Raw genomic sequence first — 144,179 nt, 5'->3', positions numbered from 1 at the left:
AATAAATGGTAAATAAATTAATTAATTAATAACGAGTCGGCTGTTGCCGAATGTAGCGAGATACAAGTTCTTCACATTAAGTAAAAAGTATGGTGCAACTACTCTTTTTTTGTTTTTTAAATCAAAGACAAACACAAGTAACTCGTCACTACCTACCTGCAATGACATAAATGTACATGCAAATGACACACGGTAATTTACTCACGTTTGGCGTTTAGGTCCTCCGTCCTTCTATTTATGGAGGCGGAAAGGTCGATAAATCCATACTGTGGAGCTCTTGCAGTTTCTGCAGCCATGGTAGTTTAGTGGAGGAGTTAACAGGACTCATGTCCACAGCTGCTGGCTAGCTAACATTTATTACGTAAGAAATTGTTAATGAGCGAACTCTAACGGGACGTCGTGAAACTCACGTGAGAACTTCTTTAATTTACTTTCAGTGACGTTAAAAACGTATTTCACCATTGGCGTTACGCACTATAATGACTATAATGCATTATTTCTTCTTCTTCTGTTTGGTTGTTGTCGGCAAACACACGGTTTAGCGCCTAAATATCCCGCACTAGTCGTTACAACCGAGCGGCGGCGCTGTTTCACTCATTTTAAGAACTCGGTATTTTTTTTTTTGTTTGTGTGTTTGTTTTGTTTTTGTTTTTTAAATAAATTGTTGAAACCCACAAAATAATACTTTATTTGTTCCACAGTGGGGGAATTTCAGTTGTGCGCCAGAAGACACTTTAAACACAGTGCACACATAATATGAAAAGTAAAAAACAACAAAAATAGAAAAATAAATACTGGACGAGAGGCAACAAATGTAGCTCAATGTGGGGCATAAAACGGGCTTCAAAGAAAGAAAATAATAAAGAAATCAACAACATTTAGTCAGAAAGGCACATTATTTTTTTTAAATAATAGGCTCACTGTGTTTGCTGAGAGAAAACTGCACTTAACACAGGAGTCCAAACAACCACTCAAACACTGTATGGGATGACTTGTGGTTTAATAATGGGAATTACTAAAACCAAATAGTAAATAGTGGCCAGGTTCTGTGTTATTATTTTTAATAAACGGGTGGCTGTGGGCTTTTTTGTCTGAGAATGGGTCAAAGTCACAGAGAATAAAACCTCTTAATGTCATAAGTGAAAAGCTTCTGTGGATAGATGCAAATGCTAACTAGCAATTGCCAGTGATGATTTTTGTCATTTTTACAACAAGTATGTGTTGTAAGTGTCATTGTCTTATTCTTATGGCAAGATGTTTTTCTGGTATTTTTCTGATTTTTAAAAAGATGGGTGCATGGAAGCCTCACATTGAGTGTGACAAAGCTGTTGCGAAGCATCTTTAGACAAGAAAGATGCATGTGCATTGCCACGAGATCAGGACACATACACATTTTGTCTGTTGGGTAATGAGAACTGAACACGTAGAACATGTAGGTACATGTTTGATTCCTTTAAGTGTTTGATCTTACGAACTACATGTTTGACTATTTATCCTTTGATGAGCAAATACGGGGGTACATCAAAGGGAAACGAATACTACTAATGAAGATTATCCTGATCCTAATATCCTGATAAGACATATTAAACACAAATGTTCTTTAATATGATTGAAAACGGGCAGTAGCTCTTCAAGTTCCATTTGAAGGCAGTATTGAACCTAAGCATAATGAAGCCTACTAATGACAGTAGACATGACGATGGAGTTGACACTGCTTTAAGCATACGGACACACCTTGAGGTTATTTTCCTTTTCATGCAGCTAAAGTTGAACACTTGAACTTCAAATTGCCAACCTAGCGGGTAGTGATGGTTAATACCACTGGTTTCCTTTCTGATCTGATACTTAGTAAAATTCAGGCTAGTATTGCCAATACCAATACTTTGTGTAAATACACTCTAATGTGTCAAATAAACCTAAAAAAAAATAATAAAATGTGTATTTCAAATCATAGCTTCATAAAGAATACAAGACATCAGAGTAGACATCAAAGTATCGTGAGTTAGCTGCCTCATTTACTATATAGCCTATCTAATGCAACAACGGAAAAAACAGAGGACACAATCATACCAAATATGTGAAAATGCTGTTTCAAACACTAAAAAGCTATAAGTAAAACAATAAAGCCATTAAAATAAAACTATTAAGAACTACTAGAAAATTAAAACTGACATCTTAATTCTGACACTCTGCTCTCCTCTTCTGCCCCCCTCATCATAAATGCCTCATATTCTGTGTTGAGCTTTAACCTGAGGTGTTTCACAAGGTTTGTTGTGTTGCCACAACTCAGTAGTTTAGTTACTTTCTACTGTGTTCCTACATTACCTCGAATTACTGAAATATCGAAAGTATCAACATTTTGATTTGAGAGTCGATTTTAGAGCATGAAGACCTGGTATCGGAAGTATCGATATTTCAGTATCAATCCACACAACACTACCTGACTACCTGACTACCTGACTTCCAACCAGTTAGCACTGTCAGCACAGTAGCTACCTCGCTAGTCAGCTTTCTAATAAAGTCTGGCTAACAAAAGTACATTTTCATATGCCATATTTTTCCAAATTATTTTTCTTCAGTTATCTATATAATAATTTGTAAAACAAAAAATTAACATAGCTCTTCACTAACTGTCAACATACTACTATGTGCGTTCAGTGTTAAATTCAATAAAATATAGCCTACGTGACAAAATAACGTAGACAGAAAAAAAAGACAGGTTCTCGCTGGTTTGGACGGCTGTGTTGACTCACTGCTGGAAGACCTTTACTGTTAAAGTGAACTGGGAACTATTCAGATTAACAATGCAATGAGACGTAAACACAGGAGTGCAACTGAGCTCCAAAACAACAGCAGCTCTGATGTAACAGATGACCCGCAACACTGCTATGCAACAAAGGGAGTCTTTTAAATGTCACCGACGCTTTCTTCCCGTCTTCTGTACGGCCAGGCCGGCGCCCCGGCACTTGACCGTGGTGTCATTACAGCTCATTCGAGGGCAGAGCACCGTCACACCTCACAAGTGAAACATAAGCAGCACTGTTTGTGTGGGTGGCCTCAGAGAGCACCTGCTGAGAACGGGGACATGAATACATGTTTGTCACATATCAATCAGCGTAAGTGTTCTGTTAAAGGTCTGAAATGCAACTGTGACGCATGTTATCAAGTATGGCATGTTCAAAATGTTAATACCCTCGACAGGGAGCCGTTCCATATTCACCTCACTTATAGATGCAAATTGCATGAGCAGTGACAAGGATTCACAAACAGGTAAAGAGGACGTGACAAAGTGCACATGTAAACTGAGCGCTAATTACCGTAACATGACCTGTATATAAATATGCATGAAGGGGGATTTCTGAACAGTTCGAGCAATGCTGTGTTTCTGACCTCGTAACAGGACGATCTTATGCAGGACTTGATGAAGATGATGAAAGTGGCGGGTTAAATTTCAAACTGCAAATTGTGAGTGGGAGTGAGCCAAATGTGTACTTTTTATTTTACTTTGCAGATGATGTGACATTCGACGGAAGCCCAGCGTTGTCTGTCAAGATTGTGACATTTTTACGATCCCTGACGGTTTCTGTCTGTGAATGTAAGGCCCGTCGGCAGTGGTGATTTTCCCCCGCTGTAATGCTAATGTGCCCAAATGCACCTCCGACGGTGTTATGATTTTGTGACTTTTATGAAATGTTCAACTTCTGCGGGAGAACATTTTGTGTCCCTCTTTCTTTTGAGAACAACATTTCATCATCCGCTTTAATGTTTCTGCTGTAGCACGGGTGTCCGCATGTGGTGCGTTTAATCTGGTGAGCGTGACAAATCAGCGGGGGAAGGTGAGACAAAAATAATGGAAGACAAAACAGATGAACCAAAGGACTGGATTCACACTACTTTGGAAACAAACTCCCCACGCAGCATGCAAAGGGATGTCAATCAAAATGTCACGCCCCCGTGTGCAGGATGTGTATGTAAGCTTTCACTGACTGTTTAAAGAACATCTTGAGCTCAAACTCTCTACTGGCATGTGTTGTTTTTGTTTGTTGTTTTTTTTTAAGCCCCGTTACAGCTTCACTGTAAGGTGCACCGATGGAAGAAAACAAGTAATGCGTTTCATTTCACAGGGTATCTACGGTGCACGTGTATTGTACAGTGACAAAACGGAGTGTCCTGCATGTAGGAGGCACGAGGCAGAGGTCGACTGAACACAACAAACAACCTCAGCCACGTCCTTGGAGCAGAATCACTGATTTGTACGGCAACACACTCGCATGAATGCGTCCTTAAACAAACACGTGCGAGAAATAGTGTGCGGGTATATATGATATAGCACATAATGAATTCAGCCTGAGTGGTCAGAAGGTCCTGTGCTGAGCATACCTTGGCTGCATTGTCAGTGTTTACATGCGTTCCCTGTCCTCATTTAGATGCAGAGCGAGTGGACAAACATCAGAATCAATTGTAGGCGCTGCTCTTGTTCCAAATCCTCAGGCGATTTTGCAGGCCTTTGCGCGTCGACTTCTGAAAACAAAGACATTGCCTCAAGTACGAGGCGTGCACTCGCGTGTAGCGCAAGCACGGATCCGCCTGTGCTTCATGTGTAGCTTACGTACCTGTGCGAGCATTAACTGTTTCTCTCTGTTTTGTGTTTTTTTTTTATTTTGTTGTTGGTTTTTTTTTTTTTGCTTTCCTGTCCGTGTGAACACCACTTTGTTGTAAGCTGTAGCCCAGAATTACTAATCTAGTTATCATGCAGCATTCATATCTGGATGAAAATGACAGTTTCCCTTTGAGGTTTCCGCACATCAGATGCTCAAAAGAAAAACTGTTCATTCTGTTCTTGCAGAAAGGCTGAATACTGAGGCCGAGCAGGACACTATCTGTCAAGCGAGAAGAACAGACTATACTTTTTTTTTTCTTATTCTTTTTCAAAAATGATCCTTTTACAGGTCCAACTCAGAAACATTCCACCCATCAGTCACATCTAAAATATTCCTTAGTATTTGTCAGTAGCCGTGTCTTCATAGGAGACATTCCTGCACTACTTCCACAGAAAGAAGTCTAATTAGACTCCTAACCTGAAAGATACCATGAATCTAGTAAGAAATATGTGCCTTTAATGAGATACTTTCATGTCTGCAGGTTCCAAGAAGACTTTCAAAAAAAAAGAAAAAAAGACAGCCTTTAGGAACGACAGAGCAGGTATATACTGACCCATTTTAAAGCCCTCGGGGTCAAGTTACACACCAATTTGAACTCCTCATACGGTATGAAATGTATGAAACGTAGCTCTTCAAAAGCACTTCTGCTGATAAAGGTGCTGCAGTGTTGTCTGCATGTTTCGCCGCCTGCTGAGGGCCAATCCATAAAGAACTTTTCTTGTGTGCACTTAGCAATGGGAAAGATGCATCGTTCTCTGCACTTCTGCACTTAATGGTACAGGAGTCAAGAATAGATGCCCATTAGCTGACCTCTAGCAATCACTTTCCTTGACCTATGCTATGGCTCATTTAAAAAATTTTTTGAATCTTGCTGAATGTAACGTACTGTTAATGGACTTTTTTTTTTTTTTAATCTACGAGAGCCTGTTACATACATTGAGCCGGTTTAATCAAACTTATAATTAGTTGATATTAGAAATGAGTGTTTAGACTAGAGAGAAATACGTTTTTGCCGAACCTCCTGCTCCCGATGCTTTCATCCTGAAAAAGTTCAAGAGATGTAATGCTCATCACAGACTTAGTGGCGCGCCATTAGCATTAAACTACTTCACTTTTCTGTGTGGTGCAGTGGGAGGACACTCACACAAGTGGTAACAGTTAAATCTAAGTTTAATTGAATCTACTGGATAGCCGCATGGACAATCGCTACAAAAGGGCCGGATTTCCTTTGGTGTATTCTCAGTTGTGAGGGTCCTCATCGTCTGAGTTTGAAACAAGACAACCCGTGGCGCTGCCTCCATTATACTTTGTTAGATGCTCAAAAGGAAGAGTCTCTGTGGAGTTTTAACTTTCAAACAGTGCATGCTGGGAAAGTTAAATGAACTCAAGTTAAAGATGAGTTGTTTCTGCTAAATTCATTTGTAATGTTTTACAGTGTGTCTCTTCACTTTCATTTTAAAGGCTCGAGGAACACTTGGTGTTTTATAGTTTCATTACATCCTAACTTTTTTCCACAGAGAACCAGAAATGATCAGAGTTGTGTGATATCTGATATGCAGACATTTGGGATTTAAATAAATAAATAAAATTCATTCACTCTGGTGAATATTTACTCTCTTCCCTTTATGTTTCTGTCTCCACCCAGCCGGCCTTGCGTGGGTCATCCAATATGAGCTGGAGCTTTCTTCTTCTGCTTCCACTGGGGTTTTTTTCTTTTTTCTTTTTTTGGTTCTGGGTTACATTTTACAAAATTTGAGCAGCAGTTTTTTCCAGTGGCATGTGTTGCACCATGTTTGGGCACCAATCAAATCATTGTCGTGTACGCCGATGTTATTAGTGAGCTCAGCAGGGGCAGTGCCCAATAAAAAGAGGCGTCAAACCTGGAATGCAAAATGGAGAAAATGCTGATATTGTGTTTTAGGGAATTATCCAATTATAAGACACAAGCTCTGTCTAAAACCATGGAAGAAGTAGGCAAGTCACGTTTTAACGGTCGTGTAGCTAGTTGAATGTTGGCAACTTCTATCCCAACTATATGTTCCAAGTTTCTTGACAGAAGTCATGAGGATAAGACCTATACTTTTTATGTAGAATATTATGTCATCACAGATTATACGGTACTTGTTCAGAGGATGATTGGCAGTGACATAAACCCCAACTCTATCGGGACTTAACCCAGTGTGCCAGAAACAGCCATAAGGAAACTATGTGGCTCTTTAGCTGCTAAATGCTCCAACATATTCACCGGCCTGTTGCAAACTTTATTTCCCTGCTGTTTGGTGCTAAGCAGGTCATTTATTTTAGAACTTCCACCCCTGGAAATAGCTGTCTCCTGCCAAATTGACACTGAGGTTGTGGACCATAAAACCACAACAATTAACTGACAGACGCTAAAAAACTCCACAGAGATCCGGGAGCCTGCAGAGTTGGTGTAGGTGATTAATTATATATGTGTTCATCAGTATGAAAAACACTCTTTCGTGTTTACAAAGATGTTTGAGCCAGTGTTGACATAAAATAAAATAAAAAAATAAAAATAAAAAAAACACGTTACCATAGCAGCTTTAACTACCTTGTGTAACATGATAGTTGGTAACTTTTTATCCTGCCTCAGTCAAAGGATGTCTGCAACCAACGACTTAAACAACTGTGAGCTTCAGCTCCAGAATGTAAATAGATTTATACAACAGAAAAAAACAAAATATTTGTTTTCTACGACTGCGAGAAGCATTGCTTCTGGACCAAGGACATAACTGTATAGCTCAAATGTTGCTCTTGCTCATTGCTAAAAATCTCCTCGGAGTATGCTCAATAATGAATCAATGACACACTCAATTGGTCACAATAGCCATGGGGCTCTTTACTTCAGAAATGAGTATCTGCGCTCTTCATCTGCTCTGCTCTCCGTCTATTGATTAGTTGTCCATCCACCGTGCATCTGTCTCTCTTTCAAACACAGACGCAAACACATTAGCCTCAGTGCTCAGACTGTTTACTACCTGCGATTAACACACTCTGCTCCCCTTCCTTTTTATTGAAAATCCACTCTGTCAACGCCCCGATTGTCATAAAAATACCCACATCGTTACTACCATATGAAACACAGTTTTGTTAACAAACTTAACAATTTCAGTGCCTAATCAGTGTTAAGTAAAACTTCTATCTTTCACATGCTAGTCATTGGATTTGCACATTCTCAGTGCTGCACTAAATGTTTTAATGTAGTTTTATGGCAGTTGAATGGAGAGCGGATTGAATAACCTCCAATTCTGCATTTTCCATTGTAATAAAAAATAATACTAATCAGGGAAACAGCAAATTTCCATAGATGGGCGATCCATATAATTTTATACAAACACTGCCTTTGTAAAACATAATATGCACTTATTTCTTATGTGCAATGTTTATTTTGCATTCCCCAGAGCGAGAAGAAGTTATCAATATGCATAATAAGTCAATCCCTTGGCCCCTATTAGAACAGAGCTTCAGCCTGATCAATTGTGCTGCTGAAATGTATCCTGCTTTAAATCCAGCCTCTGCCACTTCTCTCCATGTCTCCACAGTGCCATCCTCAGGGCTCTGCTACACCATCGTTAATGGTACATCCTGCCACACCAGCTCTCAGCGTGGAGTCCTGTTGTCCACCGGTTGAAGGTTTTTACGGTGCTGGACAGACTCATTGTCACTATTCAAAGCAGTGCAGGCGGCCTCTTTAACTTTTCTCGTTTGTTTGGCGTCGCCTCTCAATGTCACCAACTTGTTTCGGTGCTGCTCAGCGTTCAGTTATGCATCCACAGGGAGTTAAGTACTGCTTAGCATATTTGTGTAGGCCGACTGCGCTTTGCCACTACAACAAGGAAACACAGAGTAAACAGAAAAAACTTTCAAGTATGTACAGCCATGTCATGCAGACGGACTTTCGTACTTGGAGTAAACATGGCACATGTTGCATGGAAGAAAAAAAAAGGATGTTGCAACTGGCAATAAGTTAAGAGGCTTATTAATTTAGAGCACGACTTGGACCTGCGATGCTGGTCCTTGTGTGAATACAGATATCAGATGATCTTTTGATAAATCGGTATATAATGGGACTCAGTTGTGTTTGGGTTCGGGTCATGAGGTACCAAATGCTTTCACAAACCATCCTCAAAAGGAGTAACTACATTTCAGTTCACCCCACCTCTTCAGGCATTCAGTCTAAACCTTTCTTTAAAGGCCAGGACAAGCTGAACTTACATCAAAGAATTCCTGATGAAAAAAAAAAAAAAAAAAAAAAACAGTGCTGTTGCCTCACGTCAGCTGTGTCTGGTCGAAAAAGTTGCACTTGAACCCACAACAAAGGCAGGACTACAGTTCGCACAAAGAGTCTGTGCCTGCGTGAGAGGAAATTACTTCCACCGGCGAGCGGCAACAGTCTGCATTTCTCATTCAAAAGGGCAACAATACTTCTGTCATGGTATGGACTTGTGAATATTTCCTTTGTTGAACTTGTGTTTCTGATAATCCTGTTGTACTCCTGTTTGGAGTCTTTGTGGTTCCTGTTTTCCCTGGTGTTTCTCATCTTGCTTTGCTCCCTGTGTTTTGCCCCCTTTGATTACTGGATTAGTTTGTGCTCATCAAGGAGTGTCATTGCAATGGGGTGGGGGTGCTTGGTCTGGCCTAGGTGAGTGGTACCTGTCTAAGTAACATAAACACGAATGAATGCCAGGTCCAAAAGTTTCCCAGAAGAGCACTGTATAGGTACAAGATGCTCAATGATTCTTAGCCTACTTCACTTGTCAGTGGTCTATAGTTTTGTCTGTGTCCAAGTTCTGTGTCAAGTCATCTCTTATATCCTCTCTGAAATAACCTCTGTGGAATTTCCTTGTGGAGTTACCACTGTTTTTGTTTCCTAGTGTTTCAGTTCAGTGAGTTTTTGTCTAGCTTTGTTTAGCTTTGTCTAGCTAGACCAGTTTCTTTTGGTATCCGTATTTCTGGATTACCCTTCCATCCCTGCAGCGCCTATAGTTCCTGTTTTTTTAAGGTGTCATTAAATTTGGGTTGGCGACAGCAGCAGCTCAGACCAGCCAGGGGACCGACGCTACGTTTACACTAGCATTCAGACAGCTACAACACGTTTCCAACGGAAGCTGACAATATGAAGCGATAAGCTGATCCCCCCACATGAAGACTGAGCTAACACCGTTATGCGTCACTCAGCCACATGTGTTTGCTTCAGTTGTTGTCGTGCTGTAGTTGATGTCAAATCCCATTCCCGATCCAAGTCAAGGACGCTATTGAGTGCCTGAGTGACACTCCAGCAGAAATGCAGAATGTCAATGGCAATGCTGAGTGAGTTGTAGTTTTTTTCTCTCATAGTGTAGACAGGCACAAATCATTGAACAGAGCTGGTCTCTTCTGAATCATCCTGATCAGTTGGTCTGTTTTTGGATTTGTTCATGTTCAGATGAGAAGCCGTATGGCGAAACAGAGCAATCGGTGTCCCTTTTCCTTTTGCAACTCGCTGACTTTCTCTTCGCTGGCACTGGTTTCGCTGAGCTGAAGAGCCAGTCGGAGTGATCTCTCTTTCACCTCGACACAGCTGTTCCCAGAATTCCCAGAAAAGTCACCGTCAGAGGTCAGGCTAGTGGCGGCGGTGTAGGACGCACCGCCAAATCTAGGGTCGCCGACGCTTATTGACCTCCCACACCAGCTGACTGTCGGCTTTGTTCGTCTCTGCCCTAACCTCAACCGCAATCATTGACCTCTCCCCGCATGGCCACACAGCTGACCTCGTCACGGCATTTCAAGTGTTTCTGTAGAAATCCACTGCCATGCAGTCCCCTAGCTAGCTATTAAATAAAACATTTAAAAGGTAGGAGACATATTTGATATGAGTTTGGAAAAATGTGAATGTAACAGTTAAGTCAATAGTTGATTTCTTGGCAGAGTCAAAAACAAAGATAAAGGTTACAAGTCTTAAAAATAACATATGGGTCTAAATTAACCAAATGCCTTTATGAAAATTCATGCCCATATTGAGTCTTTTGGGACCATCCATTTACACACGGTGTAGGCTATTACAGAGGCCTGTAAACCACAATGAGTACAATTAACCATGCGCTTTTTCCATTACATGCTGTCACTGTGATCAGTCTGAAGGAACAACGTTCGGTAATGGCAGTGACCTAAATTTTCAAGGACACAATAATTATGTGAACAAAGAGACAAATGCCATTGTGTCATCTCAACCAAAACATGGACTTTTGTGGTCGCAATGTGGGTTTAGACTTTAGGGGTTAAAAGAAAACCATACTTCTTAAAGAAAAATCTTTTATTGTGGCTTTTGCCTTCAAATTAACCTCAGAGGCTAACTGCAAAATCAATGCAAAGTCAGTCCCGGGATCTGGAGATATTTCATCGATACAGACCGCTAGTCTCCTCACAGCTTCTCCCACTATCGTAACAGAATAATTGAATGAAATTATATGCTGTTGGGTGGTTGATATTGCATGTCAGGGGTTGGCGAACATATTCCTACTGTCATTAATGATATATTGCATTTAATCTACACGTGGTTGCATTACTGGCAGTCTCCAGTACCCTGGACGGTCAGGGGAGGCTGATAACGGCGGATTCAGTCTTCCGCCAAAGAGTTTCCAATGCCTGAACTCGCGGTTAACATTTGCATGTTAATAATAACACTGATCACAAAATTAGACTTTTAGCTGATTGGTAGTCATTGTGAGTGTGTCAACACTCGCTCCAGTTTTGGTCTGATGATTCCTCTTTTCATGGAAATTTTGGGTTCATCAGCTGCCAGTGTTGTCTGTGTCCCAGTGAAACTAAACATAATCGACCCTAGCTTCATCATTAACAAATGTAACATTTCAAGCTGCTGTTCTCTGGCTTTGTCAAGAATGTTTGATGGATGCTGTTGTGCAGAATATCCCAAGTATCATTTATTTGAAAGAAAAATAGTTACACGTAAACAATTAAGCTCGTTCACATTTCTGTTCTGTGTGCATTATTTGAATAGCTTAATATTGAATGCAAAATGATAATAATCATGTATATTTATAAATAGCACTAGACTGAGTTTAATATAGAACACATATAGTAGTTAGGGGCTAAAGGAATGTGCTGCTGCTTTCCCAAACACACCAAACAAGGTCAGTCAGAGAACCACAACTACACGAAAGCCCAATTCTCAGATAGGTTTTTCAGTATTTCGGTTTCTGCCCTGGAGCAATCATTTTAAGGTACTTCTTTTTTACTAGCAGCCTCTTACATGTTTGAACCTTATTATTTGCGTGGCCAACACTCTCCTGGGTTCCTCACAGGGGCTCAACATGGCTGCTATAATATTTGGCAAACCTGCCAGCCGCCTATATTATATGTGCTGCCTGCTGTTTCTCTTGTATCTTTCTTTTTTTTTTCCCCTCACCGTCCTCCTGTCTTTTTTTTCTGTCTGTCTGTCTGTCTCTCTTACCGATTGCAGCTCTCTCCCCCAGCTCCCCACTGACAGCTGGATTACCATGTATCAATGCAGTGCCAGAAACTGGCTGCCAGACAAAATCATGTTTTGTCTCATCCTTGGCTACTGCAGTGTGATGAGGGCCAACAGAGTATGACATTGGGAACAAGAGGAGGAAGGGCCAGGTGCGAACAGAGACGAAGGTGAAAAAAAGGCTTCTGTATGCATGTATATGTGCTCATGAGCAGAAGGTGGACAGACATTTAAAAATAATCCACGCGTCAATGCTGATCCAGTGTGAGCAGTGTGTGTGTGTGTGTGTGTGTGTGTGTGTGTGTGTGTGTGTGTGTGTGTGTGTACGGGGGTGTCTATGTGTACCTGGCTGCTCGTGATATCTGTTTGAAGGTTATAAATGCTTATTGTCCCGGAGACCATTGCGAAATTGCAGCGCGATGAGAAAGATTCTCACTGCCTTGCGGGCTGAATATTGGATTTTCCAAAAAGTCAATAAAGGGCTTGATCATTAAAGTGAATAAATATTCTCTCCCCTCAAAGCTATTTCAAGAGTTTCCTCCTCACTACTGTGGCTCTTTTATTATTTACAGTATTGTGCTGACACGCGCACACACACACACACACTCCCCACTGCATGTAGTGTCGTATATGAAACTGAAAAGAGGTGCGCGGTGAAAAAGTTGCCAATAATCTGGAGACAGCTCTATTAAAATGGATTACCTTTTTCTCCCGTTCTCACTCTTCCTCTGCACTCTCCAAAAATAATGTATACGATTTCTGTCAGGGCTTTTGCAATAGATTGGCTTTTTGTATAATATCTGTCTGCTGAAGGGGTGAGAGAGGCTGTTTTGGAGCCTCTGGTAGATTTAGAAGAAGCAGTTTGCTGAGGCAGTAAAAACAGTATCATAAGGGAATATAAAGTACTGCAGTCATTATCTGCTAGCCATGTAGCAGGCTCAATCTGTGTGACTCTTTACCGCTGCAGCGTTTCGACACGAGTTATTTACGCTAATTATCAGGTGGACTGTGTAGTCGTTCACCGTAATGCTGACAAGCAAATGGAGTTTTTCGAAAAACATAAGGAATGTTCGCAACTGGCGCAACTTTTTAAAATAAAATCCTACTATAAGCGATTTATACCTCGTAAAACAAACGATGTATTCATTATTGAATGCAGTTTTATAAAATGTCAAATGAAAGAAATAAACTTTAGTTCAGGTTGCTTCCTTCATAGCGACACTTGATTTGTCTCTTTCTTGCTTCAGCAGTGATCGTTTATCACTGACAGTGTGGAAATAAATATATATTTTACAAGTTGTGTGGTTTCACACATTTCGCAGCTCCTTCCCAGGGAGAGAGAAGTCAACGGATTTATTCTTGCTGACACATTAAAGAGCTTAAGTTATTCTGCACCTATCTATAAAGCAGTAAACAATAGCCAGTATCGAGGCCACGGCCCTGTGGTCCTTTAAGATTTTATACAGACACAGTGGTGATTTGAGCCAGAAGCTAACATGAGCATTCCTAATGTTCGGATCACATTGACAGTCCTGGCATGCTAATGTCAACGAGATATTGTGTTACACATTCAAAGGCTTAGCTTAGCATGTTAGCAGCGAACTTAGCTCGGGTTCATTGGTCATAAAGAAGAGTAATGGACATTAGAGTGATCTTTACGATAACATAAGATAGACACATGCTAGGACAATAAGTAATGTCTTTTCTACAGTTTACACATGCTAATCTTTGTTTTTTTCCTTTAATGTATCAAACTAGTATTATTATTGTTGTTACTATTAACTGGTACTTGACAGCAGTGACCAGAGAAGTAACATGTCAACAGGCAACTGCTCGGGGCCCTCTAGGGTCGGGATGTCAAACTCAGTGTAGTTCAGGGGCCATATGCAGGACAATTTGATCTGAAGCCGGTCGAACCACTAAGCACTAATAGCATAGTAACGACAACTCCAGACTTTTTCCATTTATTTTAATGCAAAGAAGAACAAGTAAATTAGGAGAATGTTTACATTTAATTAGTGAGCACATTGTTGCCTGCTGAGTCCCAGTGTTGTGTCCACTTCTCTGACTAAAACGGCGGACAAATTAGAGATAGCGATTATTTTCATTGAAAACCTGCGGTCTTCTATGTCATTTTCGCTGTTGCTAATTCATGCTGCCGGCCAGATTAGAACCTCTGCTGAGCCGCTTTTGGCCCGCGAGAAACAAGAGTAAAGCAGATAGGGAAAATGAATATTAATCCTAAATAGTTAACTGAAGGCTTTTAGCTCAACTGTGGAGGAGAGGTATTTGAGTACAATAATTCCCACTAGCTTCATATTATCGTCCTTTCTTTGACGGCTAACATTAGTTAACCCGACATTGGAAATCTTTGCCGAGGGCCACAGTACACTCTGGAATCGCCTCTGGCTTCGTCTCAGGTGGTAGTGGGTTGTCCATTGATCGCTGGGATGGCAGTTTACTCCCTGGCCTCTCCACTTGCCGAAGCGTCCTTAGGCAAGACACTGAACCCCAAGTTACTCCTAATTGCTGCCTCCGTCCTTTGGTGTGTGAATGGGTGAATGAGGAGAATTGTGAAGGTACGCTATATACTTAAAGTGTGTAGACGATATGAATACAAAGTATTTCTGTGGATCATCCCACAGATGCCTGATCAGTTTGGGATCTAGTAAATTTGGAGGCCAGGTCAACACCTTGTGCTGTTTTTCATGATTTTTATTTAGTTGTTCCTGAACTGTTTTTGTGTGTTTGTCTCTGTCAGGCTGCATCCTGCTGTCATCGAAGAGTGTCATTCTTATGAGGTGGAGGTGCCTGCTCTTGTCTAGGTGGGTGCTACATGTCTAAGTAACATCCACATGAATGCCAGGTCCAAAGGTTTCCCAGCAGAACACTGTGTTGTCACAAGATGGTTAATGTTGGTTACTTCTCCTGACAGAGGTTTTAATGTTGTGGCTGATCAGTGTAGAAACAAATGTTCAGATACGTCTCTGAATTAGTATTAACTTTGATAAGCTAGTGCTAGAAAAAGAGGATCATCCAAGTCTTTTTTTTCTTCACCTCTCATGCCCAGTTTATGACTGTTCATCTAACTGTTAATGGGATGAAGTATCGACAGACTGACATTCACTAGAGAGACGCCACAAAAGCCAGCTGCTGCTAGAAGCTGCAAGTTGTATTTACCTTTTCCATGTAATATTTTTTTCTTAATTACAGAATGACTGTGGGCTGTCTGAGTCCTGGTGGATTGACAGTTTATGGATTCATTTGAGGGCACAGTAATAACCACAAATGTTAAATAACCCTGAGGTTGGAGTTGAATTTCTAGCACATCATCTACCCACTCTGATGACTAATAATGCCATGAGAGAGCTGCCCAACAGTTCACGCCTGTATCTGCTGGTCCTCTGTGATATCTCTTCCTCTATTTGGTCACACATTGTTTCTGGTTATTTACCGAGCTCCAATCCCTTAAACCCAGACAGACAGAAGAGGGCTGATTTGTATTCATCTGGACCTCCAGACATTGTGGAGGGAAAGGAAAGCGTGAGTGGGCAGGAATACGTGAGCGTACGTAGGTTTGGGATATTTATCTCTGGGTGTATGTGCATGTCTTGTTGTTGTGAACATTCGTATACGGAAGGTCATTTTTCCGACACGCATATCTAGCACTGCCCTGACCGAGTTAATTAGTTTATTTATGAGGCAGACGAGCTGCAAGGAGAAGTAAATGAAGACTTCATATGGTTATATTATCCTAACAGAGCACGGCCGAGGAGAGATTAACTGTGTAGCTCTTGTGGATTGATGACTCCTGATAACCTGGGAGACAGACTCAACAACAAAGTCTGAAGAAAGCCTCGCGCCTCCAACAAGTGACATCCTCAGAAAATCTAGGCAGCAAGTATTAACCACGAGTAAATAGACTTACGCATATTCTATAGTAAACTGCTGCCAAGTTTCAACACTGAAACCCTTTTAAACACATAGTGCCCAAAATGGATACTAAAATAATTTTGTAGGCTTGGCTGCTGAGATTCCAATTTAACCGTTTATACTGATACTAGATAAACTGGTTCAATTTATGCAGAGAGATAAATTTCTCAGAAATATGGAGGAGGAAGAAGAAGAACTTCTTTGTCCGAACTTTACTGATAACTTGACAACAGGATCAATAGTTTAAAACATTACTGCTCACATTGACCAGAGTCATATATTAGAGAGAGTCTGGCCAACTCATGGGCACCATGTTACATTGAGGTAAGATTTTACAGTGTAACCCTATGGGGCAGAAGCGCTATGTTGGAACAAATGTCTCATATTCACCATTAATGGGCCTATAAATGTTTGTTAAACTTTATTTTTCCTATATAAATTCTTAACAAACGCCAAAGAGAGACGTTGACATTTACCTCCCATAACAGGGAGAAATCAGTCGACATCCAGTTCTTCCTTTTAACCTCCTGCTCCCATGACCTTCTCCGTTTTTGTTCACTGGAGAAATGGTGATCCTGTGCTGGAGCTGCAGGCTGAGCACTGTTTTAATCCAATTTTATTCTCTGTTCTTTATGGGTGAATGTTGGTTAGATGTATCTAACATGGCGCCCATGAAACACGTGACCAACCCAGATCCAATCAGCATAGCGGGATAGCTCAGACGGTCCATTCCCTAGTTGACCAGAATTTCTTTAATATACGGCTCTGACACCGATCAAGTGTTTACATGAGTATTTGTATTTGAAGTAACATCTTCCAAATTGACATACTGTCAAGGGTCGTCAGTCTGGTTAAAAATGCCTTCCAATCTGGTCAGTCTGTTCCAACTGAAGTATATACATAGGGTATTTTTGTTCGAATTGGGCATTTATTTAATTTATTAGTGAAATGCTAGTGTCCAACTGAGCAATCACTCCAATACTGTACATCTTTGTTCTTTGTTAAACAATTATCTTGACTTTTAAATAATTCTTGTTGCCTCCACGATCTGTGCATCAAATCCACTGCTGCTGCTCCAAGACTCATTGAAACAGACACATATTTAAGACTCTATAACAATAAATTGATATGAATGAGCTAATATAGGACCCTTACTATTGTATTGACTGATTGTGCTTGGTGCATATGTCAAAATATCATGACATTTCCCAAAGAATTATTGAAAAAATTCCTCTGTGAAATCTGCTTTACACTCAAAGTTTGTACTAATTTCAACGGGAAAAATACGTTTGTAGAAGATGCACACGTACAAACATGCAATCCCTCTCAGCCTATTAAAGCAATTATTGTATACCCTAGCTATCCATGATAGTGACAAATGTACACATTCAGGGGTCAAGTTGTGCAAACTGGCACCATTAAAGTTATTCTGAATTACCGGCCATTAGTGGTTCTTGTCCCTGTTTCCTGTCAAGCTGTCAATGGAGTTAGTTCATAAACAGATTAGCTTACACAAGGCTCAGAGTTCATGAAGAGTTGAGAGCTTCTGCCAAGGACGAAGAAAAAAAAAAGCTTCCATTGGAGGAGATGATAATACAGTAATACACCAAAGATTGGTTTGCAAAAACCAACAGCCGGGTAATAACAAGGAAGCACTAGAGAACTAGAAATTGCAAGAAAATCTGTTTTGTAGATTTTTCTGTTTCGTAGGATGCAGCCTTAAAATTATTCACATACATTGTTAACATAAACATAGACGTGGGACAGCTTGCGACTGAAAACACTCCACGTCATCTGTCAAACACGGTGGTGATCCTTGTATGGGCTAGGTAGCCAGTGAAAATGACACGTCGGCGTCGCTTCTAGTCCTGATGATCTTCCTGCAGCTCAGGAGTATTGCAATTACTGGACCCCTCCTTTCACTACAGGACAGTGAGGAAAAAATCATCCACACCTTTTTCCTGGTGAGGTATCCAGTCTGTCCACTTGTTTGAAAGAGTCACACACTTAAGCGTCAATACAGTGCCTCCCCGTTGGTTTTAGAATTGATTCTATAATTCTTTAAATTACCAATAAAGCATTAGAGGGTAAATCCCCAGAATGCACTGTCCCGCTGTTAGTATCCTTTGCAATGCCTGAAGTTATCAGGACACCTAGTGAAGCAGGTCCGTAATGGGAGCCTAGTTCTTCCTACTGTGGATTTTTCCTGGAACAGGTTACCATATTTTGTCATAGCTCATTCAGTTAAAGTAATTAAATCACATTGGAACACTTATTTTTGTAGCTTATTGTAGTCATTTATTTTATTGTAATTAGTGCACCAAATCTCTACCAAACTTACATCCTGTGTGGATGTAGCTTAATTTACTATTGAAATCCCATATTTCTGTGTATATTTTAGCATTTAAACCATCATCTTTATTATTCTTAGTACTGTTGTTTCTTGATTTATTTTAACTCTTCTCTGCGAAGAGCACATACGGGTTATTTATTAGATATTTTGGCCAACAGACACTTGTTTTGACATCCCTTCTGTCTCTGTTTCGAGCCAGATTGGGTTTTTGGGTCGCTTCGCTTGACACATGCTGTGTTGAACATGCTGAAACGGGACATTTTTCTCTATCATTCAGCCTCCTCATCCTTCATCTGCCCCTGTCATGTCCTCCAGTTGCGGGATGACGCTAGCTTTGCTGAATCAAGGAAAAAATCTGCAAGGGGCAAAGCATTTTCTTCCCCCACTTGCTCATCTCCCCCACCAAATCCTGTTGCAATTATATCCAAGTGGAAACCCTTCCAAATCCAGCATCAAATGCATCCATTTTCACTCTACTAACGCAGCTCTCGTACTGCTTTGAGATTTAATTCAGACAGAATTGATGCAGAAACCTGCCTTTGGGTTATGGTTGCCTTGATTTGTGCGTGCTTCCCTTTTGTTTTATGTTGCTGCATACTGAACGCTTCCCCCTGGTCTGCGGTCAAGGCTTCTTCTGTAACGTCCTTTGCTTTGCAGTCAAGGATCACTTTTATAAGGTGCAAAAATACATTTGTTGAAGGCAGTCACAAAGGGAAATTCTGCCTCCGTGCACGTTTCTCATATTTCTTATATTATGTATAAATAATACATAATTATTGCAGCTCCACATACCATGATTTATCTCCAGTTATCCACCTTAGTTCCTGTTTCCTGTCTTTTGACCGACAACCATTGCTGAAATGCATCTCAGGATCTGAACGCACCTCAAGTTCAGATCCTGACTTATACTGGACAATTTTCTCTCTATGAAGAGACAACCACCAGGAGGCGATGATGAATTGTGATGAGCGCGTCACACCGAATCTAAAAATATGCATATCACGTCTGTCGGTTCAGATTCGACTGAGGTGTGACTTCCAAACATTTGTTCTTGTTGTTGTTGTTGTTTTTTTAATAATTATCTTGAGTTTTAAGCGATCTTAATTGCCTCCACAGTCTGTGAGTCACCGCCAGTGCTGCTGCTCCAAAACTCATATACACACATTTAAAGCCTCAATAAGAATAGATTGAAATGAATGAGCTATTGTGGGACCCTTGGCATTTAAATTACTGATTGTGCTTGGTGCATATTTCCAAATGTAATGATATTTGCCAAAGTATTATTGGAAAATTCCTCTATGAAGTTTCCTACAATGATACCCATCCATAGCCTTACTGGTTAAATTAAAAAAAAAAAAAAAAAAAAAGCACATGGCTAAAGGTTAAGTTGCACAAAAAAAAAAAAAAAAAAAAGTGATAGACAAGTTCTAATTCACATGGAACATTTTTATTTTCATGATTGCTAAGTGGCCTTACAGACGTTTTGATCACTGGAGCCATGACTTCAAGTATAGGTTTTCAATATGGGGTCCGCGACCCCTATGGGCTCTGCGGAGGTATTGCAGGGGGTGTAAAATATTTGGTTGATTACACATTTTTATATATATATATTTTTTAATTTCTCCCCACACTTTTAAATTTCTTTAAATCCACGTTAACATGCTTGCTAGCTTGCATGCTAGCTTAATATTGAATGCAAAATTATAATAACAATGTATATTTATAAATAGCACTAGACTGAGTTTAATATAGAACACATGTAGTAGGTAGGGGGTCCCTATTTAATCTCTCCATCAGTTTGGGGGTCCTTGGCCTGACAAACGTTGAAGACCCCTGTAAGTGTTAACTTACTATTGTACAATACTATTGTATTGGTGCACATGTCAGAATATGATGACATTTCTCAAAGAATTACTGAAAAAATTCCACTGTGAAATCAGCTTTACACTCAAAGTTGGTACTAATTTCAACGGGAAAAATACGTTTATAGAAGATACACACATACAAACATGCAATCCCTCTCAGCCTATTAAAGCAATTATTGTATACCCTAGCTATCCATGATAGTGACAAATGTACACATTCAGGGGTCAAGTTGTGCAAACTGGCACCATTAAAGTTATTCTGAATTACCGGCCATTAGTGGTTCTTGTCCCTGTTTCCTGTCAAGCTGTCAATGGAGTTAGTTCATAAACAGATTAGCTTACACAAGGCTCAGAGTTCATGAAGAGTTGAGAGCTTCTGCTAAAAAAGAAAAAAAAAGCTTCCATCGGAGGAGATAATAATACAGTAATACATCAAAGATTGGTTTGCAAAAACCAACAGCCGGGTAATAACAAGGAGGCACTAGAGAACTAGAAATTACAAGAAAATCTGTTTTGTAGATTTTTCCATCACCAGAGGATGCAGCCTTAAAATTATTCAAACACATACATTGTTAACATAAACATAGACGTGGGACAGCTTGAGACTGAAAACACTCCACGTCATCTGTCAAACAAGGTGGCGATCCTTGTATGGGCTAGGTAGCCAGTGAAAATGACACGGCCGTGTCGATACTAGTCATAATGATCATCCTGCAGCTCAGGAGTATTGCAATTACTGGACCCCTCCTTTCACTACAGGACAGTGAGGAAAAAATCATCCACACCTTTTTCCTGGTGAGGTATCCAGTCGGTCCACTTGTTCGAAAGAGTCACACACTTAAGCGTCAATACAGTGCCTCCCCGTTGGTTTTAGCATTGATTCTAAAATTCTTTAAATTACCAATAAAGCATTAGAGGGTAAATCCCCAGAACGCACTGTCCCGCTGTTAGTATCCTTGGCAGTGCCTGAGGTTACATTTCCAAATGTAATGATATTTGCCAAAGTATTATTGGAAAATTCCTCTATGAAGTTTCCTACAATGATACCCATCCTTAGCCTTACTGGTTAAATTAAAAAAAAAAAAATGCACATGGCTAGAGGTCAAGTTGTACAAAAAAAAGCGATAGACAAGTTCTAATTATCATGAAACATTTTTCTTTTCATGATTGCTAAGTGGCCTTACAGACGTTTTGATCACTGGAGCCACGACTTGTCAAGTATAGGTCTTCAACAGGGGGTCCGCGACCCCTATGGGCTCTGCGGGGGTACTTCAGGGGCGTAAAATATTTGGTTGATTACACATTTTTATATATATATTTTTTTAAATTTCTCCACCCAAATTTAAATTTCTTTAAATCCACATTAACGTGAATCCAACATACAAACAGCAAACAACATACAAAAAGTCTGTCTAAAGGGATAAGGGACAGCTTAATATTGAATGCAAAAATGATAATAACAATGTATATTTATAAATAGCACTAGACTGAGTTTAATATAGAACACATATAGTAGGTAGGGGGTCCCTTTTTAATCTCTCCATTTTATCTCCATTTTTTCCACGTATGTTTTGTATAAAACGGTATAAAATTAAATTTAAATGCACAAATTACAAATCTCATGGTACAGTCCAAAAATGAATGTTGAGAATTAGTACTGCAAACTGCTGCATTATATATCCAAAAGTTCTTCCTCACTGGAATACAGTGTTTGATAAATGATTTAATCTGCCGTTGTTGCCGCTGAAACTTTAATGGTGACACCAATAACATGATACTCCTGGGCGGTGTAAGTATGTCTTCATTATTTAAATCAGCCCATAATATCTGCTCATATTGTTTTGTCACAAATGTAATAAAAGATACGGCTAGACAGATTGATTTTCACCACTGAATTAAAATTTTGGGGCCGTTTTATGAGCTCAGTGGCATTTAATGGATTTTCTAGGACGTTTTCCGCTGCGGTATTCACGAATCTCTAACCCTGGCATCAACTGAAACATCCGTTTGTATTCAGTAAATCAGACGGTTTGTTTACTGTCCCCCTAAACTGCACTTTGTACCGCGAGGACTGGCCGACAAATCAGACTCTGCACTAACAGGGGCCGCTGCGGCATGATCGAAGGCTTCCCCTTCTCGGGAAGACAACGGCGGTGTCTTTCAGTTTATGCTGCTAAATAATTACGCACTCCGGTGAACAGGCTCAATAGCAACTGCCACAGTTTGTATTCAAACCGCTTGCCGTCCAATTAGTCATCGTGCAAGGACTTTAAGCAGAGGGGCTTGGGGTGAAATGATCAATCAGTTTTGTCCTTGCTCCCTAAAAAATAAATAATAAATGCTTGGAAAAGGCCTTTTGTTCTCCTCCAGATCTCTTGGTTCAGTCCGTGTTGCGGTAAATGCTCCTCAGCTAGATGCAGAACTAGTGCCGTCATTCAACGCTTTATATATCCATAATAGACCATCTGTATTCAGGTGGTACAAGTACACACACACATACACAATACACAATATTTGGCACTTAGTGTTGACACAGACTCTTCAATATTCCAGACCACAGTCAGAGGCATGGCTGAACTACCTTCACCACAAATCACTTTATAGAAAAGATAGAGTTTGAGAGTATAGTTATCCTCCCACGCCCTGATGCAGCGGCTTCTGGTGCTTGATGCATAGGAGCGAGGTAATGACATGCAAAGTGCAGCGGCAAGGTAATGGGTAAAATCTATTTTCTGGTTTCATACATGCCAATTTGGAGTCGCCGGAGTGAGCTTGTCGGGCTGGGACCATCTACAGTTGGTGGAAGTGACAGTAATGAGGGCATCAATAAGGAACCTAGGACCCGGCCCCTCAGCCCTCGGGTCCTACTCTTCTTGATGAATCGAAGTTTACAGAGACACTCAAATGTGGACCTATTGATGGTTATTACATGGCGTCCTCTGGCCATTTGTATGCTTTGAATGCATATGAGTGAAATGTGCTGTTTCCAAATAGGCTTTGAAAGCACAGAGCGAATTGACAGCGTCGGTGCAATTTGGGACTGGGTCGACTGACAGCGACTCCCGACGAGGCCGATTGTTCGTAGAATTGACATGAAAAAGCATTCACATATTTATGGAAAGGCTAAACGGTATAAAGAGCTGTTTTTGCTCTTGGATGATGGTGTCAGACAAAAATAAAACTTTTAGTGTTTTTTTTTTGTCTGTTTTGCTGGGATTAGGTGGTTTGCCTTGGTATTTGGCACAATGTTTAGGTTGAGAAACCAAAGCTAGGGTTAGAAAGAGATCATGTTTCTGGTTCAAAGAAACACTAAATTGACCACAGCCACGATGCAAGCCTCCATGTGCAAAAAGCTTCTCTGAATGTATCGTAGCAATTGTGTCGACGTGCCTGGTGGCACCATTTTACACAGGCTTGTTGTATTGTCTCTTGTCATTTTTCTGGAGAGAACAGGCTGTAATTGCAACAAGTATTCAGAACATACTCCGTTCCATTCTGAATGCATAATTATCCAACCTGCCTATGATACCTGAGCACTCGGTATGCTCATTAAGCGTCTTCTACAATTTGTACAATGAGGCAATCTTTCATGTCGCCTGCATCGTCTATACCTTGTACTCTTGTATCATGATTACATTCTATAGGTATAATGTAGTCGGATGTACAGTATATATGCATGTATGCCATTGGCATATGTAAGCTCTTCCCTCCTGCTGCTCTCTCATCTCATCTTCTTGCTTCTCTCACTTTTTCAGCCTCTACCTAGCCTGCTTCAAGCACATGGGTCTACCAACATGAGCTCGAGGTTTTGCTCCTTTAAAAGGGAGTCCTTCCATACCATCACCGTCTCAGTGCTTGATTTGGGTGTTTCTGGCCCCTATGTTCTTTAAACCGCATTGGTGGTGCATAAATAATTAAACTGAATTTTGGGTAATATTCTTTCTTGTGGAGAACTGTATTAGTCATAGTCCAGGATGAGCCTCCTCCTTGTCCCTTTTGTTTCGCTCTGTTGTCCCCTCCCTAGCGCTTCTTCTGCACCTTATCTGTTTTTTTTATTGTCTCTGTGGGTGTGGCTCAGTTGGCTCGCCTCCACGCACACCTGTGTCTCATCCTCCAGTCCACCCCTGCAATAAGTATTCCCCAGCTCTGGAGGCCGTGCTTTGCCACATTGTTCTGTCATCAACGTGAACCGTGGCCCCCGCTACACATATGTCGGACGTGTTCAGCTTAACCGGGCCAGCCACACACCGTTCTACCAGCAATCTGCAACCTGCCAGACCTGCTTTCAGCGGCAGCCGCCGCTGCCGCCGCCGCCTTTAATATCCAACTTGGCATACAGACGGGAATGTAGCTGAGAAAAAAATAAATAAAAAATCGAGCCTGATTCAAACAAAATCTATCTACAGAGACAGCCAGAGTTCACTAATTAAATCAATACGGGTTAATTAGTGACCTTTAAAGGTCACCTTAGCTTTTATGCCAAGATACTCTAAACGGATCTGTCTTCACAGATAAGAAAGTGTTGCCTAAGTCCCAAAATGTCAGAATAAAAACTCCTGTTTTTTCTCACTTTTGTCAACAATACAATAGGGAGCATCTTCCCTGAGTGACCCATTAGTGTTGGATTGTTTGCTAAACTCGGAGGGACTTTACACAACGCTGGCACCAGGTTGGCTCATGGATCACATTAACAGTCATACCAAGAAAAAAAAAATCTTCATAGAAACACTCTAATCACAGAGCAGGAAGTAACATTTTTCTGCCTGTCACATTTCACTCTGTCACGTTTGCAACTACTGCCTGACTTTACCCATGAGGTCCCCTAGAAAGACCAGCCAGGGCCGAGCATGCAAATTGTGCGCGTGCTTGAGGACAAGGTTGTGCATGTAATGTACAGACGTACAGCCGCGCATAGACCTGTTGTAAGCACCGTGTGAATAACAAGGAGAAAGTGACATTTCATTCCCAAATTGGCTGCCAACAGAGCGGTAATGGCAATAAAGTCATGGCGATAATGAAATCTGGAGCAAGGGCTCGAACTGAGGTTTTGCCGCCGCATGTGTGACTGTGTGCATTCATCCAGTCATACACTCGGGCCCACAGTGGGCACATCTGAGTGAAATTAATATCTGCACCCGGAGAAGCCTCGGGTGAGTTCCAGCTGGGTCTGTGTCATTCAGAAAGGCATATGCAATCAGGCACACTGTAAAAAAAGTGACATTTCACTTAAGCTTGCCGCCGCGCGGCAGGCTAATGCGTGCGCGCACATCAGATGGCACCTGTCACGGCGCTCAACAGAAAGCAATATCACAGATTCATCTGTGTTCTGATAAATGGATCAGCTCAGATTAGCTGGTGTCCACCGCGGCGGCTTCGCAGAGGGTTTACCTGGTTTATACGTCCACAGAGAAGTCTTCCAGATGGTCCTGTGCTGCTGGATTGTGCGCGGTTAGCAACAACAGTTACCGGTCCAACTATGATACGCTGGAAATGTGATTATATTCAGTATGGGTTATGTGTATGCATATGTTGTCCTGCTTTTTAAAGAAAACTCATCTGATTAAATGCCTTCTGTTCACCGTCAAGGGGCAAGGCAGTGATATACACCGATCAGGCATAACATTATGACCACCTGTCTCATATTGTGTAGGTTTCCCTTGCGCCTTCTGTAAGCACGGTGTTCTGAGACCAGGAGGGGGATATTGTTTAGCTCACTAAACCTGTTATTGTTTTTTCGGAAAGTGATCTTTTGGTTGATTTTACACAGATCAGGCATAACATTATGACCACCATATTGTGCAGGTCTCCCTTGCGCCTCCGATAAACAGTTGTGACTCATCAGAGAATGGACGTGGGCCTTCTGAGGGCGTCCTGGGGTGTCTGGGAACAGGATGTTTGAGGGGGAGGGGCCTCTGTGGATGATCCAACGGATACTTGATTAGTTTGGGACCTAGTGAATTTGGAGGCCACGTCAACACCTGGTGCCGTTCTTCATGTTTTCTGAGTTGTTCCTAAGCTGTTTTTGTGTGTGTGTGTGTCAGGCTGCATCCTGCTGGGGACGGCTGCTGCCGTCAAGGAGCGTCACTGGTGTCCACATGAGTAAGCATGGTGCAAACGTTTCCCAGCAGAACACTGTACTGTGAAAAGATGGCCAAGATGTTTACTTCTCCTGTCAGTGCGACTGAAGCTCCTTGTCTGCGGGTGAAATGCTGCGTCAGTTATCGTCTCCCGGTCCGCTATGCAAATTTGGAGCCTTATCTTTGTATAGTCGCCCCCACCTTAATAATGATCTCTATTAAACATTCGGGTCGGGTAGGTGATTGAGCCGTTGTTATCTCCATTGAGTAAACAAGGTTTCTTTCTTCCCATCCTTCTGCTTCATTAGCAAGCACCGCGCACCTCCGCGCCCTGGCTCTCACAATGACACGGATCTATAGCTCGGAGTGGACTCCAGTACAAACAGACACAGCCGAGCAGAAACGTAAGCACAAACACGGGCTCCGATTTAAATAAAGGCTTTAGAAGTAGCAGTTGTCCCGGATGGTGAATCACTTTTGAAACAGCACGTCAATTCTAACTTCTGCTGCAAACCTATTCCAGAGTGCGTCACAACAGGATGTACCGTACATTCGCTTTATGAGAATAAAGATGAACCATTTTGCGCGATACAAGGTCACATATTCTTAGCTGCGCTATCTGATTGCCCTCCCCCTCACTTTCCGCCAAAGAAATGCTTAGGCAGATAACAACAAAAGGGCCGGGCACTTGTGGAAGCGAGCATACAAGTAGATCTGCGACGGGGTCACGACTGATGAAATGCCAGCGACAGCGCAGGACGCCGGGTTTGTGAAAGCATGCGAAGAAATAACAAGGTGCTCGGTTATAACCATCAAATCCAATTCACAAACACATTCACGAGGGAAAAATGATAAAGCAGATCTGATATCATTTACATAAAGCTTTCAGCTTTCTCCGTTGTGCTCACGCAAAGCCAGCCCTGACCTTGATGACCCCACTGATGTACTTCATTCAGGGTAAATTGAGAAAACGCCTCCCCTCACCAGCGCCTCCATTTCACGAACCTACGAAAACAGACGCCTCTACCTCCTTTCCTCCTTTATCGTTTCCCCTCTCTACCTCCCTCTCTCCTGTTTTTTTTTTTTTTGCAGAGTACACTGGGAATGCTTTTCATGCCTCATTAAGGCTGACAGTGAGTTTCCATTTAAATCCATTACCTTGCGAAGCTCAGTGTTACACAGCGGTGATGATGTTCTCATAACCCCATTTAAGATTTCATCAAAATGAGCTTTGGTGTAATTCATAAGTAATGATGACATCTGAACCGCTGTCGCTACAGTTTTGCGCCTCCTCCTGATTTCGGCTGCGGCGGAGCCATTCGGTGGCGTCCTCGTTAATTCTGAACAACGCCGGTAAGAGGACGCTCGTTCGACGCGTCCCCCGTCTAGCGCTGAGAAATGCGCTCGTAAAAGCAGCGGAACACCGGCGACCATTTGCAGGCGCGGATGATGTGTGATGAGTCCGTTTAGACCCCCCCCAGCTCTCTTGTGATAGAGCACGAAGAGGAGACGGCCGTAGCATTTATAAAGCTCTTACCTGTACATTCCCATCCCCTTTACCTCTTAATAAGCTCAGTTCATCTGAATTCCATTTGGCCACAATCAGCCGCGGTGATTCCTCACTCCCTCCCTCTCTCAAGGCTAAATTACGCCTCGTACATCATCATTTCCTTGAGCCCGGGCAGATGCTCCGAAGCAGAATGAGGTTGGGAAGGGTGTATCGAATTAATCTAAATAATTGGTCCTAGCTTGTTTGAGGGGGCCCTCGCGCTGATCTCGGTCGGTGTAATGAAGCTGCGACCTCCCCTAAGAAGAGGCCGGCCAGCGGGGGCCCCCGGCTCACGTCTGGGCGCGTGTCATAAGCGCAGTTAAGTCGTTACATCTGAGGTGAAGGGAAAATCATCGACGGCGTATCCCTGACCCCGGCGCTCATAAATCACAAACTCTGTGTTGTGGCCCCAATCCCGATTACAAATAAAGCCCACGGGTCCAGAGCTGCTGAATTATTCATATTTCACTAATAGAGGTATTTAAAGATATTCTATGTTGCCTTACATGTGTAATGTGAGCGGTTACCACGTGAAGCGTTTAGCAAAGGGCTCCTGGGATGTGTGCAGACAGGCAGCAGCAGAAAGTATTTTTGTTCAACCAGGACAGTTGTCAGGGGGAAACAACATGTTGCTTAGTGCACTAGTTTTCCTGTATACCATTAATTATACTTATATACAAGGTGTATGTTAATTACTGCGCCGTCATTTGTCAGTGTTTTATTCTCAACGTTGTCCGTACAACTTTATGGGCTACTTAGAAACACAGCAGGTGTCTGTTACTGTTCCAACAAGATCAGATAAAAGGAGATAAGATAAGGTTCCACGCACTTAAATTCCTTTAAGCACACATTGACTAACATGAATCCGACATATTTTAGTAAAGAGATCAATGGAGGCAGAAGACGTTATCTCTCAGTCAGCGCTTCACTCATTCAGCGACGCAGGAGCTGTCTCAACAGTTCACCGTGTTGCACCGAGCGCCACACTAGCCAAGACCTGTCAATCTAAACTTCCTGCATTCAGTCCCCAAGTGAAATCCCAGACGCATGCTGCTGCGTTAGCATAAGAGAAGCTAACACTGCATATATGTATATATATATATATATATATATATATATATATAGAGAGAGAGAGAGAGAGAGAGAGAGAGAGAGAGAGAGAGAGAGGCTATGTGTGATTGTGTTATGCTTATGACATGTTTAAAATTAAAAAAAATTTATATTTGAACCTGTGTATGATTTGAATAGCTTAATATTGAATGCAAAATGATAATTATAATGTATAGTTAAAAATAGCACTAGGTCGAGTTTAATATTGAATGCATATAGTAGGTAGGGGGTCCCTTCTTAATCTCTCATCAGTCTGGGTGGTCCTTGGCCTGAAAGATGTTGAAGACCCCTGAACTAGAGTTTGAGAAGAAACAAACCAAAGTTAAGTAGCAAAGTTTTCCAATTATTACAAAAAAGTCACATAAAAGTCATTATTTTCGCTCATTGCATATGTCACACTTGACGTGTGTGATGATTTATTCATTTGCAGAGAATCCAGATTCCCATATTTTTGTCTTATTTCTAAAGGGCACACAGTAGCGGGATGAAGCCGTCGTTCCCTTGCATTGAACAAAATGCAACAGTAAGGAAACGTCTTGCAGGATTGTGCGTTGGTTTGAGTGTGTTCATTTGTTTTTTAGAACACAGATGGTGTAAATTATTTAGAAAATGTTTCAATCCTTCAATTGACAGTTTTCTTCCCTCTCTTTGTTCACTTCCTGTCTTTAGACAGAAAGTATTACACTGGAGTTACACTTCAGTTCCAGTTCTCACTCTTCATGCTCCTTATCCTATAACGTTACTGTACTGTTTGCAACGTCTGCTGACACACCAATGACACACCTATTACATGCTTCTTCGTGTGTTCCTTATGACAAAATTAAACACACATCATGGATTTTCTTCTTCTCTGAGTAAATACGGAATGAATATGGTATGCAGTCTATACCCTTGCTTCATGTAGTGTTCCATTCAGGCAGTTTTGGGAATTGCTCTGATCATTTTAGGGAAAAAGCTTTTAGACTTAATTGTTTTATGGAAGCGAGTACACTTTCACCTCCGAGTATTCATTCATAAATGTTTAAAGAGTTGGCCGCGATATTTAGGAAAGCAGGCAAACTGGAACGCTGCCGTTATATTGCCGCTTATATCGTCAGCTGGTTGCGTATTATTTGATTAACTTCCACTTTGTTTGGGACGGGGTTCATTTCCTGGCGCCATCTGAGTGCATTGTGCGTCCAAACCTAGTTGTGAGAGCTGAATTATTGCAGATTATGTTGTGCTCACATGACAAATGCTCCTAATCAAACTGGCTCCATGTGACTAAAGAAAATCTGGGACCAAGTGTTACTTCTGCGTCGTGAATACGCTTGGTTTCAGGGTTTATCATTAAACTGGGACATGTTGCCTTCTGTGCAGTTTGAGTCTGATGACAACTTGGAGAAATTCCAAATTCCATACATTTTCCAGACTTCTCTGTAAAAAAAATTGAGTGAATACTTGTGTAACATGTAAATCAACCAATGGATCGATCATTTAAAAACCTTGGTGAGGAAAACACCCGTCTGAAGAGATTAGTTTACAATATGGAGACATCTTCATCTAAAAAAAATACAAATTGATTTAAAAAAGGATGTGAGGGATGGAATCCAAAAAGTGTTCCCTCGCATAGAAACAAAGTTTCTGGGGTGCTAAAATTCATATCTGACACGTCTGGTCCGAAACACCTGCATTTTACACCTGAAGTGGATCACATTAGCAAATTCCTCACATTTGGGGCTGACTGACATTCTGCTAGAACAGGGTTAATTAAACGATCAGTTGGGGAAAAGGGTGTTTTTGGATTTTTCCCAGTTGTCTTTACTATCAGCTTTGAAAAGTATGCCTGCCATATTGTAGATGGTTTGTTTTTCAGGGAAAACACAAATGATTCACAGCTTGCTTGCTGACCATGTCTTACAGCATTCTGTTCTGTTTGCCTGGAATTATGAAACAAAACATTAGCCAGCCCCCTCACTAATTTTGTTGATATCTTAAAGCCTGCTGCCGGCGGGACTCCATTTCATACAGTAGCATTGGGTCTGGGAGTGGAACAAAACTCCTAACCTTTGCTCTCTCGCTCTATGGGAGCAGGATTAATGCAGATTGTTTCAAGCAGGAAAACAAGAGTCTCCCACCTGGCAGGGATCTGTGTCAGAAATCAAACCCCCGGGCTCCGCGGAGGTTTCGCGTAGCTGTTTTCAACCCCCGGAAGCAGCTTTGATGAAGTGTACATAAAACAGCGATTCACGTGGAAAGGCTCGGGTAAACGGAGGGGTGAGGACGAACTCAAACGATCAAAGAGATGTGGGGTCGGGAGTCGGGGGGAAATGGGCCCCCGCGCGGGATGCTTCCTTTTAAATTGCTTTTACAAATACGACTTTGAAAATCCCTGAACCTTTTGTCACTGCCCCACAGTGCTCCTTTTCCTGTCGTTTATGAATTAATAAAACGGCGGCAGAATTTGGTCCTATCTGTTTGTATGTTTGTCCAGAGAGCATTTGTGTGCGGCGCGCTCGCCCATTAAGCCTTCCTCCAGCTGTAACGCTCAGGCATTTTAAATACACACAGGCGTGCTTGCATGGCGTGGAAGGCGCACTTACCATATTTTCCCTCGGTTTGCTGTGTCTCATTGACACGAAAAAACGCACACGTGCACACAGCAATAAAACATCAGCTGCTCTAAATGAGGCCACTAAATGGAGTGTGCTAGATGCATAATGAAAAACATACTACTGTGAATCCGGTAAAAAAAAAATGCCCTATTTTTACCCGTGCACTGTGGAGCTTGGGAGAGTGTGCGGTTACATGGAGGGAGCTCTTACTGTTCTTTTAGCAGAAGCACAGAAGCATGCTGGGTGTTACTGTGATTTGCAGTGACAGCCGTGCCCTAGTGCAACGTTCATTCAAAGCACAAAGTCAGCCTTGTCCATTTGTTTCTGTTGGTTGGCGTGTCTTAGTTGTGAGTGTGTGCACGACGGGGCACGGGCTAGATGAATGAACAACAGTGTGCGCCCTACCCAGCCCAGGTGGAATCAGACAGTGTCTTCTTTAAATGACAGATGAGCTCTGGGTGCATCTGCATACATCATGTTTTGCAAGGCTGATCAGGAGGAAAGACCGGCGGCAAGGCAGAGACGTCCCTACAGGATTTTAGACTTAATAATTTCATGAGAGGCTGAACACTGTGGGAATTACGCCAGACAGGCAGGAGAGCCCGCTTATTTTCAGGAGCAGTTGGGTGGTATTTTTTTTTTTTTTTTTTTGCTCGGTCTCCGTGGCTGAAATGAATCGCTAGGTCAGCACTCACTGTGCCCGTCCCTCCATTTTGTCCCATTCTGTTTTTAACATGTCGCATTACTAATACAATCAGCAGGTCCCAGGACGGCGTGGCTTGGACTGGTGGAACAACTGCCTCAGAAACTGTTGCGTTTGAACCGCGTGTTCTTGTCTTTTCGCCACAGTATCAAAGAACTCATTTGGAAATGGCATTGCTCCTGCAGGACCAACACTCATGTCTAATCTGCTTTTGTGCTACAAATCCATCAGACCTCTCAGGTTGTTAGTGACTCATCTGCTTAATGTTGTGGTCTGAGTTTCTAAATCCAATTTAAATCGGAACGCACAGTCCTTCCCAACAAGTGTCTACCCTCTACAAAATGGTATTACACAATTAAAACCGTGGATGTGTCTTGTCTTAAAAGGCCAGTTCGCCTCAAAGTCAAACACACACTTTGACTATTAGCCTGTTCACTTCTCCATCTTGATTGATTTATTATGACTGCAGATAGATAGAAAGATAACGTTCTAGAAAAATAGATGTTCCTTCAGCTGCCCTTTCACAAACAAGGGTTTAGCAACAACTAAGAAAACAAAAAAAAAAAAATACATGAAGAACAGCACAAGACCTGGCCTCCAAATCCACTAGATCCCAGACTGATCAAGTGTCTGTGGGATGATCCACAGTGGTCCCTCCCCTCAAACCATAGGACCCAAAGACCCCCACTAACAACATGACACCCTCAGAAGGCCCATGTCCATACTCTGATGAGTCACAACTGTTTGGACCCACAAAAGAGACCTACACAATATTAGGAAGATGGTCATAATGTTATGCCTGACCGGTATAAATCAACCAAAAGATCACGGAACAAAAACAGGTTAAGTGAGCTAAACAATATATTGAGTATATTCGACAAGTTCTGGAGAACCTGCTGAAGTTCCCACAGCACACTGTGACAAAACCCTGAGGTCCGATATCCTCCTCCTGGTCTCAGAGGCTGCCAAGAACACCATGCTAGTAGAAGTGGGAGTGCTGAGGGGCGCCATTCGCATGAGAGGAAGTGGAAGAAGAACTGGTCATTGTCTTCCAGAAGCAGGGCTGGAAGGAAAGATGTATGCACACTGAAGCGGCGGATTTGTGGGGCGATCCCTCTACAAAGCCTTGAGTCAAACTGGTGTCGCTGGAGCGGCAAGGAGCACAGCCACGGAGAACGCGACAGAGGCAGTGGAAGGATCCCTGAGATGGCTTTGGATTTAACAAGGAGGGGCAAGGGGCTACCGGAGCATGAGCCTGTAGCCTGATCAGCTGTGTCAAAGGGAGGAAGGCGTTTGATGTCACACCAAAATACCTAGGATGCATCAATTACTATGTAAATGATAGAGATTCCAACTGTTTAGACGGACACAGTGACAGTGTTTCTGTCTTGAGGCAGACATTTCCAGTGGCTTATTCATGGTCTTTCAGCCTCGTGAAGCGCACAAACATAAGCCTGGGTCACAGACAGCTGGCGGTCAAAATCGAATATACATCAGCAGTGGCAGTGGGTTGTCGATGACAGTAGGAGACTTCCCTAAGGGGCCCCCCTTGACATAACTGTGCCACCGCTGCATTTCAAAGTTTTTCAGCCCTCGGGGACCCTGAGCGGTTGCCTGCCTTGTTTGCTAACAAGTTGCAACCCAACACTGAATTCATTCAAAAGAAATCGAGACAGTCCCAGTTGTTCAACAGCACTGCTGACATCCATTCTGACTTTGTTCTTCGGTTCAAGCCCGAGGTTGACTGACGTGTTGCTTTGCAGACTCCATCTCTCACCCCTTGGTTAGCCCTCTTGGTGTGAACATGCACACAAGATTTTTTATTTTAGCTTTTGGTTATCAGGGGCTCGGTGGTTAGCACTGATGCCTCCCAGCGAGAAGAGTCCAGCTTAGGCCTTTCTGAGTAGAGTTTGCATGTTCTCCCTTTGTCTGTGTGAGTTTTCTCTAGGTACATCCGGTTTCCTCCTACCTCCAAAGACATGCTCGTTAGGTTGATTGGTGATTCTAAATTGAACCTAGGTGTGAGTGTGAATTGTTGTTTGTCTATGTGTTATCCCTGCCATAGGCTGGCGAACCTGTCCTGGGTGTACCTTGGGATAGGCTCCAGCAACCCTAGTGAGGATGTTGGTAGTAGAAGATGAGATGAGGTGGTTATTCGGTGTTCAGTATGACTGAAAATATGATTTAAAGTTTGATCAACCCAGATATGTCAAGTGAAATGCCGCAACTGTCTTAGCAATTAACACCTTCCATCACTTTGTGGTGGAACCTGTTGCTGTTTAATCACGGTGTAAATCTCCACTGGCTACTTTCAAAATTTCTATTTATTCTTATTTACTTTTTCTATTATTGCCAATCGACTGATCCACGCCTAACGCCAGTGACATCTGGCTTATCCAGAATAACTTGGTCATTTCAGGACATCAGCTCTGTTTTGTTTTACGTGTGAGCTGTCTCAGTTCCTCCGCCTCTCTTATCTTTCATGACACTGGCCGTGTCCGTGGCTCTGAGAACCATTTGTTATGCAGGTTCATGGGATCAAGTGGGTGCTTTTCATTCCCAAGCACACTCCTTCACAGTGGTCGGCTGCCTGTCTCCCTGCGATACCGCAGCGAGGAGAACACAGCATGACACAGGCCACGGTCTTGTGCCTCACAGAAAAGGAATGTATGGAGGCCACTTCTCATACGTTGCTCTGATTTGCTCCAATGTTCCATTGATTTGCCAGCAAGATGGTCAGGCAGGCGGTCTTTGCTACAGCCGTACGATTTCGCTGTCAGTCATATGGCAGCTGCTCATGTTCTACCACAGATAAGGGAGATGCGCATTGTAAAACGGGATCCTCGCATCGGCAGTCACAGCAGGCACGAGTGTGACCCCAGAAATAACGATGAGGTCATTACAACCGACACAGCGAGGGCTGGGGCCTGGAGACCGGAGGCCGCGCAGCAGCGAAACAGGAGCGAGTACAGCGTGTTCCTCGGAAAGGCCAGAAGGTCAGGACGTGTTAGTCCCCACGCTTGTCCTCGGCGGTGGAAACAGAGGACGGGGAGCCGGTGACATCACACAGGGCCACTCGCGGTGACTCACAGACACTAATTATGGTTTCAACCTCCTGCTCTCGCTCAGCTTGACTCCTCTCCACCTCGCCACTGACATTTCCACCCGCGACATTTTGACAATCTCTCTCAAATCTCCCGTTCTCTCTCGCCTGAACTTTTCTTCTCACCTCTCGCCCGTTTGCGCGGGTCCTTTTCCTCTCTTTGCTCACACGTCCAGCGTGCCGCAATTAAATACTGCAAAATTCTCGTTCAGCTGACTTCACACCATCCTTTCCGGTGCCTTTGCTCCGTCATTTTCTCTCTGGACCGTGGCCTCTTTGGAAACGACATTTTCTACCTTCGGCAAAAAGCATAGAGGTAATTGTGTACAACTCAGTTTCATCTGCACTCTGCTGGATAACAGTTAAAAAAAAAAAAAAAACATATCCTGGGGTAAAATCAAGGTCTTTTTTTTTGGTCAAGTCTGTTGACACCCTGCTAAGAGATTACTTACTGCGCATCCACTCAAGGCAGATGAATAGAGAGTGGTGGAGGGGTTACAGAGTGAAAGTCAGGTAATGCAACAAGCAAACCGTGGAAGAAAGAGCTTTCTAAATATATATAAAGAAGAAAAGGAGATGGTTTACGGCAGCGGTGGGTGGGTTTCTGTTTGCGCTCCCGGTTAGCTCTCAGCTGGCTGATATGAAGGAGGCTTGGCAGAGCAGTCAGCCAGCAGCCAGCACACCTGAGGAGTAAACATGACAGATGCTGATAGACCCTGACGCAGACTGATAAGCACTCTCCCACAATCCCCCAGTGCTGTCCACAGCGGTGAGGAACCCTTATCACCAGGTGCCCCGCGCCGAGCCGGCACCCTCGCAGCCGGGCCTCGCCTCGATGCGGCGAGCGGGCATCACGGAGCGGTCCCCTCCCAGACTGTGACGCAAGCGGCGCGACCCAGGCCCCGTGGATCTGGAAGCTCTACTTGACTCGTGCGATTATTCATCTCATCTTGATAAGCAGCATATTTTATTAACATCCTGAGGCCTGATTGAGTACCACTCCGAAACCCAAGTGTAATGATGTAGAGCGGCCCACCGTAGAAAGGGGGGAATGAATGATGAGATGCCAGCATTGCACCAGTTATATGTAAATCAGCTAATAAAGACATCTCTCGTGTAGGCTGAAGTAATCCGATCAGATGCACAGGAGAGGTAACAGAAGCAGCGCCAGTGCGTACAGTCGCTGGGAAGGATGAAAGGATAATAAGCGGTGATGCAGTCACCGTAGAAATAGTGCTAGTAAATAAAAAAAAGAAAAAAAAAGGCAACACAAACTAGACATGAAAGCGGATACAGCACATCAGGGCTTGAGCATGCGAAACAGTTTAGACATGTGGGCGCTTTAACCTTGTCATTCCCAGTAGAACCTTGGCGTCCTGTCTGCTTTTTATTAAGAAAAATAGACAGTACATTAGCATAAAAATTTGGTTTTGTCCCATTCTTCCAAATGGGAAACAAGGCTGTGAAGAGTTCAGCTGTCCTTTTTATAATGATTTAAGGAACTATTCACATCCTGTTAGCTGATCCTTGGACGTTGTGAAAGAGAAAGATCCAGAAAGGTCAGTGACACGAACTACCTTACTTTTTTTTTATATGAAGTTATAACTTAAGTTGAGGAAGAAGACCAGTGCCCAGTGTCGTTCTGTTTCCCGAGCCTCTTCCTACAACGATATCCTCTCCCTCTCTGTTCGTCTCAGCTCTCAACACTTCTCCCTCCACGTCCCTTCTTTTTTTTCTCCATCCTCTTTCATCATGCATTACAGAAACCAGGGAGACAAGGAGTCCTAGCTTCCTGAGATGTGCCCCCGCCCTCAGACTCTCTCCCTGGGTCATCCATCTACCCCTTTCATCCATCTCCTCGACCCCTCTCCTCCTTCCATCCGCTTCCCTCACATCATGTCTGCCAATAAACCTTCTTGAATCAGACACAGGTGTTCAACAGGGGGTCCGCGACCCCTAGGGGGATCTGCAGAGGTACTGCAGCAGGGTCGGAAAATCTTTGGTTGATGAGACATTTTATATATATATATATATAATTTTAATTTTCCCCCACAAATTTAAATTTCTTCAAATACACATTAATATGAATACAACATATTTTACTAAAGGCATTAGGGATCGATTAAAATTGAATGCAAAATGACAATAATAATAATGATGTTTATTCATAAATAGCACTAGTTCGAATTTCATATAGAACAAATATAGTAGATAAGGGGTCCCTACTCTCCATCAGTTTGGGGGTCCTTGGCCTGAAAAACATTCAAGACCCCTGGTTTAAGACATGATATTTCTTTTCTATGTGCTTCCTGCGCCTCCAGCCTCCTCCATAGGTCTAAGGATGTGCTTGATGATCTGGTGATTAAAGGTTTACTTGTAGTTCATAGACTTAACCCTAAGCTAACTAAGCATGAGTGTTGGAAGTGATTTTTTTAAAAATCTTTTTGATAAAGCCTACAGTTCAGACTGGTCATACATTCTCTATAACCGATTACCCATGCAAGGGGGTTGTGGGGAGATGGAACAGATCCCAGCTGGCACTGGGCAAGAGATGGGGGTAGAGCCTGGACATGTCGCCAGTCCTTTACTGGGACAGAGACAAACAACCGTTCAATTTGGCCAATTTAGAAACGGCAATTAACCTAACATGCCTGTTTTTGGACTGTGTGGGTGGAAGCACCTGGAGAAAACTTAGTCAAGTGCAGAGAGAACACGGAAACGAATGTTCCGTAAAAACAAACAGTACTTACTTCTAATATTGACCATTGTTAATGATAATACAGTGATGCTCAGTCTTTTTTCAGTCCATTCAGGACAGCAGCTTCAGAGGTGTAATGAACAGTGACGACGCTGCTCTGTGGTTTGTGCTTGAGTGCTGCCCACCTATCTCGTTCAGTGCTGGCATTGCATTTATCAAACACTACCCATAGGTATCACGTCATCGTGTTTGTATTATACTGCTGAATTATTCCGCTTGCGTTTAACACTCTTGTCTCATCCTGTGTTCTCCTCTGCTGTTTCATCTGCTTCCTTTGTGTCTCTCTAGCCGGCTGGCCTCAGGCAGAACGGTCCTCCTCATGTGAGGAAGGCTTCTTCCAGTTGAAAGGAAGTTTTTCCTTAGAGGTTGCTCTTGGGGTTTTAGGCTCTGGGTACTACAAAGCTTCTTGAGAGAGTGTATTTTTATGAATATGAAAGGCTGTCCGTCGCTCTGCCTTCGCCTACTGTCCGGGGTGTACCTCTTGTCCGACGCCAGATGGGATTGGTTCCATTCATCTGCCACCCTCTGCACCAGGGGCGCCCAATACGGCGATCGCAATCAACTTGTAGATTGCGAAGGTAGCGCAGGCAGATTGTGTGCCATTAAAAAGAAATGCATAAGACGTTAACATCTGTCCTCGCTGCAGCGTTTCACACTTAGCTGATGTACAAGCGGCCAGTCTGAGACCTCCACGCGCATGCGCGGTCAAATGCGCTAGCTGCTGCAAAACTCTAGGGAGCTAAGTAGTTAGCCGACCAAAGAAAGGGGCATGAAAACGAGTGGGAGTGCTGGACTGAGTAAGAAACCGGTGCAGTGCAAATCATCAGAGCTCCACGGGATAAAGTGGGTGGCTGCATGGATGGAACAATTCTCACAGTTCCAGACAGTTTCAACATAACAGATGTCACAAACTGTCAGGTTTCTGCAAATGAGTCGCCAAATTGGACTCCAGCGTTAGTGACTCTGCGCATCACACTAAAAAAGACGGCTTAATATGAAACGAGCTTCATATTAAAATATTAAGAAAACCGTAGCGGGAAAGTGAAGTCGCATCATTAATCCATGACACAGGCTCTGTGTGCTCGAACGAACCGTTATAATCCCCACTGACCTGTCTCCAGAGATCTCTCTGTTTGTTTATACACACACACACACCCAATCAATTGCAGCCTGGCTCAGTTAGACTCAAATCAGAGTTTGGACTGCTGATACTCTCTGGCCTCTGGAATGTGGAGACTCTGCATCATGTTAACTGGTATCAGAGCCTCGGGTGGGTGGACAGGTTGGAATCAATAAATCCGGGGAGGATCGGGCAGCAGAGTGGGCAGCTCCTGCTGCTGCTGCAGGCGAATGGAGAGTGAATCCACCGGGAGAGACGTAGCACACAACGGCAGCGTGCTACACCGTCCTTTTCTAGAGACCTTTTTAACCAAGAATAAACGCGAATGAGAACGAGAAACCGTTCCGGCCATAAAGTAATAATAATAATGACGATGGTAATAATAAAACCTGCTCAACCACAGGACGCAGGTGAAAGCACTTCCTGCGTCTGTTGTGGTTTCAGCAGCGCAGGTGGGAGAAAGCTCTGTGGCTCTGCATTAGGCCTGTTTGTCAAAAAATATCCACTGTGCACCATCCTTCATTTCACTCAAGAGGAAAATGGCCCTCGCACTCACTCCCCCTCTCTGCGATGATGGCATAAGAACTGTGTGTCATATTTAATGCCAGTCATTTTCTGACATGTTGGTGTGTCTGCAGGGATCTTGTGCATTATAGCCAGAGGCTTTATGGTTATGGTTAGGAGCGGGGTTAATACGTATATATATATATATATATAAAAAAAAAGAAAACTTAGAATGGCTGGAACTAGAGAGAGTCTGCTCTCTGTGCCTCCATCTGAGCCGCTTGGGTTTTACGCCGCTCTCTCTGATCCTCCCGGGCTGCGCCACTCTTACATTCATCCTGAAAAATAGAGCTGCATCTGTCACATTGTCACTCTGTGAATCGTCCTCCATCTGAATTACCTCCTTCAAATATTTAAAATGTGGAGAGAGAAAGAGACGGAGAGAGAGAGAGAGAGGGAGAAAAAAAAAGAGGGTTCGGATGAAAAAATCTCGCCTGCCCATTACTCCAAACCCAGCCGGTAGAAGTGTTGTCACGGAAACCGGCAGCCACTTTTAACAATCAAACATGCGTGACAGTTCATTTTCTCCCCTGGATTAGATGTGCGCGCGGCGGGGAGACGGCGGGGCCGAGCGAGTGGCGGGGTGTGACAACTGGATGGAGGAAGACGTTTCGCGAAGTGGTGGCGCGGTGGAAAGAATTAGCAACTGCTAATAAGATCAGCGGGCAGCAGCTGTTCGCGCGTCACCTGGAACATCTGTTTGCCAGACCATTCGGGGGGTTTCGTGATAACGCCGGGCAAACCACGAACGTTTACACGTGGCCATTGAAAAAATGGGGATCGCATATTGATCCGTCCTCCCCTGCCTCCTCCCCTCCTCTTCCTGTCATCTTCCCCGTGCAAAGTGCATACCCGAGACATCCAGCTCCTTTAATATGCACTTCACTACAGTGTTCATGCAAATCATGTCAAATATTCAATTCCACGCAGGCTGTCTCTGAGATTCATAAATGTGGGTAATGAAAAATGTTAGCATGGGTCATATTCAGGCCACGCGCTGTGAATTCAAAGGTTAACACCGGAACCGGTGTACAAAAGAGATTGACAGACGGGTGGCTATTTCCACACAACGCTACGGCTGTGTCTTGTATCTTGGAGGCATGGAGTCTGAATATACCTATAATCATACCTTGAGCTTGTGAATATATATATATATATATATATATATATATATATATATATATATATATATATATAGTGTGTGTGTGTGTGTGTGTGTGCGTGCGTGTGCATGAGTGTAATAGAGGATTACAACAAGAGACCACCCAGTAAAATAAAGTATATGGTGCAATTGCCCAGCCATGACCTGTGCGAGAAATAAATTACAATCCTGACAGAACATCACATCCTCTTAGCCCGGGGAGAGCTGAAAGACGAGGTCCTCCGTGACACCATTTCTCTGCAGACTGCTAAATGCCACTATTTGATCTTTTCCATTTATGAGTAATATTTTCTCCGACTGCCCCTGAGCACCGCGCCGCATTGAGCTACATGTGGCGGGCCGGCCCCGACGCTGGAACAGCCACCGACCTCCACCGCTGTATTAAGCTTCTTGCGAATCTCCGCGGCAGAGTTTGAAGTTGCTTAACCTGCTTTAACTCAAATGTTGCTTCTAATACCTTTGCTTTTTTTTTTGCTCTCCCCCTCCCCACCAGCGTGGGTTTTCAAATGAGACTCATGAACCCGCAGGCGAAATGGCAGCTTTTACTTTTTGTTCCCTAGGCCTTGTTGACGACAGACACAGACCTCTGACGCGTTCCTACTCACTCTTTCATTTGTCTCTTTGTTGACAAAACCCTCCTTTTTAAATGCTATGGTGTAATGAATTACATATTAAAAGCTGACCCCATGACTCATCATCATTTGTATGTATGTGTGTTGATGGTGTATTTTGATATTACTTTGTGTGCCTTTAACAGCATATACAGTACACTGATCAAGCACAACATTAAGACCACCTTTCTAATATTTGTGTAGGTCTCCCCTGTGCCTCCAAAACAGTTGTGACTCATCAGACACGTACATACAATATTGGTAGTGGGGCCTTTGGGTCCTATGGGTTGAGGGGAGGGGCCTCTGTGGATCATCCCACAGATACTTGATCGGTTTGGGATCTAGTGAATTTGGAGGCCAGGTCAACACTTTGTGCTGTTTGTCATGTTTTTTGAGTTGCTCCTGTGCCAGGCTGCATCCTGCTGAGGATGGCTGCTGTGATCAAGGAGTGTCATTGCTGTGGGGTGCTGGTGTCTGGTCTGGTCTAGGTGGGTGGTACATGTCTAAGTAACATCCACACAAATACCAGGTCCTAAGGTTTCCCAGCAGGACATTGAATTGTCACAACATGGTCAAAGTTATTTACTTCTACTGTCACTGTATGTCTCCGGTCATAATGTTATGTCTGACCGGTGATCTTTTATTTATTTTGATTGGGGCAGTTTTCAACCCTCATACTTCGCAGGGCTTCCTCATTAAAAACATACTAAGTAGTAAATGTCATGTTTTCGGTCATTTCCTGTTTTATATCATAATCTATTGCCTGTTCAGTTTTACTTCCTGCTCTTGTATTTGCCCCGCCCTTATTGCCTTCATTTTGTCTTGGTTCTCTCTCCTTCCTTCAGTCCGTGCACTTTGTGCATATTACTGTCATTTTGAGTCTCCCCTTGTCTTTTTGTCCTTCACGCACAGCCACCTGTTTACCTGCCTGCCTCCTCACGTCTTTGTGTCATTGCCAGAACCTTGTTTTTTTTTATCACTCCTCTTGAATTCACGCGTTTTTCTTCTAGTGGATTGCCTTCTGTTTACTTACTTTTGTACGTAACCTGCTTGAACCAGCGCACCATTTGTTACTCCATTTAGTAATTTTCTTTTTCTTTTTTTTTTTTTTGCTCCCTCTGTGTCTTGCACCTCCTTCCTGCAAAACCGTGACAGTGGAAGCTTCGTGTCCATCAACACGTCCTCCTGACGCCCTCGTAGGGGATCACCGGCGCAGAGACGTTTTTAGCGGCTTGCGATGTACAGATGAAAATTCATGACACGTTACACGTTTTGCCCGCGTGTATTTGGCAGATTTTTTGACACATTTGGTGGGAAACACATTTTAAATGTCGGGCTCCGTGTTTCAGTTGTAATATTTCACAGTGACTAAGAAGTGGAAGTGCTGATCCTCCTCCTAAATTTGCACAGAGGTGAGATGATTCATTTCCATTCAACAGCCCTGTCCATTAATATTAATGTTCATTGTGTCAGCTTTATGTTTGTGCGATACAGCTGTTTGAGCTTCATGAGTCGATGCACTGCTCTCTGCTCCGTTAACTTGGAAGGTGTGCACTCGGCACACGTAATTGGATGCACGGCCCCTTTCGTTTTTGTTTAAGTTTGTATTAGAACTGCATCATAGAGATGCATTTAGTTAAACAATGTCTTTTTTTTTCAGTATTATCACTAAAAAATGTTATTGTTAGCCACATTTCCTTAAATCACGGGTCTTGAGTTTGATCTCAAGCGGCTGGACCATTTGTTTTAGTGCAAAGAACAAAGCAATTAGGAGAATCTTTACATTTAATAAGGTATCCTTCAAAAGAAGTTTGCTGTTTAGTCCTGGGTCTCAGTGTTGTGTTCTGTCCCCTTATCTCACTAAAACAGTCAACAAATTAGATGTACTAGCTATTTCCAGTGATGAATGCAGTCTTTTATGTCATTCATACTGTGGACCAGATTAGACCCTCTGGCAGGCCGCTTTTGGCCCGCGAGCCTTATGTTTGACACCCGTGCCCCAAACGCACCAGCAGGTTAAGTTCCACTACGCGTCGCACAGATAATAAAACCCATCGCAGAGAAGAATCTGGAACAGATTTCGCCGCATTTTCCCATAAATTATCCTCTAATACATTTCCTGGTGTTTGTGCTTCATCAACTCCGCTCTCTTTTTATTACGCCCAATTGGCGACGGCGTGACAAGAGCTTATTAAGTGGCAGCGCTGGCTGGGGCTAACAGACCTTTTTTTGACATCGCATGTTTGAGCTGTCATGGAAAAGGCACACGTGTTGCTAATATTAACGGCCGCTCGGTTCTATTTCAGTAAGCCATGACAGTGTAAAAGCAGGGGTGGGGGAGGGCAGAAACTTCTAATTAGGAAACAGTATATGTGCGAAGTGACACGGAGGGAAAAAAAAAAGGGAGGAAAATACAATGTCAAAGGTTCAGACGCTTTCAAATGGTATCATGTGGATCCTGTGCACCTGCAGAGTAACTGTAGACATGAAATGAGGGGATGTCAACCTCCTCTGGACTAGAAATAACGATATAATTGATCTTTTTACCAGCAGACCGGTTGTGAATGATAATGGCTCTGTTCATTTGAATGTCCTGGTAAGCTGCGCTAGTGAGCTAAAACGCAGCAGGACCCCGGAACTATTGCTATCTAGCGAGCTAACTTTACAGAAATAGAGGAAATACAGAGGGATAATGAAAGGATGAGGACATTGGGAAAACACGAAGACATTTCCTTCAAACATAAAGTTGCAAAGAAAACTCAGACTTAGATAGAATTCATCCAATCCTGAAAACCACTAACAAAAACAAAAATAGGTGTAAGATAGTTACAAATAAATAAATTAAATGAAAACTATTTGCATATGTACAAATGTGCAAGAAACAGAAACAGAAGCAAATATATAAATAGGAAGGATGAATAAGGTGCAATAATATGGATGGAGGAGCACTGAGGTGAATAAAAATCTATAGAAACTATCCCTCAAAAAAATTAGATTTCTTAAGAAAAAATAAATGCAATTTTGGGCCCATTGCTGTCTGCTGTTTAGTCCTGAACCTCAGTGTTGTGTTTTCATGCTGTGGACCAAATTAGACCGTACAGTGGGCCACTTTTGGCCCACGGGCCTTGTGTTTGACACCGGTGCAGACGTGTTTCTTGTGCACCTCAACGATGAACTGGTCAAAACCCTTTCATTTGGCTCGGATAGCGTCCCGTGACGGGCCACTGTAACGTCGCCTTGGAGATTACGAAACTGCACATATCTTTTCAGCGTGATATTGATCACACGGTTGGCTTCGAGTAAATAAAGTCAGACCCGCTGCTAAACCAACGCACCGCAATCTCCCTTGACATATATAGAGAAATTAATGTTTGCTAAAGTCACCCAAGCCCAAATTGAGACCCTGCTGCGGGAGATTGCTTATTCCACGGTGGCTGCATAGTTAGCCTCTGTTCGACTGGAGCAATCGAGTGAGCCAGGTGTTCGGCGCCGGACTGTAATAAAGCTCCGTATAGTACGCAGCCGTCTTCTCAAGGGAATGCGCCGAAACGGGTGAATATCATACAGGAAACGCTGTAGTGATGTGATGTTCGCGCTCCTAGATATCATTGTTTTCAAGCAAAGTTAATAACCGGGGATTTCTTGACCTCTGCGGTTGCTTTTCGCCTCGAGAAATTGAGATTAGCATTTAGAGCCGCTTACAGCGTAGCCGCTTTGTCGCTGCGCAGCTTCACAGTGAGAATGAACTGTTTCCGCTTTCACTGTCGCTCCCCCCTTTTCAATTAATCTTTGTATTTGTTCTTCCGTCACTGTCTGCTCTCAGTTTTTTTTTCTTATTTGCCATACCTCCAGTCAACACAAATCCCACTCAGTGGAAATTGAAGGAGAACATGAATGAGCCGCATGTTTGCCCACAGCCCTTTTGAGGAACCTCACAGAGAGAAGTGCCTCTCGGCCTAACAATCGAAGGCAGGTAAACCCAGAGGAACGTTTCCATGCCAACAGAGCTCTGTAACATTTTCAATTCACTTATTTTTTCCCTATAATCTTGGAGATGGATGGAAGACCTCTGCAATGTACCTGGCAGTCAGTCAGAGCAGCCCTGAGACTTCGGGTCCCCAGCCATCACACGAGAGCTCCCTTCTGATGTGCTCGACGAGTGTTTTATTCGGGTTTGCTCTCAGTGTTTAGGATGTGGCTGTAACCACGGTTATATATTTATACACATGCGCTGCACAAGCTTGACATGCACACATGGGTGCTCGCAGATCATTTCAGGTCCACACACTATTGATTTTGCCTGCATGTACATCACAGTTGCAGCGCAGTTGTCTCTGGGGGTGGTTGTTCGCGTGTCATAGAACTGCCACCAGAAAGCCTTCCAGTGTACAGTCACACATGAGCCTCCAATGTTCTGACTGTTTATTACAAGATGTCAATAAATAAATCGTTCTTTTTTTTTCCAAACCCTCAGACTACATCTGTAATAAATGTGTTATTTTGGCCCAAATTACATATTATAATATTATAAAGGAAACTTTCCGCAACTAAATTTAAAAAAACGTAGACGCAGAAAAACACATTCTGCCATCAAATGGTGTCAAGTAAACTTCAGGTGAATGGCGCCCTCTAGTGGTATTCACGATCGCGTAAGGGAAATTTTTGACGACGTCAAAATTCGTGAGTGTTCTACACAACTTTCCATGTTGTAACCACAAGCTAATGGATTCGATTCGAAGGCGATCACCACTTGGGAACTGGGACCTTTCCCAGAATTAGACCAAACCAAACATCATGGCGACTTCTGCTCCTGGAGTCCATTTTAGCATTCAGTGACCTATTTAAATGAAAATAGTTTTCGCTTCACCTCATAGCATAGATTTCCTGATTGTGAGTTAGCTAGCAACCTACGGAGTAGCTTTAGAGAAATATTGCTGCAATGAGCAAAGTCTACACAGGTACTGTGACGTAGCTTCTGACCAGAACCCTGTAATGTGGCGGCAGGAGAGACGCATCACGGACAGCGTTTACATGAATGTGTAAAAAAAAACAAATTATTGCCTTAATCGGACTCTAGCTGGACAACGTAAGTGCATGTAAACACGTTAGTCTTTATTCGACACCCAGATAATGCGATTGGAGTTCGGTTTTCTCCGCCATGTATGCGCCTTAATCGCACTACAATCGGATAACGTCTCTGCGCATGCTCCACAACCGCTGCACTGGCGCGTGACCCCGAAACAAAAACATTGCAGAAAGCCGATCGCAGATGAAGATGGTAAACAGAGCCAGTAGAAAAACCATCCAAGGGATAGCGCATATCTTACCTGCACCACCTGATATAAATACAGGCGCTGGTTCGAATCAGCCATGGGGATTTTAGACCAGAGACACCAGGGTTCCAAAGCTAGCCAACAGATGCAGCATCTATGTAGTGGCACAAGCAGAGTCGACTCCAGAGCCTTAGGCAACATTTAACTTAAAACTTACAAAGTATTGTCAACTTTAGCTCATTTTCCCCATCTAGTGGTCGACAGAATCAGAATGAGAGGTTAAACAGTAGCCTAAGGTGACTCATTATCAAGTGTTAATACTTTAACTGCTATCGTATTCTTGTTCTTTTAGCCTCCTAGCTAAATTTTTGACCCCTGCTAGCGGCCTGCACACTAGATAGACACAACAGAGCAGAGTTGCATCAAGTGGGGGACCCATTGGGAGGGTATCCTACAGTCACTGAACACTTGTCACAATGCCACTACCGTAGTTTGAAGTTTGTCGTCAGGGACCCTCTGCCGGCTTGTGGGCCCCAAGATACAAGGCCCTTCCAACAGCAGACTGTGCGACCACACAGAGGGACTGCTTAACATATCCTTCCAGTCAGTAGTTCTTGGCAGCGGCGTACTGAGGAGGCAGAGTAAGAGCAGCGTCAATGCAACGATGAAAAAAAAATGCAACCGGAGTGAACATCAAAGACAACACCTTCCACCCACCTCCATACTGATGCAACGCAGAGCGCTCGTTTGCTCAGCTGCTTCTGTCCTACCGGACCAGTCTCTGTCAGGCTCACATTAAAATATATATATATATATATATATATATATACAGTATATATATTCACGCTTACTGTTACACAGTATGTACCGCTCCCAAAGTGTTGTCTGTATGTTCATGTAGCCTTCTAATTGCTGTGATCTTATTTAATGTTTTTTTTTTTTTTCGCCACGTTTTCAATTCCCCCAGTGCAACCGCTAACGCTTCATCTCGGCCCTGCTGAGCATAAAGAGATCTGTTATTCATCACGAACAGAACTTTGTCAAACAGAATTTATTTGTTGCCTCGGATTAAACAGATTAAAATCACAAACCTCTGGCTGATAAATCATCAAAGGCATGAATCAAAAATGAATATTTCACATTAATCTCTAAAAATCAAATTAGCAGCAGTAAAACGTTGTCCGAGCCATTTCAATGTGCCATCTCCACGTTTGCTCAAATTGTCCGAAATCTCACTTTAATTGTCCACTAACCTTAATGAGGCTCCTTAAACTGCTGGGTGAGAGGGGGTAAAGGCCAGGTTTTGTACATAAAGTGAATTCAGGATCATCTGAATGCACAAATAGCAATCCTGAGGAAGGCTGTGCGTGTCACCGTCAGCGGCCTTGAATCAGGAACATGCGGTGTTGCTGCCATCTAGTGCTGCACTCTCACCCTCCTGTTTTAAAGACGGAGCAAAAGGAAGCATACAGTAATGTAATAGCCAAGGTCTATAATGGAGCTGCATGGAACATTTATCGCCCGCAGCTTCTGCTGAGATTATTCAGTAAGTTTGTTGGCCTGAGTTACAAGGCGCTAAGCAATTAGCGACACTACAGGGGACTTATGTCTTATGTCTCAGCATGTTACATGTCCTTGGATACAAGTTTTTTTTTTTTTTTTTTTTTCAAATGAAGGCACACGACTTAAAAATGAATTGGCTTTTATCAAGATGTACAGCAGTAAGGACTGACTCATTTCAAAGCAGCTCAGCAAATGACCGAGTTGCTAATAAAGAAATGGTAACTATTCACCTTAAAACCCCGACAATTCCCACCCGACACGTTTCACCTTCCATGCTCTTTGATTTCCTATCAGCTGACATTAACTACACATCTAAATGCTTTTATTCTGTTATTACATTTCACCAGCCACTCCATTCATCTTGCTTTTTTCCATATGCAGTGGGTCTTGCTGAACCATGGTGACCATGGATGCACACCAGGCATCTACCAGTACTGGTACCTAAAATAAGCAAGAGTGCTCCTAAGTGGTATCAAGCTAGGAGTGAGTGATGGGGAAATAACATATAGGGAACCAAGGCCAAGATAGTACATATACTACTTTGACACTTTAACTACGATGTCACTTTAAATTTTTTTTTTTAAACCATGCCTCATGCTGTTTTACAGTTTTATTTTATGTACTGCTCTTCACCCTCCTAATTGCCCTTTCAGGGATAAATAAAGTTTTTTCTGATTCTGACTCTGATGTCTTTAAACGTTTAAGTTTACTGAAAAACTCAAACTCATCTCAAAGTTACTTTTTTCCGCTATAAAGTTCAGTGTCTTAGCGTTACCATTTAATCCACTCAATATTAATCTGCACTGTATCAGCGCTTATGAAAGGACACGATCAAGAATTTTAATTAGAAAAAAAAAAAAACAGAATTGGACATATCTTTTTAGAGGCTGCGTTTGCTGAACCTTGCAATTGCACCAGTGAAGCAGAATCCACAAGTACATAAAAAAAAGTCTTTGTCTGCACAATTTACAAAACATGTCTTTTATAAAACTCATGTTTTAGTATGAACAGGCCTCATGTCTTGTTGTCTAGATATATTAACTAAACTACATCTAAGCTTAGTGACATTCTCTCCTTTCTCCCTCTAGACAATTCAAAATTTCAAGTCAAATTCATGCCAGTGAATAACCACACCGTTTCGAGTTGGACAAAAAAAGTACATTTATTTGCAGTACAGAATTATCCCATCTTGGCCCGTCTTCCAATCAACAGATGACCCATCTGAGGAGAGAGTTGGTGCAGGACATCTAATCCAGCTGCAAGATAAAAAAAAGTGACATTAGTCATTGTGAAATACAAAAATACAAAGCGCCAAGTGTTGCCGCAAAATGTCTTTGTTGTGCAATATCGTTTGACTGCAACAATAACATAAGTAAATTGCTTAAGATATTAAGGAAAGACTCTTAAAGAACCATAGGAAGTTTAAACACGTTAGACGTGTAATTGAGCTCAGAGGCTTCATCTGCGGGTCAGCAACCACATCCGTACTTTACTATGAGACACCGACATGATCCTATGGTGAGGTATGTGCTGGAACTCCACTACTAGATATAGTTAAATTGACATTTAAATTGATGATACAACTTACCTTGACGAAGCCGATGTCTTTAGCGTACTGCCTGAAGCACTGGCGGCACATGTTGAGCCCGTATTTACGGATCAAACCGTGTCTGTTCGAGCACACTCGGCTGTAACAAAAGGGGACGTTTGGTTAAAACGAGAATATCAGGAAAACAATTTAATTCGCGCTTGCATCCTTCGTCAAATGTTAGCACACCAACTCAAAGCCGGTTAGCATTTAATGTGTCACACTCAGCATCTCGGCTAACTACGGCTAGACACACACTCTTGTTGTAGGCAAAAATAGCTTGTTCAGTGACATGGGACATGTTTCTACTTGTAATAACTCTTTTAGTTATACACTGAATCGTTTTATGCATCACTGGCGTTCAATGAGATCAATTGTTTCAGGGACACGGTCATGCTAACTAGACGCTACGGTAGCGCTATGAAGGTAGCAAGGCGCATCCTCAACCGCCATGTTAGCTGAGGATCGGCGTCCATGCGGTGAACGCTTGGCAACATTTTTCTAAGTAGGACGAGCATCTAAACCCCCCAAACCACCTCGCCACGGTACATTAAACGTTTATGGACCAAATAAATGCAACACTAACCAGGACCGCGATCCCTGACCGAATTTTCTGGGGTGACTCCAATAGAGCTGCTGATGGCCCATCTTGTCTCTTTTCGCTCGAGTGTCGGAAAGGAAGAACGACGGACGCGCGTGCGCAAAGAGGCGTTCAGACCCTCTGCTTCCGGCTGTGGCGTCGTTGCGTAGCGCCCTCTAGTGGTAGGACAAAATGTAACTAGGTACAGGGAGCAGAGACGAAGTTATTTCTCACCTCTCCATGCATAAATGCAGTTGGTCTTTGGACGACTTTGGACGACTAACGAAACGACATTTTCTTTACTAAAGAGTCACTATTCATAGTTTGAAGGTCAATTGCTGTATTATTCAAAAAATAAATTGAACACACATCAAATATATGGTTGGTATGGTTCAATCCCAAAGGAGAAGTCTTCCTTAACCTTATTTCCTTTTAATGACCTACACAACACAGCGTTATTTTGTTTTACTTTGCACATTTCTGTTTATGCAATGAAGATTTTAGAAGGTAAACAAACAGTAGGGTGTAATATAAACAGCTAATGATCAAGATCAGAAGAAGAGCTGCTGTAGTAAATGTGGCTGAAAATTGCTATGATTTAGGCAGACATACTATTATTGCTTTTCTTGGACCTTTGTTTTTGCAACCGTTTGAAAATACAGTTAAAAAAATTACTGTACATCTTGAAGAAACGTGGATTGCGACTTCTGGGAAGAAGAATAAAATGACGATGGTGGCTATTATTGTTGCTGTTATTATTATCAACTATAATGATAAATTAAAATAATATTCAGCCATTTAAAATAGATGGCATGTATAATAGTAAATTATGTCTCATCATCATCATCGTCAGCAGTAGCCCAGGGACTCGTCGTGATATTTCGGTACAGTATCTTGGGTGCCCCCCGCTGGACCAGTGCATTGTGGGACAGCGGCATCCAGTGGTTCCGTATTTAGATTTTTTTTTTTTACAGCTAGCTGGTAGTGGCGTCTCCATGCAGCTCGCTGGAAGGTATGGAGGAAAACGGGACCGCCGCCGCACTGATGTTTCCCGGTGAAAGGACCGCATTGCTCCTCCGGTTTTAGGTAACTATTGTAAATAGGGCTGTTCCTTCGTCTTCGCCGTGGTCGCTTCTGTTGACGCGGTTTTTGGGGCTGAACGGGCTGCTCGCAAGTTGCTAGCTGGAGCTAACTTAGCATTTTATTTCCTTTTTGGTCAGGATGCTCGTAGCCATAAAATCCGCTTCAAGCGAAACGTCGTGTTGTTTTCCGATACCTACGGGAGCGTTTCGTGTCAGTCGGCGGGGTAACGTTGACGGTATCTCGGGTTAAAATCGATGAGCGGTGTCTCGGTGTGTCTGACAGCGGCCAATTCAGGACCCGAAAACTAACGGGGCTGTTGCCATCAAGAGAAACATTATATGTTCGCATGGGATCATGATTAGACCGAGACACCTAGAGAAACCTGGTTAGGTTAAAATAAAACACCCACTTCGGATAAAACCCGGGATACTTCCAGCTGCAGGACAGGCGTCTCAGTTTATTTGGCAAGACACGAGTGTTTGGAAACCGTTCAATATGGAAAAGAACAAAACAACACAGGAAGCATATGGTTTCATGTGCAGTTTTATCGAGTTCCCTTTCTTGCAGCATACGCATATTCTCGCAGTGTGTTGTTACTGGAAGCATTTTGGCCTCCTTAGTTGAGTGTGTGCAGAGCAGCAGCTGGGAATGTGTTTACTTATGTTATTACACCATCTACCATCTAGTAGGTATCAGATGTCTGTTACACACCTCTACAAGATCTGGTCTGGACGGGATGCGACTGAGTGTGCAGACAGAAGACAGATTAAGGGACAGGTAGGAAGCCTGAGAGAGCGCTAATGTAATAACAGGTTAAATTATGGAGGTTTGCGGAGCACATCTGAGCAGAAAGGGCCCAGTCAATATTGATAATGCATTTAAGGGGAGAAATGAATGCAGGAGGAAATAAGGAAGCACGGGGCTTCAATCGGCATTGGTAATATGCGAGATGAAGTATCGTGGGTGGGGGTTAAGTCACGTTTGTGGTTTTGGTACTGCTGTTTTGTGGGCGCTAGTTGTTTTATTGCAAATTACAACAGTACCGTGCAGAGGTTTTAGGCACTAATGGTGGTACTGGTGATACTTATTAAACTGTGTGGAATATCCACTAGAAATTAGGATGTGTCACAGTTTTAGCACTCAAAAAAAGGTGTATTCACCTGTTACTAAAAGTTTTTTGGAATAATACAGTAATAATGAACTTCCACACAACAACATACTTCAGTGGTGGTGTCTTTGATTGACTCAGCACCACCAACAAGTCAGAAGAGTCCATTAACTCTGGATAGGATCGTACTTCTTTGCACTACTAAATTTGGTACGTCAGCTGTCTGGCGGAATTATTAATCAAACCGAAGTGCATTTCGCCGAGCTCAGTTTACCTGACGGTACTTTAAGTGTACAGCAACAGTTATTTTAAATAAATAAAGCTGCTGTAAGAGCTTATTGCCGGGCCTCCAGGCAAAATTACTGTCATATGGAGGAAAAAGTAAAACAAAAAAAGGGCAAAAAATAGCAACATGATCTCCAGCAATGGGGTCAGCGGTGACCCTGCTCTTAGCCTAGGAGTTGTTTCAGCAGTGCAATGAATTGCTTTTAAGTTCTAACTCTTTGGCCCTGTTCACAATCCAATGCTTAGATACAGCAGCCGTTTGCATAATATACTTCAGCGCCCCAAATAATGTAGGTGTTTGCTTGTATTTAGAATAAAGAGAAGCTTATCGTGTGACTCGAGATGCATGTGGCGACTGCCCACATGTGATTAGATAACCCAGGACCCACATTAATACTGAATGTGGACGGGGTCTTAGTTAGCTACTTTCAGAGCCATTTTAGACAGATTTCTACTGCTAAGATAAAATCCTTTGAGAATCTAGCCCCAGGGCTCTAGGGAGGAGACACACCATCTGTTGTTGGACTCATTCTTCTTGTCGCTGATTTTTTATGACTGTGGTTTTATCTGTGGGCTGGTTGTTTCATGCTGCGGAATGAATTTGGGACCAATCAGATCCCTCTAAGTATTGAACGTGTCTAAAATTGTTGTGCAGCACTAAATGTTTGACTAGTTCAGTGTGAGACAAACAGTAGTTTGACATAGTACTGACAAATTCATATCATTAGCTATTTCCACTCACTTGCCAAAACCTTAGAAACTCTAGTGAAAACAAATGCAGTCTAATATAACAGCCCTGCACTAAATCCTCCTTCATTACTCTTAGTTCAGTTTTAGTTTATGTTAAAGCAGCATCAGGAAGATGGTTATTCATCTGTATGATAAGTTTGCAGGATGTAGTTTGGATGTATTCAATTAAACACTGAAGTGCTTTTGTTCTTTAGCCCAGCCCACTGACTAAAACGGGGTTGTCAAATGGGGTCGATACAACACAATACAATTCAATAATACTACAAACCTCAGCCTCCAAAAATGAAAACACAGTTGAATCAACATCTCTCTCAGTTATTTGAAACAAATATTTAAAATTATATTAAAATTTAGTGCAGGATTGGTATATTTGAATGTACTAGTGTACTAGTGAATGTTCTTCCTCATATCAAATGGCTGAGATGGAACTGAGTTTGTATGGTTGCCCTGGGGGCAGTTGTTAACATGTGACCTACATTATGTTTGTGGGAGGCCAAGGATGGTCCTTGGGTTAAGATTACTCTGTTCTGTCAAACTACTGTTCAAAAAGCATCATGCAAATATGTCACATTAAAGTATTGCATAATATGCAATGGAGTAGCATAGTTCAATTCTTTAAATACCAATTTGATTCCTTATTATTTGATTTGTATACATTGGAAAATACTATTAATACCATCACCATACTGCTTAGCTGTAACTGCCACAATGCACTTACATTATTTCCTGGTTTATTTTCCACTCAGGTGGCTCATGCACACTGCTACTCCGCTGCCTCCCAGCAACCGTCATGCCTTATGGAATATTCATTCACCACCAATGACATTCCAGTGGGATCCATGTTTACAACAACGGTTCATTTTGCCAACAATTAGCCGCATAAGAGCTTCTTTATAATCAGGCTCGCTCCAGCGCCAGACACAAGATTACCATCACAGCTTCTTTTTAGTTTCTCTACAATCAAATTCTCTCCCTTCGCAAGAGGCCGACCCTTTATCATGAGATTCCGAATCTACAAGAGGAAGGTGGTGATACTGACGCTGGTGGTTGTCATCTGCGGCCTGGCTTTCTGGAGCAGCGGCAGGCAGAAGAAGAACGACAGTGGATCATTCCCCAAGGAAGCGGAGGCGGCGAGGAGGAGCAGTAGCGTTAGCAGCAGCAGCAGCAGCAGTAGCAGCCTCAACAATCACATTCAGGTGCAAGCTACACCTGCTGTCAGCCGAGCACCTGTTCCTCCTCCTGTCGTCCAAGCGAATGACACGCACCAGGAAAAAGCAAAGGACAAAGCCAAAATACCCAAGCCAGAGGTGGATAACACGACTTTAGTCTACCGCGGCATCGTCTTCCAGCTGAACTTTGACCAGACGATAAGAAACGAAGAGAAGTTCAAGCGACACAAGGACGACCTGGTTGTTGTGGTTCAGGTTCATAACAGACCAGACTACCTAAAGCTGTTAGTGGATAGTTTGCGGAAGACCAGAGGCGTGGAGAACATACTGCTGATATTCAGCCATGATTACTGGTCCCCCGAGATAAATAAAGTTGTGGCCTCAATTGACTTCTGTCAAGTCCTGCAGATTTTCTTCCCCTTCAGCATCCAGTTGTACCCGCAGGAGTTCCCCGGGAACGACCCCAGGGACTGCCCCAGAGACATTCCAAAAAAAGACGCCTTAAAGCTGGGGTGCATCAATGCCGAGTACCCGGACTCGTTCGGCCATTACCGCGAGGCCAAATTCTCCCAGACCAAGCACCACTGGTGGTGGAAGCTACACTTCGTGTGGGACAGAGTTCGAGTTCTCAAAGACCACAAGGGTCTGGTTTTACTCATCGAGGAGGACCACTACATGTCCCCCGATTTTATTCACCTTTTAAAGTTGATGACAACCCTCAAAAGAGAGCAGTGTAGCGACTGCGACATCCTCTCCCTGGGGAGCTACAGCCACATCGGTTACTCCAGCAAAGCGAACAAGGTGGAGGTAAAAGCCTGGAAGTCCACAGAGCACAACATGGGCATGGCTCTGAGCAGAGAGACATACCAGAAACTAATTCAATGCACTGACACGTTCTGCACTTACGATGATTACAACTGGGACTGGTCCTTACAGCACCTGACCGTATCCTGCCTGCCTTCCTACTGGAAGGTCATGGTGAGTGAGGCGCCGCGCGTTTTCCACGCCGGAGACTGCGGCATGCACCACAAGAAGGCTTCCTGCATGCCCGTCAGCCAGAAAACCAAGATAGAGAACATCCTACAGAGCAGCAGCAACCAGCTGTTCCCCAAAAACCTCCTGATAGCAAAGAGACTGCCAGCCAACGGCGCCGGTGGTGTGGCCCCGCACGTCAAAAACGGCGGCTGGGGAGATATCAGGGACCATGAACTCTGCAAGAGCTACGTTCGATTACAGTGACCTTAATTGCTACTATTATATATTCTTGTCTCTTTTGCATCCTATATAAAGAAAAAGTAAATCTTTATGGACTATTCTTAATATTGCCTGTTTTATTGGACTGTTTTATCGGATTGTTCCAAATAAAGACGAATGTTGGATTTTTGGCCTCTTTAACACAAGCTTGTCTTCACGTTGAATTATTGAAGTGACTCCTGACTCTGCTTTGTTTATGACATACTAAATATTAAACTACGTTTTCTACACTAAGGCTTTGAGAATAATCTTCACCTGGTGTGACACTTAGTTATTTTAAAAGTGGAGCATCTCTAAATAGGCGGCAAATTGGAAAGTGCAGTCAAGTGCTCATCGCTGCTGCCGCGAGTTCGGTGAATCCGTGGACTTGGCAATCCTACTGTGCGGGCATAATTAATTTGAAGATATTTATATCCCCAATTTTGCTGAGATCAAAGGAGATCCGCTGAGACACCTTGTTCCATTTAAATAATCTCCTTCTTATCTCCAACAGGTTTCCAGAGACACAGCAGGAGTCGCGTTGTCACTGCGGCGAGGTGGTGACATACGGTCCACACGGTACCAGCGGTGCATGCGTGATGGGGCACAGACAGGACAGACAAAGCACAGTGATGCACAGCCGTGTAGAACATCGTTTTATTTGGTCGCGATGCATCACTGTCCAGCTTAACGCTCAGGGTATAATAGCAGTTCAGCCCCACTGTCTCTGCAGAGGCTGATAAAGAAGCACAACGTGTCTGGAGAGATCCCAAGACGCCGGTGCTACTTTCTCATTTCTGTTGTTGCTATCGAAGTAGCATTTACATTTTAAGTGCTCGGGCCGCAGTTCGGTATTGATGGTTTCCGCCGAGGCCTGGGCTCGGTGAATTCTCGGAGGCCGCATTGATTCCTCTCTCCGCCCCGGCGGCAATGTTTAACAATCAGCTGCGCACGTTGTTCACTTCGAAATCCGGAATAAGTAATGGGTCGACCGGACTCTCGCAGGGTTCGTATTAAATGCTTCGTCTTCTGCCACGCTGTGCTGGTGGCCTCCACGCCAGCGCAGCTGGTGGCCTCCAGGAGACACAGCTATCAACCCTCAGCTATCACGAATTAAATATGAAACTCTTAAAGAACATATCCTCACAATAATTGTTCCGTTCAGCAAAATAATGTGCGATGCCGAGTGACAGTGCCGAAGCTGAACAAAGCTTCCTCTGTGACAGACTGCAACCACGCCGTCTCCGCAGGGGGAAGCAGTCCCAGTTGATTTCCTGTGTGCGAACTCCATATTCCTAATTCAGTGCGAAGACGCGCTTCTGGTTCTGCTGTGCCGAGGTCATGTGACAGACATGCTGCGCAGCTGCTCCCCGGTGGAGGCCCGGTAATTGGGCCTGCACCTCAAGGGAAACGCGGCTCAGAATAGAATTGAGAATAGAGGAAGTGGCACTTTGCTCCTGATTCTTGGTGACTAATTGTTAACTGTTGTCGGAGCCTTGGAAACCGTAATGCACCGTGCTTCCTTTGAAAGCCTCGAGGTGGCCGCTAATCCCTCGGCACAGTTAAGCGTCGTGCAAGCAGGGCATGTGTACACCATCGTCGTAACTATCTTAATAGCTCGGATCGGACTTGGAAAAAACAGCTGCGTGCTAGCGTTAAATGACGGCGAGAGATAAACAGAATAACAGCTGTTTTAGGATGGATATCAAACTGATTTTAAAGTACTAGGTCGCCAGAAATAGGAATCCAAATTATTGATGGTGTTCTTGGCAAGTCTTTAAGAGTTGGGTGCAAATGAGTTGTTTCTCTGTAACCTCCTGCAGGTCAGCAGAACCTGGCAGTCCAGATCCAAGCATGAGCCAACTAAAGCCTGAATTCTTTATGAAAACAACGACAGGTCGTTTTGCTGCCCTCACACCTCTGTGACCTGTAGTAGTAACCAGTAATTGCTCTTACCACCAGTAACTACAGGTGTCACCGAGTCAACCAACACAGAAATAGCCTAGGTTCCTGTTATAATGTAAAAATAGACGCCAAGACGTGTGAAAAAAATTTAACCTGTGAGTGTAACCTTCACTTAGAACAGAAAAAAAACTATGCTGCCGACCCTGGGTAAAGTACCGTTTGGGACAGGTTCAGGTTTACTCGGATTCAATTCACTGGATTCAACAGGGAGATTAACAGTAGCAGACTCGATATAGAGTGAGTGAGACATCCAACCCGCAAAATACACAAAACAGAGACTTATGAAGCAAAAAAAAAAAATCTTTATGTGAGTATACAGTTGTACAAAACATATATCTGTGCTTAGTGTAGACAACGCAAATATACCCGCAAAAAAAGTAAACTAAAATATTAACCAAAAAACTAAAACTTATAAATAATACTGTGGTACCACTTCACACATCTTTCAGTTATAGTCCACTTAAAATCATTTGCCCTTGTCACGGCGAACGGCCACAGGTCAGCGGTGATCTCGGTGAGCTGCCGTGCTGAGGGACGATCCCCTCGACCCACAGGACCCAAAGCACAACGTCCTGCTGCCCGACACCACAAGACACCTTCAGAAGCTCCATGTCCATTTCTCTGATGAGGCACAAGGGAGACCTACACAATATTAGGAACATAATGTTATGTCTGATCGGTGTACGTGTGCAAACTAGGGTACGGGGCTGGTAAGCCTGAGCTTTTCTCAGATGCGAGTAAGCCTGGCTCCAAGGAAAAAAAAAGGTCGAGATCTAGGCCGTGCACCTGAATCCCCGAGCCCCACTGCAGCCAAATGTCAACACAGCCATTTTAAAGCCGGCAACTGTTCCATTTCATTTATCATCCTCTTATCCCTCTGCTCCCCTAATTCCTTCCTTAATTTCTGAACTCGCCGCGATTCTCCGCAGCGGCTTAAACAAACACCGGAATTCCTCAAAGAATTAAAGAAGAACCTCACTGGGCCTTTTTCCAGTTCGAACGGGAACATAACCAAAACCTCCCTTTGCAAACCCCGATTGTACGCAATCATTTTTTAAAACTGCAACTCGTGCTCATTCTTTACGCTCGCAGCGCTGGGGGTCGGCATTAATCATTCATAGCCGTTGCACACATTGCTAGGTAAACAAAACTCCGGGTCAATACGTGGAGGCCCTGCGAGACGGGGGAATTGCATCACTGTGAGAAGATGATTAAAGCGGGACATTAACAGCGGGATTCTCTTCCAATCTATTGAATTCCCATCAAGCGAGACCCATTTCCCTGAAGATGGAAGATAGATGTAGCCGTTTTTTTTTTTTTTTTCCGAGCTGTGCTGCAGTGTTGTGATTGCTGCGAGATAAAAGGGCAACCGGGCTATGGAATGAATAAAAGCGGCCGAACGCCACGTGTGCTCAGGAGAGAAAACCGGCACGCACTTTTACAGCGGGGGAGTGGGATGTTTTTATGCGGGTCGTCTCGCTGGGCGCTAATCCTGAGCGATACCTGCTCAGCATTGATGTGAGCGGCCCAAAGAGAGGATCAGTCAGAGCTGGAGCCTAAGTGACACCCTGACAGGATGATTGGAGCCATCCAGCTCGCTGATCACACTTCCCCGCCCCTTCCCTCGACAGGGATGCCTCACAGCCGGCTGATTTAATGGCTCCGAGCGCTTGTGTTTCTTCTGAAAGTGACTCATAAATTATGGAGGAGCAGTTTTATTCCACTCTTGGAATATAAAATATATATAAAGCAGTTGGACGGTGTGTGTGTGTGTGTGTGTGTGTGTGTGTGTGGGGGGGTGTTTATGAAGAGAAAGGGAGAGCGAGAAAACAGGATGTACACGCGTGGACGACCATTTCCCAGTTTTATCACGCGTTGGTTGTCAGCAAATTTAACTTCAGTGGATGGTCGTGGAGAATTCCGGGGATCTCGTTTAGCTGAGCAACACTGCCACCTACAGGCCAACACTGACATGACACTCTGCAAAGCGGGACGGATTCTGATAAAAAAATAGCTGACGTTCAGGACTAAAGGGACGGTCCTGTTTATGCTGCTTCCCTGCACTAATGTTAATGTTATTCGGGACAATTTCTACCAAGCTGAAACTCCTACATGCTGTATTTTAATTTGGGTTCTATCAGTTATGAGTAAAAGGGCAACACATGTAAGAGGCCGAGGTCCCAGACTGCACAAATTTATGGGATGTTGTTAAGTAGGAGAGCAATCATTAAAATAATATAAATGCAGAATATGATCATCACGTCCATTTGACAACGGTGCCAAAATGGAAACAATTTAAACACCTGGGAGTGGAAAAAGCAAGAAACTAGACAGCACCAGACAAGTATTAATAATAATAATCATAAATACTGAAGAACAGCGGTGTGACCGACTCTGTCTTCTGTTACCACGTCAAGTGTGGAGGTTTTTGCCTAGGGCCCCAACTGACTCCAGAATCACCTCCGACTTGTTTAAGCAGGAATAGCAAATTCATGAAGGCCCATGAACGAAGGCAGCGCTGTGTGTGCTGGGACACTCGATCAGCAACCTGCTTATTTTACTATTTGTGCAAATGAAATTCAGTGTAAAAACATTGCATTTGAAGGAGCCAAGTCATTATGACTTTTGTTAAACATAAAAAGGATCAGGGATTAGCATGTTTCACATAACACATAAATACTGATCAGGTATAACACTATGACCTAAACCATTTGTGTGTGTCTGTCAGGCTGCAGCCTGCTGCCATCAAGGAGTGTCATTATTATGCGTTGGGGGTGTGAGGTCTGGTCTGGACTATGTCTACGTAACATCCACATGAATGTCAGGTATAAAAACGTCCCAGCAGAACACTGTGTTGTCACAAGATGGTCAATGTTGTTCACGGTTTTAATGTTGTGGCTGATCGATGTAAGCACCGCCAGATTTTAAGATGTTTTCCTGCTTTATTAAATTGTCTTTGTTCAAATTATCACGCAAATTGTGAGATATTTTTTACAAGACGTTTGCTATATCAGAGGTAGATGTTTTGTAAAATCAAAAAGGTAGCTCTAATGAATTCTATTAATTATGTGGCTGTATTCTTTTAAGGTGAGCCGGCTCCAGGGTTCGGTTTATTGTACATGTCAGGTCACTGGTGAAGCTCTCATGAGATACAGAACCAGAAACTAAATCATAGTTACTGTGAATGGTAATTTCAACAATCAGTCTGTAGCATAGAAGATAATCAGTGTCGTGTAAACATGCAGTGAACACAGAAGGACCACGTTGTCTGTCAAAGCTGTTTTAATAATAGGCGTCACATGGAGGAAAAGGCTCCCACTGTTTAAATCCTCAGTCCTACGCGGGTGTCCTGAAAGCACCCTCACCTCAAGCACCTACTCCGCCGTCGAGCGCTGACAATCGTCAGTTGGTATTCAACACAGTGTCAAAAAGTTTGTTCACAAGTTCAGCGTCAGTTCAGTAATTATTACTCACAATAGCAGGAGTCACAGAGTTCAGCCCTGTCTGCGGAACGCGGTTGTCAGTCTTTTTGTTAAAGTGACTTCACAAGCACGTGGATGGATGCGACTGGCGCCTACGAGTGGGGCCGGGCCGGGGCGGGGCGGGGCGGGGTCGCGGGGTGGGGGTTAAGTATGCCAGCGTTAGTCTTCCTGTGGTTTACCTGAGCTCGGAGTGATGGCTGAATTAGACCGCCGCGTCTGCGCCCTACCTGCCTACGTCGTAAAAGAAATCTGCAGCGACAGGCTGTAGCCGGCGTCCAGCACTACCTGTTAGACGAGAGCGTTTTCGTAGACATTTCCTATACCAAACGGTTCATTAATAAAAAATACACCTGAATTCTCTTTATGTACAACAGAAAAGAAACACCTGCATATTCAAGATTCATTTTAATATTAGGTATAGATTTTTCTGTATTAGAAATATCACTATTTTCTGAAATGAGGATCTAATATTGATCATTTCACCCATAAATCATCAAAGTACAATATTTACATATATCACAGAGCCCGTTTAATCTGAAACAATATTAAAATAAATGTTCCATAGATACAAAGGTTCTTTTTTATTTCTATTTATATATCAACCTTGTCGAGGAGTCCTCAACACACTCCAAAAATGTAAAGCCATTCTCCTCTAACAAGCTATTAAGTGCAAACAATTTTTTTTTTCTCCATATAAAAAACTATGATTGCAGCATCCAGCGTCGAGACAAGAGATCAATAACGAGCCGCTTCCCCAAGTGTTTTTCCCGGAGCCGCCGCGTTTTCGCTCGCGTTCCACCGCCGTGAATGCAAAATGGGACCAAACGAGAGAACGATGGAAGAAAAATTTGTGCAAAAAATACACTTGGAAGTGTGATACCTCGGATTAATATGTCTGCAAAGGAAGTAAGGTGCGGAGGGGCTGTGACTGCCCGAGGAATCCCCCAGGAGCTGAAGGATGACGGAGATTTGGCTTTTTTTTTTGTGTGTGTGTGTGTGCATTTGTGGGGGGGGGATATGCCGCTACTGCTCCGAAACCACCCCTCGTCTTATTCCCTTTATGTTGTAACGTTGAAAATAAACGAGGTGTTGAATTAACCTACTCAAAAAAAAAAAAAAAAAATAGGCTGAGGCGTCGTCATAATGCTTCCACTGTGTCTAGTCTTTGAAGATCTACAGGCACAAAAGATTGGGTATTAGCGATTGTTATTTTCCAGACCAGACACAACTTGATATGATGCGACAATGAGCCAGTCACGAGCCTCCTGGATGATTTAAAGCTTTCCCTCTTGCTTCCGATAGCACCCTTTTAACCCCCGCACAAAGAGGGCAGGTTCTAACCCTGGCTTGGCCAATATCGGTTACACGAGCGGTAACACAAAGAGGGCGTCTGGGTGGTTGTAGTGATGAGAGTGGTGGCGACACTGGCGGTCATGTGGTGTGTGACAGTGTGTGAAGAAGCGCTGCAGGGCCTTGGCCTTGGTCATCCCCGTCTCTTGCATGGAGCTGTCATTAGCAGCGCCAGCACTGGGGCTATACTACTGTTCCACTGGGGGAGTTGGCTGGGTTGTTTTGAGATGATAGCAAACCCTGTGGAGAGACAGATAACACACATTGATAACAAACAGCAGTGTTACTGGCATGTAATGCAAGAGGCAGAATAGTGAGGCCGCGAGGTTTACTGTCAGACAAATGACCTAGTGACCATTAAAATGCTGCAGCTTTAACTGTAAATCTGCTGTGAAATAACCAAAAAAACAAAAACAAAAAAGCCCTGGCTTTTACACAGTGGCGCTAACACCTTCTAATTACTCAAAACTGTTTAGAGGTGTCACATGACAGTATCCTCGAGAGGCCTGTCACTCACCACTTTCCCCGGCCTAGCCCATGTGCAAACGAAACCCTCCTGACAGGCTGTTACCAGACAGTCCTCAAGGAAGATTAACACAGTGAGTCTTTCGTGAGCGATCTTCTTGCACACCAGCGGTTCGAGGAGCGGCACCTCCTCCATGCGCGGGCACAGCGCGGTGCCCAGAGTCTTGGCCGCGTCGGCCTTCGCCGTCCGCGTGGAGCTGAGCTGGTTGAGCTTGTCGCTGCTCTTGCTGCTGATGTGGCCCATGCTGTGGTTCCGCTTGTGGTCCTTCTCGTGGCGCTCCTTGCGCGAGTCGTGCAGCGACAGCGTCGCGAACTTGCTCACGCCCGTGGCAATGAAAGCGCTGTCGATGATGCTGTTGCCCTTGGTGGTGGTGCTGCCGCTGCTGTTGCTGCCCGTGTGACTGTTGGGGGTGCTGCCCCCTGCTGGGTTGGAGGAGTGAGGCAAGCTGTTGGACCGAGGCAAGGTGCTAGAGAGGGAGTTAGCTGGGTTTCCACTGGCGCTACTATTGCTTACATTGTCTTTACCATTGGTGCCACTGGAACTGGTGGTGGTGGTGGAGGATACAGTAGTAGTAGTAGAAGTAGTAGTAGTCGTCGTAGTAGTAGTTTGTCCAGTGGCTGGGGGGCTTGTGGCACTCATGACATTAGTGTGAGTCCTGGTTCGGGACAAAGGGAGGTGTGGGAAGAGAATGTCCTCCGTAAGGTCCCACAGACACAGCTGAGTGTCCTGCCCCACTGAGCCGAACCTGTAGGTCACACTAACAGGTCTGCTGTCCGTAGAGTTTCTCTTAGAAAGCCGAGAATGAGAACTGTTTGCGCGGTCTCTGCCCGCGCCAAAGTGAATCTGCTCGTGGAAGTCCTCGTCGCTGCCGCTGAACTCGGCGGGGGGGTCGCCGTCCTCAACGCTGGTGGTGCAGTGGTCGAACGCCACCACGCTCACCCACGACTTGTGGCCGTGCCCCCGTGCAATTACTCTACAGTCCGAAAATGACCAAACCGTCACCAGGTCGTCCTCCCCCCCCGCCACGATGTATCGTCCGTCCGGGCTCCAACACACGCACAGTAAGCCACCGAAGTAGCTCTTCATTGTCCCGTGGAGCTCCGCGGCGTCGAAGCCGAACACCCGCAGGAAGCCGTCCTGGCTTGCGCAGGCCAGAAACTTGCCATCCGGGGAGAAGGCGAACTCGTTGAGCGCCCCCTCGCCCACTGTCCACCGCAGTAACGGGTTACGGGCGGATTTGCTCTTGCACGTGTGCACAGCATAGTTTTCACCCTGCTTAAGGAGCTGGTAGTGAGGTGCCGTAGTGCCGCAGGTGTTTTCCACGTTGTACAGGTACATGCTGCCGCTGGAGTGAGCCACCAGAAACAGGCTCTCTGAACCAGGAACCCATCGTACACAAGTTACTCTCGACTTGTCTATAAGCCTCTGGAGGGAGAGACACAGAAAGAGACAGAGAAAATAATAAGGAGAGTGGTCCGCTGGTTATTTCCTGTAAACATAATACAAACTCAATGTTCAATAAGCTGTCTTGAAAAACAAATTAAAACTTACTTCCTCGTTGAAGAGTTTGCTAGTTTCCTTTTTTATCGGGTCTATGAGTTGCACCTGTCCAGCTGAGAAGCCCACCAGCAGGGAGACGCTCTCTGCTGTAGCGGTGAGGGGGTTGAAGTCATGACACGTAGGCTGCGTTCCTTTGTATATCCTCTTGTCTATCGGCTTACTAAGATCGGCAGCCTAGAACGGTAACAAGCACAAAGGTAAGGTTTGCACCTGTGTTGCCGACTTTATTCTGCCAAAAAGTTGTGACCCGTAAAGAGCCACGGCGTAGAAATGAAGAGGAAGGGCAACAAAACCTGACCAATGCAAATTTAACATCTGTGACATGGTCATGCTTCATAACTGTAATCTCTTTCGAGGTCTATTTTGGTGCATTGATAGGGCCGGGGAGGAAGCGCAGAGGCCGTCACTGTAAACCTATCAATGCAGCCAGAGAGGCAGCTCAAAATAAATTGAGGATCTATGTCTGACAGAGGCATTTCAAGTGGTAAAATAAACTAAGAACAAATCATAATTAATCATAACAGCATCATCGTCACAAGCAAGAATCATCTTAAAGATTAAGGAGCGATCTATATGAACAACCCGAACTTTCTTTTCTCTGTCCAGCTCAACCTAAATCACTGTCAGTCACGTTAAACTACTGATCAACAGTACTGAACAACTACTGAAAACAGGCTGTTTGCACAGCAATGAATGTCTGCAACTCAATAATACAATTATCCCCATCAACAATTTGGCAGAATGACTTCCGATGCTACCACCGGTCCTTCTTCGACTTTGTCGTCGGACTCTTTAGAAGTTATTGACCTCAGGTCATGGACCCGTTCCTCACTTTTTGTTAACTGACAAATTTGGGAAGGAAGCGAGGGAGGAAGTGTCCTTAAGTTTTCTACATTATAAATAGCGGCAGTTATCTGAGAACTATTTTGCTCTCCAACATGTTACTCTCCGTCCCTAATTAGTCAACTGACTGATTGTTGTGGCACCGTCATAGTTCAGCAGGAACTGGCAGGGATGCCGTGTGGATGCGTGTATCAATAAACTGTGACTTCTAAATTCGAAAAACACTTGCAAGATGTACAGGTCGTTTCTTAAGAAACAATATTGCATATTTCTCTGCAAGGCTGCTGCTTTTACCGGTAGCGCCTCATGTCCACATGCTTGAGGGAGACAATCAACCCCAAATGGTCAAGCCTGTGCTTTGTGTTGCAAGGGAAGTAGTAAAATGCTAGTCCACAGTGGTTACTCCCAACACAAGCCGAGTCAGAGAAATGTCAATCCCAATGCAATTACACTTATATAAAAGATATAATGAATTATGTTTCTTTATATGCTTGTCTTAGCTACCCAACAGACCTTCATATTACAAAAACAAAACCTTTGTTTACAGTTTGCGGCTTGTTCAAGCAGAAGCATGCGAAACAACGTTTGGTAGTTTGTAGTGGAAAGTATAACGACAAAGTCCTTAATCAGAGGCTGCTGCAGGATGCAACAACTAGTTACACAATTAGTGGTACCCTAAAGACCTGTTGGTACCCATTTATTGGTCGTTAGGGTACCACTGAAAAACAGGTCACAGCCTAGGCCAATCTGAGCAGCATCCTCTGATTGCACAGACCCTTGTCATGTGAGTTCCATTAAGCCAGTTGCCTTAGTTTTAGTGTTGTTGGTTGTGGATGAGGCTTGAAACGGAAGACTGAGAACCTACTCAGACTAGACACCAGATTATATATATATTTTCAGTCACTGCTTCAGGGCCACAGCCACCGTCTCTGTTTGACGAGGCCTAACGTGCCTTGCTGCAATGACATCATCACTGTGTGCAACCAAACAGTGAATCACATTGCATCACATCCAAACACTGTCAGCGGCGTGCACACATCATTACATCAGGAACAACAAACACCCTTCGCTTCCAGTCCGACTGCTTACAACGCCAACTCTTAGGTGGCACTGTAACAGAACGCAAAGTCGCCTCCGAGTGATGAGCACCGGCGACAAATGTATGGAGCACAGTTCAGGACGGGAGTAAACAAACGCATCATATGACGTGACGCGACAAGCCCCTGTTTCCTCGCGTCGTTTAAGTCACTGGAAAATGTTCCAAGTCACAGCTTGTCGTCCACTCAAACAACTGGCCGGCTGCGAATGGCACATAAGCCCAATTCCAGGAAAGAAAAAAAGAAAAACAACTGTGGCGATGTTAGCTAAGAATGCTAATTAGTCCCTAACTTAGCTTGGTGTGCTACATGGCCTTGTCTTGACAATCTGCGCACTTCAGTGACAGATGCTAACAGAGTTGACAGCCACGGTGCGACACGTTTAAACACGACAATCCGCCGGGCAGCTCCCTGACAGCGTCCGCTTCTTCATCCCCACTCCCTCCAGTCTGCACTGTTTACCTTTCTCACGCCTTTGTAGATATAAAAGTACAGCTCCCGGCCCACATTGAAACAGATCCTGTCGCCGTTGCCGGACTGGTCGTTTACATTGACGAAGGAGACCTTGACGGGGTTGGAGCCCTGCGAGTTAAAAGGCACCCTGTTCGGGCGGCTGTATTCGGAGTGAGTGAGGAGTTTGTAGACGCCTTCCCGTGTGGTGAATTGAGTTTTAATTTCGTTCATCTCCTTCCCTCCTCCCTCCGCCGCCATCTTGGAAATTGCCGTTCATCCTTGTCCAGGCCCCGGATGTTAGCCACGGCGCATGCGTTGGACCGATGAAGTCTAGGAGCCATGCGTACAGAAAGAATTACTGTACAAAGACTGGAAACATAAACAAAGTGAATATGAGCGCATACAAACCCATATAAAAATGTTCACTATTCATTTAACAACTACGCCATATTGTTTTTTAAAAAAATATATATTTAGTTGTTACTAAATTATAGTATAATAACATACTAATAGTGTCTATTTCTATTTCCAATGAAGGAAATCAGCTATACAATTTAAACGGAAAATATACAAATAAAGAACACTAAGTCTTTCTTATAATAAAGCTGCAAGTCAAACAACAAATGTATTCAATATGGTTAGGTTTACTAAAATTGTATATTTTTCAAACACACACACGCAAACTACATTACATTACAGGCATGTATGAAAACAAAAAACAAACACAATGCTATGTTATGTTATAAAATCGTGTCCAACTATACTCCATGGGAACACAGAAAATAAAGAAAATACTAAGTCTTTCTTATAATTAAGCTGCAAGCCAACAAATGTATCTTAGCTAACACTCGACTCATGGCCACTGCTGTAATCAAATATAGTAAGAGTTATACACTTGCTTCATCCAGAAAAGACATATAGAATATCTCTCTGTATCACTTGATTTTCAGTTGCACATGCTCGAGTTTTCTTCGGGCAAAAATATTTAAGCTATGAACAGTTTGCCTTCTCCGTTTCAGAAAATATCATCTGACAGTGATTGCAACATTGCCTCATGTTTCTTAGAATCACGAGCAGACAGTTTCTAGTAGTGTCTCCTACCAACTGGAAGCATTTCGATTACATAACAGATCTGTGGAAAGTGTAAAACACCGCCATCCTCTGGTCAGATGGAGTCATTATTTTCCGCCTAGACAATTCTAGTCTTTTACCTTACAAAAGTTTAACATTTGACAATGATGGAGTTAGTGTATATAACATTGTACTATACCCTCATATTGTGACTTAACACCAGCTTGCTGATTTTTACACTAACACATAGTATAAAATCAGTTCACTTTTTTTATTTTACTCAAAAATACTGAACCCTGAATTTCATGATGCTAAAGAAAGATTTGTGTTTCTAATGTATATCTTCCTAGTCACATTGCACAAGTGATGCAGAAAGGACAGTATGTTTAAGTCTAGCCTGCTTTAAGTTTAGCCCAAGCTGATGGTCTCAGCTCCAAAGTACAGCCCCTATATTTAAATAACCCATATTAGCCCTTATCTAAGTTCACAGGACCAGAAATGGTAAATATCTGTATAAATACATTTAAAGTGAATATGTTATTTTGCAGTTTAAGTTTACAGTATTTCTTTCTGGAACATTTCAAGATGGCTGATTCTGTTTATGAACCCCATCCTACAGTGAAAGCTATAAGATGTAATGGAAAATTCTGGAAAATTTCTAGTACGAAGATCTTATACTGATTTTTTATTTATTTTTTTTTTAATTCAGCCAAACTGCTTTAATAAAGCAACCTTTAATGGTGTTAGAGACTGGTGTGAATCTGAATGCCATGTGCATACAGTATCATCTTCTTTGTCTGACAAGTGTTGGAGCAACTGCTCAAAATGTGTGAAACCTCAGAATTTGCCCCAATCTTTCACGCCAAAAAAAGACACAGGCCTGCTGTCTATGGGAAGTCCTGTTGAGTGTGCATGTGTGTGTGTGTGTGTGTCCAATGGGGCAGCCCGACAGCAGCTGATAGCAACGGCAGTGCACAGCTGCGATGCTTGCAGGGGGGTATGGGGCCTAGCAAACAGCCGAGCTATCAGGAAAGCTCTTGATTTGAGTGACAGGCACTCCTTGTGACTCTGGAGCCCTATAAGGGCACATTAACTTTAGGGCTCCGGCACCTCAATCGCCACCCCCTTCTCGGCCTTTTCCTGAACGCCTGCCCCCCCTTGTACTAAAGTGAACGTATCTTCTGGAAGCTTCTGAATGGGCGCTTCGAGAAGCCACCCCTTAAGTATAAAAAGACACCGGCGTGTCGTGAGGCCTGCATAGTCAAAAAAGAAACTCACTCGAACGCGACCGAGAGAGACTTACTGCCTACGGGAGCAGCAGCGAAGCACACAATTGAAGCTCTTCAAGAAGAGACGACAAGCTCAGTGATTCCTTGGACAGTTTTCTACAAGACGTGACAGAAGACAAAAACTATAATCAAGGTAAGACAGGAACAAACCCAGATATTCTGTGGAAATTCAAATGAAAGTAATGTAAGAGAAAGCAATTAAACATAGACAAACTTTAATTTCTTAGTATATTTAGGATTAGTTTTTAGTAGAAAGGCAGGATAGCCTCTTTAACTTTAAGATCAAAGTGAGATTGTAACATGCAAGAAGCACATGGCAAGCAGGGTGACCCTGAGTGTGAGAGCAATGGACGATGGGCGGCCTCCAATTGGCACAAATAGCAGATGCAGCACTTCTTGCATCTCAACTTACTAACAGAAATGTTAAATAAAAGTGTTTGGACATGAATCAAAACTTTTGTATCATCTATTTTAATCATGAATGCCTAAAATGTTACAAGGCCAACTTATATTATACTGAATTCACACCTCAGTCATGAAACAAGATAAAAGATTTCACTGCTTTACAGTTAAAAGTTTAAAGTTATTTTTACTTGCTTTGGTGAATTAAAGCTGCTAGTTCTTCCTTTAACAAAAAGGTGTTAAATGACACATGCAGGCGGCACTGGGGGTTGGGAAAGCATCAGAACTCCACCCATTTTCCAAATGCCATGACTTTGACTGATGGAATGAACATGTGTTCGTCTACTATCAGCAGTCCCCTCCCCACTTAAGACATGTGGTTGTCTCAGCAAGGGGAAATAGATTTCAAATAGATTGAATGGAAAAATAACATCAACGACAGGGAGGAAATATTATTATTTTACACAAGTACAAAAATATATTTTATAATGTACAATATATGGTTTCCTTCAGATGCCTGAGAATGCTGGACACGTTATGGAGGAGGAAGTGGAGACCTTTGCCTTCCAGGCTGAGATTGCTCAGCTTATGTCCCTGATTATCAACACCTTCTACTCAAACAAAGAGATCTTCCTTAGAGAGCTCATCTCCAACTCTTCAGATGTAAGCAAACTTAACACTTCTCACACCATTTGTACAAGCAACCCTAACATTTACACAAACATCATTATTTTAATACGGTTTACCTTTCTTGGGCAGGCTTTGGACAAAATCAGATATGAAAGCTTGACCGACCCCAGCAGACTTGAGTCCTGCAAGGACCTGAAGATTGAAATCCATCCCGACCTGCACGCTCGCACCCTGACCTTGACTGACACGGGTATCGGCATGACCAAGGCCGATCTGATCAACAACCTGGGCACAATCGCCAAGTCCGGCACCAAAGCTTTCATGGAGGCTCTGCAGGCTGGAGCCGATATCTCCATGATTGGTCAGTTCGGTGTGGGTTTCTACTCTGCCTACCTGGTGGCTGAGAAAGTGACAGTTATCACCAAACACAATGATGATGAGCAGTACATTTGGGAGTCTGCTGCTGGAGGCTCCTTCACAGTCAAACCTGACAACGGTATGTTTTATACCCTTTATTCATTTATCATTCTGACTGCCAATTTGAATTATGAATATAAATTGATTCAGTGCTTGACGGTACTCTCGTTGCTGATTCACTTTTAGGAGAGCCCATCGGCAGAGGCACGAAAGTCATCCTTCACCTCAAAGAAGATCAGACAGAATACTGTGAGGAGAAGCGCATTAAGGAGGTTGTGAAGAAGCACTCTCAGTTCATTGGCTATCCTATTACACTCTATGTAAGTATAACAGAAGTATTTTCCCACAACTTTATAATAACCAATTATTATCAATGGTAATGACACAGTAAAGCAAATATTCATGAGCCGTGCCATATGTTCAAGGTGGAGAAGACAAGAGAGAAGGAAGTGGACCTTGATGAAGGAGAAAAGGAGGAGGAGGTTGAGAAGGAGTCCGCTGACAAGGACAAGGACAAGGACAAACCTAAGATCGAGGATGTGGGCTCCGATGAGGATGAAGACACAAAGGATGGCAAGAACAAGAGGAAGAAGAAGGTCAAGGAAAAGTACATTGACGCCCAGGAGCTGAACAAGACCAAGCCTATCTGGACCCGTAACCCAGATGATATCACCAATGAAGAGTATGGAGAGTTCTACAAGAGTCTCACCAACGACTGGGAGGACCACCTCGCTGTCAAGGTAAGCTATATTTAGTGGTGATAAGCATGACAGAAGCTGTATACACCTTTTTTTATCACCCATACTTTTAGATGAGGAAATGCATACCCACTGTCTATCTTCTCCCTGCAGCACTTCTCAGTGGAAGGTCAGCTGGAGTTCCGTGCCTTGCTCTTTGTGCCAAGAAGAGCTGCATTCGACCTCTTTGAAAACAAGAAAAAGAGAAACAACATCAAGCTTTATGTGCGCAGAGTCTTCATCATGGATAACTGCGAGGAGCTCATCCCCGAGTACCTCAGTGAGTATTGACAAACTACGAACTGCATTTTGTTCATAAATCAACTAATCAGTTCTTAGTAATATAGACGTATGTTTTCATCCCTGTTAGATTTCATCAAGGGTGTGGTGGACTCTGAGGATCTGCCTCTGAACATCTCCAGAGAGATGCTGCAGCAGAGCAAGATCCTGAAGGTCATCCGCAAGAACCTGGTCAAGAAGTGCCTGGAACTTTTCACAGAACTGTCTGAGGACAAGGACAACTACAAGAAATGCTATGAGCAGTTTTCAAAGAACATCAAGGTAGGTCCATTGATCAGAACAAATTTTTATAACCTTAGGGATCAAGATGAAGTCTCTGAATAGTGATTCAATTTCAGCAACACACAGTAACAAATTCTATTTCATGTTTCAGCTTGGTATTCATGAAGACTCCCAGAACAGGAAGAAACTGTCTGAGCTGCTGCGCTACTACACCTCAGCCTCTGGAGACGAGATGGTCTCCCTGAAAGACTATGTCTCTCGCATGAAGGAAAACCAGAAGCACATCTACTACATCACTGGTAAGTTGTTCCTCATTTTGCCATTTTTCTAACACTGCAAAAGACTTTATTTGACATGATTTAATAAGCAAAATATCAATTAAATGGATTAAATTTTACTTTAACAGGTGAGACCAAAGACCAGGTGGCCAACTCTGCCTTTGTGGAGCGTCTTCGCAAAGCCGGCCTGGAGGTCATTTACATGATTGAGCCCATTGATGAGTACTGTGTCCAGCAGCTGAAGGAGTATGATGGCAAGAACCTGGTTTCAGTGACCAAGGAAGGCCTGGAGCTGCCTGAGGATGAGGACGAGAAGAAGAAGCAGGAGGAGCTCAAGAATAAGTTTGAGAACCTTTGCAAGATCATGAAGGACATCCTAGACAAGAAGATTGAAAAGGTAATCTCTCTTTCTGGAAATGACAGAATGTTAATTTTAGTCCAGTCTAATAGACACAGATTTCATTCATTGGATTTCATTGACTGTCAGAAAAACGTATTAATGCTGGCATCCCTCTACAGGTTACCGTCTCCAACCGTCTAGTCTCTTCCCCTTGCTGCATCGTCACCAGCACCTATGGCTGGACGGCCAACATGGAGAGGATCATGAAGTCTCAGGCCCTGAGAGACAACTCCACCATGGGCTACATGACAGCCAAGAAGCACCTCGAGATCAATCCCATGCATCCGATCGTTGAGACCTTGAGAGAGAAGGCAGAGGCTGACAAGAACGACAAGGCTGTGAAAGACCTGGTCATCCTCCTGTTCGAGACCGCCCTGCTCTCCTCAGGATTCACACTGGAGGACCCACAAACACACGCCAACCGCATCTACAGAATGATCAAACTCGGTCTTGGTATGTTTTATCCTCCGTACCATAGCATCCCCAAACATTACGAGAATTACAACTGCTTATTACACATTAATATGAGACTTTGATTAGTAATGAAAGCATACCCGTTCACAGGTATTGATGATGACGATTCTGCAGTTGAGGACCTCATTCAGCCTGCTGATGAGGATATGCCAGTCCTGGAAGGAGATGATGACACATCCAGAATGGAGGAAGTCGACTAAAATGCCCATTAGACCTTTTCCAGCTTTCTTAATGTTTATTTTTTTAAGTTATGTTACTTTTACTCAACACAACCTCTGTTCTTAAACAGTATTAACTAGGCGATAGAAGTTAATGGACGGTGATAGTATGCCTACCATGTATCAGCTGCTTACAGAAACTACTGACAACCATTAAGAGTAATATAAAGTCAACAGGGATTTGACTTGTAGTGTCTCTTTTTGTAAAGATTACATTTTTTATGGAAATGACTCAAATTTGTAATAAAATATGTTTAGAAATAAGGCTTGCAGTCTTTCTTACATCATTTACATGCTGAGTTTGAGCACTTTTCTTAGTTTCAACAATAGGTGAATGGCTAAAAGTTTATTCCTGGGATCGGAGCATGAATACGGGTAGACTATAGTAGTTAATATTTATTAACCATTTGGTTTAATTCATTGTTCTGGAATATTCAGCGAACGCGGCGTGGTTCATTCTAGTTTCTATTTCAAATCCACGTGCCTGCCCCCTTTAATCCCGCCTCCTGCTGTATAGTCAGAAAGGAGGAGAGGCGTGGCGGTGGGCGCACAGTGTGTGATTTACAGTCCGACGGGCCTATCGCCGGCCACCGCTAAGCGAGTACAGCGAGGAGGATTCCAGACGGTTCTGGAAGCTCGGGTCGGGATTTCTCGAACACTCGTTAAAGGTACAAAAGCTGCACAGACACTCTCAGCCCCTCAGTCTGCATCCAAATCGCTGCACCGGAGATCGGAGTATCTGCACCTCGGAAACGATCCGCACATTTTTCATTGTGGACTTTACCGAAGACCAAGGTAAACTAATGAGACTATTTATGGCATTTCAATTAAAATGTCAGTTGGAATTTTTCATATTGCACAGTCTGATAAGTCTGGCAAATGGCAGCTTAGTTATTATAAAGCTTGGTCTGTTTTTGGCGATGTATTTTAAGAAGGCGATAATGCTAAAATATTTTGGCATTTCTGCACAGACACAGGGATGCCTTAGCCGGCATAAACCCTACTTAATGTACACGGTGTACTATACATGAACTACACGACTGTGACTTTCAGTTTTATAACGGCAACAATAGTTGGATTTGATTCCTGCTTATGACCGTCATTTGCACACTTAAGAAGTTTTGTAACATTTTTTTTACAAGGTATCTGTTCCTGAGCCACATGGCACGATGCCTTCGTGGTGCACTTGTCAGGAAGGAATTATGTTAAGCGGTCGCACACCTTAATGAACCTTAATCAGATTTCCCCAGCAGACAGATGCCCCCCTTGGTCAGATTTACATCCATCTTCTCCCTTCACATAAAATGACCAGGTTACTGAAATGAATGACATTGACAGCTCAGTGACAAAAAAGAATTAAATGTTATCAAGGTGACATATTTACATGTTGATTCATATTTAAACATATTTAAACTGCCGTGTCTGTAATGTCAATACCAGCGCGACCGGCTACCGTACAAGTTGTATTCTGCGCGCAACCTGCCCATTAGCGCTTCCTATCCGGCTACCGTAATAACTGTCGTTGTAGTCTGCGCGCAACATTTTTTTTTTCATTCATAAAACGCTAAAATCGGGGACGTTTCTGGAACAGCTGTAGCCGGGGGACTGATCATTAAAAACGGGGACTCTCCCCAGTAATTGGGCACGCCAGGTCATCCTACCATCACAACGAAGGTGCACCACGTCTTAACACGACATCCTGCTCAGATTGTTGAGAGGAGGAGCTTTCGATTTCTGTGGAAACTGCTAGAGAGTTCTGTTCCCTCTTGGTACCTTCGAGAAAGGCGCATTTCATCCGGGATACCGGCAGGTGGCGTCATTCCTGCTGATGTTCATATGCAATTCAATCCACGTGTTCCTCTCAGATCATCCAATAACCGGTTATGACAGGATCATGTAACTGCAGAGCAATTAAGCACTGATGTGGAAAGTAGTTTTGAGTCTCATCAATAGAAGAATTATACACTTTCGTATCTTATCTCTGCTGTTCACTGGAAATATTGACTTGTGTGAAAGCCGGTGGATTTAATCTCAAAGGTGGATTATAGAGAGGTGGAGCAGGGAGCAGATCTAGAGTCTGTCACACCACGTGACTCAACAAGTATTACATGCCTGTATAACCATGTCGACAAATAGCTCAGTACTTCATCAAATAAACAGATTATTCAGTATTTTCACATACACTACAAGATTTTGCAGCGGTGTTGATTTCATTATGTCGATGGTTTGACTTTAACACACGCCACATTACTGCAGGTGTGCTATAGTAGTGCATTATTCTGCCCTAACTGATCTTCCCACTTCAGTTACTTGTGTATATAATTGCAGAGATTAAAGAAGAAGAATTGCTGTTGGAAAAAGAATGCATCATTAGTTTTCATGGTCATGCGGTTGATCACTAGACTTAGCTAAAATTGTGTAATCAATAATTTGTCCTTTATCTAAAAAATGGTAATTGTGTCTCCCCTGTAATTAGATGCCTGAATCACACGACCAACAAATGGAGGAGGAGGCTGAGACCTTTGCATTCCAGGCTGAGATTGCTCAGCTGATGTCCCTGATTATCAACACTTTCTATTCCAACAAAGAGATCTTCCTCAGGGAGCTTATCTCCAACTCCTCAGATGTAAGTAACCCATGGTGTCAGTCACTTAGACTGTATCAGTGATCTGATGTGTTGAAGATGTTCACTGATGTTTGTTTTAAGGTTATTTTATGACGTGGCTGTAACACATGCTCTTAGTACAGGTGTTAGAAATGCTGAATAATTTAAAAGGCAATTATGTCAGTTTCTTAATTTTTATTTATTTATATTTTTCATTAATCCCCTCAGGCCCTGGACAAAATCCGCTATGAGAGTCTCACTGATCCCACCAAGCTTGACATGGGCAAGGATCTCAAAATTGAAATCATTCCCAACAAAGAGGAGCGCACCCTGACCCTAATTGACACGGGTATCGGCATGACCAAGGCCGATCTGATCAACAACCTGGGCACAATCGCCAAGTCCGGCACCAAAGCTTTCATGGAGGCTCTGCAGGCTGGAGCCGACATCTCCATGATCGGTCAGTTCGGCGTGGGTTTCTACTCTGCCTACCTGGTGGCTGAGAAAGTGACAGTTATCACCAAACACAATGATGATGAGCAGTATGCCTGGGAATCCTCTGCCGGAGGCTCCTTCACAGTTAAAGTAGACAACTGTAAGTGAACAGTGATAAAATTATCAGGACTTACTGGTTATTTAAGATACTGCTGCTATTGTTGTAACATTCACTGACCTATATTTTCCCTTTACAGCTGAACCAATGGGGCGTGGAACTAAGGTGGTCCTGCACCTGAAAGAAGACCAGACAGAATACCTAGAGGAGCGAAGGATCAAAGACATTGTGAAGAAGCATTCACAGTTCATTGGCTACCCCATCACACTCTTTGTAAGCACTTGATAAACTGCTATCTTAAGATGGATGTTTCCAGGAAAAGATAAGCCTGTGACTAAACGTGAACTTATGTTCCCCTACAGGTGGAGAAGGAACGGGACAAGGAGGTGAGCGACGACGAGGCAGAGGAGGAGGAGAAAGAGAAGGACAAGGACGAAGACGAGAAGGACGAGGACAAACCAGAGATTGAAGACGTCGGGTCAGATGATGAGCACGACCATGACAAGAGTTCAGACAAAAAGAAGAAGAAGAAGAAGATCAAGGAGAAGTACATTGACCAGGAAGAGCTGAACAAGACCAAACCCTTGTGGACCCGTAACCCAGACGACATCACAAATGAGGAGTATGGAGAGTTCTACAAGAGCCTCACCAACGACTGGGAGGACCACCTGGCTGTCAAGGTTGGTCTCTACATTCTTTATCATCACAGAAAAATATACATTGGTAATATTGGGCTTTTTTGAACGAATTCTTGCAGTATAGTCAAATTATAAATGCTTCAACTTATTTTTCCACAGCACTTCTCAGTGGAAGGTCAGCTGGAATTCCGCGCCTTGCTCTTCGTGCCTCGTCGTGCTCCCTTCGACCTCTTTGAGAACAAGAAGAAGAAGAACAACATCAAGCTTTACGTGCGCAGGGTCTTTATCATGGACAACTGTGATGAGCTAATCCCTGAGTACCTCAGTGAGTACTAATCTAAACTTGGATTTACCAGCTTATACATTTTGTCCACGAATCGAATAATCAGTTTATATAGTGACGTCATCTTAGAGATATCATTTTGACCGAGTTGTCTTTTTCGTCCCTGTTAGATTTCATCAAGGGTGTGGTGGACTCCGAGGATCTGCCTCTGAACATCTCCAGAGAGATGCTGCAGCAGAGCAAGATCCTGAAGGTCATCCGAAAGAACCTGGTCAAGAAGTGCCTGGAACTTTTCACAGAACTGTCTGAGGACAAGGACAACTACAAGAAATGCTATGAGCAGTTTTCAAAGAACATCAAGGTCAGTGTGCACAACCTTGCACCATGTCAGCTGCAAACATTCATCCGTCTCATTAAGATGTTTGTCATTCACAAACCAAAGATTCCACAATGAATGAATTCCACAAACATCGGTCTCACCAATTAACATGCAAAGCTTAACAGAAACCGCTGAATTGTAGTGAATGATTAGAGTTGTTACTGTGACCTTTTGCCCAGCAGCCATCTGTCTGATCCTGTCACCATATTGCCTTTATGAAAAGCAGCTTTAAGCTTTGTGTAGAGCTCCTTTCTACCATCTTTGTTTTAACGAGTGACACCTTGTAGTGTTTCTGTATTTGTTTGCCCACTGAACAATCTGGTAAATTAATGTAGTTTGAACTGATATTTCCTTTGCAACCACAATTGACTTACAGCATATACTGTATGTTGTATTTGCAGCTTGGTATTCATGAAGACTCCCAGAATAGGAAGAAGTTGTCTGAGCTGCTGCGCTACTACACCTCAGCCTCTGGAGACGAGATGGTTTCCCTGAAAGACTATGTCACACGCATGAAGGAAAACCAGAAGCACATCTACTACATCACTGGTAAGTTGTTCATCATCTGCAAAAAACTTTATTTGATCTGATTTAATAAGCAAAACATCGATCAAATGGATTAAATTTTACTTTAACAGGTGAGACCAAAGACCAGGTGGCCAACTCTGCCTTTGTGGAGCGTCTTCGCAAAGCCGGCCTGGAGGTCATTTACATGATCGAGCCCATTGATGAGTACTGTGTCCAGCAGCTGAAGGAGTTCGAGGGCAAGAACCTGGTTTCAGTGACCAAGGAAGGCCTGGAGCTGCCCGAGGATGAGGACGACAAGAAGAAGCAGGAGGAGAAGAAGGCTCAGTTTGAGAACCTTTGCAAGATCATGAAGGACATTTTGGAAAAGAAGGTGGAGAAGGTGAGCAGATGAAATGTTATTAAAAAAACTCACAAGGTGTTGTTGACACGTTTTATATAAGTGACTGTCAGAAAACTTATTAATGCTGGCATCCCTCTACAGGTTACTGTCTCCAACCGTCTAGTCTCTTCCCCTTGCTGCATCGTCACCAGCACCTACGGCTGGACAGCCAACATGGAGAGGATCATGAAGGCCCAGGCCCTGAGAGACAACTCCACCATGGGCTACATGGCAGCTAAAAAACACCTTGAGATCAATCCTGACCATCCCATCGTAGAGACACTGAGGCAGAAGGCAGAGGCGGACAAGAACGACAAGTCTGTGAAGGACCTGGTCATCCTCCTCTTTGAGACGGCCCTGCTCTCCTCAGGATTCACACTGGACGACCCTCAGACCCACTCCAATCGCATCTACAGGATGATCAAACTGGGTCTTGGTGAGTATTTCAATTTATTCACACACACACATATATATTTTACACTTACTGTGATATCTTTACTGGGCTGTCTGATAGTAAACTGACTTGAGTGACTCATAAACTGCTTTGTTGCTCCTCTAGGTATCGATGAAGACGACCCCACATCAGACGACGTCACCCCCGCTCCCACCGAGGACATGCCACCTCTGGAAGGAGAAGACGATGACGCATCCAGAATGGAAGAGGTGGATTAAACCTGTTTGATTCTCCTGCTACTGTTCAGAAGTAGTGTTATATACAGTTTAAATTTATATGTTGTAAATTAATATAAATGAGCATGAAATGTTCCCCCACAGAACATCTTTTTGACCATGCTGAGTTTATTTCCATTTTCACTGGCCACTTGCAGTTCCCATTCCTTTTTGAACTTCATTTTTCAAGCGGCCACTTTTTGTATCTTGAGTTGTAACAACCCATTTGTTTTTGTATTTATTGACATTCCAGAGTTTGTGTGCTTTTACTGTAAATATGTCAAAACTGAAACTCACAGGAACGGTAAAATAAAGAGTTTACGATGTTAATAAAGTCATGTGGTCGTTTTTCTTGATGACTGGTTGTAGTTATTGATCATGACGCAGCATCTCCCATAGACAGGTCAACAACGAATGAGTTTTGTGTTTTGAATTCATGAGCACTGATTTGTAGTCGAAAATGCAACATTACAGGAATGAAGGGGAGGAAGTGAGGTAGAAACTGACCTGCTAAAATTACTACAAATCTGTTAAACTGTAAGTTAGAGAGAAAATAAAACAAGCATAGTCTATGAACATGATAATATATTAAACTGCAACACATTTAGAAGAAAGGCAAAATCTGGGGAGTGAAAGAACTGCTAAATCAACATGGGAGACTCCTGAAATGGAGAAATTAGTTCAAGAATCTTTCCTCACAGTCAGAAAATTATAATAGTAGTGACAGCGGTCATATAAAAGGGCTGTGGTTATAAATTGACAAAATAAAAGGTTATTAGTTTTTCATTAAATATATACAAGATAGTCATTGTAGGGTTTTATTTTGGAGTTAAATTACAAATGATCAATAGTGAGCTCTGACAGTGTAGGAGACTGTAACTTCCAGTAGATGGCAGTAATGCAACAACAAGGATGCTGCGGTCAAAGAAGCTTCTGGGTTCCACGGAGCTCTTCAAATATTCTAGAAAACTGTGGAAGTGGGTGTTAACCAGCTACAGGAAAACGTGTAGACTTCTGTAACTATAGCTACAGTATGTTTTTACGTAAAGCGCGTGAATCTAAAAAAAAAAAAACAATTTACTATTACTATTTTAATGTACGTTTTTGCTTTTTTCCTTAAAGAATTTGTCATTTTCAAAGAACCTTTCAAAAATGTTGGTTAGAATATTCTGTGTGTATATTAATGTGTGGATTACTCAATCAATAGTTGGGTATTACTAAATGTAGGACTGTCCGTACTAAAAATTGCTTGTTACTCAGTTGAGTTCAGTTTACTGATATCACGACGGAAATTAATTTTGCAGCAGGCATCAGAGACACAGTAGACAACACCAGATGATATCGACAAAACCACAATAAAGGTAATTACAATACTACTGATAAAAAGTGACACATTAAAGTGCAAAAACGTAAACAATGCATGCATGAGGAATACAAACCACATATGAAATAAGTCCGAATAAGTGCAGGGCGTGAAAGAGGTAGCAAATAACAAATGTTAATATTTAAGAGGATTGGGGTGGGCTTGTCTTATTGTTTGTTTGTTTTTTTCATCCAGGAGTTACAGTATTAACAGGTATCAATCAATCAGCCCAACCTTATTCAGGACACAATGAAGGTCCATAGTAAAAAAAACAAACAAAAAAACAGACAGATAAATAAATAGAATACACACAGTGGTACACAATAGGTAAAAACATATAGAGTTGAACGCCAGTGTTTCCACAGTCTGGATGAGAATGTGACGGCTTTCATTGCGGGGTTCAGCAGTGTTGCAATGAGGCTGTTGAGTGATAAATCTGTGCATGAGGTTCTTAAGCACAGCAGGACAAGTGGATACACCAATACTGACAAACAGTTGACTTGCATGACTACCCCATCTTGGCACTTTCCATTACAGCCCCATACCATCATTACATGCAACATTGGGTTTTCGTATACAGCTTTTTTTAAATTTTTTTATTTTTGTAATGCCGCCACAGATGGGGAGTGGCCATGGGAGAATAAAAAGCTTTAAAAAGTGCAGTTTTCACAGATGGTGAGCACATTTCCAAATCAGCGTATTGGCTTGTGCGTACGTATTTTTCCTTTCAGTGACACAAATGATGATGATTTGGTTGAAATGGCACCAGCATATTGTGTGAGTAGTGAACATCAGAGCTCTGAACAATTGAACTTTTGATTGAAACCTTTGATTACACTGGACGCAAAACGTATGAGATGGAGAATGGCACTGACCCAGAAAATCACCACTACAACAACATCAGCTGCAGCTTTGAGCACAACACAGACGAGCAATTTATAAGTAAGGCAATAACGGATGAAACATTTTCAGTAATACGCTTCAGCAGGAGAAGTCTGAACTATGAGTTATTTACAACCAATGCCAATGTAGTAATAATTTATAAATTGTGAATTAAAATGTAGAAAAATAGAAGGTATGTCAGTACAAATACAAAACATGATGGACTGTGTCACAGTAGAAATAGATATAGATAAAACCAAGAAAATAATAATAACTTATGATTCACATGATCAAAAGCCTTAGAGGCATCAATGAAACACAAACATGGTGGAAATGTGCCTGTTGTAGAAGTTCAAAATCTCCTTTTACACGTCAGTACCATGTTTGGCTGTCAGAGGTCAAAACAAATCTATTCAGTAAAGTCCTCTCCATGAGCTTGGATAATTGTCAGTCCAGCTGCAGCGTGTTTCAGATATGCTGCATGCTACGTTGTAATAGCTGCCCGTTCACCAACAGGGGGCTCTCTCTGTCCTGACCACGGCCCACCGTGTCAACGTGTGACGCTACCAGTCAGCTGACAGAGAGCAGCCAATCACAGGGCGAGGTGAGGCTGAACCGCCTTCAGAGTGGAGCCTCCCTGAGAGTTGTCAAGGTTCTGGTTGTGGACTATCCGAGAGGGGAGCAAGGGCGGCTACGGACGGTTGTACAATGCCGAATAAAACGAAAAAGGATAAGGTGAGTGTGAGAATTTCCAAAAGGTGCCGTTGCTAGTGCGTAAGCTTGGCATGACTTGTATTCCGCCGCATTTATTGATGAACCGGGCGTGTGACAAGACATTTAGCTAGCAGCGCGGCGCGGCGTCCCATCACAGCAGTCATTAGCATCTAGCCGCTACCCTCACAGAGTGTTAGCACTTGTCTCATTTGAATAGAGCACCGTTGTTTTCAAATGAAGTGTTATACTTTACATGTGCTTTCCGGGGCTGCATTTTTTTGCTATTTAGGTGTAAATTTAAGGACTTTTGAAAGCTGAAACCTGGGCTCGCGTGAATGATAATGCCAGTGTAGTAACGTTAGCTGGCTCACAGCATACTTCAGCAGTGTGTAGCAAACCCTATGGTTCAAACGGGACTGTGAGACAGGGTGGGCAGGCAGGCGTGCTATATTTAGCTTGGGATTTGTGCAGGGCGGCATTCACCGATTGACTGCTTGTCGGCGTTGTCGACCTGTTTATCCGCTAATCTCAAGCACATCAACAATCCCCTTTTTTTTCTTGCAGGAGACTCCCAAGTCTGGAAAAGTGGGAAAGAGTGGAGGACAGGAGAATTCGGAGCATGAGGTAGGCTGTCCAGGACACCCCCCCTTGTCCACTTGTGGAAGTTCAAATTCCGCTGACATTGCTTTGTCTGCGTGCAGAAGGATCTGCAGCGTGGAGAAGGAATACATATACAGGAAGATCCTCTGTTGAGATACAAATCACACCCGCCCATCAGCAACTTCTCAGCATGGTGCAAATTGGAGATGAAAATACGGATAGGCCTTGTGCAGATTCAAGATAATTTGATTTGTCACATGCAAAGTTAAACATAGTACATGCACAGTGAAATGTGCTGTTGTACCAGCAGCTAGTAGTAAAAAAAGTAAAGCAGTAGAAACGTTAATACAGCACAAAAGATAAAAAATATAGGTATAGATGTACGACTGACAAAAAATTAAATAAATAATAATACTGAATAAAGTAAAATATGAACTGTGATTCAGTTTTATGTATATTATTTAGGCCACAGTTTTGAGTTCATGCTGTTGCTGTGACGCCTACAATACCTGTTCAGAATATTTATATCCACCACAATAACCCCACAATCTATAATGGTTGTGTGTAACACAGCGGAAGAAGTGTTGACATGTCACAGAGTAAAGCAGGTACTCATGTGAAGGACAGGACGTTCTTAACAACAAAAGCTGACTTGGTTTTAGCCTTGCCAGTTCTTTGAACCTATTAGTGGCATTTCTTTGCGAGCAGGTTTTGTTGCGTAGCAGGACAAGCAATCCCGAACCATATGTTATATGAATTTTGCTCCCAAATTAACACAGAATGTGAGTTATTGGATTCAGACCATGCTGAGATATGTTAGTTTACCTTACACCTAATTATTCGTATTCATTTCAGAGATTAATTGCAAACGTCTGGGTCACTTGTTTGTTTGGTTAAAGAGGCACTGCTGAATGTCAGAACTTTAAATGAGAACTTCACAAACTTTGGTGGAGCGCTCTTTGACACACTTTGGGTTGTATTGGCATTGTGACCCCGCTGCTGTTGATAATCTGGTGCTAACTTGTGGATAATGTCACTTTAGGACGCTTGCCAATCAGCCAAGTTCACCTGTATTTCACCCCTGTTTGGATGGTTCACTTGGCATACTTTACTTCAAACACAACAAACCTTTATTCAAAACATTACATTTGTTATTCACTTAGATCCTTTATAATAGAGTAATAATAATAGAATGGAAATAGAATAGAAAAATATTTTTGTCATCCCTTTCGAGGGAAATTCGAGTGTCCAGTAGCTTGTACACAAACATACACAGACATCAATATAACAACAGAATCAACATAAGCAACAGCATCAGTAAGAGCAGTGCAAATGGAAGACTGGTAATATATATAAGACTGTATTAACATGCATGTCTGTCAGTGTGTTAACATGCACATGAAAAAAACAATTATCGCCTTAATCGGACTATAATAGGAGAACTTAAGTGCATGTAAACACGTTACTCCGATTAAAATCGGAGTTCTCTTTATCTGATTAAGACACCCAGATAATGCGATTGGAATTTGGTTTTCTCCGTCATGTATACGCCTTAATTGCAGTATTGATCAAATAATGCGTGTGCGCATGCTCCAGAACCAAACATCCAAGAAAGACGGTCGCAGAAGAAGAAGAAGGTAAACAGAAGCCGGTAGAAGAACAGTCTGAGGGATAGCGCACATGTTACCTGCACCAGAAGTAGCGCGCACATTACGTACGAGATTAAAAAAATGCACTATTATCTTAATGGTTATTGTTTGCAATGCTGGTCTGCCGCATGAACGACTCTTGTTCATTATATGATGCAATAGGTCAACTGGAAAGCGGGCCGTGTTAACATGGTATTATCCCGCTGAAAAGATACATATCGCCACCTAGTGTGGAGGAGGAGGACATGTTCCCGTGAGTTGTTCGTTTTTTTCCGCTGCATGTAAACTGGGACAAGCACTGTAGTCACAACGTCGAATTTTGAGCAAAGCTCGATTAAGCTCTGCATGTAAACGCACTGAGTGTAAAAGAACTGAGTAGTGCTGGTTCCAAACTATGTACTATGTGCAGATAAATTCTTCATATTAAGTACAATTTACGGTACAGTGCTATGTGGAAAACACTTGTCTCAAAAGCCAATGTCCCCATCCATTTAAGACAGGGCGTGTAATTAAATATTGCAATATTGATTATGACATGGTGTAAATCATTTGGCCACATTGTGGCACTGCATGGTCATATGCTATTTTTTTTTTATATGAGGGGCCAAGTTCAAAGTATGTTTTGAACAGTGTTCTCTTGTGATAGTCCTTTATTCTGAGATCAAACGTAGATTAGACGGATTCAGGAACATCGGGATGAAGACAAACTCTTTCCATAACGTTCACAATTACCACATTTAAACAGCAATGACCCACAATTGAAAGAGAAGACTTCTGTTTTTCAACGGAAAGGCAAACATCTTAATACATTGATTGTCCTCATTTCAGGACTGGTATGACAGCTGACAGATGTTAGTGCCGCTTAAAAAAAAAAAGGTAGTGCTCCTCTACTACTTTGCTAGAGTAGAATATTCAGATTGTAAAGGCTGCTCACCACCTGTTTGTGTTTCATTGGCTGCTGTTATCCACGGTCCAGTTTACAGCCTCGTAGTCAGTCGTAAGAAGTCATTTACCATTTAGTTTAGAAGCTAGACAAGATAAAGGTGTATCTAAATGTTTTATACTCTTTAAGCCAAATGGTTTGGTAGAATTTCCTGTCTGGTGGACATGCAAATAACATTATTTTCTCAAGCGGGTGGTTTCAGCCTCTTGCTGGTTGGTAATCCTGCATGTTGTGTGTCAGCAGCAACGTAGCAGATCTACTAATGCTCCAGCCTTGTTTAAGATCAAAATTGTTGGGCTGTAAGCTCACCCCACCCTTTGTTTAGTTTCATATCCTCAGCTAACCAAAAGTGCTTAATGCTAATTGTTGTGTATATAATGTATAGGAAGGCGTCTTTAGTTGTGTGTTTTAAATTGGAAAATCATAGGTTTCTGGTATTGAAGTAATAAACATATAAATACAAGAATGATTTCTAATATTTTCAGTGCGTTGGTATCTAATATAATCATCTAAACTTAAAGTACTCCATCTTTGGTTTCTACTTTACCAGTCAGCCTTCGAGTGGCACAGCCAAAGCTCCCGTCTCGTATGGCTGCACAGACTGGGGCCGACTTTAGCTGGGTCTTAAATGAATTTGATAAATCCCCCGTGACTCAGACTGACACAGCTCCACAGCTGCATGTAGTGAAGCAGGCAGCTCTGTGCCATCAGGTGTGTGTTGATGAATGGATGCCAGCAGGCATTTGGGACCAGCTGTGAGGAACTTGTTACATTCAGGTGATCCCACATTAGGCTTAGGCCCAACACTGCAAATCTCCTGTTTTTTTTTTTGTTGTGTTTTTTTGTTTTTTTATGTTGGAGACACAGCTGGCTGGTTTGATAAATGGACTGTTGCCTCCATGTGAACTTAATGACACATTCACTATTGACAATCATGTCTGTACATTAGGTTAACTGCGGTTTATGACCTTAGTTGCATAATCCCTCGTCCTGTTGAGGGAATGGTAACATATTGAATATAATTAAACTTATCAATCTGGCTCCTGGCAGTCAAAGTGCTTGGCTAGTGGCAACGTGCACACAATATTTATAGGATGCTTCAGGAGGTGCTTGCACTGTCCTTCACACCCTGTGCCCCTCAGTTTACGATGCCTTACCTCAGTGTGACTAATGTGGGGTTTTCTCTTGTTTCAGCAGGGCTCTAACAGGAAGGCTAGCAATAGTGTCCCTCCCACCACTCAGCTGCTAAAGGGGAAGCAGCCAGGTTCTCAGACGCCTGTCAAAAAGGACAAGAGGCAGAGTTCCTCTCGCTTCAGCTTGAGCAACAACAGGGAGCTACAGAAACTGCCTGCTTTTAAAGGTATGTACCTGTGCAACTACCTGGAATCCTTTTACCTAATCACAAAACGAATGAACTGCTCTGTATAATATTTTATGTTTCCGTTTCGTAAATTCTAATGAATGAAATTGTTGCATGGATCCGTGACTCATCAGCTCAGAGTTTGGAAGGCGTTTTCCCTTAGTCAGGTGGGAAAAATGCACAGCTTCCTGTTTGTGTTTTATGTGCAAACAAATCACAAGCACACATCCAAGCACATCCCGCTGCAATCTCCGTGAACATCCCTTGCTGCATTACCCTCATTTTAATACCAAGCCGAGCACGACATTATGCAATACGTGGAAACAAACAGAGGACATACATGGCATGGATTTTGCGCTGGATTTAACCCAAGCGTCTATATTTAGTAGTAATCCAGAGATAAAGCTTTAATTCCAAGGTCCTTGTGTTTCAGTATGTTGCCACTGACCTGATAAGAAATGTCTGGCATCTATACTGCTGTTCCTCCGCCTTTCTTTCCTCCAGAACTTTACAGATGCATAACGATCTTTACTTGAATGTGCCTGCTTGACACCAGATGGAAAAGAAAGGAGTGGGTACTGCTGTTAGGCCTCTGGGCGTATTGTCGGTGCATGTTTCTGTGTATGCACGCATGCATGAACTCTGTCCTCTGCCTTATTTCACTGATTCAAATGTAATGATCAGACTCGATGTACTGAAAGCAAACAGCTATATTGACATTGGTGACCATTTACATGTGAAAAACTGACAGTGGCCGTAAGACTGGCAAGAGTTTCACAGTGTGGTAGTATTACTTTCTCAAAATTTTAAGTTTTAACAGCGTGGTCAAACTTGGATAATAATAATTATGTATAAATAAATCTATACTGGAGTTCTCATCAGAAGCAAAGTTGAGTCTTTTAGTTGATCATTCATTTTATAAGGATACTAGAGTCGGGACATTGGAGATGTGCCCTGCAGAATTAGATTCCTCTGAAAAAGACATATTTCCTGGATAGGTCTCTTATTTACATGCTGTTGCCACAGCAGTGACTAATTTATGACATTAGTTGAAGTTGACTTGTGGCTTTTGTTATCTCTTGTTGTCTAAGGTGACCACTGCAGTGTGCAGACCTTTTTTCTTTCTTTCTTTTTCTAGCGTTAAATTGAGTGTGAAATTGAATTTTTCAGAAGCCGGTTCCTACGTTTCACTTCCTTTGTCAGTTTGCATATCTGACTTACAGTGCACACTTTGCAGATCCGCACGAGAGCGCAGGTATCACTCTTCTTCAGGGAGAATTTACAAAAGGGTGATCTGCCTTAGGAAAAGTTGGCTAAGGGAACAACAAAGTTAAATGCTTATCGATCGGTGTCATAAAGATATCGAAGGTGTTTCTATTATGCACCATTTCTTCTCCTGTCTGTTTTTTATTTTTAAGATAAGGATTAATGGTTCCACAAACAAGGCAGCCTTTCCATAAACAATGACTGTATCTTTATCATGATTGACCATTACCCTTGGACTATGTCAAGAAACCAATGAGCGTAGCTAAATTTTTGATAAAACCTCCTCACTGCTTCTCACACCTCAGTGAGAGCTTTGATAACATTCTGCAAAACATTATCCCACAGTGGCCTAGTAGATGTTATCACTTAGTCCTGTCCAAACAGGCTCCTCGCTTGGTGTGTTTTCATTCCAGGCATGTTCACCACCTCCTGATGGAAACACATGTCTGTGAGCCTGTCCTGCAGAGCCACAAAGTTGAGGCGAGACTTAAAAAACCCTGACCAGAACCAGGCCCTTTCCCATGAACTCTCCCCGAATACATGTGTGCTTTTTGCGAGTTCATTTAAAGTCTCCCAGCTTTAGCACTGGTTGGCGAGTGTCTTCGCCTGCTTACTGCTGAAGACCTGTTATGGTGTGCGGCTTCTTCTGTGTATAAGTTTTAACAAAATACAAAGTCATTTGTGTTCGGGAATAAACGCTTGCTAAAGACCTTCCCGACCTCTGCAAGCAAACAGGAGATAAATGCTTTGCACGCGCTCGTTTATTTGCTGCCTGGTCTCAAGTGTTAATGTACTTGCCAAAAAGTGCATAACAACAACAGTTGTTGCCTCTGTATGTGTTCTTGTTTGAAGCAGAGGCAGCGTCTGTCTCACAGGGTCTGTCTCCACCTGCTGGTTAGAGTATCGGAGAGTTGAGTTGATGCTGGCTGACTGGAATGAACATTTTTTATTTTTTAAGACAAAAATAGGACAACCTCAATCTCTGAATTACATTATAGCAGTTAAAAAGAACTGCGGCACAACCAGATAGATGATAAGATAGGAATTTAATTATAATTTTCTTTCTATAAGTCTAAAGAGAGTACAGGCACAGAGCTGTATAGTATGCACGGAGGAGCCTTTGAGTCATAATGGACATTAGTTTAAAGGAATGTAATACTTTTCATTTATTAAACTATAAACTACGTTAAAGGATTGACCTCACAAAGACAGACTTTGTGGCTCAGATCTCATTAACAGTCAGGCTTCCGATACACAGCCGTCAATTAGGATTAGTATGCCGCAAATTCTGGAGAAATGAACAGGTTTCTAACATGAACACTTAAAAATCTTCAGTTTTGTTCAAAAGTTTGCCTTGCATCGTGGTAAAAAGGGTATCGCAACTACATTTAATTTAAAAAAGTTGACATAAGATGCAATACTTGACAAAAATAAAAGGGAGAACCTCAGGAAAAACAAACACCACGGAAATGTGGTGACTACGATACATACAGACGATCCAAAACATTACGAACACTTGCGTAGAGTTTGGTTAACAACAGTGCATGGCAGAGTCTGGGATATGTTACATGTTGCGCAATAAGCGAACAGTCTTGTTGTCAATGGAAAAGAAATGTGCAGGTGTCAAACCTGGCTGACACCAACGAGGGCCAAATGGTTTCGGGGCAGACGACTGTGTCAGAGCATGTCAGAAAAAGTCACAGGGCTCTCCCAACCAACAGCGATCTGAGAAGAGATCAACCATGCGCCAGTGACAAGGTGCTGGATGTGCTAGAGCAACACTAATGTCCAGTAGTTCAGAACTACAGCAGCTGAAGGATACGCTGGCATCGTCTCAGTGTCACATACCACAAGGCCCCTTCAGCAGCCTGTTAGAGTCTTCACCTTGGTCCGTCGGAGCTGTTTGGCAGCGTGTGAAGGACAAAACGGCACATTAGGCTGGAGTGGAATTAATAAGTCAACAAAAGGCGACTGGAATTAAAGAAAAAGTCACAAAATCTTTAACAGCATTCACCGGCCACATTTCCAGGCAACAATCCACCAAGTCAACAGGAAGAGACAGTGGTAAATGGGGTTTGACATGTGACACTATTTCCTTATAATTAAACTTTGTTAAATTAAGTAAATTTGTTTAGGTGTGAAATGAATCATAAATAATAAATAATAAAGTCACTCACTAAGAGCATAGTGTCTTTAACATTGTTTACTTAAGACTGGGCGTGTACTAATAATGAGATTAGTAGTTTAAGCGACTCAAGACGTGTTTCTCAAACATCTTTGAGAAGAATTCAGTGTTTCAATTTCTTTGGAAAGTTTTTTCAATATGTTTTAAGCTTTAGTACTTTTTTTTTTTTTTTTTTTTTAAACCACTACCACTGTCTGGTAGGATACTTAAAAAAATGTTGGCAGACACTTGTTGCAGGATAGGAAAGGGCAAGGCTGGCTTCAGGGAAGGATTTCCTCTATCACATCTGCAGGTTTGGGATTTAAAGGCTCCCACACCTCGTGAGAGAAGCAGCTTAACAGATGAAAATACAAAGAGAAATCAAATAAAATTAAGTTTGGGTTGTTGTGCTGTTAAAACTAAATTCATTTCAGCAGTGTAGCATTTTAAACAAACAGCCATTGTGTAATGTTTGAGTGTTATTTAATCTAATAGTTTAATCTAATAGAGTTGAGATAAAATTTTATCACACCCAGTCTTACAGTACAGAATCCTAAACTTCAAATTCTACAAACATTTGCACATCACATTTACAGTGCTTCTTATAAACGAAGACTAGAATTGGTAATTGGCAGGTTACCAACTATAGTGAGCTGAGGAAACTAAAATGAGTATTAATTTACACACAAATCATCCCATTTAATATCAATGACCACAGCAAATTGTCAGATTTGAGACATAACACACATGTGGACAAAAGTATTTGTACCCTTCCATTAAAGAAAGAAAAACCCACAACGGTCATTAAAATAACTTGAAACAGATGAAAGTAATAATAGATAAAAAAAATGTGCTGAAATATTACAATATGTAACATACCAGACATCACTTTTGAATTGTGGCTTAACAGAATAATTAAAAAAAAAAAGACTTATGAAACTGTCGTGACAAAGATAATGGCTTTAACTTAATATTTTGTTGCACAACCTTTTGAGGCAATAAGAGGTACTTTGGTTCACTCCTGGTGAGCAAACTGCTCCAGTTGTCTAAGGTTTAAAGTGTGCTTTCTCTACACTACTTGTTGCAGTTCCTTCCACAGATGCTCAAAGGATCGAGATCAGAGCTCACGGAAGACCAGAATAGTCCAATGTTTTGTTCTCGGTCAGTCTTGGGTGTTTTTAGCTGTGTGTTTTGGGCCATTGTCCTGTTAGAGTACCCATGAGATCAAGCTTTCGCTCCACGATGCCTCGACAGTGTTGAGATTTCACGGTACCCTGCGCAGATTCAAATCTCCCTGTGCCAGATGCAGCAAAGCAGCCTCAGAACATAACCGAGCATCCTCCATGTTTCACAGTAGGTGCAGTCTTCTTTTCTTTGGATTCTTCATTTCTGCATCAATGAACACGGAGCTGATGTGATTTGCCAAAAAGCTCCAGTTTTGTCTCATCTGTCCAAAGGACATTCTCCCGAAGGCTTTGTGGCTTGGCCATATGCTTTCCAGCGAATTCCAGTCTCACTTTTTTAGAACTTGGTTTCAATGGCGGAGTCCTCCTCAATTGCAGTTCACCTCTAATCTATTTGGAAGTTGTTCTGGGTCTTTGGTTATCGTTCTTATTATCCGTCGCATCAGTTTGTCATCAGTTTTCCTCTTGTGGCTAAGTCGAGGGAGGTTGGCTACAGGTGACCTCAAACTTCTCAATATGTTCAATTGTAGTCACTGGAACGTCATCTTTGGAGGTCAGAAGTCTTGTAGCGTTTACCTTTAATGCGCACGTTTAATAATTTGTTTCCTGAAACAACTCTCTCCTTATCTTTCTGTGGTCCATGTTCAGTGTGGGTACGCACCAGGATACAGCACAGTGACTACTTTTCACCTTGGTAATTACAGGACACAGCTTAGTTTAACACGTCCCTGTGGTCGAATTATTTTCTACCATCATTTTTGTGCAGGCCACTTACATTAGTTTATTTTTTACGAATGTTGAACCACAATTCATTAGTTCATTTTCAGTCAACTATTTATTATTGTTTTTGTCCGTTTCGATTTAAGTCAGTGGATACTGTGGGTTTGTCTTTCTTTCACATAATTGTCCATGTGTGTACATAATAAAATGTTCCTCATTAATGTAAGTTCATTTTAGCCGCAGTGTTTATGGTGATTTTTTTTAGTCTGCTCTTAATATATTCACTTTTAGTTTTATCACAATGCAGAGCACAATAATGATGGTCAATAAATCTTTGTTAGATTTGTTAAAGTAGATACATGGGAATCGACTTTAGATCTCGGAGCTGTGTTGCCATCGATGGAGGCCGCTTAAGGGGAAAACGAAGTCCAGCTACTGTTGAAAGAGCCTCTGTGCTCGGATGCGTTGATCGCTCAGTTTCTTCAAATAGATCTGAGCCTTAAGCACTTACGGAGGACCATGACACTGAAGATCAGCAGACCTGTAAATGAACCACTCTGCTGTGTATTTCAGGCTTTCGGGCTGCTGATGAGTTTAGAGAAAGCTCCACCGCCACAAAAGCAAACCCACTCTCCATCCCATCCCAGACAGACTCATGATGCCTCACAAGTTCACTTTTTTTTTCTTTTTTCAGTGCCAGAAATAGCACCGACATAACAAAAACCTCAAGCCTGATGAACGCATGTGCCAAAGCAGCATTTGGCGAGTATTTGTAACGTGTGGGGGTGTTCAGTGTTGTCTTGTCTTGGTCAGAACAACAGATCTTTAGATGGGAGGTTGCCCCATGACTGGGGAACAGAATGGCCCTTTCTATGCTCAGACTACGACTCTCGGCTGAATTACTCCACTATTGTATATATTGGGACCAGCTAGACTTCATGTTAGAGTTCTTTTTTGTGTCATTTCCATTTGCGGTGTGCTTTCAAGTCTTTTAATGTTCTGGCAAACATTGATGTCTGGTTTACAGGCTTTAGCAACATGCTAACGGAGATGGTGATGCGGATCGTGACTCGAACAACCCCAACACCTCTTCTACCTCCGAAGCAGAAGTACAAACCCGCAGGGAGGAGCTGTAACACACTATTAGGCGTTGTAACCAGTTACCAGCGCGTTCTCTGAAAGTGCACGTTATATTACGTAACCTTAGGCATAGTTGACCCAAAAAGCACACTGCTTTGTTGCGCAACTCTGTTAAAGTTCCCTAACCGTATCAAAATCTTTACAAAAGACTGATTTAGTGTTTTAGGATTTAAAAAAAAAAAGAATTTTAGTTTTAATATATGCAATTTCAACTTAACGTATCCTTACAATGCACAAAATCGGTGCATCAAAAAACAGTCAAGACTGTCGAAACGCATTTAATGCATTTGGTCCATTGTTTATTTAACTATGACACTCTGCTACACAAAAGGGAAACGTATATCTCAGTTGACGTGCTGCGTACAAGCTCGAGGCAGTTTGTGCGGTTTACCTTCATTGGCACAGGTTTGGTTATAAAATGCTATTTGCTAATGAGCTGAGTAGAGTGCATACTTAGTGTGGTTACTTCATGTTGCAGGCAATTTGCAGATGACTAAATTTGGATTGTACACGTCCTATTCAAGAATTCAGATAACGCCCCATGCGTTGCATTTTTGTGGTTTTGCTCTGTGCATGATATGTGATGCAAATGACTTGACCTGCGTCACTCTGCCTAGACCTGCTGTAGATCGTACTGTATACGTACCGATGTATAGATGCACGCTCTGACTCAACCCTACCGCCTAGTCAGGGTGCAGTCCTTCCTGGAAATTGCATTGTCAGCGATTGTGAGAGTTCCCCTCTTATTAGTTGGTTTGATAATTTAATTTCACTCGGTTTTCGAGAATGATCTGATTGCGTTTAACCTCCTGCGCCACTGTGGATTTGCCCTTTTCGTGCACGGCTTTACAGTGCGGGGTTTCGTCGCCAGTTCTGCTGAGAACGAGTGCGGCTAACTGCACATGCACATCCTGTGTTGCTCGCGTTGAGACTTCCTGCCTTCCTGTTTCTCTGTCACATACACCTGGGCTCAGGCTGCGCTCCTGGAGAGCCATCTGTCATGCAAAAAAAAAAAAAAACAGACACACAAAGATGGCACACGCATAGAGATGGTCCCAGACATGAATAAGGCCTCCATCTGACAGGCAGCCTTAAGTGGCTGGGTCTGTTTTATATAAAGAGGAAAATCACCGGGACCAAACTTGCCCTTTCGCTTGCACTCTTGATGCTTGTGGTCGTATATGAATCATTTTTAATGTGTTGTTTTTTTTTGCTATGGATCTGAGTGTTGTATTGTGGTTTGTTTTTATTATTATTATTATTGTTATTATTATACTGTGAATGAGAAACAGTAGTAGTGTCCTTTTTAACCCATCCTCTGTCTCTTACATGCCTCCTGAATGTTGGGTAGGATTTTATTACTATTCTGTTAGTTCACATCTCAAAACAAGCTAAACTGAATTCAGATCTGCACTTTGTGCTTTAAAAACTCTCGACAGATGTAGCGGCTCTTGCCCCAATCACAGCAACCCCCCTCCCCTTCCCCCCGCAGCCCACTAGCCAATCCCTTCCCTCATGTTTATTTATTCTGACAGCCCGCCCATGTGATTGCAGCCAGCCAATCGGGCGGCTGCTGTGGGGGATGACATCACTAACTAGCTGGTTCCCTCCAGCAGCAGGGGAGCTTCATTTTCTGCTCTGAGTGTTCGTGCTAAAATGGAGGCTGGCTCCTCGCCTTAGCCTGGGCTGCCCCCTTCTCCCCCGTCCTCCTGCCTCAGCTCACTGATGTTGGCATGTACTAGAGTCGCCAGTGGGATGGTTCTGGATGCACCGAGCTCCAATGGGCCTTTCCAGCCTGTGGCCCTCATGCATTTTAGAGGTGAGACTGGGAAATGTGTCTCTTCTGCTGCTCTGTGTTTGTGTGTTTCAAGGGGTGATGGGCTGTGATGTTGTTGTCATTTAACAGCTGCAGCTGGATTTTCTACAGTATTATGTATACATATCGAATCCCATTTATCAGACGACTTCGGAAAGTTAGTGCAAGAGACTGAGAGGCATTTATCTTCTCGCTGTTTGGCATGAGCAATTTTGGAAGAGGAAGCGAGTGATTGTGTTTGTCAGCCTGCAAGGGTTTTGCCAAGACGTTGCATAGCTGTGCTTCAGCCGGGGAGGGAGGACGAAAGAATGGGAAAGAGTGCTACTTTTGAGTCTCCCTTCCCCCATCGACACAATTGATGTCATAGGAAGTGAAGTCAAAAGCTTGTTGTTAGCTTGTGTGTGTGTGTGTCTGCGTTGTATTGTAAGGTTTATGCAGATCAGGTGTAACTTGATAGCCGACAGTTAAAATGCTCCACTTGCTGTTACTGTATCGCCAGTAGTAGTACTGTTTACTCAGACATGCTGGAGAGCTGGGACCTACAGGTGCGTTATAGCGAGCGTGGAAAACAGAAACGGGCTCTTTTTGAACACGGGCGTCTCTCAGTGTGCATTTTGGTTTAACAAATTCAAGGCTGACGTTTCTTTAGGTGTTATTTTCCACAAACCGCAGGGACCGTTTAACCTCACAGTCTTCACCAACTTGGCTGAAATGGCCTCATGACATTTGATTGCTTAAGGATAACTGTAGCCAGGGAGCAGCACAAAGCCACCTGTCCCTAATTTGCATGTGAAAGCCTTATCTATGTCCTCATTGACACAAGGTATATGCAAAGTATTGCCACCGGTGACACTCTGTAAATCAGTTTATTGTGTTTTCAGTAGAAGGCAATATCGGTTTTGAGACTTGTTCTGTATCGCTGGCTTCCTGTGTGTGTGCTGGAGGCTTCAGATGAGTAAAGGTTATTTGCCCATCCATGCAGAGATGTCTGTGTGTGAAGTGTGCGGTTGCACAGCACGTCTCTTAATATTTTAGGCCTGTTTAGAAACCCTAGTGCTGTTGTGTAACGTGAGATGGCTGACCTCTTGGCACTCGGCGGCTGATGAGATGAGATGCTCACGGGTGGATCCCGACAAACAGGGTAGATTAACCTTCTAAATACTACAGGTGTACAAATCTAAATAACTTGGCGTGTCTTCAGTTTGTCTTTATATTAAGGTCCTTTAGTGGGGATTGATGGGTTTCACAGTAAGATGGATGAATACTTTCATAATCCCTGTAGCATTATTATAATCTTTAAATATATTTAGAGAGGTTTGTTTTCTTCTTTTGAGACTTTGAGTTTCCGCCTCCCCTCAGAGATGCAGACCACAACAACTGTGACTGATCGAAAATGCTTTTTCTCACCTGGGTTTCTCAGCAGCCGGAGGTGACGCCTGCCTCCTCGCAAACCTCAAATCTACCCAGACGTGCGCTCTCTTTTGTGCGTTGCAGGGATTTCGGTAATAGTAACCGTTGGCCAATATTTGTTAACTTCGGCGTGAGCTGTTCACTTCCAGTCACCATTGTTTGCGGCAATACAGAAGAGCTCAACACAGCTGACTAGAAGCTAGGTAGCGCTTTTGCAATGTAACTGCAGAATGACGCAGACAACGTGGCGCACCAGTATGAATACTAGTGCGCATACTTAGTGTCTCTTGATACTGCTTTAGTGTCTAAACGGAGCATTGCTACAATAGTGGAGAAGGTGGTGGTAGCTTTTTAGAAGGGATGATAGAATACAACTACACACTTCACTGTCCCTCACAAAAAGCACGTGAACATAAAACAGATCATCATTGTAGTTCTCAAGGGATGTGGTGGCCGAAGTTTAGGGGTGAATCCAATTGCCTGCCGTTTGATCTTTTAATGTGGTCAGTAGGATTTTGTTTGCGACTAGCAGTTTGAATCTGTGCACGATGTTACTGAAAAGCCAGTCTTGTCCGTCTCAATATAGACTTAAAAATGTTTTGCAGTGTGCCTGCTCGTTGTCCCAAGATATAGCGCTGCACAAACAAGCCCTGAAGCCTGGTATACACTCAGAGCACAAGTCATATGGTTTCTCATTATCCACTTAAGGAAAACAAGCTATAACTTAAGTGTAAAGCAATCTTTGTCAGGGGATTATGAAGCAAATCTAATAAATGAATAGACCACAGAATACATGATACTGCAGTTAAAGTTATCATGCGGTCAAGACTAAAGTGGAGATGTAGAAAAGCTGACAGAAAGTTGGATAGTTGGATGTATTTTGCATATCACCTGAAAGTTGTTGAATCAGTGTGAGAGTGGAAGCATTGAAGATGTCATTTGTGTAATTTGTGTCTTATTTCCCTCATGAGAAAGTACTCATTTTTACTGTGTTGGTGTCTGTGGTGAACATGTGTATTCCAGAAAGCAGGTTTAGCTGTTTAGTTAACCTTAAGACGACTCACTTGGGTCATTTACTACGGTAACAGACTGTGACCATTCGCTGGCAGTTTTAGTTCTTTTTTTTTTTCCCTTCTGAGTCTTTTTTCATTTATTCGTTCTCACAGCTGACATCAAAGCACATTTCAGAACACATTAATTTGAAGTCTACATCTTCAGAAACATTGAAACTGAAGTGATTTCATGCATTCTCTTGTTAGAAATCTTGTGCTGCGGTCTTGTAAAACTGGTTCCGTGAGACAGCGTGAGACAAGGATGTACGAGAATAGTCCACATGCAGGGAAGATCCAAAACATGAAGGAAGCGACAAGCATTTTGCAACAGTAACATTTTTAATAATGACTATCTCAAAATGAATTAATATTGAATTGAATGAAATCAGGATGTAATGAATTGGTATTTTTAACTAAAAACTTCCAGATCACAAGAGTCATTCTCATTGGATTGGACTGTGACTTTATATTAAATTTGATGCATATTTTCATCTGAAGTTGCCTTGAACTGACCCTGTCAGATTGCCTCTGTATAAATAAATATAAAGTTGAATGTGATGCACGTATTGTCGCAGGACTCCAGGTAGATCACGCTTTAGGGAAACCTCTAGTTGGTTAAATGATGAATGAGTGGATTATCTGGAAGAATTAACTGTAATGACATCAACTTATTAACTCATTTCTCCATACCAGTTTTTTTCCCTTTAAACAGACTTCATGGTCTACATGCATTCACTAGACTCCTGTCTGCTCTCTCTGTATGTACATGGTCGTCATGGTTACTCACAGTATTGATTATGGCCTTTTTTTTTTTTAATTAACATACAGACAGTTGACTGAACTAAGGCTTCAACAACTAGTTAATAACAAGAATAAAATGTATCTGCAAGAACGGTTGTTTTGTTTGTTTGTACTGTCTGTTCAGAATTAGTTGTCACAGAGACTTGTAAGCACAGATTTCTAACGCACACTTGGTGAGACAAAATGATTTCTATCCATTAACACCTCTTTAATTATACCCTATTTATTATGCTGTTTAGAAAGTCTGATTGTTGTCAAATAATCTCTTTACATATTGCACATTTTACTAGGTTAGTTTGGCTGACACATCTCTCGGTCACGGCCGCTGGGATCAGTAAATCAACAGCATATGATTCCGGTGTAAGAGCAGCAGCAGCAGCAGCAGCAGCAGCAGCAGCGTACATGCACCTCTGATTAGCAGTGGTCACCCCCCTGGTCCAAAGTCCTGCCTGTGTCTGCGGTCGCCATGGTGATGCACGGTACACATGCAGATAGTTAACGGGAAGACGAGACTGACTCATGAATCACTGGCTGTGACGAGCAGATTAATGCCGCCCCATAGGCAGGCTTAATAAGGTGACATTTTGTTTTAAGTCACTAATCCCCATGTTGGAGCAGAATGAATGAGCACCGGTCGCTTGTTTTTGGTTTCAGGCTACCTTTTTATTTTTTTTTTTAGTATTTGCTGGGGAATTTGACCACCTGAGGTCCAGGATTTGCAGAGAACGTTTTGTGACTCTGCTGACATTTATGCTCTAATTTAAAGAGCTGTTCAGCACATAAATCATTGCATATACTTTTAATGGGAAATGATCTGAATGAAAGATCTTGAGAAGAATATTGAGATTTGTCCACATGTGAGAGACACATCCACAACATGATACAAGCTACAACTCTGAAAGCTGTTGCATTGCAGCATTTTTGGATATAAAAATTATGATCCCAAGATCTGCAGAACTCCAAAACCGTTTGTCCGTAACTGAAATATCTTGAGTTGAATCTGAGACCTTGAGAACAGGAATCGAATCTATCTCTGAAATCAGTAGCAATACCCAGAACTAGTGGTGACTACATAGATAGATAGAGAGATAGATGCTTTATTTATCCCGTGGGAAATGGTAATGGTGTGCTACTTCTCAAAAAAAAAAAGGCAGCAAGTCAATAACGCTTAATGCTCTGCTTCCTGAGTTCTGACTGGAGGGAGAGTGCACATTCTAGGTATTTTAAAACCTCATCCCCATTGATCCAGTGTTGGGGAAGCCCTTCAGGATCACATCTGACACTGTTTGAAACTGTGCTTATCGTAGCTGTTGGCTCTACCCCCGCAGAATTTCTGCAAATTGACCAAAATGTCGATTTGAAGTTTTATCGTGATTTATTTGTTTCTGTTACGCAGATTGATTTAATGATGACACACAGGCAGGTGTGGCTCCATATTCCCGGAAGCTAATTTGGAGCATCTGCATCATTAATGTAGTGGTGGCACTGTCTTTGAAATGCTAAATGATTGATTTAGCATTTACATTTGATTTCTGGTAATTATTACCCCAGCAGCAAACACAACTTCAAAGTCATTACGTCCTCAGTGTAAACGGAGATGAAACAAAATTATCATTGCTTAAATACAAGACTTATACAAGACAGTTTTTTTTCTCCATCTTCTCTTTCTTATGTGAACACTTACAAACAATTTCAAAAGCGCTTGCTCAGTTGGTGTGAGCAACCATTCAGTCCTCTGGTGTGTCTCAAATACTAGGATAAGGACACACCAAACCATCCTCACAGAACCACCAGCAACAACGTCTAACTGTGACGTCACTTCAAGTCCTCTGAGTCAAAAAATTGCACATTCTGCACTTCCCACAAAGGCCAACAAACTAGAACAGCTACTATAAGATGAGAGGCTAGGAAGCCAGGGAGAGCTGCAAACTGTTGTGCAGTGATGGTCCGTCCTGAGTCATGCTGCTCTACAGTTTATTCATTCTAGATGATCACGTTATCGTGAGACATTCAGACTGGACAAAGATATGAAAGCCCTTCTATGTTCCTTTGGTTTACTTTCATTTTTCTTTAATCTGAATAGTCGGTTACAGAGCTCTCTCTTATCGTTTCTGCCACCAATTCAAAATGCTGAATCGTCGTCAACAGCGCTGCGACTAGTTGCAACAGTGCAGGACACACTAGAGAAACTAGGATCATTTCTGTTCTGTCTGATGTTAAAATCTTTACACGGTCTGTTCTATAAATAGAATCTACTCTGGATCTTTTCAGATAAACGTAACCTTTTCCCACTAAAGGTCGGGCCTATTAATTCCCGCTTTTCTTTCTTGTCTCTCGCAGACGTTCCCCCTGCTGAGCAGGAGAAGCTGTTCATCCAGAAGTTGCGGCAGTGCTGCGTCCTCTTTGATTTCGTCTCTGACCCACTGAGCGACCTAAAATGGAAGGAGGTGAAACGTGCAGCGCTGAGCGAGATGGTGGAGTACATCACCCACAACAGGAATGTCATCACAGAACCCATCTACCCAGAGGTGGTTCATATGGTCGGTACTTTTTGTTTTTTACTCGTTATTCACATCTGACGAGCGAGTGATTAATGCTTTGCACTTTTATTTGGGTTTTGTTTTTCGAAACAATACAGCGTTTTTGCGTTTTGAAATGCAGCGTTTTTGTGAATATGCAAACAAGATGCGCAGGAGAACTTTTCTTTGGAAACTTGAGCAGATAAATCAACAGGTTGTCCCCTTTTTGCTTCCACCTCCTTTAGATGTGTTTGGTTTTGGTTCTTTATCTTGACCTGACTTGTACTGACTATACACAAGCTTGTAAAAAATATACTTTATTTCTTAGCATTAAGTATATAGTGTAAAATATTGATTGAGCGCTATTGTCACTGTTTCCTCTCCTAATTTAAATGAGTGAAATGGCAGCTAAAAGCTTGTGTGCACTAACAGCGTCCTATTTGTGGTGTAACATTGTGTCTGACTCTGTCAAGTAAGTATTTATTTTGGTTTGAAAATGATCAATTTACTTGAGTGAGTGACGTGTTCCTGAATCGTCATGAACATTCAGTGGTTGCCTCGTCTGATCTGAGGTGAAAAGGATTTTCTAGTATTGTGTGTAAACATCTCTGAGCTGAACCTTGAACATGTTTAAAGATTATTGACTCTGTAGGTGGTAGCTGTTGTGGCTATTATTACTATTTTTACCCTCTATTTACTGATCTGCATGCTAAGACCTCAATGTGGGTTCTTTCACTAGACATAAATACTGGTTTCCTGCCTATGTTGTTTTTAATTTTCAGTTCTTCATTGAAGGAATCACATGAGCATCACTGACCTCAGTCTGAACTCAAACTTCTGTGTCACACACGCAGAAGACAATTTGACTGTTTAGTCCCTGGGATCACATCACAAGTCTCAAAAGTTAAATAATTGGTGGTTTACCTGTGTAGACCTGAAAAGCTTTCTTTAACCGAGCTCTTTCTGTATCTGCTCCTCTGATGTCGTGGTCTGGATGTGCCAGATTCACGGTGCCAGATTTGCTTTCCCAAGCCAAATTAAAAAAAAAAAAAAAAAAAAAACCTTTGATGTTAATCAAAGCCCTGCCTCAATGCCACATGGTAAAATGCAGATGACCAAGGTGCAAATTTCTCCTCGTCCTCCTTGTCGATGCTTCATTTGATCACTGCAGCAGAAAATCCAACCGAGCGGGAAAATCAGCATAAAAATATACTCTTATTTCCATCCGCCCCCTTAAAGACGAGCCCTCTTTGAAACCCACTGATGGCTTTCATCATCAAAGTATGGCGACTGACACGACAAACTCCTCTGTGGCGATGAAGAGTGTATTCTTATGTTAACACAGTACACATTATTTCCCTCCTTAAGCCCTCGTTCTTTCGGGACGTGTTTAGCTTTGGAAGTGTGTTTCGGCAGACCTCTGGACGACACGACAATAGTTGTTCCATTAGTTCCACTCTCTGGGGGGGGGGGGGGCAAGAGAGGCTAAGAGCGTGAGCGTGATGGCAAGGGAGTGCGCTTTGACCTCTTGTTGACCTAATTCTCAAGGGACTTTCTAAATGCACTGTCTAGAAAGTGAGAACAGATGGAAAATAAATGGATGCCTCCCAGTTTGGGGAATTGCACTGCTACCGAAACAGACTGTTGGCTCTGATTAGGTCAGGAGTGAACGTTGAACCGTTTCTGCCCTTTCATTCGTTTTCTTTCATAAAAAAAAAATGTTGATGCTGAGTCAGTTAGAGCTAATTTCTTCGTAGATGGCTTCAGTAATGAATTCCCACCCAAGCAACATGAAAATGTGATGATACATCAGTATGCAAAGACGACGGACAACCAGCGTTTGGGGATGTATTTTCCTGTAACCTGTGTAGTTAAACAGCCACCAAAGTGTAAGTTTATTTTGGCATGGAAGTGCTGCTGTTCCTTCCTTCTTTTAAGCAGCCAGTTTCTCCCTCGCAGCCTATTAATTATTAGCAGCAATAATACGGAATAAATGACCCGTAAACAACCTTTTCTGCTTCTCAAATACTGTGGCCGTTATATTTAATCTTGTTCACACTCATTATATTGACTGTCAAGTGAGTTATAGCAAATATTCAGCTATTGTTTGCATGTAGACAAACTATAAATGTTTACCGGGCTTTGACAGCGGTAATTGTGGAGATTATAACGCTGAATGCGGAAGAAAAGGTGACGGAAGGTCAGTGTGCACTGTTCACCTCTTCAGCATTCTCTGTAAAAAAGAAAAAAGAAAAGGAAAGCTAATATCTTCTGCTTATAATGTGCACATTTCTTTTCTCTTGAGCTATAATCTGCCTACCTGCACTAACTGGGATTTGCAAAAACCAAGAAATAATCGTCACATTTACGATATTTTATTTTTTTTTTTAACCTAAACTTAGCACCATATGGAAAACCCTGACTTTTCCACTGTCTAAATGTGCACACGTCTTTAGCGACATCTGCACCTGTAACAGTTTTCCTCCAGCGCCCTTTCTTGTCACATAAGCCACGATTCGTACACGGTTCCAGTAATGTCGGCTGCTTTTTTTAGTGTGAGTGTTTGTGTACCGTCACAGTCTCCTGCATCACTTCGTAGCGGCAAACATTTCTCCCACTCAGCTGCGCTCCTCTGTTTGTGATGCTGAAGTAAATTGGTTGTGCAGCTGTCTCAGATTGAGCAGCTGGTGGGTTCGAGGTCCGACGCCGCAAAAAAACCAAACCGGTTCAAAACTACTGAGGAGTTTCTGCTTCTTTTGGGAGCAAACTCTGGGGAAGATGGATAGCCCACTATCATCTATGGAAGCCCAAGGCGAGCAAAGGCAGTGGCAGTTAATGGGGGGAAATAAAAACCAAAAAAAACCCCACACTTTCTAATCCCACAGAATGGATTCTGAACCAGCTGAATGGATCAATAAAATCGATTCATCGCCCAGCCCCGGCTACTTTATTGTAAAATGAACAGATTGTGTTGAAACACGGTCGCTGGCCTTTTCCGCGCATCTCTATATTTTCAGCAGATGTTCACTCTGGCTCTCTCTTCTCTGTCTATTCCCTAGTTTGCTGTAAATATGTTCAGGACGTTGCCGCCATCGTCCAACCCCACCGGTGCAGAGTTCGACCCAGAGGAAGACGAGCCCACGCTAGAGGCCGCATGGCCACATCTGCAGGTGCAAAGAACGCGCTGCTTACGAAGCCCCGCTTAAATCCAGTCAGCTGTTGCTCACGAGCCCTTTTTGACCTCTGCTTTTCTTCCACAGCTCGTCTATGAATTCTTCCTACGGTTCTTGGAGTCACCTGACTTTCAACCAAACATAGCCAAAAAGTATATTGACCAGAAGTTTGTAATGCAGGTGAGTGCGCGTTTCTCTGCACGGCTGTGAATGAAAGTAAGAAGCTGTTGCGTGCATTTTCCTGTTGCTCTCTTTCTCTTTTTAAGATCTGTGTCTGAGTAACTTTCTGTGTCGCTCTCAGCTCTTAGACCTGTTTGACAGTGAAGACCCCAGGGAAAGAGATTTTTTAAAGACCACTCTGCATCGCATCTATGGCAAGTTCCTGGGCCTGCGAGCGTACATTAGGAAACAGATTAATAACATATTTTATAGGTGAGTGTGTATTTTCCCTCTGCGTTAGTGGTGTCTGTTGTTAAACGTGCCCCATGGTGAACTCACACGTCTTGTTTTCAGGTTCATTTATGAGACCGAACATCATAATGGAATAGCAGAATTACTGGAAATACTAGGCAGGTAAGCTATTTTTGAGACGCGCTGTGGTTTTAGAATGTGGTTTTTGCTTTTGGTTCCTCTTCAAGTTCTTATTAGACTTTGTTATTGTAACAAAGAATCACAGCGCACCGGTGCAGTTATTTCCCTAATGGCCGCCTCTCTTCTTGCAGCATAATCAATGGGTTTGCATTACCATTAAAAGAAGAGCACAAGATCTTCCTGCTGAAGGTCCTGCTGCCTTTGCACAAAGTCAAGTCTCTTAGCGTATATCACCCACAGGTAACTGCTTTCTCAAAATTGCATCATCCTGTCTGTCAGGGTCGAGATTGCGGTTCGTATGAAGAGTGAAAACTTTGTTGTGTTTCTTTTTAAGCTGGCCTACTGTGTGGTACAGTTCCTAGAGAAGGATAGCACCCTCACAGAACCGGTAACATTTCTTCTTCTTCTATTGTTTTTTTTTTCTAGTTACCCTTGAACTCTATGCACTCGCTTGCCAGTTCATTGGTACTCTGGTGTAAACAAATGCCTTCTGATATAACAGCCCTACATTAAATATTATTTAATTTCTTTCCAATAACTGAAAGAGTCGTTGATTGAGCTTTGTTTTCATTTTGGAGGTTGGGGTTTGTACTATTTTGTTATACTGACACAGAACAATGTGTCTATTATGTTTGACACAGCCATTTTCATCAATACAGGCTCTTTCCAAAATGTGTGTTGTTGTTGAGGATAGAAGAATATAAAACAAACTCAGTGTGTTTTTAGTTTGATCAAATAAAAGGTCAACAAATTCCAGAGAACAGACACAAAAGAGCAAAGATCAACTCCTCTGATTTTTGTGCTGTATCGCTCTTGGACGTGTTAGACGTCGTCTTCTTCTTTACTAAGCCCGTCCTTTGTGTGCGCAGACGGTAATGGCTTTGTTAAAGTACTGGCCGAAAACCCACAGTCCAAAAGAGGTGATGTTCCTCAATGAACTAGAGGAGATACTGGACGTCATCGAGCCTTCGGAGTTCGTCAAAGTCATGGAGCCCCTGTTCAGGCAGCTGGCCAAGTGTGTGTCGAGCCCACACTTTCAGGTTGGGATTCCTGTCTCCTGCTACACTTGATAACATGCTTTAGTGTTTTTTTTTTTTTTTTTGTCTGTGTGTGCCTGTAACCCTGTCGCTAACTGTGCCGTCAGGTGGCAGAGCGAGCTCTCTACTACTGGAACAATGAGTACATCATGAGCCTCATCAGTGACAACGCTGCCAAGATCCTGCCCATCATGTTCCCTGCCCTTTACCGCAACTCCAAGACACACTGGAACAAGTGAGTCCGTGCACGGGCTTCCCCCGTGTCTCTCTGTCTGACGAGGGGTTGTGGTGACGTTGTGTGCGCAAGCCGATTAACCCCGTGTGTGTCTGCAGGACGATCCACGGGTTGATTTATAACGCTCTCAAACTCTTCATGGAGATGAACCAGAAGCTGTTCGACGACTGCACTCAACAGTTCAGGGCAGAGAAGAGCAAGTAAGTCGCTGCATATTTCCAGTCTGAGTTCGATTGTGTTGGTCTTATTGCACTGTCGTGAGCGTCACTGGAAAAAGAAATCGTTCAGACGTCATTAGAAATGGAAAAATTGTCAGATAAGGTAAACCGAACCACAAACTCACGCAGACGTGCTCGAGCAGTGTTGTGATGATAGTTTATCCTCGAGTCGATCTTTCCGTCTCGGGGATTCTCTCGTGATTTTGTCTGTTTCGTTTGCTGTGTCATTTTTCTCAGAGAGAAAGCCAAATTCAAAGAGAGGGAAGAAGCCTGGCTGAAGATTGAGAATCTAGCAAAGTCAAACCCACAGGTGAGTAATAATAAAAAAAAAAACCTGTAACCCAGCAGTTGTAGTAGGACTATGGACTTCTCACTGGTTGAAGCTTGATGTGTCTGGATTGCATTAGAAGCTAAGTGCATCTTGCTTCACAGGTTTTTGTTTCTGTGTTGACACCCAGCGACGGTGTGACAAGAGCTGCGGTTGTACTTGTAGAAATATTGTACAATATAAGTAGAGAAGTAGATGGGGAGCAACCCGTTTATGTGCATGGAGTAAAAAGATAGAGGTCATCGATTGTGTCAAAAGATGGAATAAGTCACTCTAGAAGTTCTACTAAAGCTAGTGCTTTTCCAGTTTGAGAGGGAAATCAAAGTCCATAACGTGCGTCTTCATGGCCTTTTCCTTTCTCCTCTTCCTCCCGGTCAGTTTCTGACGTACATTGACGCGTTAGAATCAGGCAGTCCGATGGACATGGACACAGACGGGCCAATGCTAGACGATGTAAACCTGCTAAAGAAGACGGTAGAGGAGGGAGCCACACAGGTAATTGAATATATTTGTACATGGCCAAAGCATGTACGTGGGGATATTCAGTCAAGTTATTTGTCCCTTTAATTGTTGTAAGTTGATGTGCTTAGTTGGGTGTTAGTTGATCTGAGTACTGATCTGATTATTGAAAATACTACTTCTTCTTTTCTTTTTTTTACATAAACTAAATATCCATCCTTAGATAAAACATGTTTCATCTAACATGTATTCTCCCAGATCACATGTGCACCGTGCAACTATATTAACTTAAATCAATCCAATGTTATATACCTGACATCACAAGATAAAAAAAAAAAACTGCATCTGAGTGACTCCTTTAAGATTTTAATTTTATTTTACACATAACAGTAGAGCATCATTGTGCAAAATAAGAAACTAAAAGCGCTTAATTTAAACTTAAACCATTATATATAGCTCTGTGGTGTAGAGCTTAACATGAACATTAACGCTGTCACAACAAGTCCCAGTTCTTCTTTGACCGGAATTATGAAACTATCCAACAGAAATCTCCTCTCAGTTCTGTAAAGCGCTTACATGTTTAAACATGTTCTTCTCTGTTTGCTTTAGGTTTACCGCAGCTGTAAAACAAATACAAAAGAACAGGCTTGGCTGCGTGCTTAATCCTAGGTGATCATTTTTAAAATGCCTTGATCGCCCCAGTACGTTTAAACGGAATGGGACGTCCCCGTTCAATTAAAACCCGAATCCCCAAATTTATTTTAGATTAACGCCGATCAGTCGGGTGTTAGGATGTGCGTTTACTACGTCGTCTTGAGTGACAACCGTTCTGCGCCGTGCGCTTCTTACTGTACGACAAGGCCGCGAAAACTGGAAAAATGATTCAGTGTTTGAATAATTGATGGCGGAGGCAGCGCTGCGAGAGGATCCACAACTGTGTTTTCATGCAGGCAGAGGGTTTGAAGCCCACAGAAATGATTGAGCCTTTATGTAACCTGTGCGTGAGCAGAGAGTTGATGAGCTGTTAAATTCATTATTTCGTTCCTGGCCTTCAGGTCAGCGATATCTAATCCGCTTTATTGATTTCCACATGTATTCAGCGCGGTACGGGCCTGCAATAACAAGTAACACACACGGGAGGCTCAGACACAACCCGTTGCTTTGACTCTTGGCCTTGCGTGGTGAGCTGATGCGCCCCCGCTGCATATATGCGTAATGATTCTCACTCCAGCCAGTTACAGTGCACATCTCCCCCTCAGCTAAATGGAAGTTTATTTCAGCAGCAGCGTACAAAAGGAAATCAGGAACAGAAAAAGATAATTAACTGTGCAGTTTTTTCCACCCGTTTCAACTTTAGTATTTAGTTTTTTTTTTTTTCGTTCAGCATCTACTATATTTGAACAAATCGTGCTCAAATGCAGTGCACATCTTGATGTCGTGCAGGGAGCTATCCATTTTTTTTTTACTTGTGACCGACTGCGTGCTGGATCTTTTTTGTAGCATCACGCACAGCTCCGACTTTTGAGGCTATTTTGGGGGAATGTTAAACACCGGTCTGTCCCATCAATAATTTCCTCCGTCGAGATGATTATTCAGTCTGTTCGAACAGATGTGGGTCGCATGATTCGCAGAATATCATCCCAGCTGTCTCCCGAAGCCAACAGGAGAGGAAATGAACCAGGAGAACTCTTGCCTTTTCATGCGTCGCTGTGATTTTAACTTCTTCGTGTTGCAAAATAGCCTTCGTCATGCCGTGCAGCTACTACAGCGTTACGTAACGGCCAATTATTTTAGGTGACCCACGATCATATTGCATGATCAAAACAAAAAAGTTCTCCTGTGTAAAACCAGCTGGATGGAACAGAAATTTTGTATTTCCAGGACTATTTCTAGGTTGTTTTCCACATTTATTCAAGCTCTTTTATCATGTCTGCTTGTGTGTGTGTGTGTGTGTGTGTGTCAGCTGGAAGGAGAAACTGTTCATCTCTAGGGGCTTCACTTCTGATAGGTTGACCGTATATATCCAAAGAAATGTAGCTGCTGGGTATAGTTAACAAACTCATGATCACAATCAGAATACCTTTGTTGTCAGTGCAAAACTATATGCAATGAAATTTGCAGTGCTGCAAGTTTTTGTGGTTCTAGGTTAAACAGACAACAGAAGCATCAACACAGACATTCTGAATAAATAATGAATACGTTTAAAAATACAGCAATGCTCCCAGAAAGGAGCAGCACCATTTCACAGCCTCGTTTCTCCGGCAGGGTCACATGATGCCCTACATGTTAAGTGTGACGTATCAAGCCGGTCACGTGTGCGAGAGAGACGCTTGAAAAAGTAAAGCGGATGTTGTGTGCATTGAATTCGACGGACAGATTTGACCCGTCAACCCGCTTTCTGTCCAGAAGCCGAATAGCTGAGTTGCGGCCGTAGCGAGCGTGAGCGCTGGAAGTCACCGTCCCCTCTGTCTCTGTGTCCAGATCCAAAGAGATCAGCGCAGAGAACGTCCACTGATGAGGAGGAAATCGGAGCTCCCCAAAGACATCTCCACCGTCACGGCCTTGGAGTTGCACCGAAGAGCGGAGGAAATCGTGACGACGCACGACGGCCACTAAGAGACCAACCGCGAACCAGCAGCAGCAGCAGCAGCAGCAGCGTCCACACAGGAACCACAGGCCCACAGAGGTCCAGCACAACAACAGTATCTCAGTCCAGCCCAGCACAAACACAGAACTGAACAGCCCCAGCTCCACCTGACACAAGAAAATGTCTAAAGCCACACATCGAAGCCCGTTGAGGCTTTTTTTTTCCTGATCCCCCCCTTTTCCTCCCGCCCGGTTGCAGCGGTGCGGCTCGGTCCTACGGGACCACGACGCGCGCCGCTTCCCAAACTTCACCCTAAATCCTCCGGTGTCGTTACCCCCCCCCCCTCCCTGCTCGTCTGTCCTCTCACCGTGTGCGTATTGGGGGTGCCGTGCTGCCCCCTTCTGGTCATTTTTCTCAGGTGTTCTGTTCTGCGTGCGTGAGCTGTCTTCTCCTCCTTGCCTCTTCTTTATAGATGTCAGGTGCTTGTACAAATATTATGAGCCCCCAACCGCTCAACTCCACAGAGGTAAAAAAAGATAAAGCGTCAGTTGGTGAGACAGTGTCACTTGTTTCTATATATTTAATATTAGCTTATTTTTCACGTAACATAATAACTAGACGGCTGTTTATATTTTTCCCGAGAGAGTAAACAAAAAAAAACAAAAAAACACTTCTTACGTGTATAACCGCTCCGTCGCTTGCTAGTTTTTCATTTCCCACCGGCTGTGAAGACTCATCGATCGCTCTGTTTGTGAGGACAGGGTCAGCGGGGACTCAGCAGGAGTGTCTGGATTGGTCTGTTCATCGAACAGAGCTGCCCTGACTGAGGTCCAGGCTCCAGGTCTGTGTTGAAGCCTAGTTCGGTGCCAACTCCTCATGAATTTCCTTTCTTAAAAAGAAAAAGGAAAAAAAAAAAAAAGGTGAATTGTATAGGCAATAAATTCGCACAGATGAGTGTGTGTCTGTGACTCAGCGGGTTACACTTCCATGTTATCGGTCCCTGTTTGCTGCACCCGTTACACAAGAGGGGGATTTATCTGCCATCGAAGGAGTGAGTTTAACATTAGCATTCACTGTAAGTCATTCTTGCGAGGCTTATGGGAGGTTAAAGTGTTGTTGTTGTTGTTGTTGTTGTTGTTGCCGTGCGTCGAGAGAAGTCAAACGGGGGCAGAAACTGCTGATAGGTATTGATTTTTCTACTCTTCTCAAGCGAGACCCTTTTATTTACACTGAGTAGAGATGAGTCCACTTCGTGGAGGAAGTCCGTCTGGTTTGAGGAGCTCAAACATAAGCCTTTCTTTTCACAGTGCCTTTTGTAGTCGGAGGGGATGTTTGCTCAACCGAGAGTGGAGCGGCAGCAGAAAATGAAAAGCAGGTAATGAGAAGAAAATAAAAATAAAAACGGTAATCTGCCCCCTTCTCCCTAAAAAAAAAAAAAAAAAAAAAAAAAAAAAAAAGAGGTCCTGGCCCTCGTTCCCTGCAGCTGCTCGGACTCCAGCACATGCCTTTGTCGAAGCTACGTAGAGGATTTTGTAGTAAAGAGAGCCGAGGCAGCGTGGTAGCCCCCAAACCACTTCAGCGATGAAGCACTTCCTGATAAAACTTGAAAGAAAATAGAAACACGACTGAAAAAAAAAAAAAAAAAAAAAAAAAGAATTGAAATCCGCGATGCTGTCTGTGTTGGTGCGTGGGGTCGCATCTCCACGGTGCCTGTCGTCAAGAGCTAGTAATCGCCTCCTGCCGTCACACCTCCGTTCTGTGCCCCCCCCGCTGTCCCATTCCATATTTTGATTTGTACCATTGTTCTAGCCCAGACTTGCGTAACCCCCCCCCCCCCACACACCCACCCAACCCCTCTCTCTTTAGTTAAAAAAAGAAAGGAAAAAAAACTACCACAGGGTAGGTCTCGTTGTTTTGACATCTGCCTCTGGATGCTTGCAAGATCTTTCTGTTGTGGTTTCATTCTTCCTTTCCCCTGCAGACGCTCTCTGTCAGTGTTTCAACTGAATGTGCAAATTGTAAATAATACTGCAGTCACATTGTTTCCGATCTCTCCATGTGTGTCTCGAGGCGCAGCAGTCACCAAAGGCTCGGCGCAGCACATTTGGTGACGGGAAAGTGATTCCATCCCCTCAGTAAACTTCGACTCTCTCCGATTGTCTGCTGGAGCAGCGCTGGCGTCTCACTGGTGACTGCTGCTCTCCTTGAAATGGCTTTAATATTGACTTTTTTGGAAGCTCTCTTCATTTTACATAAGCTGTGTTTTCTATTTCTTTGATGAGAGGTATTATTGCAAGTGTCCTTTAGTATACGTCTCATACTAAATGGCTTCATCGAATATTGTACATACATTGTACTTTTATGTTATATCTATTATTGAATGGTAGATTTCATATTTTGTACAAACCACCCCGTGTACAGAATACAGAGGTTATTAGCAGCTGCAGACAGTTGTTATGTGGCACAGAGTTCAACACATGTAAGTATTTACATTTAGAAAACCGTATAGAATTTGGATAGTTTTTTATCTTTGTAATCTGACATCTTTTCCGTTTTCGTTTTTCACCTCCAGACATGTGTTGATCCTACATACATGAGCTTTTTGTGTGTGTGCTTTTATCCGAATCTCCAGTGTTGTACATCTATCTATATACTGCAAATAAAGAGAACATGTGAGTTTTATATTTTCATCCTAAAAAAAAAAGAAGCAGTTTTGCTGGTCGTTATTGGTCACGTTCAGTGTGTTAAGTTCTTCTCTGGTTCATCGCTTTACTAAATCAACGATGCCTCCGCCTGTGCAGCGCCGAGTCAGCGGCTGGAAGTGTGTTTGCTGTGCTGAAGGTAACTGACCGACCAACACTCAACAGGCTTAAACGAGTCAGTCAGTCAACACCTGTGGCTTCTTTTACATGCAGACAAAAAACATTTTGAAGTTTTTAGCCAAATCCTTGTTGTGGAAGTCAAAGGGAGCTCAAGTCAGTTTTTAGATGTCATCTTGACAGCCCTGTCAAACCAATCATCTCAAAATATCTTGTTGGAAAATTTCTAATTGAAGTCTTAGTTGAGCCAAAAACAGATATATTTTTTTTTAGCTCAGATCATGTGCCCTAAGAGTTATAGTGTTTTCCTTCCATGAAAGTATTAATGCTATGTGCATGTGACAGAGAGCAGTGGAGCAAAATGTATATTCACCAGGGTGGAACAAAAAGGGCTGCATTTTCCCACACACCACAGTCCCTGTAAATATATTTAAGTATAACGTTCATTTAAAAGTTTGACCGGCAAACCTTTGCTGCCACCTGCTGGACAAGAGCGGTAAACTCAACATTTACATTTAACCAACCACTGCGATCCTGTGTGCACTATTTTTTATTTAGTTTTTAAAAATATATATATTTTAGACAAGATCAATTTTCGTTGTCATTGCATATAGCACGGGTGCATACAACAAAATGCAGTTTGGCTGACAACATGAAGTTAAAGTATCAGAATCACAATATAAATCAGTCCATCCATCATCTATAAACCCTTGTCTCGTGGAGGATCGATGGGGGCTGGATCCTATCCCAGGTGGCATTGGCAGGGTCACATCTCGGACAGGTCGCCAAACGAGCTGTTACAGGGACCATTAAAAATCACTGGATAAGGTTTAGATGAATTTACATCTTCCAAGCAGCCAGAGTAGCATACTTGAACATCCCTTAATCAGCTACAGTTCAGAATAATAATAGTGTGTTTAAATGTTTAAAATCCTTACAGTAACTTTAATTTCCATACACGCAAATGCATTAGAAAAGCTGTGCACTCTATTCCAAATTAAAACATCAAGAAGTATTTATCAAACTTAACTTTACAGGCAGTGTCGAAAAATAATTGTCAGGCAGTGAGTGTCCGCGTTTTTTTTATTACAAACTCAAACACTCACTGTATAAACTGGAAAATTCATGAAGCCTTAGTTTTTCCTGTGAATTACTGAACTAATATATATAAATATTTTTAAGCGAGGCTTCACGACCGACTTCTGGCCCCTGAACAGATGTTCCAGCGGCGGCACAGCAATGCTTTCATCAGTCCACGGAGTGTGTTCTTTGGCAAACTGTGACCTCTTCAGCATGTGTCGTTTTTACAACAATGGGTCCTTGCGGGAGGGCTCTTGACGAAAGACTGACTTTAGATCTTCTCTGACCTCCCTGGAGCTGAACATTGGCTGAGTCTTTGCCACTCTGGGTATTTTTCAAGCCACTAGAACGCTATTGTTTTCTCTCACATTTTTCTGGTTTTGGTTATGTTGCAGCATTCGAGATCATTAAAGCTGAGCAGCCTCTTGTATAGGTTTTCCCCTCTCCAGTAAAGTAGCAGCACGTGCAGCGTTTGCTGCCTTCGCCCTTAAACGAGAGTCACCTGTTTGACACCTGTCATTCCGCAGAATGAACGACCTCACTAATTGAACTCATCCATGCTGTCACTTTGAGTCCAAACCTTAATCTGGTAGTGTAGAAATTCAATTTCCACCTAAAACAACAACTGGTCTAGTTAGTGATGCTGCGATTGTATGTGCAGATTTAGATGCACCAACTCCTTATTGGAGGATGCTGGTCCACAGGTTAAGATCAGAAAACACCCATGGATATATGTCTGTGGGTGGACAAACCAGACCTCCTGATCCATTCATCCAATGTGTCTCTGTGCCGTCTAGCTCACAATGGAAGGCTTTTCATAAAGTTTAGTTCGCAACGGTAGTGCATATATTCTGAGGAAATATAGGTCAGTGGCTCATAACTGTTGCAGTTATTCAGACAAACACCATCCAGCCAGTAATGTTTAACCAAGTAACTGCATTATATATACTGTTATGGATGGGCTCCATTCTCTCTGAACTGTTATGTCTCCCTGGCTTTTGTTTTCGTATTTCATCCGTTCATTCATTTCACCGGCATCATACCCTGCCTTAAATCAGGTGCAGTGAAAAGATCTTATTTGAAGGACGCCGCCTGCTTCTCTTCAGGAGGTGTTGCTAGGTGCCGCCATCGGGCCAAACGCGACTGACCGAACTTTCTAAATGCTCCCGTCTGAGGTCACCTAAGTTCCTCTATTCACCGAGGACAACGCCGAGGTTTGGCTCCCGCCCACCCTCTTGTGTCTAGCGCCCCTGCTGTGATCTCCACTGAACCCAAATGAACCTGCGGGCGTTTAGGAAAACAAATTGTCACGTTTAAAGCTTGTGTTAAACAAATGACCCGCTGTGACGGCGATGAGGACGCCGTGGAAAAAAAACAAACACAAAAACATGGCGTGCAAATAGGTGTTAGCCGGATTCGCCCTCTCTGCCTTCTTGTTCGACAGGATCCTGCACACATTTCTATATTTACTGTAAACCAACAAAAATATTGAAGCATAATAGCCCTTGGCCCTAAATGCCAGCTCTAATGAGGATGCAAATTGTCTCCCACATTTTAAAAAAAACACATTGCACCCCAATTATCTAAGAGGAAATATTCCTCTGGGCTGGATGCGTCACTGAAAATCAAAATACGTCAGTGGTTTTGGTGGGTGGTTAAAAGGCTCTGTGTGTCTCTCTCCCTCTCCTCTCAGATGAGGTCAGATGGGTTCATTGTTTTAGCCTGCAGTCGGAGTGTTGTACCGTAGCGCTCGACTTGAATGTTGCTTTTGTTCTTTTTTTAATCTTTTTTTTCTTTTCTTTTTTTTCTTTCTTTTTTTCTTTTTTATTTTTTTTTTATCAGGGAATTCTGACAACCTTCCCTGGCTGTCACTGTTCAAAATCTTGCTGTGCAAAACTCCCCTCCCCCTGGTCTTTGCAACCCAAAAAAACATCTCGTCACGACAGGAGATGTCAGAACCTATTGCCATGGAAACAGTGCTCAAAAGTTTGGAGCATCGACCCCCATTGTGACTGCATCCAATCAGATTTAAGGAAAAGCTCTCAGTGCTGCATTACTTTAGTCTGCTGTGGGTACATCTGTGTGGACCTGATACTGCGTCTGGGTGAGGATTGACTATCTGTGTGTGTGTTTGGGGGTGGGGAGTGAGGGGTGGGGGGGTGTTTGTGAGGACTGGGAGGCAGAAAGTGAGTCATCACGCCACACTGGGGTTCTGAGATCCAGCTCAGCTCTGTGGTCTTCTTCATCTTTCCTCTGTCACCTGAAGTCCTCTTGAGCAAAGGGACGAGTCACACCTTACGCTTGAACCGTGCCACCCCAGCCCACCCCCCGAGCTTGGAGAGGTTGGGGTGCAGTCCCGCTGCCTTTGATGCTCGACACTCGGCTTCAAAGTCCACAGCATCAAAGCCGAGGACTTGGGATCGGGCCTAACGTAGCAACTTGCCGTGTACACACACCTAGGGCAGGCTTCCCTTCAGGCTCACCTGGCCTTAGCAAGACTGACTTCCTTTACATGGGACACAACTTTGATGGGCTTTGATTTGGCCAAATGGTCTGACTGTGAAAGGTTAAAAATTTAAGGTTTCTGAGTGTAATATTGACTATTATACATGTCAAGATTTACATACACAAAAAATTAAATTATGTTTCTGATCAGCTCTGTGGTCAGTGCAGTATGTTATCTGTACATAAATAAATACATAAAATCACAATCTGAACGGTGATTGTGAAGTAAGTACATTTTTAAATATATTTCCAATAATAAAAAAGACATTTAGAGTTACATAAGGCTGCCAACCAATGACCGTATGTATGTACAGTGGTATGTACAGTCCTAAGATAATTACCTATGTACAGTACAACCTGTATATGCAGCATCATTACCACTTCCATGTCTGGCAGGGAATTTTTTATAAGCATGGACAAATATTCCTCTAAAGGCTATGAATCGAATTGTGGTGTCCCCCAAGGTCCAATTGTAGGTCCTACTATTTTTAATCTTTATGTGTTGCCACTGGGGGATGTTATTCATTTCCACAGTTATGCCAAAGATACACAGCTTTGTATAGCTATGCCATGTCTGCTGACATTGAGCCAATAGATGCCATTTTAAGAAGCATCTTAGATATCAAGTCATGGATGGCAGGCAACTTCTTGCAGCTCAACCAGGTCAAAAGAGAAGTTATTGGTTCCCACAGAAGAAAACTTAATCTAAAACTCAGAGCCCTGTCCTTTAACACATATGAGCAGGTAAAAAACAAAACAAAACAAAAAAAAAAACAACCTTATTTTAGATTCGAAACAAAATTTTAATGCTCACGTCAAGAGTCTAACAAAGAGTGGCTTTTATCATCTCATGAACATGGCCAGAGTGTGGCCATTTTTATCTCAAGCCAACGCTGAGACATTAATCCATGTTTTTAACACCTGTAGAATTGATTATTGTAACGCTCTTCCTTCTGGTCTCCCTAGACCAGAAAGTCCTAATTATATATCCGATTTGCTTTTAATACATGAGCCCTCTCAGGCTTCAGTCAGCAGCCTTTTAATTACTCCAAAAGTTTTAACCAAAACATAGGGTGAAGCCTCCTCTTACCATTACGGTCCCCGTTTATGGAACAGTCTGCCTGAGGAAAACAGACGATGTGGACAGTTTTAAAAGCAAACTAAAGACCTACCTTTAAGTCTGGTTATTTATTGAATTTTATTTATTTTTATCCCATAGGTAATTACTAAATTCTAATTCTGATTTATCTCTGTAGTGTTTCCTTAACTTCTGTGTGGGATAGCTTTTCCTCAGTGTTTTTAAATCAGCACGTGTGTGTTTGTGTGTCTATTTACATATGTGTGAGTGTGTGAGAGAGATGGAAGTATCTCTTGCGTCTACTGTTATTTTTTTATATAAAGCACTTTGGACTGAATATTTTATATGAAAGGTGCTTGATTGATTGATTAAGTTGAAGGTACCAGACCAGTTGCTCTAGCACCTCACATGAAGACACTGGAGAGGCTGATCCTTGCTCATTTGCGCCCTCTGGCTCATTGATAGATCTGCTTCATGTTGCGTACCAGCGCAGCATCAGACTGGATGCCGCCATTATCTACGTCCTGAAAGAGTCCTCTCTCATCTAGAGGAGGCTGGGAGCACTGTGAGTATCATGTTCTTTGACTTCTCTAGTGTTTTCAACACTAGAGAAGCAAGTCCAGCATGTCCAGCATGTCCGGCATGTCATACTCAGGAACAAACTGGTACACACAGGAGTGGACCTCCACCTCACGTTCTGGGTATTGGATTACCTGACCAATAGCAAACAGTGTGCGAGGACACAAGGCTGTGTGTCCGATGTGGTTGTCTCCATCATGGGAGCCCCTCAGGGAACTGTCCTGGCTCCCTTCCTCTTCTCCCCATACACCTCTGACTGGGTGAAGGGTGAAGGACACAGAGAATTCAAGTGAGACTTTTTAGTCTGGTGCCAAGAAAACTTCACACCACACAGCACCACACAGACCAGTGAACATTAAGGGAATGGACATAGAGATTGTGGACTCTTATAAGTGCGTTCACCTGAATAGAGACCAGGACTGGACTGACATGCCAATGAACTTTATAAGAAAGGATAGAGTAAGGACACTTGGGTCCTTTTGAGTGCTGGAAGCACTACAAAGGTCCTTCTACGACTTTGTGGTTGCACCAGCCATCTTCTACAGAGTAGTCTGCTGGACCAGCAGCATCTCAGCAGCAAACAAAAAGGGACTGAGCAGACCGGTGAAGAAGTCTAGCTCTGTTCGGTGCTGCCCTCTTTAGCCTGTAGAGGTGGTGGGTGATCAGAGGATGGTGGCAAAGCTGTCGTCCCAGATGGATCCACCCCCTTCATTGGCGCTATAACAGCACTGGGCAGCACCTTCAGCAGTGTGAAGGAGCGTCACCATAGGACCTCCTGCTGCTGTGAGGCTGCACAACCAGGCCTGCTCCCAGTAGACCACATACACCGATCAGGCATAACGACAACCGACAACCTTCCTCATGTTGTGTAGGTCTCCCTTGTGCCTCCAAAATAGTTGTGACTCATCAGAGAATGGACGTGACCCTTCTGAGGGTGTTCTGTGCTGTGTGGAAAGTGATTGTTGATAGTGGGGGGCTTTGGTCTATAGGTTGAGTGGAGGGGTCTGTAACATGTCTGTAGATCAGACTTGTTCCAGTGCATCCTTTATTAGTTTGGGATCTGGAGGCCAGTGTCATTGCTACATGTCTCAGTAACATCCACACGAATGCCAGGTCCAAAAGGTTTCCAGCAAAACATTGTGTTGTCACAAGATGTTCGATGTTCTCTCGTCTGTGGTTGTAATGTTGTGGCTGATCTGTGTGTGTAAACTTCTGCTGTGTTTGATTTCAGTGTTTTCTATTTGTTTCTCTCGTGTGCACCGCCCTTAAAACCATATGCAACACTGCAAATTTCCCCGCTGTGCTATAAATAGAGGATATTGTCTTATAACTACCACTAGGATTATGACGCCGACAGCTCGGGTGTGAATCTCCGGCTTCATATAAGACAATGAGAACGATCAATAATAAGACCAAAGGCTGCGCAGTGTTGACATTATTACTCTGTTGTCCAAAAAACGTGACATCGCGTGCGCCTGTGCCCCACGTGCATGTGCGTGCACGTGGATGTGTATTTGGGAGATAAAACTGTGGTCACCTCTCCAGCGGTAATCCTGCTGCCTGTCAGTCTGGGAGCAGCAGTCGCACCAGGACTGTCTTCCTCTGCGACTGTCTGGAACACACACACGCACACGCACACAGGGAACCTTTATTATCTTGCAGCATCCGGGCCACCTGGGGACAGCCCCATTGTCTGCTCGGATCCACGCAGACACATGGTGGCTTGGCCTGTGCAGGGTAGAGAGGTAACTGTCTGGCTATATGCAGGGCAGATGAAGCAGAACAGCGTGGAGACAGCAGCCTCACCTAACTGTCTGGAGCCTCGCTGCTCTCGGGAACACAAGGTCAGAACACACCTGAGGGACATAGGACGGGGGCAGAAAACACTGGCATGTGTTTGGAAATAAGAATGTCAGAGGGAATTGGAAGGAGGGAGAGGAAGAGCGAGGAGAGGGAGATGCACGCAGAGGTCTCGAACACTCTTTTGCTCTTTTTCCACTTGGCTGAGTGATAGAGGGATATGCAAAAAGTGACAGAGGCAACCTTTTGAAGAAGGGGATGTTCAGATGAGAGGCTTTATCTGCACAGCACTGCTGGATGGTTTTCTCAGCGTGTGCATGGATGCATTTGCGTGCCGTGGGTGTTTTGCCCTTATTACGTCGGTAACAAAGAGTGTGCGCAGCAGGTAAATAGTTTCTGGGCACATTTTCCACAAGCTAGCACGGGGATTGCTAAGATTTACACAACACCGGGATTCCACCTCGTCTAACCTTTAAACTACTACTTAGACACTGGCAGCATGCGGGTGTGGACCGTCTACACAGCCTGTTCCGAGCTCCTGGCAAAGTTATTAGCATCAGCTTGAGTTCACGCATGATTATACTGAGCACACTGTATTCTGCAACTGAAATGTCACCCTCTCCACAAATGTCCCACAACCACATGTGATTTTGTAACTTGACTCACAGAGCAAGCTTCTCCTGACGGATGTCTACGCGCTGGCAGCCAAGTGAGGTCAAGCTGATTTAGGGAAGCTCGGCCTCCAGAGAGCCTCATATCTGTCTTTATCGATTTTGTTGCGCGTTGGGGAGGACGGATAGTCTGGTGGACTGGTTTCTCACCTCTCGAGTTAATTCATAGGTCAGGCTTGTTTTCTCGGTCTCTCTGCGTGTTTCGTCAACTTGGAAAAAAATGTAAACACGCTCCCCTTGTACAGTCTTAGGAATGTTGTGAGAGTGCATGGGGTCACGGCTGATTGCCGCCTAAGATCTCAAGGCGCATCTGAAGTCCTTTTCAGATCATTTGAACGGCCCGCGTGAGATGCACCATGACGAACTGAATAACCTTTCAAGGCTCATAACACACGAGCTGTGTACTATTGCAGGTGCATAAGCAACCACTGTGATACAAGTGTCCATATAGCGGCATGCTGTACGTGCGTACCCTGAGGTTAAAAAAAAAAAAAAAAAAAAAGATGGCAGGAGATTAAAGCGCGATCATCCCTGGCTAGCACCAGAACAATATCTGTTACAGCTACGGATTTTGCATAAATTTTCATTCTGAGATCATGTAAGTAAACATTTAAGTGGCTGTGATGACAGGTTCTGTCGGTTTCTCTTCCCATGAATGCTATCGTGTATTCAGAGTCGGAGTTCTGGCAACCTGATTTACTGCCCACACCGTGCACATGCTCAATGGGTTTCTGACACAGAGTAGCTACAGTGAGCCTTCCTGACCATGGAGACTTACCTTAAACAAGGCAAACACTCTTTTATCAGCACACCTAATTCAAAAAAGTGCTTAGCCATATGTAGCAGATAAGACCTCGGTTATATGGCACGTGTGCATGTGTACATCGGCATTTCCTAATCTGGGCAGGCTGACAACATGTTTGGCTCAATAACAACACAAGATAACCCCATTTTCAATAAACTCAAAGAGAAAAGGAGAACAGCTAAATCCAGCAAGCAAGAACTGTTGCAACGCTTTGATGATTCAGGCTGTTCTGGTCTAAAACCAGATTTTGGAAGACTTTGTCGTCAACATTTTAGTAAAAAACAAATTAAAAAAAAAATGTATTCTTATCTTTTTTTTTTTTCTTTTGGACTAACAGTTGAGGAGAATTGATAGTAACTGATTGATATTTAGTAAACAGACAGCTGGCACCTTCTCGTGCACAGCTACAGTAGATTCATTGATCAGATGAAACCTCTCCCGCCAACACTGTCAGTTCCACTTTAGTTTTTCCACGCAGTGGCTCTGCTGAATCGATTTGTTCTTACGTGATGAGATGATTAAGTCCAAAGCCAACACAGAAATATGAGGAGTGTCAACCTTCAATAATGCGCCGCTTATGTAAATACAACCACCAGCTTCGTCGGGGTGTGGAATCCTTCTTTATTTGTCAGTAAACCGTCTCAAATTAGTTTCACTCTAAGTGTCTTACCAGCCTGGCCACTGAACCAGAAGTATTTAATTCTCTCATTTAACGGACGCTTTGGTCAAGTCCGTCTCAATTTATTCAAATCAGGGATATAGTGTGAACAACAACAGAAGTTCTTTTAAAGAATGACGTCCGTGTCCGTTGGACGCTGAGCTTTAAAAGCGCTTGACGTCACTTGTCTTCTGGGAACTAGAAACCTCATTGGTTTTCGGGCGAGCTAGCTGTTTTTCCGTTGTTGCAATTTCTATGCGGCGCCTCAGGGAATCTGGGATGGGGGTTCCAAGAGGACAGGGCATCTGAGTGCAGATATGTGCAGGTGATGAAGGAAACAATCCAGTGGCGACAGCTTGAGACCGCAGGTCCATTAGTCAATTCACGACCGTTGGTGCCTGTTCTGGTATTGATGTCTGCGTGTTGCTATGTTCAAGTGGAACTTGTGAGGCTCCGATTATGACATGGAAACTAATGAAAGGCTTGATGTTCATGTAATAACATTCTTGCAGTAGTAATTCTGAGCGAATTCGATACAAATTTGAGTAAAGTTTTATAATTTGTGATAAACATACATATGAAGCTACTAACACATTATTAAATTAATAATCAGTAAAGAAATCATTAAAATGTCTTCAAACTTTAAAATGAAAATATGGTCTAGTTTTGCATTCAAAAGTGTTTACACCTGTGTTATTATTTATTTACATATGTGCTATAGAATTAGTAAGTGTCTGGTAAGTATTTTTTTCTGTGTGTATACGTGTGCACAAAATGTCCAATGCATACATTTCAACCTAATTTTATATATATATATAAATTTTATTTACTCTTGTATGATGTTCCAAATGCAACCTTCAGCAAAGCTCCCCAACTTTTACAAACTGATCCACAATTCAGAAGGTACGTCAATCACAGCGAGAGGAGGCTGCTTTGGAGACATGCTAAAAAGTAATTAGAGCAACGAGAACAGACAGGAAAACATAGGAGGCCGATGATGCAGACAATAATTTAGGAATGGAAACTACATGAATTATTCACTTAAGTTTCTTTTCTTTTCTTTTTTTTTCTTTTTTTTATTATGGAAAAAAATGTCAGTCTGGCAGCCAGTCACTCTGCATATCACCTCAGCATGGCATCTGTATCCTGGTTGCCATGGAAATGTGGTTGCTATGAGATCAATTTATCTGGAGATCTGGCGGTTGCAGATGTCACTGGGTGCTGCTCTCAATAACAAAGCCTTGGTCAAATTACAGACTGTTAAGGCTTACAGTCGTTTCTTATTCAGACTCCAAGTGAAAGAGCAGATTTGAATCAAGAAACAATGCGTCAAGAACATTTCGATACTTCGCCGTTGCGACGTCACCATCCCTCTGAAACGACAATGCAAATCGACAGCCTTAAGTAGTCCGTATATCAGATGAATACCATGAGATGCCAGCCTCGCTCTTCCCTCCCATCCCGTTCCACTTCAGAGTGTGGTTGCTGCACGGTGCAGCGAGGGCCCCGTGTGACGCATGTCTCCGCACCCTTGACATGTGCATCTGTTCGGAAGTGGGAATACCACCTACTATCTTTCCTGCAGTTTCTATCTCTGAGTGGAATATGAACATTACTGCATTATTAATCCATCTTCTGTATTTATAAAAACTGAGGAAATGTGAATCCTTTTAATGTTCTTGTAATTATAGTAGTTTTAAAGTCTTTAACATACCAGGTCCGAGCGCTTCCCTTTAGTAATGACTCCTCCTGACACTTCCCACCTGTTGCCTCTGAGCAGGAGCTGAGCTCTATTAAGGTGGTAAAGATGTGGGGAAAGTTCTGATGGAGCAGCCTGTAGGTACAGCATTGCCCAAACCGAGAGGCCATGAGGAGAACAACGCTATGTGGCAGAGACAAATACATTTATGAAGTTTCATGCATTTACCTATTTTGCTTTTATCAGTTTTATCGTACGTATTCCCTCTAGAATGATCGTATCAGAATATACGTCTGTTAATACGGCCTTTGGATTTCATTTGTGGTGTGCCAGGGCTTAATAAACTCCCTGGGGTCTGGAGTCCGGATCACCAACCTTCTCCGGCAAATATTTTGCGGGCGGAAAAAGTTTGGACTGGCATCCAGATCATAATCCTTATCCAATTAACAAAAATCTATTGTTGATCGGGTTATGAAAGACAAAGCCTGTGCCTGTCTTAATAATACTTACCCAATTATTACTTCATTATTTCGTCTGAAAGCCGTTCAAGGTACCAGCAAGCTGGCTAGCTAGCTTGTTTAGCAATTGTTCACTATTTGATGCAAGAAACCTTGACCTTGAAAAAACAAAAAACAAAAACACATTTCTCTTTTTATTTTTGATGTTTACATGTTATGATGTTATGAAATGTCAGAGAAAACTTGACTACATGATTAAATTACAACATATCACTTATCATCCACCTCCACACGAACACTTCCCAACTCGTGAACTCGGACCTTGGCACATTTTCCACTTTTGAGGCTGTGAAAAGCACAACAGGGGATTGTTCTCGTGGACTTTTCCCATACACAGTCGGATATGCTCGAGCTTGTCACCAGGTGAGCCAGGCAACGGACTGGGGCCCAGGACAAAAGCCTAAGGGCTGACAAATTTCAGACTTCAGCAGTGACACCTTTCGATACATCCAATGCCCTCATCTTTTTCTCATGTTTTTGTATTTCCTGCGTTACGTTACCTGGATGTTAGGCTCGCTAATCTGTTAGCCTCGATCTTCTTCTAGACAACAATGGTTGGCTAGCAACAGTGTTCACGATTTACAGCTGATGTAACCCGCCTGCCAACCAGTTTTTATACACAACCCATGTTGTAAGCACAAACACACGAGTTCCATTTGAAGTCTGCGTTAATTTTTTGTTAAAAACAATAGCTTATTTTCTCAGTTGCACAGCCAGTCCAAAACCACCCCAATGCAGAAGAACTAGCAATAACATTTGGTATCTCACATGCAAGCCATTGCCTGTAGTTTTATTGACCAACTGCATCTAAGGACTAATCTTTATATCTTCTTAATATGTATCTAGAGCAGACATGCAACAGGAATCTCTTCAAAATCAGTAAAGCATCAGAAAGAATCACAGCTCGTTAAAATGTAGATATCTTTCAGTGAAAATTTGACATAACCATCAATAAATCTCATGTACTTGTCACTAACCTTTTGATATGAGCTCATATCAGAGTCAAACACCAATATAGTGCCATTTCCTCTCACTTCCCCACAGGAAATGACTAGTCACTGCTTCTATGATTTATTTAATCTTATTATTATTGCTTATCCATGTATGTAATTTATGAAATAGACTCAAATCCCTGTTGTGATATTCTCTCGTCCTTTCTGGTTATTATTAGCATAGTATATGTTGCCTCCCCCAGTTTTATCGTTTGTGCAGTTCTATACACTATATGAGACTCCAGGTGCAGGTGCGTCATCCGGCTCGTGTCTCACAGCTGTAGACGCCGCTGTATATGACAGTTCACGTGCTTTTGGAACAAGGGGAACTTGTCCCGGATAAACAGCCAAATTCCTGCTTTCAGGCTTCCACCGAATCCAAAACGTACGTGATAGAAGTTATCCCAGAGGGCTGCTGAGGTCAGGTCTAGAACGGTAAACTGTGTCATAGAGTGTCTTTCCACTTGGCTACACTGTCCCATGGTTACAAACCTTGTTTTCTACATCATATGACTTCAAGAGCTTGCAGCTAAATGGAAAGTCATGGGATTCACTAGATGAAGAGATATCATTTCAGGAAGGCATTTTATCTCCTGCTAAACTCGAATTTTCTTCAAATAAGAATGAGAATTCTGTGTCATGAAGCGTAAATACAGTATGCATTTTTGACAAGTGGCTTGTCAGTGCTTAAGACAGAGCAGTAGGTGGCGCTATAATTGTCGCACCAAAATCTATAGAATGTGACCCTTGTTATTATCTCACATAGGGCAGAGACATCAAATGACATCAACTTAAAGGTACAGTGCAGAACATTTGTCTCCCCCTTCTGGCAGTGAGGGTAATTATACAAACGCGTTCAGTTGCATGCATTTTTTTGTGTTTGGTGTTTGTTCTCATTCACTTTCTTTTTTCAACTGTAATTCTTCCTGTAAATGTGAACTAATGAATGAAGGCTTTATTTCGAACGTGAGAAAACACACACATGCAAAAAAAAAAATTATAAAATCTAAATAGTCAAAACTACAAAACGATGTTACCATGACATGTCCCAAAGGATGTAGGAAGAAGCGTATGCTTATTTACTCTAACCCCTTCTCCTTTCTCAGTAATCAACGATCTGTTCTTTTTGATTCACAGTTTAAAATGTATGTACCAACACCTCATCACATAGATATTTACATATATACATTTTTACAGATAAAAGAAACTAAGTTATATAAATAAACCAGTGAATAAATAATCTGTGAAAACACCTAGTGATCGTCCATGCCCTTTATCCTCCTTGTACATCTGGAGAATCAGAAACCTTCCCTGAATGCTTTCTGGTTTTTGTTTCATTTTTACTGTCTCTCACTGTCTGCCAGTGGTGGTGAATCATAAAACCTTACTCACGTCTGTAACTGTCACAGGCCAATTTAAAACTTTACTATATTGCAAGATACGCTGAGATATACCTGGTGTTGATTATCTTAATTAGTATTGTAGGGACTCTTTTTGCCAAAGAATCTTGAAGCAACTGAATCTAAATTGCAATTGTTTATATTTAAAAGACCTGCACTACAGCTACATTAGACATGAAATATGTTCATACTCACTATTAATCGACAATGCTATGTATTCTATGGAAATAAAGAATAAAATCCTATATCGACACACTAATGGATAAACACTTTTTACTACGTTTTATTAGTGATCATTTAAAGCTGAATATTTTTGTTTTCCGGCCACTGGGGGGCAGCACAAAAAGCTGTAAACCCACCAATGACATGCATAACACTTTCTTTCTGTCGTTGATAGGCGAAAAAGTTGTCCATTACCACAGAACTTTTGTCTGGAAACCTGCTGTGCCTGAAAGACAACGCTGATTAAAGATTTAGAAAGGAACTGAGACGGTGAAACTACAAGTCATAAAATCAAAACAGTGAGCTGAAAGACAGAGAAATACAGCTAAGGAGACCTGTGATAAATTTGATCTTTCCTTACATAATGTCATTTGATCTAATGTTTATCCAAACCACCGATTAGTGCTGTTTTAAGTTAGGACATTAAGTGTGCTTTAGCAAAAACTAATGCACTGAGAGTTGGAATGGAGGATGCAGTAGAACTTTGGATTAAAACATATTGCGATGTCACATGTTAACAAATGAGCAGCAACATGGCCAAAACATTTAATCTCAAATTGCAAATAATTGATCTATTAGAGTTCTAGGTTGCCTCTCCTGCCGGAATTTCCAAATAGGCTACAAGACGGCTTATGAGCTGGGACCATTCTGTGTGTTATTCAATAGTTAGTAACTTGATTTAACCAGGAAATGCCTCACTGAGATTAAAACCCTTTTGTGTGCTTGCCAAGGCAGCAAAGAAATTGATTGGACTAAATCAAATCAGATTTCATAATCCTCTAAATGTCTAAACAAGGATATTTTTGCTCCTCCTGCCCGGTGCCTGTTTGTCTGTTGCTGTTTACTTTCTTCCAATACAGCAGAGATTTTGTTTCGTAAGTATTAAACTTTTAGATGAAAATATGATATAATGAGTGATGAAAAGAGGTGCGCTGTGCTTTTAAAACCCGATTAATCCGCTAGTAATGGCAAAGTACAAGTTAATTCAATTTGGGATGATTTAGCAAAGCAAATATGTTGAGAAGTTTGATTGACGGACAGATGACAGAGTCTGCTTTTAACAGAATGCAGTGGAAATGCAACACGGTGGAGTTCTCGGGTTAAAATATCTTAAACTGATAAGCGATAGTGTTAAAATTCGCCACAGTGTTGAGCCATGACAGACATTTCGTGCACAACAGTGCAACTGTTCTTCCAGAGCGAAGTGTCACCGCAGCGCGCTCTAAAGAAAAAAGTGCCCTCGGATTCCCGGAATAGTATAGGATTCCAGAGGAATTCAGGGAAAGAAACGAGGACAGTAGTAAATGTGAGAGGTGGACAGTCGGTTTTGCCAAAGGCAGGGTGGCACAGACTACATGCGGCAGACGCAGGTCGGTCACATTTTGTGACTCACGAGCTGCTGTTAATCCACAATCGGTGCACTGTGCACCTCTGTAGGACAAACATCACCTTTAGACCTGTCTTAAATCCCAAATGCCTGACATTCATGTGTATTTAGCGCATTAGCTCAGAGGTGAATCAAGAAATCTGCACTGCAGGGACTGAAAATGAACTCTCACGGACGTCTGATCTGACAGGGGTTGAAACTCGCTTATTCCAAGACACGCAGGGAGGCTACGTAACGCCTCAGCGTTGAGCACAACGTGGATCTTGAAAGACCGCCTTGACTGTCACAGCACCACTTGGCACGGTGGAAAAAGAAAAAAAAAAAGATTCCCTGGCAGACAGTGCTGTCTGACGCAGACAGCGACGTGATCTGATAAAACTCCACAGTGTGTCATCACCGTTTAAACCCTCTGTCTTATGCAGCCATCCGTTATCTGTCCCTCAGCTGTTACATGAAACAGGAGTGTTCTCCATCAGTCAATTTGCCAGATAAGACCAAATCTAGCCTCCTCAAGAAACGCGGGTGCGGAACATGGTTGAGTTTAGCTGCCCAACTTAAAAGTTTTCTCTAATCACATGGCATTTTTTTTTTCCTCCGCTGTGTTTTCTAGAATCTGAATAACCTGTCCAGACAGATGTTTTCCAGCAGAAAATCTGAGGTTTGATGTTTGACGGTGATAGCCTTGTTTTTTTTTCTTTACACTTATCAGTCAATCAACGGTCACCAGTGCCACTGTAAAAAAAAAAATGTTGCTGATAGACTACGCTTCTTCTCTGACTTTACCACTCTTCTCACTAGAGAGACCTGCAACTTGTTCTAACAGGGAGCTTTAAAGAGGCTTCTCTTTAGAGACAATGACGGTAAAAGACGAAGATGCGTGTCAGTCCCTCCTCTTTTGAGTTCATGCTCACAGCGCGCTCCACTAATGCCTGAGGACGCGGCACATACATGTCGTGATATAATGAGAACCAAGTGAGGCATGAGAGAACCTGAATACATTATAACCACACAGTAGAAAGTGGGGCCACATGGGATCCGCAGTATTCACATTGCTCTCTAATCCTAATTATGTGCGACACCGCGCGTATGTCTGGGAGAGCGAAAATGAGAGAGATTTGAGGAATAACGAGAAAGTGAGAAAGAGACAGACAGATTAAGGATTCTGCATCACACCACCTTAACCGGCTCTGCTCCCCTCCTGCCTGATTCACTTAGACAAGCTTGTTCAGTTAACAAAAAAGGGAAACATTAGATTTTCCTACAGTTTTTTGTGGTACTTTGCACTCTTGTGTATCGGTTCCTCTTCGAAGTCAGGACTATCTGCACTGGCTTGACTCTAATTAGGGCCAAGAAGGGGAATATTTAAATTTGATAAAGGGAATAATTCATATGAACATTTCTCCCAAATATCTGGGCCTCATCTGTGAAATCCGGGACCTTTTCTGACCTTTGAGTTTTTTACTTGATTCCTGATAAAGTCTCTTTTCCCACACACAAAACAAAGTGTCCTGGATGCCTCACCGGTCCTCCAGGGGAATTAATGGGGACAACAGCTAGATGAGCAATCATGTGAAGCTCAGTTCAAGCTAACTGTGAAACATCTCCAAGCTGCTTTGGTGAACGCCAAATTAAATGACAAATTTCCCAAAAATGGCCAAACAAAACCCACAACTTTCAGGTGTTCCTTTTTTTTCTCCTTCTCCTTCTTCTTCTATTTTTCACAGCCGACAGCATTTCTCCGTGCGTGATCTGACATTTATTAAAAACATTTGTTCAGTTACATTGTTTCAACGTTACATTGTTTTACGGTCGATCGTCCAGGAAGGCGCTCTGCTAATATGGACCCTCTGCCGGCGTCAGGAACATCAGTGTCGGTTTTCTGGATGCGCCTTTTAAAAACCGAACTTCACAGAGACACCGGAGTGAGATAGGAGCAGGGACGCGCGCTCACGCACACTCACACGCACACGCACACACATCTGTATTGTAGAAAAATAGAGTGACGACCAATTGAATCCAGTTTCAACCGATTCAAGACTTTTCCATACAAAATAAAATAGAATAAAATAAAGAATTAATTAAAGACAAGCACAATGCAGTAACAGCCTACGTCTACATGACTTTAGGCTATTTGTCAAAGAGTCCTGAATATTTTTATGCATGAGAAACAACATCATGTGCCGTGTGTGAACATCTTAATAGCAGCATCTGAATATTTTTGCGCGGTGGGTTGCACACTAAAGCAGAATGGGCAGAGGAGGCCGGCCAGTTCAGCATCAACTACACATGAAGCACCGCTGTTTGGGAATTCACCAGATCGTTCCTGTATTGCTCCAGCCAGTTCCTAAGCTCTGAGATCCGGTATCCCTCTGGACCTCTGCCCCCCTGGTACACCACTCTCTCATCCCTCACGATGTAAAGTCGCTCAAAGTAGGCTCCGTACGCGGCGTTGGACGAGTTGTCCATATTATCCACCACCACGTTGCCCCCGGGCACCTCGGTGAGCATCAGCTGAGCGGCTCTCAGCCTGTCCTCCAGACAGCGGTGTTTGGGGATCTGATACGGCGCGTCTGAGCTCACCCAGCCGTCCGAAGGATGCGCCTCCTCGATATATACAACTAAAAAGTCCGCAATGTCTGCGTACTGGCTCACGACGCGCTGAAACGCCGCCAGGCGCGTCATGAATGGCGGTCAGGAGCAGCTGCCAAAGTTAAGAATGAGCGGTCTCTTCCCTTTCATACAGTCCAGAATCCGGACCCGCCTCCGCTCCTGGACCAGCACCACCTCGGTGTTGGGCGCAGTGTGCCCAAGGTGCGCAGATTTGAGAAAGTCCAGTTTCTGGCCGTACCACACGGCCCTCAGAGACGCCAGTGTGAACATCTTGTTAGAGTCGGAGACGCACACCGGCGGGTCGTCCTGGCCGTCCTGCCTCTCTCCCATTTTCAGAAGCACTTTTTTCCTGATGCACAAGAAATCCAGGAACCACAGCATGACGGCGGCCAGGAGGAACCGGGGCAGCAGCATCAGGCACAGGGCTGTGTGTTTCAGCGCCCTCGCCATTTGGACACCGCCGGAGTCGTCCATCACCTCTTCCCCTGCCGACAGGACGAGACTGTGCCGGCGAAAGAGATAACTAGTATTTAGTCACCTTTACCCATCGGAGAAAACTATCTGACGCACGCATGCACTCTTTTTATAGGTACAGCAGTATTTGAATAATGGAAAAAAACACGCCTCTGGTACCCGCACCGCCCACTCACATGGTGGGGATGATTACCTCCCGTCAACTCTGGGCTTCAAAGATCCAGAAAGAGAGAGAGAAGGGGAGAGAGCGAGAGCGAGGGAGGGGAGGGAGGGTGAGGGTGCCCAAAACAGCCTGAATGACGCTGTTTTCCTCGGTCCGCACGTGTAGATAAAACATGACAGTTCATGTCTGTGTTTGTGCATCGTAGTGAGAGACTCTCACTTGTTTTAGCCGGACCCACAGAGGGTTCTTGAAGTCTGTAGGAACCTTTGACTTCCCTTCATTCTGCCTGCGAACTCGCCTCTGCCCCTGATGGGCGCAGGGGCATCTGCCGCCACTAGGAGGCGCCGGATTCAAACACACCGCCCAGGCTGGATGAGTCACACCGAGCAACTAGGAGCCCCTGAACACCTTGTCAGGAACAGACGGCAGAATAAACCTGCCACCACCACTAGTCCCAAAACTGAAATATATCCTCTTTAAGTCTGTATGCCCGTTTTATATTCAAGATTCTACACGTTCCGCATCTTCCCACCCCTCACCTCAACTACTGTTCATGCTCAATCGAGCGGAAGAAATTGATCATTTGTTCAGAACATTTTGTCTCACACCTTTCATTTCTTTACTGTAATAAATGCATGTTTTTTAAAAAATACACACTCAATGAGGCTGTTGCCACGTTCAGGCTCATCCTGTCTGCAAAGCAGCAAGAAGTGAACCCTGATCACTCATTCACCCCCAGGATCCTTATCCCTGACACCACAGTTGCAGCAACCCCCCTTCCTCTGTATGTGCTTTTTAAACCTCTTTCTTCCTCTCTCCATGTCAATTATCTCCTTGTGCCTCCCCCTCCTCTGACAAACAGACTTATCGTCTGAAAGTGGCCTTGGTATAAGTGTCCATCAAAGAAATGAAGTGTGTGTAAGTAATGTAGTGTAATGTGGTTGATGCTGTTGACCCTCACAGTAAAATACAGAGATGTAGTAGGGGTTGAGGAGTAGAGGGGATTTATATTGTACTGTATATAAGTGAGGAAAGTTGCATCTCAAAGGATCAATGGAGAGAGAAAAGAGAGGAGGCAACATTTGAGGAGTGAAACTGCCTGGACTGCCATAAAAGCAGTATAAAAACTACATTTTGGCACAAATTAAAAAAATAGATAACATGTTGCAATTGAGCCGACAAATCAAACTCGTCCCTTGTTTCAAAGAACATCTCAGAACATATATTTGTGATATATATATATATATACATATATATGTGTGTGAAAAGCAAGAAAGTTCTTTAGTTGCGAATGCATGAACTGTACTGCAAAAAGTTAAATTAACATATGTGTATTTTTATAATGTGTCTCAAAGGAACCAGTCTTTTCTCTCATCAAAGTTATCTAGTTCGTGGTGGACGTACCATGTTTACTTCAGACGCCTCTTACGCACCCATTTGTGTCATACGTACTTAAAGACAATCAGTGGTCCGTGGTTCACCGTGAGCAGTGCAGCAAAGGCCGACATGTCAGATAAAGCTAGACACAACCAGTGATAATTAAGGAGAAATAAAAGAAGATAGAACGCGTTAATCAGTGATTGTTTTGTTTTGTTTTTTTTGTTGTTTTTTTAGCTTTTCGCGGGCTTTATGCTAAGCTAAGCTAACTGGCTGCATGCAGTATACACGGCTTAATAATTAAAGGAGAAGCATGGTAAAGGATTTTCCTCATCCACGCTGAGTCTAAGGCTAATTATGTTTTTTGCACACACATTAACACTGTTTGCAATGTGTCAAGTCAGCTCTGCTTTTTTAAAATGTATTCCTTATTTTGTTCATATGCATACATATTTAACATGAGCCAACTATTAACCTAGTGAGGGGAAGTTGCAGGTCAAGGTGGATAATTAGTACATTTGCTTACCAAGCTTGTTTTAAACTGGTCTGGTGGTCGGACTGTTCCTCATCATAGGGTTAGGGTTAGGGGCATCAGTATCGGTTCACTACTGGTAAAATTGACCAGATCAGATGTCAGAGGGAACGGAAAGTAACATCTCATACCATCCTTTACCCTAAACCACCTTGTTAATGCTTAGCCAAACCCTGACCGACAGGCTGTAAGGTCAGACACAAAAGAACAGCATGTGTCATGTGAACAGTAACCAGAACACAAGCGAGACATGTCAGCCGTGTATTTTAAGCAATGCAAGTGTTTTGAAGGGACCTCAACACATCCAGACCAGACAAAATGAATAAGTAACAGCTTAGTTGTTCAAGGGAGATCGAGATATGGTATCTGATAAGTCTTGGCAGACACTCAAGGTTGCATTATGAGTATTATGAGTATTTGCTTATTTAGTTTGGATCATAATGCAAGGAGTGGTGCCAGTTTCCGTTTCAAATAAACACTTTCACTTGCTCATTTCTGTCTGAAGTGTCCCCCCCCCCCCCCCCCAACACAACTTATCAGCACATCTCCAGTCAAAATACACTCCAGCTCTCAGACAAAAAAAAAAAAAAACAACTCTCCAAGATACTGTACTAGGCTGTTTTTAGCCAACCTCATACTCCTGAATTAAATTTGACACTTTAACTACCAGATTCTCCACTCTGGCTTCCAAGGTTTCTCTTTCAAGGTGAGACGAGAAGCCTTGTCGTCTGAAGCGTGCCGCCTGATAACAGGAGTTGCACAAGGCTCCTCTAGTGGGGCGTCTTCTCTTTTCCCTCTGCACAAGTAAACAAATGCCACCATGACCACTTTGAATCTGGTCTGGCATTTTGGCCATCGCCATTTTTCAGCAGACGCAAGAAACTAGCAAAACTAGCAACTGAGATCTTATGCTCATTCGGAAAAAGTCTGTTTCCCGACTCAATTACATTCTGAGTAAGTATAGCTACAATGTTGCATTTGACCCTGGTTCGGTTCAGTCCGGACAAAGTTCAAACGAGCCCTCAACACTACATGCTTGCACGCAGTTTTGTGATTGGTCATAATTTCGCAGGAAATTGGATTTCGGGAAATCAGGAAATAATCTAATCGAAAATGGAGCATCAGCACTGGCATTTATTGCTGTTCTGTGGCCTGCGCACCAGAAGGCACGCTGCTGCTGCCAGACACCTCTGAAAGAGAAGACGCCCTCTGGGGGCATACAACAATCTGTTCAGTGTTTGGTTGAATAATTATAAACGTTGAAACAGTAGGCCGTATTTGTCCCTGGGTAATGTGTTCTCACTGCAAACTAACTGCTATTTCCTCCAGGACAGAATGCTAGCACTGTGTTCCCACCAGTCCAAATAAACTGACGTAGAGGATGTAGATGTAGACGGACAACAACCAAGGGGTGAAAGCATATTAAATCAGGTGAAAATTAAAGTAATTTCCTATTAGATTTCTACACAATCAGGCGAATAGCTCCAGTAGACTCGCCCCCTGCTGGACATTAGTGAGAATGCGTATTAAAATCATTTCCGCTAGCTTGACTTTTCAGACTCAGGGGCTATGTTCACTACTTTCTCCTTTTCTTTCCCACTTTTCTTGTCATTTTTCTTCAATCTGACACCGGAGGCATACATCTACAGTGCATGGCTGACATCTCAGAGTAGAAGGCAAGGCACCACCTAAAGCTCAACCGAGGTGAGACTGAGCTGGCGTTCTGTTTCGCCATCTCATAGCTCAGAGGAGCTTTATTTCAGTCAAGGCTATTTTCTGTTGTGGCTGCATGGTGGTGGAAAGAGCTCCCCGCTCTCAATTCAGGACAGACTCCAGTCTCTGCCTCCGCAGTAAATAGCCAGCTTCATAGACGACAGCACTTGTATGCCAAAAAGGTCATGTGATGATATTCCTGCCATATTAATGATTTACCAATGAACAGACAATGAAGAAATGCAAGCAAACAATATTCAAGTTGAAATTGTCCTTAAATGTGAACAATGAACTTCCCAGAATTACACCTGCAATCACAGCGCAGACATCCAGGCTGACAGGGGGCACCTGGAACCGTTTAGCAGCAGCTGCACTGGAGGCCTCTGATGGCGTTCTGCAGAAGTCTAAGGACAAAAGCAGACACCATAGTGGGAAATGGTCATAAACAAACCAGATGTGGACCAGCCGGAGCCACACATGCGGCATCTCAGCTCATTTTGTGTAAATGTCCGCAAGTGTGAAGGTAACAGATAGAGGTGCCAGGGACCATCCTCAGCCTGATATAAAAGGCCACGAGCTGGTTCCATTTACTAAAGCAGGCACATCAGAAGGTTAGCTGTGTACAAGGCCACCCAGTAGACTCTGGTGAGTGATACAGTACATTCTATTATTTTCACTTGGTCACCTCTGACCTGGTTTGACTCTCCCGTGACGTGGTAGAAGAAGACCTGTTATGAAAACAACTTTGTCCCTGAGCTCGAAAAAAACAGTTTCATCTGCATCTGGCGTATACTTCGCATTGTGCAATTCCAAAAAGCCCAACTTAATGATGAAAGAAACAGCATTATTCATTTAGGTGGAAGTGACTCAGACGCCGCTGTGCTTTTAGACAAAATTCAGACTAACCGATGGCACACGTATTGGTCTAATTAATTGTTATACTAACATGCAAATGTCAGTTCGTCTCAACCCGGCCTGGATTTGCAAGATAAGCGCTCTGTACTGTATGTACAAATGCTTTGCATACAGCAGCAATAAGAAAGAGACTCCATTAGTTTCAACACCTGGTACAGAAGACTCGTGAGCTGACCCGCCGTTCAGCTGAATGTTCGTCTTATACCGTGTGGTGGCCTTTGAATAGACTGAAGGGGACACAATATGTCTTTTCACATAGCCTGTTGAAGGAGGGAGATGGTCTTCATTCCGTCTCTTCATTCTGTGTGAATGGTAGGGAGATGGAACTTACATTGTAGGAGATGCCACATTAGACACCAACCTGGTTTATACTCATGTTTAAATTCTACGCTGAAGGTGGGCTATAGCCTGATTTACCTCTCCAAATGTATTTCATCATGGCGACATACAGGTCCGACTTTAAACTAAGCAGATCATGTTGGATTCGGGTATAATTGCAGATGACGAACAATATTGTCATCTACCCGATGACGTCCAAAAATAATAATGATCGAAATATATTTCCTCGCCCATGTCTCTTAGCCAGAGCTCACATGTGTGTTTTCAGGCTTCAGTGGCATCTCATTGTCTTGGAGTGGGGTAATGTCTAACACTGCCACACTGGAATGTACGCCGGTTTCTTCACTTGACGCGCGTTTCCTGCAAGTTCTCAAATGGCAGCCAATGGAGTCGCCTTCCTATAGAGCGACCAACAACCAATCCTACTGTATCCCGAGGGAAACACGATGTGATTGGTTGGTGTCGCTTTGATTATGACACCACGTGTGGAAAAGACATCTCCCAAATGTTGTGTAAGTCCAGCTTTAGTGGCCCAAGCCGCATGGTGGTTTTACACACCATCTTCTTTGACGCCTTCTCTCTTTTTTGTCTTGGTAAATTCAGAAAAATCAGGAAGATTTGTTAGATCTCATTCTGACACGATCCAAAATGCGGCGGCACAAGATAACCCAATGCTTGGTGGTGTTTTTTTAGTGAAAGTGTAGAGCGACACAACAGAACGGTGTAGGCCACGTGCTTTTGCTACGAGCATTGATTCACAGCAGATAAATAAAGGTAATTCCACAAAATGTTGGAGGGTGTATGATTGGACTTGTAACAAGAATTTGCAAAATGAGTCAACAGATTCCCGGAAACAGCTCACGTGGTGCTCATGCGACACACAAGGTGTTCACCATGAAGTCCAAAGACGATTCTGAGTTTAGACTGTAATTGAGAAACCATTTAACGAGTTCTAAAAACAGTAGCTCATGAGTATTCTCCTCACCACTTTGTTTTTTTTTCTGCTGCTGTGATCTGGATTAAACCATTGGCGTCTTTCAGTTGTTTACACCCATGCTAAATTGATAAAGGAGCGTGTGCGGTCGCTTGGAGAGAGCAAGCGTTAGTTTATTGGGACAAATGTTGTTTTCGTAGAACACCTAAGATCACCTAGGGTTTGGGCTCGTGTGACACGGCCATCCCAGGGGTCAACACAGAAATACTAAGTCGCCTAAGCTCATTAACTCAAGCAAAGGCTTATAACACACCTGCAACTCAGACATGGGCCTGGCACACACACACACACACACAAACTTTCGACTGCTGAAACCCCTAAGCACATGTTTGCAAATGCAATCGGATGAACAGGACACAGACTTTCACGTCCTAGAGCACGACGGCTTTTCTAACATCTGCTGCAACATTTTCAGAAGAGAAAGGCATTTTAAAAAGTTGTCCTTTTTGTTGAAAGACCCAATAAAAGCCCCATTTACACCGTAAAAATGCCCTTTTTTCTACGACCACAACCCCACAACTACTTCTACTTTTAACATTCTCATCTACTGGCTTGTCAAGTACGACTCAATGAAAAGCCACTTTTTTTTATTTCCTATCCTTTGTTGTTCCCTTTTTTTTTTTTTTTTTAATTCTGAATTAAACTGCTGGAACCCTACTACTTTCATTAGACTCAGCGTGGATCTTGGCACGGGAGTGTGGGTCATGCAAGGACATCCCAGAATAGGAAAAAACAGCCTGGACGGAGCCTGCAGCAAAGCACTAACAGTGGCAGGGATCCAGCCGGCAACTGAAAACATACTTCTCAGTACACCTGTTATTGCAGCACAAGTCTTGATGCTGTCAGGAGACTTTAGTGACATATATATCAGACGTATGTCACCTGTTATGTTCCACGTAGTTCAAGGTTGCGATAAAAACCCCTTTTGAATATTCATGGCCAAAACACAGCACTGTCCCTTATGATCGTCAAGCATTTGAGTAGGTTTGTAGTTACTAAGCAACCATCAAGCAGTCCCTCTCAGGCTAATCCGTCTAGGCCGCCGTGGCTGCATGCAGCCTTCGATACACACTGATACATCACCTCGGATCACCAGTACTCTTTGTGGAGAGCGTCCTTTGATACTGCACATCTTAGGAGGGGGAGCCTTTTTTCCCCCTGCTCTTTATCGCATCACACAATCTGGTCATTTAGTCCTGAAAAATGACTACTCTGTTGCACTGATAAAGCGCCAGCGCCGTGAAGATAGGTCTGTTTTTACACAGGGTGCCTTGCTGCGGTTTATCAGCGTGCTCACAAATGAGTCACGACGCCTCCTTTGACTTTTCAACCAAAACTTAGCCGATAGCTGGAACAAAGTGGGTCAGCTGAGGTTTGATATGACAGAGAATGAAAGACTGTTTTCAAATGTCAAAGCGCAGATTTATTATCCGGAGGAGATATCTGGCAGGGCTAATAATGTGATTTTGATTTGGACAGGAATTTCGCTCATGTTTTGTTCATTTCTAACGCATTCCCCAAGACGGCCTTTAATGCGTTCCAAAGATGGCTTGTCATTGTGGGGCATGATAACAGAGGCTCTTGGGATAAAATGTTTTTCTGGAATTGACTGTTTATTTGACCCACTTGCAAAATAGAAATTATAAATGGGAACAGAATTCCCAAAACAGAATTCACATGTTACTTCATCCTACACAGCCAACAGGTTTTTAAGAGAAAACTCCCCTCAATCTTTCACGTACAAGCACACAAAAGGTCACTGCTTGTCGATTTTACAGGCCCATAAAGTGTAGGTGTACATTATATTGCTTGGCCGTTTAACTGTTATCATTCATGGTTTAAAAGGGAGACCTTTCTTTATATTCATCCACCCTGTGTTGTTTTTGCTCCCTGCTGCTGCTCAGTCTATTAAAGACAAATGTGAAATAATCCTCTTAAAAACAGGAGCTGTGTCCCCGATTTAGGAACACAGAACCCATTAGTGCCGGCTCGCTTTTTAATATAATGAAATTTTGTTTAACCAAACCAGATATATGGAAGCACAATATTTTATAAGGAATACTTGGAGTGGAGATAGTTATTTTAATTCTTTTTTTTTTCAAGAAGTCAATACCACGCTCATTGCATTATAGCAAACGTGAAGCCAGCGGTTGGCTTAGTTTAGCTTAGCTTAGCGTAACGACTGGGGACACAGGGTCAAACAGTCTGGCTCCGTCCAAACACAACAAAATCTGCATATCAGTACATCTAAAACTCACTGATTCAATTTATACAGTATAAAGTGTATAAATAAATGCGTGTGTGCCAGACCATTTTATGAAGCCTTGGCTTTGCCTGACAACTTGTTCTTAAGCTAGGCTAGGTGTTAGCTAGCTCCTGTTTTGGTGCTAATCTACAGCAGGATTCCCAGTGCAGGAACTTTCCGCAGGGAATAAGAGGTAAGAACCTTTTCACAGCAGGGACTGTGGTCTTTAGTAAGTCCCTTATTGTGAAGGAACCTTAAGGCTGAGCTGAACATTTCTGACTGGTCGAGTGATTGCAGTATTTTATGGCTGATGTCATGAGTCTGTCTCTTTGTAACAGCTAGTAAAATCCATTTGCGTACTGATAGCATTTCAGCCGTTTCTTTTACAGGGTTGAGTCAATGACCCCATTTGCAAAACAGTAAATTAAGTTAAATAGAAACATTGCACAATATTGTTGTAAAGCCTTCTACATTACTGCCACCTACTGGAATGGAGTGGAACAAGTTGTTTTGTAGTATATACAACAACAGCAATAAAGCAAACTTTGTTTAATAGAATTCCTAGTAAGTTTCCCGGTTCCAGGTACCTAGAATGAAAATTTTATGATTTCACTCTTGGAAAGAAGGAGAACATATGCGTTTCCCGGTAAGTCCAGTTTGCTCTTGCCACTCCAGGAACTTGGCAGAAAGAGGTTTAAAATCACAATACAACTTATATATTTGGGCGGATCCATATATTTTAGGGTTTTGTGGCTTTAGATGTATCTAAACACAGGATATTTAGATTTGTAAAGGGCATTTCTGTTCCGCCTGTGAAATTAATGAGGAGCCTGTTGATGCTCTCTTCTGAATTAAGAGTCATCTACTTATACAGGTTCCTTGATGAAATAAGAGCAGAACTGCCACTGTGTAGTGCATGCTTGTATCGTACTTTATCTGAAAAACTTTAGAAAGACTTCATTAAATCAGACTGACTGTATTTGTCAATAATCTGCAGTTTTGTGTAACGTTTGGATGTTTCATTAGAAACACGCTTCATTCCTTTAACGTTGAGTGACACACAGGCCTCAGTAACAGCTGGCTCAGCCGCATGCAAAACGTTGGGTAAAATATCTTTTAGTTTATGCTCTCCAATTCCTTTTCTTCTCGGTTTGAGCTACTTCCCTTTCAAAAGGTGTGTGCAAATATTTGCTCATGTACATTCCACCCACCCAGCATGAGCTGGAACTGTAACCGTTACCTTGGGGCAGGCAACTTAATGTGCCTCTATAAGGAACCCTCAGTAAACCCTAACCTGTCAATTAGCAACAAGAAGAAATTGCCCCAGGAACCTTTGCACTTTGCATACTGATGTGAATTTGAAGGACCTGAGCTGTGCAAAGATTTGCATAATCCACTGTTACTGATCCCCTGTGAGATGTTTTCACCTCCCATGACCTGAAAGCCAGCATACGTGTCTAATGGATCACAGACTCACAGGGTGTTGAGCTGAGCTGCTAAACTATGTGAAACATTTTGTCCACGCTTGCACAGGTATAATAGTAAGTATTGTAACTATTTTTCTTGCTAACGTCTATACCCATTTACATCCCAACAAAGCTCTTCAGGAAAACGCATAAGCCACTCTCTTGCATGAATGAACACAGATCTTGTGGTAATCTTGCAAGTTCGTATTAAACAATGACAATTTAACATTAGGCGTCACTAAAACAAAGCAATAATTTTAGATATTATTTGAGCTGATTTTAAACATAATTCCTTTGAAATTGAATGGATTTACGCCCCCTTCTTTGACATCAAACTTTCCGCTTTCTTAGTCCACAGAGACGATGTCCTGTTCCAGTTTTATACCAAAGAATACCGCTGTGGGACTTTTCTTAAATACTCTTAGCTACCGATCCACCAACGCAAGTGAAGTGGGTTTCCATAAGATCAGACGGGACTACTCGGAGACTGTAACAGCTTTATACTTTATTTTACAGAATTAAGATACTAAAATGTTTTGTTATAACAATCTTGTGCGGGCTGTTAGCTGATTATAGAAAGAACTGTGAATTATAACCTGAAGAATAAATAGGCTGAATAGTGTAGAAAAGGGAAGAAAGTATGAGTACAGTAACATCACCTGAACATACGTATATATATATATATATAGAGAGAGAGAGACAGAGAGAGAGTATATCTATATATATATATATATATATATATATATATATATATATATATATGCAGTCATCCTCATTCTTTAAGAATGCAGTGAGACAAATGGCAGCTCAGTGGAACAAGTGGTGACACGTGGAGTAATTTGACTTAAAGAATGCAACATGACACCTGCAAGACAAATCAAGTGACACAGTCCTCCCTGAGAGCTTAATATTTCGGCACACACCTCCTTACATGAACTGGCATGCTGCAAACAAAGGAGCATAGTAGAGAAGCCGTGCTTCCTGATCTCCCAGTAACATTTTGTTCTGGATGCAATGAAAGGACTCCATAAGTCATAAACTGATTCACATGTCACATGCTCTTGCCATATGTGATGTAAATTGCAGGGTGGCGCACTTGTGAGGATGTGTGTCATGAAATAGCAATCAATTAAATATTGCAATATGGATTCAGCTGTTTCAAATAAAAACTCATATAAAACTCATATAAAACATATATAAATATATATATATATATATATATATATATATATATATATATATATATATATATATATATATATATATATATATAACTGTTGCTTAACAGTTATATATAATAGTTATATATGCTGTATCATTTTAATCATCAAGTCCTTTTTGTTCCATTCGTGATATTCTTTTTTGGCACATGAGAAACTGGATTTCACTGGGGTTTTCTATTTTTAAGGGCATGTTCTTGAACACTTCCTGGGGTTTCTTTCTTTCTTTTTGAAGTTAGAATTGATTTCTGCCATGCAAGAAAAAAAAAAGACTATATATATGATGATCTTTTAAAATAGTGCTCTTTGCTTTATTTCGTCAGTATTTTGCTCAGTTTCGCTTCAAGGAACATTCTGTACCTACGCTGGCACATATATACGCCAGCACTGAGGGTACTTAATTACGTGTCATCATCTCAATTTGAATTCCTTTCATTAGAATATCTCCAACTGAACTTTAGCCCGCTTTTTTTTTCTGGCTCTTATGGGGCATCTCTGACAGGCTGCTGCATTTGTTCAGCGCCCCTCTGAAATGAGAGCAGGAGGGACTGTACAGCTTCTGCTACCGCCATTCCAGAGGGTGTTTATGCTGCTGTTACTATGGAGATATGCCTCTGCGCTCTCTGTTATATAATGAAATTCGTCTTTATGAACATTAAATGAGCTTCAACCCCTTGGAGAGATTGTGCAAACTTCTAGAAGACTATTTTATGATAAACTTGTGGCATTCCTATGTATTCAAGGTATGGATGGTTTATTCATAACGTTGTGATCATTCATGTGCTCTGAAACCCATATTAAGATAGTTTGTTCATATCCTAGCACCGGTCTACCTTTGATTTTTGAGCTTCTGTTAGTTTGAATTTGAGTTTTGTTTGGGTTTTCGTGCTTGTTCTTCCTGTTTTTACTTTGAAAAGATTCTTGCCTCTGTATCTTCCTGTTACATGGGCTTCCCTTCTGTTTCCCCGCTTGTGTGATTGTTTCCTCCACCATTAGTTTGTTTTATTTCTCTTGGTCAGTTTGTTTTAGGTCATCATATGGACCTGCCATTATCCCCATTTCATACGTGATCCTCGTAGTTCCATGTGCTTTGCCTTTTGTTATACCCTTTTGGATTCATCTGATTTCACTTTAGTCTGATTACCCTCTTTTGTCAAACCGATGGTCTCATCAATGTACTGTCTTTTGTTCTTCAAGTTGTCATTACGTTGACTTTGTGTTGTTCACTTATCCTTCCCTGACTGTGTCTTGTTGTTTGAGGGTGGTACCCTCAAGTTATTTATTTCTATTTCAAAATAAAATATCCGCCATGTCTCCATTCAAGTTCCTGCTCGTGACGCATCAACGTGAGGCCTCTCTGCAAAAGGTACAAGGTGACTGGTACAAGGTGTCTGTTTTTGCAAAAAAAATATAGGGCATATCAAAAGGTGCAGAAGAAAAGGAAAAATAAGTCAGAATATCTTGGAAGTGGAGTGGATGAACTTGAATAAAGAGAGCATAACCAGTGATAGTTTCATGGTCAGCACTATACTGACAGTTAGCACACAACAATCTGGTCCAAGTTCAATAGATCCAAGTACAGGTGGACAGATTTCTGAAAGACTAAAGGACTCAAGTCTTTCTAAAATCCAAGGTCGCGTCGGCCATTCTAAGCCCAAGGTGTTTATAAAAAAAG

General features: G+C 42.7%; 6 protein-coding genes and 1 long non-coding RNA gene across 9 annotated transcripts; 4 read left to right on the top strand and 3 right to left on the bottom strand.

Moving 5' to 3' along the window:
• Positions 1–51,576: 51,576 nt before the first annotated feature.
• Positions 51,577–56,451, top strand: mgat2 (alpha-1,6-mannosyl-glycoprotein 2-beta-N-acetylglucosaminyltransferase). Its single transcript, XM_047573934.1, has 2 exons — positions 51,577–51,742; positions 54,629–56,451. Exon 2 carries the CDS (start codon positions 54,881–54,883, stop codon positions 56,288–56,290), a length of 1,410 nt encoding a protein of 469 aa, XP_047429890.1. The 5' UTR covers positions 51,577–51,742; positions 54,629–54,880; the 3' UTR covers positions 56,291–56,451.
• Positions 56,452–61,513: 5,062 nt separating this feature from the next.
• wdr20b (WD repeat domain 20b) lies at positions 61,514–67,888 on the bottom strand. The gene is made up of 4 exons (XM_047574223.1): positions 67,570–67,888; positions 65,159–65,341; positions 63,599–65,032; positions 61,514–63,321 (listed from the first exon to the last, which is right to left on the bottom strand). The coding sequence occupies exons 1-4, from the start codon at positions 67,816–67,818 to the stop codon at positions 63,265–63,267; spliced, it is 1,923 nt and encodes a 640-aa protein (XP_047430179.1). The 5' UTR covers positions 67,819–67,888; the 3' UTR covers positions 61,514–63,264.
• Positions 67,889–69,877: 1,989 nt separating this feature from the next.
• hsp90aa1.1 (heat shock protein 90, alpha (cytosolic), class A member 1, tandem duplicate 1) lies at positions 69,878–74,262 on the top strand. Its single transcript, XM_047573183.1, has 11 exons — positions 69,878–70,053; positions 70,836–70,985; positions 71,082–71,448; positions 71,556–71,689; positions 71,795–72,109; positions 72,221–72,386; positions 72,477–72,667; positions 72,780–72,927; positions 73,035–73,303; positions 73,426–73,759; positions 73,871–74,262. Exons 2-11 carry the CDS (start codon positions 70,836–70,838, stop codon positions 73,978–73,980), a joined length of 2,184 nt encoding a protein of 727 aa, XP_047429139.1. The 5' UTR covers positions 69,878–70,053; the 3' UTR covers positions 73,981–74,262.
• A 362-nt stretch (positions 74,263–74,624) lies between these two features.
• On the top strand, positions 74,625–80,388 carry hsp90aa1.2 (heat shock protein 90, alpha (cytosolic), class A member 1, tandem duplicate 2). Its single transcript, XM_047573182.1, has 11 exons — positions 74,625–74,793; positions 76,475–76,624; positions 76,832–77,198; positions 77,296–77,429; positions 77,519–77,836; positions 77,954–78,119; positions 78,248–78,438; positions 78,858–79,005; positions 79,095–79,363; positions 79,466–79,799; positions 79,923–80,388. Exons 2-11 carry the CDS (start codon positions 76,475–76,477, stop codon positions 80,033–80,035), a joined length of 2,190 nt encoding a protein of 729 aa, XP_047429138.1. The 5' UTR covers positions 74,625–74,793; the 3' UTR covers positions 80,036–80,388.
• A 2,517-nt stretch (positions 80,389–82,905) lies between these two features.
• Positions 82,906–111,870, top strand: ppp2r5cb (protein phosphatase 2, regulatory subunit B', gamma b). 3 transcript variants are annotated; one of them, XM_047573556.1, is made up of 16 exons: positions 82,906–83,012; positions 83,556–83,615; positions 87,381–87,543; positions 101,437–101,636; positions 104,675–104,785; positions 104,876–104,968; positions 105,090–105,220; positions 105,302–105,361; positions 105,511–105,619; positions 105,714–105,767; positions 106,249–106,419; positions 106,524–106,651; positions 106,750–106,851; positions 107,107–107,179; positions 107,576–107,692; positions 110,138–111,870. In XM_047573556.1, exons 1-16 carry the CDS (start codon positions 82,986–82,988, stop codon positions 110,270–110,272), a joined length of 1,734 nt encoding a protein of 577 aa, XP_047429512.1. In that variant the 5' UTR covers positions 82,906–82,985; the 3' UTR covers positions 110,273–111,870. The 3 variants fall into 3 exon arrangements, with proteins under 3 accessions (XP_047429512.1, XP_047429511.1, XP_047429513.1); XM_047573555.1 differs by having other exon boundaries at positions 82,911–83,012; positions 87,378–87,543; XM_047573557.1 differs by lacking the exons at positions 82,906–83,012; positions 83,556–83,615; positions 87,381–87,543 and adding an exon at positions 95,630–95,836.
• Positions 111,871–123,207: 11,337 nt separating this feature from the next.
• Positions 123,208–126,038, bottom strand: LOC124999318. Its single transcript, XR_007111184.1, has 3 exons — positions 124,448–126,038; positions 123,953–124,120; positions 123,208–123,832 (listed from the first exon to the last, which is right to left on the bottom strand). It is a non-coding gene; the product is annotated as an uncharacterized LOC124999318 (long non-coding RNA).
• A 4,151-nt stretch (positions 126,039–130,189) lies between these two features.
• Positions 130,190–131,646, bottom strand: LOC124999560 (thyroxine 5-deiodinase-like). The gene has a single exon (XM_047574542.1). It carries the CDS (start codon positions 131,538–131,540, stop codon positions 130,737–130,739), a length of 804 nt encoding a protein of 267 aa, XP_047430498.1. The 5' UTR covers positions 131,541–131,646; the 3' UTR covers positions 130,190–130,736.
• Between the last annotated feature and the right edge of the window lie 12,533 nt (positions 131,647–144,179).

The sequence above is a fragment of the Mugil cephalus genome, chromosome 21, assembly GCF_022458985.1.
Source record: "Mugil cephalus isolate CIBA_MC_2020 chromosome 21, CIBA_Mcephalus_1.1, whole genome shotgun sequence".
NCBI classification, from domain to species: domain Eukaryota; kingdom Metazoa; phylum Chordata; class Actinopteri; order Mugiliformes; family Mugilidae; genus Mugil; species Mugil cephalus.
This window is presented reverse-complemented; position numbering and strand designations above follow the sequence as displayed.

Bases quoted from the DNA above. Each gene is read 5' to 3' on its own strand.
- hsp90aa1.1 (XM_047573183.1), top strand. From the start codon at position 70,836: ATGCCTGAGAATGCTGGACACGTTATGGAGGAGGAAGTGGAGACCTTT. The intron at 71,449-71,555 runs GTATGTTTTATA...ATTCACTTTTAG, and splicing joins CACAGTCAAACCTGACAACG to GAGAGCCCATCGGCAGAGGC. The intron at 73,304-73,425 runs GTAATCTCTCTT...ATCCCTCTACAG, and splicing joins TAGACAAGAAGATTGAAAAG to GTTACCGTCTCCAACCGTCT.
- hsp90aa1.2 (XM_047573182.1), top strand. From the start codon at position 76,475: ATGCCTGAATCACACGACCAACAAATGGAGGAGGAGGCTGAGACCTTT. The intron at 76,625-76,831 runs GTAAGTAACCCA...TAATCCCCTCAG, and splicing joins TTATCTCCAACTCCTCAGAT to GCCCTGGACAAAATCCGCTA. The intron at 77,430-77,518 runs GTAAGCACTTGA...GTTCCCCTACAG, and splicing joins GCTACCCCATCACACTCTTT to GTGGAGAAGGAACGGGACAA.
- ppp2r5cb (XM_047573555.1), top strand. From the start codon at position 82,986: ATGCCGAATAAAACGAAAAAGGATAAG. The intron at 83,013-83,555 runs GTGAGTGTGAGA...TTTTTCTTGCAG, and splicing joins ATAAAACGAAAAAGGATAAG to GAGACTCCCAAGTCTGGAAA. The intron at 105,620-105,713 runs GTAACTGCTTTC...TTTCTTTTTAAG, and splicing joins TTAGCGTATATCACCCACAG to CTGGCCTACTGTGTGGTACA.
- mgat2 (XM_047573934.1), top strand. From the start codon at position 54,881: ATGAGATTCCGAATCTACAAGAGGAAGGTGGTGATACTGACGCTGGTG.
- wdr20b (XM_047574223.1), bottom strand. From the start codon at position 67,818: ATGGCGGCGGAGGGAGGAGGGAAGGAGATGAACGAAATTAAAACTCAA. The intron at 65,342-67,569 runs GTAAACAGTGCA...TTACCGTTCTAG, and splicing joins TCTACAAAGGCGTGAGAAAG to GCTGCCGATCTTAGTAAGCC. The intron at 65,033-65,158 runs GTAAGTTTTAAT...CTCTCCCTCCAG, and splicing joins GCAAACTCTTCAACGAGGAA to AGGCTTATAGACAAGTCGAG.